We start from the raw sequence: 144,179 nt of genomic DNA on the forward strand, positions 1-144,179 counted from the left end.
ACAAGCGGGAAGACGGAGACGCCACATGCACAAACTGCGGCGGACCACACCCCGCCAACTACCAGGGCTGCCCAAAGCGCCCAGCACCTATCACCCGCTACGCTCGCCGACCTGAGGTAAACCCACAAGTCACCTTTACATCCAAGCCCACCAACCCCTCCATCTCCTACGCCCAGTCCATGAACCCGCCCCCCACCCGCAACCCCTCAGGTTCTTCAAACACCCCCCCCCCCCAATAAACTCAGCACCCTTTTCATTTACAGATTTCCTCAAAAAATTAAACTTACAAAAAATCGGCGAACTCCTCGCCGACCTCTTACCAAAATTTCTCTCAGCTCAAAATCCATCAGATTATATCAGTATACTGCTCTCTGCAGCCCCCCAGATTATTGCCCTTTTTTCAAATTAAATTATGGCTAACACCACCACCCAGCCCCACGCGCTCCGTTTGGCATTCTGGAATGCCAATGGTTTCGACAGAAACCTGCTCGAAGCTCGCCTATTCACCAATACACACAAATTAGACATACTACTCATAAACGAAACACACTTCACAGCCGCACAAGCACCAAAAATCGCCAACTTCACACTGTACAAGAACGACCGGCTACACTCACGAGGCGGTGGCACAGCCATCTACGTGAACAATAAAATCACACACCAACACAATACTACACCTACCCTCTCTACACTAGAGAGCACCTCCATTACCATCTTCACAAAATCTTCCGGTCCATTAAGAATAAACTCAATATACAACCCCCCCCAAAAACAAATTGATCCTAAAGACCTCGAGTTGCTTCTTGATGGCCCCACCCCTACTATTCTAGCCGGAGACTTCAACTCGAAGCACTCCGACTGGAATAGTAGGCGCACTAACAAAAACGGAAGAATCCTTCATAAATTCGCCGCTTCCCATCCCGATCTAGTAGTCGCCGGCCCCGTGAGTCCCACACATTTCCCGTCACGCGGCCCCACCCCAGACGTACTAGATATTGCCCTCATACACAAATCATCCTGGGCGTATACCATACAAACCGCAAACGAACTCTCCTCCGACCACAACCCCGTGCTGTTAACCCTTCATAAATTCACCAACCCCCCCCCCTCAAAAGCCAAACAAAAAACTGATTGGACGGCCTTTATGCAGGAAGTGGACGAAAACATCACCATAAAATCAAACATTAATAGCACCGACGAACTTGACTCTGCGGTTGACAATCTCGCCCTCACAATACGCACTGCCATAAATGTCGCATCCAAACCTTTACCCGTACGCCTCCCCTACAACCCGACCGACGACTTACCAAAAGACATAGCCGACCTCATCTCCAACAAAAACTTTCTCAAACGACGCTTCTCTAGAACTCCAGACCCTAGAATAAAGACTGCCATTAATAGACTACAAAAACAAATCAGACAAAGACTCTCCGAAAACACAAACTTATCCTGGAACAAAAAAATACAAGAAATTAACCCAAAGGACGGCTCCCTCTGGCGCTTATCAAGACAACTCAAATCTACACCGACCTCAAACCACCCAATACACGGGGAAAACGGACTAGTTTTTGACTCACTCGACAAAGCCGAATCTTTCGCAGACAGCTTAGAAAAACAGTTTAGCCCCAGTTACAAACACGCAGATCCCGACCACATCGCCGATGTCAACCGCAACGTAAACCACATTTTTGACACCCTCCCCCCTGACAACATCCACTTCACTACCCCGGCCGAGGTACGCAGCGCCATAAAAGGCCGCAAAAACAAAAAAGCCCCCGGCCCGGATGAAATCACAAACTTCGCTCTCAAAGCCCTCCCCCAAAAAGGCATCCTAGCCATAGTCAACCTCATTAATACAGCTTTCAGACTGCGCTATTTCCCCAAAAGTTGGAAACACGCGCACGTCATAGTACTCCCCAAACCGGGCAAAGATCCACTTTTCTGCGAAAACCACCGTCCAATCAGCCTCCTCTCCAACATTGGGAAAATTTATGAAAAAATCCTCCTCACTAGGCTCATCAAGCACATTAACGAAAAATCCACACTACCCGACGAACAGCACGGGTTCAGAGCCCAGCACTCAACCCTCCACCAACTACTACGGGTCACCGAGCAAGTCATCGGTGGCTTCAACTCCAATAGATCTACAGGCGCCATTTTCCTGGATATAGCCAAAGCCTTCGATAAAGTATGGATAAACGGCCTACTTCTCAAACTCCACCAAACAGACATAGATCCCCAACTGCTTGGTGTATTAAAATCATTTCTTCGGCACCGCACTTTTCAAGTGCGATACCGTGATGCAATCTCATCCCCACGTTTCATGACAGCAGGAGTACCCCAAGGCTCCCTGCTGTCCCCCACCCTCTTCAACATTTACACTCATGATATCCCCCTCCCAGACAACCCAAACTCTAAAGTAATGCTCTACGCCGACGATTCAACCCTCATGGTTACCCACAGTTCGCCCAGGATGGTTACACATCGCCTTCAGCAAGACGTAAACAGACTCCAAGAGTGGTATGACCGCTGGCGCATAGACGTCAATCCCTCAAAGAGCGTAGCCGTCTACTTCTCCAGAAGAAGACGAACTACCGCTCAGCGAGGGACCATCACGATGTACGGCCAAGTCATACCATGGCAAAAGACCGCCAAATATCTTGGAGTCACACTAGACAGGAGATTAACTTGGTCACCCCACATCAAAAACACTCTAACAAAAGCCCGGCAAACCGCCGGCGCTCTATCACCACTACTACACAAAAACTCAAAAACTTCACTATCCAATAAACTCCTCATATACAAATCCCAAATCCGCCCCATCATTACCTACGCTAGCCCTATATGGGCCAGCGGAAACACAAAGCGACTCGAGCAATTCCAGAATTGCCTCACTCAGACGGTACACCAAAAGCCCTTGGTTCGTACGAAACAGCATAATTAATAAAGGCTCGAACATCCCCCCACTCCGCAAACACATGGTGGATTTAGCCATACCATTTTATAAAAAATTAACTTCCCACCCGAACCCTAGCATTTCGTGCCTAGGTAAACCTAGCCCCTACGTGAACCCTTCCTACCCCCACCCAGTATCCATCATCTACCCACCCTAATTCTGGCTCTAAAAAAAGAATTTTCAAGTACAACCAATACAAAAAAAAGATAGTATTCGATTAGTCAAAATCCTAAACTAATACAGACAAAAAACTCAGTCTAAAATACAAAAAAATATAGTATAAAATACAAAAAAACATAGTATTTTTAAGCCCCCAAGTTGTCAAGGCAGCCCAAGCATTAGGGCAGAAAAAAACCATCCCCCAGGTGACTTACCATCAGGTAGCGAGACATAGTCCTTAACTGGACTGCACCTCGCAAAAAATGTAACAATATGATAAAAAAAAAAAAAAATCAGTTCATCTTTACCACCAACACCAAGCGTTTTATTATCTACAAGTGACTCCTGCTCAACATCTGCCTCACCTCGCCGAGTCTTCTGCTCCAAGATCTTCTGGTGTTACCTCTTCAAGACCAGCCGGCCCTCCTCTGGAAAACCGCCAACACCAGAAGCGAGCAGAGACAACAGCACACCCAGTGCCCAACATTCACCAAGCCTGGGTGCGGGAGGCAGATTCATCATCAATATCAACTACAATCATCATCATCGGCCGTAAAGGAGCATCTCATCGGTTGAAGACACGGTTTGGACCCGGCGCCTAAATCTACAGTCTTGTGCGGACTCCCGTCCAGTACAAGTGGTCCTCCGAGCCGGATTCTCACACGCCTTCAACCAGGATGTCTCCAACCTTACGGTCGAGCCGGATCCAAGACGATGGATCCTCAACACCATCTGCAGATGCCCTGGACGCTGGGTCTCAGGCCACGGCTGTGGTTCACGTCACGCCTGACGTAACCCCCACGCCCACGCCCAGCACTACTCCTGACATGGCACCACCTGCAGATCATGACTCACCGCCCTCCATATCTCAAGAGGATGCGATGGAGTCATTGCGACAACAGCTTCGCAGTCAAACCGAGCACATTGAGAGATTCAAAGCAGCTCTTCAATCAGCTCCAACAGCAGCAGCCCCTGCCCCTCCTGGACCTTCGAAGCTCCTGGAGAGGTCACCACCATCATGGACGCCGCCCGGCCAATCGAGCCCGGTGCCTCTGGTGGACAAGAGGTATGAGGAACCAGCCGCAGCAGTGCCTGCCCGATCTGGACCCGTACTCCTGGAAGGGTATCCTGCACCAGGAGGACCCTGGCGCTTCCAAGGGTACAGCCCTGGATGGGTGCAGACCGGCCAACCGAGCTCGGTGCCTCTGGTGGACCAGAGGTACACAGCAGCGGCGCAGCCAAGGCCAGCCGGTCCCCCGCCCTCGTCACCCTGGCCCAATTCAGGGTGACCAAACATGATGCAGCCTGGACCGTCTGGCCCCGTACCGCCCGCCCCTCTGATAGAACAGAGGCAAGCCGTACGTGAAGTGCCAGCTGGACCTGTACCTCTGGTGGACCAGAGGTACGCATCACATGCGCAGCCAGAGCCAGCAGGCCCTGCGCGACCAGCACCCTGGACCATTCAGAGATGCCCAGTACTGATGCAGCCTGGACCTCATGGCCCTGTGCTGCCCGTACCTCTGCCCCACCCGGGGTACCCAGCGCCGACGCCAGGATCACCTGCCGGACTGCTGGAGCAGTGGGACGTGCCATGGACACAGCCTGGACCATCTGGACCATCTGGACATGCGCCGCCCGTACCACTGCGCGAACAGGAGTATGGCGTGCAGGCACGGCCAGATGGCCAGCCCACAGCCAGAACCAGCTCCATGCCGAGATTCCCGCCCCAACCTACGGCGGATGAGACGGCCCAACATACCAGAGCCTGGGTTCAGCATGATGGCAACCCCATGGCTCAGCTGGCCTCCGCTCTAACAGAAGCCATCAGAGCTTCGAGGGCTCAGGACAGCCCACGTCCCACAATCGAGGACGATCCACGAATGGCGGCCCTTATTGCCAGACAATCGATGGCCAAGGACCTGCCTCCATTCTCTGGAGATCCACTGGAGTGGCCCACCTGGAGGGCACAGTTTAACCAGTTCACCTCCACATGTCGGATGACTTCCAGCGAAAACTTGATCCGCCTACAGCGGGCCCTCAAGGGGAAGGCCCGAGAAGCTGTCGGCCCCCTTCTGATGGACCCTGCTCAGGTTCCGGAGATCCTGGCAGTCCTGGAGCAGAGATTTGGAGGAACTACTTCACTCGCTGCTCTGATGCTGGACAAAGTGAAGAAGCTGCCCCACCTCACAATTGAGGCCTCTCTGGAGGATATCGCAGACTTCTCTGGCACAGTTCAGAACCTGGTGGCATCACTTCGCTCCCTCAACAATGATGGCTACCTGACGAATCCAGCGCTGCTCAGTGACATCGCGGGGAAGATGCCGCCCACCTTGCGGTTGGCGTGGCTGATGGAAGTGCGGCATTACGAGGCCTCCGCTACCATCTGCCAGTTTGCCGCCTTCCTGAAAACCGTCGCGAACGCTATCCCAAAGTCCGGTTTGGTTGACCCCGCGAGGTCCCGCCCACGCCGTGAACACACGCTCGCGACAATCGAACAGTTTTCGCGCAAAAACGGTGCTAAAAAACGTGATACCTGTGAAAGTTTCATAAATACGTCTGCCGCGTCAGAAAAGTTTTCGCGAAAAAAACAATTCGAACAAAAGTGACACTTGTGACAACAGTTTAAACACGTCTGCCGCGTGAGAACGGTTTTTATCGCGGGAAAACAATGTTTGTACCGGACGTACCTCCACCGACTTAGATTAATTTGCATAAATCTGAATTTACGCAGAGGCAGTTCCTTTACAAACTCACCTCTGCGCATATTCGAATTTATGCAACAAAATTCTCTCTATAAAATCTGTAATCTTATCTGCATCTGTATAAAAAATCTGTAATCTTATCTGTTGATTAATAAATAAAACCACGGGGTCAAGCAGTCATCATTATAGACAAAAAACAAAGGCTTGACCCCCCAACACCCTCTTATAAATTAAATACCTATCATCTGTACAAAACATGGAAGATTTGCATGAAATTTGAAATTGTGCAGACGCGGTTACCTTTACAAAACTTGCCGTTTGCACAAAATTGAATATTGTGCAAATCTTCTCTTTTAAATACCAACTCCCTTTAATTAAATTTGCATGAAAATTTGAAATTGTGCAAACGCAGTTTCCTTTACAAAACTTGCCGTTTGCACAAAATTGAATATTGTGCAAAGCTTCCCCTTTAAATATATGTTTTCTCTCTTTAATATGTAAATATGCACAAATTAAATATTGTGCAAAGCTGCCTTGTAAAATATATTTTCTCTCTGTAATATGTGCAAACTCACAAAATGTATCTGAATAAAAATGACCCGGGCAAAGTGGATTGGAGAAACAGTCAGGGACCTAGTCAAAATCATCCCCTTCCAAGTTACGCAACAACGGCGCTCTCTCCTGTGACAAATTCCGGGAACCCAAAAATAATTCTCGGAATTTGTCGCTAACAAAGGGAGAGCTAGGCCCGTTGGTCCTTTAAAAGGCGGACAACTTGTGCAATTCGGCAAGAGCCAGCAACCATCGAACGATCAACATCTCTCCTGGACTGCCCTGACTGCCTTCTTCAAGCCTCTTCTGCCCTGGACCTTCACTGCAACCTGGCCTTCTTCTTTCTCCCGGCTCCCTGGTGTTCATCAAGAAGAAACTGTCACAATAGTCGAAGCGTCCCTAGTCAGGGCGCAGGTTCCCCCTTACCTTCCTCCCCCCTGCCTTATACCTTTCTCCCACATTTTCCCCATTTCTCCCTTCCCTATATTTTTTCCCATTTTTCCCCCACAGTTTCCCCATTTTTCCCTTTCATAATTTTTCCCCATTTTTCCCCACTTTTCATTTTCCCCATATTTTTCCCCATTTTTTCCATTTTTTCAACATTCTCCCTACTTTTTCCCGACCTTCCCTTCCAAGGCGTCGAAGCGGCCAGCCGGCCACTCCCGCTATATCGTCTGTGCGGCCGGCGACTACAGTGCCGTCTCGTACATGGTCCTTCGAGCCGCGATCGCCTCTTCACGCCTTCACTCCTTCACGCCTTCCAGTGACGTCCCAAGATGCCGTCCCTGCGGAGTGGCCGCGAGGCTTCAGCCTCCACCCCAGATTCACAACCCGACGTGGAGCTGGTGACAGGCCCTCACCCCGCCGGCCCTGCCGGCCCTCACCCTGCCGGCCCTCACCCTGCCGGCCCTCACCCTGCCGGCCCTGCCGGCCCTGACCCATCCGGACCTGCCGCCCCACGCGCTGCCAGCCCTGCTGACACTCACTTTGCCGGCCCTGACAGCGCACCGTCCTCCGATGCAGAGGAGGATTCAATCACAACAGAGGACACGGTCAGGCAGTTCCGGAAGGCGAACCGGACAATGAGCAGGCAGCTCGCTGTGCTGCTCGCAGCCCTCCCCACCGCGACGCAGTACCTGCCAGGGGCGGACCCCCCTGGCACCCACCTGGGCGCCTACCCTGGTGCGGCCCCTGGTGCGCATCCTGCCGCCTACCCTGGTGCGGCCCCTGGTGCGCATCCTGCCGCCTACCCTGGTGCGCACCCTGCCGCCTACCCTGGTGCGCACCCTGCCGCCTACCCTGGTGCGGCTCCTGGTGCGCATCCTGCCGCCTATCCTGGTGCGGCCCCTAGTGCGCACCCTGCCGCCTACCCTGGTGCGGCCCCTGGTGCGGCCCCTGGTGCGCATCCTGCCGCCTACCCTGGTGCGGCCCCTGGTGCGCACCCTGCCGCCTACCCTGGTGCGGCCCCTGGTGCGCATCCTGCCGCCTACCCTGGTGCGGCCCCTGGTGCGCACCCTGCCGCCTACCCTGGTGCGGCCCCTGGTGCGCACCCTGCCGCCTACCCTGGTGCGCCCCCTGGTGCGCACCCTGCCGCCTACCCTGGCGGGCCCCCTGCTGCGCCCGCTGCTGCATATCCTGGCGCCTGCCCTGGCGAGCACCCTGGCGCAGCCCCTGGTGCGCATCCTGCCGCCTACCCTGGTGCGGCCCCTGGTGCGCACCCTGCCGCCTACCCTGGCGGGCCCCCTGCTGCGCCCGCTGCTGCGCATCCTGGCGCCTGCCCTGGCGAGCACCCCGGCGCGCCCCCTGGTGCGCATCCCGCTGCCTACCCTGCTGAGCGCCCTGGCGGACCCCCTGCTGCGCCCGCTGCTGCACATCCTGGTGCCTGCCCTGGCGAGCACCCTGGTGCGCCCGCTGCTGCGCATCCTGGCGCCTACCCTGGGGGCGGGCCCCCTGCTGCGCCCGCTGCAGCGCATCCTGGTGCCTACCCTGGCGCACCACCTGCCGGTTACCCTGGCGCCTCATCTCAGAGCTTCTCGCCGCTGTTTCCCCCGCAGCCGACCGCCGATGAGACTGCCCATCACACCAGCGAGTGGGTCCGACAAGGCGCCGACCCGTTCCTGACACAGCTGAGCACCCTGCTGGCTGACGCCATCCGCTCCACGCGTGCCCAGGACAGCCCTCGTCCCTCAGTAGAGGAGGACCTTCGGATGACCGCCCTCATTGCCCGGCAGTCCACCGCCAAGGACCTCCCCATATTCTCAGGCGACCCCCTCGAATGGCCGGCCTGGATTGCGCAGTACGAGCAATCCACCTCTACCTGCAAGCTCACGCTGAGCGAGAATCTTATACGATTGCAGCGTGCGCTTAAGGGGAAGGCGAGGGAAAACGTAAACTCGCTCCTACTGAACCCGGACCGCGTGCCCGAAATCATTTCGACCCTGGAGGAGCGGTACGGCAGATCGGGTTCGATAGCGAACCTGATGCTGGACAAGGTGAGGAAGCTGCCCTTCCTGTCTGCCGAAGCCACCTTGGAGGAGATTGCTGACTTCTCCGGGACAATCCAGAACCTGGTGGCTTTCCTGCGGGACTTGAGGACGGGAGGCTACCTCACCAACCCCGCCCTGCTGGCCGACATCACTGCCAAGATGCCATGCACATTAAGGATGGCCTGGCTGCTGGAGCTGCGGATGCTGGGGAAAACAACCCAGTCCACCATCCTCCAGTTGGCAGCATTTCTGAGGGGCGTCGCCGGCGTGATCCCGGTCAGCGGGATGGTGGATCCCTTGAGATCCGGCAAAGGGCGCCGGAAACATGTGCTGGCCAACGCTGTGGCCACACCGCCAGAGGGGAAGGCCAACCGCCCACCACCACCCGTAGTGAGAACAATAAACAAAAACAAAGTGAAAAGTGCGTGCGCTCAGTGCGGTGAGCCACACAGAACCCGGGAGTGTCGCGAATTCATTGCGAAATCGCTCTCCCTCCGGTGGGAGACAGTGCGTACTAACAATCTGTGCCGCAAGTGCCTGGAGGCGCACCACTCCAGGGACTGCAAGGAGACAGTGTGGTGTGGTGTGGGTGAGTGCCGCTACCCGCATCATCGGCTGCTCCACCGGGAGACGGTCGCGGAGGTAAACCTTTGACGCCAGACAGTGGACAGCCGCGTGCTGTTAAAAATAGTGCCGGTTGTGTTGCGGGGCCCCACGGACGGGGAAGTGTCAACGTTCGCTCTTCTGGATGAGGGATCCACCATCACCCTCATCGACGCTGACACCGCAACGCAGATCGGCGCACGCGGCCCAGTCCACAGTCTGCGGCTGCACGGGGCGAAGGGGATGTGTACCTCCGACGCCCGCTCCCAACGCGTGAAGCTGACGATCCGGGGCGCTGGATTGGAGCCCACCTTCACCATCACCGCCCACACAGTAGCTGACCTGAGCCTGCCGGAGCAGCGCGTTCCTGGAAGACGCGTCACCCCAAAACTCTTGATCGGGCAGGATAATGCCCACCTTATCGTGTCAAGAGAGGTCCGTGAGAATAGCACTACTAGAATAGTGTCACGGACCGCTTTGGGGTGGATCGCCCACGGAGGCTCGAGCCTCAGCAATGACGGGCCAGCTACCACACTGGCCCTCCAGTCGGAGACCGCTGCAGATGCCCGCCTGAGGGAGTTGGTAACATCCAACTTTGCCGTCGACTCCCTCGGCGTCACGTCTGCGGCGAGAGTCAATGCCATGGACACAAAGGCCATGGCATTAATGGCAGAAACCACCCGCCCCCTACCTTCTGGGCGGTGGGAAACTGGCCTCCTGTGGAGACACCCTGACGCCACACTACCCGACAACCGGCAGTGTGCGCTGAAGCGGCTCCAGTCCCTCGAGAAAAAGCTCGCAGCGGACGCAACCCTGGCAGCGGCGTACAATGACAAAATGACGCAGCTTGTCGCCAAAGGCTACGCCAGACGCCTCTCACCCAACGAGGCGTCGCTCCCTGCCCCACGGAAGTGGTATCTTCCCCACTTCGCCGTCACCAACCCGAACAAGCCAGGGAAGATAAGGGTTGTGTTCGACGCCGCCAGCCGATGCCGAGGGACGTCACTTAACGACCAACTGCTCACTGGCCCTGACCTGCTGTCCTCTCTCCTGGGGAACATCCTCCGATTCCGGGAAGGCGGTATAGCCATCGCCGCCGACATCCAGGAGATGTTCCTGAGGATCCAAATCAGGAAAGAGGACCAGTCTTCGCAACTTTACCTGTGGAGGTCGCCGGACCGGCAACAGCCGGACACCTACCAGCTGGCGTCCATGATGTTTGGGGCTACCTGCTCGCCCAGCAGTGCCCAGTACGTGCGGGACAGGGTGGCCGGTCAGTACGAGCACCAGTACCCGGCCGCCGCAGCAGCCATTCGTTCACGGTTTTACATGGACGATTACCTGGACGCAGTGGACAACCCTGACGAGGCTGCTGCCCTAGTCCGAGACGTAAGGGCCCTCCTTGCAAAGGGAGGGTTCCACCTTACAAACTGGGCCTCAAACAGCCTGGACGCCATCGCCGATGTACCCCCTGAAGACCGCGCCACCTCCACGGTAGCTATCAGCAGCGGGAGCAGCGAGACCGAGAGGGTCCTGGGACTGGTGTGGGACCCATCTACCGACCGCTTCATTTACACTTTCCTGGAAGCGGCCAGTCTAGAGGAAGCCACACGGCCTACAAAGCGGCAGCTCCTCTCCATCGTAATGAAGATCTTCGACCCGGTGGGCTTCGTCTCCTGCCTCACCATACGGTCGAAGATCCTACTGCAAGCCGTGTGGCGTTCGAGCATTGGATGGGATGACCACATCACCTCGGAGCACGCTGAACGCTGGAGGGACTGGATGAGCCTGCTCCAGGAAAGCAGCGTCTCCATCCCACGACGGTCGCTCCGACAGAGGTCAAGCAGCGTGACCCTGCACCTCTTCTGCGACGCCTCGGAGCAAGCTTGCTGTGCCGTCGCCTACTTCGTGGAGGAAGTGCAGGGCACCCTAAAAGCCACCTTCATTGCCAGCAAATGTAAGGTGGCACCTCTCAAGCCGCTATCCATACCCCGCCTTGAGCTGCAGTCCGCACTCATGGCGGCCAGATTGGCCAGAACCATCCGGTTGGAGAGCCAAGCGAGGATAGTGTACCGGACAGCAGGCGGATGGACATAATCATTAAAATAATTAAGGAAATGAATATTTACTGTTATCATGCAACTAACGATGCCGAATCCCTTTTGAAGCTTATCACCGGACACGTATCATGTGTCAAATGGGATTTAACCGTAGTAATTAAAATTAAGCTATTTTTTTTATTGGTTCCTTAATGCTCTCATGCATCCTGTTTAGAGATAAGAATATTTGATGTACATTAACACGTGTTCAATTCGAACTCAATAAATATGCAAACAACTGCCACAATTAGTCAGTTGTCCGACGACATTCGCAAGTTGTGTTTCTTTGAAAATCCTTACCTAAGGTACCCCCGAGAGGAAAACCGGCATTTACAGTCGATGTCACTGGCGTAGGTGTCCAGTACATTTATGGTCCTTCGAGCCGGATTTTCCTCAGAAATCAGGAAACATGACACCGTCACTGCGCTCCTGGAAAGGCGCCGAAACACCTGCTTCCAGGAGAGGATTAGTGCCGGCACCCAAAGACAGCGGCAACTCACGCTCTACTTGGGAAACAGTTAGAGCACTACAGGAGGAGAATTGGCGCTTACAACGCCAAATAGAAGAGGGTTGGCGCTTACAACGTCAACTAGAAGAAGATGGGCGCCCACAGCGTCTACAAGAAGAGGAGACTGCACGGTATTTGGATGCACTGTTTGCAGATTTCCAGGGTGGCTGGAAGTCCATCCTCACAATATTGGCTGAGGATAACCTGCAGACTTCGTTCTCACCTCAGCAGATTACGCCAGAGGATTCCAGGGCTGTGATAGAAAAGCCACAGCTACCGTTAACCCCTGTGCGGCTGCTTCATAAAAATGAAGAATATTACGAAACATTTTCGCATAGTAATGTTGGCGAAAAGAAACGACTCGCAAGGAAAGGGGTCGACAACCAGGCACAAAATATGGCGCTGTTGGAAAGTGAAATTAATGATGCCGCATTATTATCCGAAGGCGTATGGAGCCCCGGAAACACCATTTACGAGGACGATTCAAGATTTGTAAAAATAGTGAAATCTGTGAAAATTGTGACATCTTTGAAAATTGTGAAATTTATAAACCTGCCGAGTGATACTTATCAGCAAATTAATCCATGTGAAATCGGAACACTAGCGGCACAAGAAGTGTATCCACTAAAAATATTAATCGAACGAGATAATGGTGACAGCTTTGTTACACGAGAAAACAATGAAGATAATGTTTATGTTGCGCCCATCACGGCGCTCAAATGGAAAGAATCAACTCGGTTCCCAGATACGGGACAAAGAATCACCGTTCCTGTGAACATGAAAGAAATATTTCTCCAGGTGGAAATGAAAACAGAATACCAGAATAGGTTATTTCTGCCAGGGGAGAATCACCTGGAAGAACCGTGCACATATAATGTGACGAAATCGAAGTTCATTGGCATGCCAGATGGAAAAAGTGAATTTTCCGACGCTACTGCAAATACTTGTAGTCCTTATGTTTTCCTGTACTTCCACTCCAAATCTACCGCTGAAGTAATCCAAATGGCACGAGAGTGGAAATCGTTTAAGAAAAAGGTTGTTGCTGTACAAGCTGCTAACTTCATCCTCTGAGGCGAGGAATAAACTACACAGAGCGTAATTGAAATAAAGATTGGAATAAATAATAAGGAACCAGATAAGGTTCAGATAAACCCAATAAGAAGAGTCATATGAGTTTTAATAACAATAACACTGACTCAGTAATAACAATAACACTGACGAACTTGAACTTCAAACGAAAGAATTGTTTATTATAAACAAATACCTCACATGTAAACACTTGACATGTGGGTCACATAACCGAAGGCCGCCCTTTACTTAACAGGCGATTCGTTCATTCATTCTGCTGAAATATGAAAGCTGATTACTTTAACGATCACTTCATGCCGTCAAAAGATACGGATTTTTAATTGAAATTGAAGACAACATAGCAGTACCTCTCAACGACAGAAACTTCAACGAATATCTACACTTGGAAAATACCAACACACCTGCTGTGAAAACCATTGTTCTTCACACCTTAAGAAGATACCTTGCTGTCCGAGGAAACTATTTGGTGAAAAATACTTTTTCACGTTGGGGGTGTACCGGACAGCAGGCGGATGGACATAATCATTAAAATAATTAAGGAAATGAATATTTACTGTTATCATGCAACTAACGATGCCGAATCCCTTTTGAAGCTTATCACCGGACACGTATCATGTGTCAAATGGGATTTAACCGTAGTAATTAAAATTTAGTTATTTTTTTTATTGGTTCCTTAATGCTCTCATGCATCCTGTTTAGAGATAAGAATATTTGATGTACATTAACACGTGTTCAATTCGAACTCAATAAATATGCAAACAACTGCCACAATTAGTCAGTTGTCCGACGACATTCGCAAGTTGTGTTTCTTTGAAAATCCTTACCTAAGGTACCCCCGAGAGGAAAACCGGCATTTACAGTCGATGTCACTGGCGTAGGTGTCCAGTACAGATAGCTTCAACCATCTTCTGGACGGACTCGACCACAGTGCTGTGCTGGTTACGCACCGATCCGCGCACGTACTCTGCGTTCGTGTCCAACAGGTTGGGCGAAATAGATGAACTCACCTCCATAGCCAATTGGAGGTGGGTTCCCACCAAGCAGAACCCGGCCGACATCGGCACACGGGACTTGGAGCTGCCCGACCTGTCACTCCAAGGAAGATGGTTCAACGGCCCCGCCTTCCTCACCACACCGGAGAGCGACTGGCCAAAGGAGCGCACCCTCACAAAGCCAGACGACCAGACCCTCGAGACCCGGCCCCGACACTACGTCGGGCACATCACCACAGCCGGAGAGGCCCTACCTCTGGTCGAGAGGTTCTCGTCATGGCACCGGCTGATCCGGGCTACAGCGTGGGTGCTACGCTTCATCAGGCGCTGTCGGACGGGCCCAAGCCGACCCCCTGAAGGCTCTTTACGAGCAGACGAGCTGACGGAGGCTGAGCGCAGATGGGTGAGAAGGTCCCAAGAAGACGCCTTCTCCACTGACCTGCACACCATTCGTCGCAGCCAGGCGCTACCTGCCGCCAGTCGTCTCGTCAGTTTGGCCCCCTTCCTCGGACCTGATGACGTTTTGCGGATGGGCTCACGGCTGAGGGAGCTCACTGGAAGCACGAGCGTGGCGAAGACCCCCGTGATCTTGGATGGCTCCGATCCGTACGCCCGACTGCTGATCCGCCACTACCATGAAAAGGCGGACCATCCAAGCACGGAGAAAACTGTGGCCGAGATCCGGTGCAGCTTCTTCATCCTACGCCTCCGTACCATCAGCAGGAAAATCAGCCATGAATGCCCCACCTGCCGCTTACGACGGAGCAAGCCCTCTCCTCTACTGATGGGGGTTCTCCCGCCGACCCGCCTGGCTCACCACGTCCGCCCCTTTACACACTGCGGACTGGACTACTTCGGGCCAATGGAGGTCACCGTCGGCAGACATCGGGAGAAGCGCTATGGAGCCCTATTTACCTGCCTCTCCACCCGCGCCATCCATCTGGAGCTAGCGGTCTCGCTGTCTGCCGACTCGGCCATTATGGCCCTACAACGGATGACCGCCCGAAGAGGTCAGCCCAAGGTGTTGTACTCAGACAACGGGACAAACTTCCGTGGTGCGGACGCGGAAATTCGAGATGCCACGGCAGCCCTGCAGCAGGATAACAGGATGACGGACGCCATGGCTACCAAGGGCATCGAGTGGCGCTTCATCACCCCCCTAAGTCCCCACATGGGGGGAGCCTGGGAAAGGTTGGTGCGCTCGGTAAAACGAGCCCTGAGCGCCACCTTAAAGGAGAGGGCGCCAAGGGAGGAAACCCTGCGCACAACATTGGCAGAGGCTGAGTTTGTGGTCAACAATCGGCCACTAACTCATGTCTCTGTCGACCCGCGGGACGAAGAGCCCCTCACCCCGAATCATTTCCTCATGGGGTCTGCCGGGAACCGCCCACATCTGTCACTCTACGACAGCAAGGAGGAGGAGGTATGTCTCCGTCGCCAGTGGCGTATCAGCCAACAGCTCGCCGATATGTTCTGGAGGCGGTGGCTCCGTGAGTACCTCCCCACCCTGGGCGCCCGACAGAAGTGGCACCACCCGACTGACCCCCTCAAAGCTGGTGACTTGGTGGTCATCTTAGACCCCGCGCTGCCACGCAACAGCTGGCCGCGCGGACGTATCGTTGAGGCCATCCCAGCTGCCGACGGCCAAGTGAGGACAGCCCGGGTCCAAACAGCCACAGGGACGTACACCCGCCCTGCTGTAAAACTCGCCCTCATCCTCCCCGCACCGACACCAGCGCCCGCACCAGCACCAGCACCAGCGCCGCCCTCTACAGCACCCGGACCACGGATGCCGCATGGGAGCCCCAACCCCCAGCGGCCAAGGGGAACCGGACGTCGAGGACGCCGCCGACCTGCACGTCCGGACCGCTAGGCGCAGCCGTGACTGCACCAGGGGGAGAATTGTACCGGACGTACCTCCACCGACTTAATTTGCATAAATCTGAATTTACGCAGAGGCAGTTCCTTTACAAACTCACCTCTGCGCATATTCGAATTTATGCAACAAAATTCTCTCTATAAAATCTGTAATCTTATCTGCATCTGTATAAAAAATCTGTAATCTTATCTGTTGATTAATAAATAAAACCACGGGGTCAAGCAGTCATCATTATAGACAAAAAACAAAGGCTTGACCCCCCAACACCCTCTTATAAATTAAATACCTATCATCTGTACAAAACATGGAAGATTTGCATGAAATTTGAAATTGTGCAGACGCGGTTACCTTTACAAAACTTGCCGTTTGCACAAAATTGAATATTGTGCAAATCTTCTCTTTTAAATACCAACTCCCTTTAATTAAATTTGCATGAAAATTTGAAATTGTGCAAACGCAGTTTCCTTTACAAAACTTGCCGTTTGCACAAAATTGAATATTGTGCAAAGCTTCCCCTTTAAATATATGTTTTCTCTCTTTAATATGTAAATTTGCACAAATTAAATATTGTGCAAAGCTGCCTTGTAAAATATATTTTCTCTCTGTAATATGTGCAAACTCACAAAATGTATCTGAATAAAAATGACCCGGGCAAAGTGGATTGGAGAAACAGTCAGGGACCTAGTCAAAATCATCCCCTTCCAAGTTACGCAACAACGGCGCTCTCTCCTGTGACAAATTCCGGGAACCCAAAAATAATTCTCGGAATTTGTCGCTAACAAAGGGAGAGCTAGGCCCGTTGGTCCTTTGAAAGGCGGACAACTTGTGCAATTCGGCAGAGAGCCAGCAACCATCGAACGATCAACATCTCTCCTGGACTGCCCTGACTGCCTTCTTCAAGCCTCTTCTGCCCTGGACCTTCACTGCAACCTGGCCTTCTTCTTTCTCCCGGCTCCCTGGTGTTCATCAAGAAGAAACTGTCACAATAGTCGAAGCGTCCCTAGTCAGGGCACAGGTTCCCCCCTACCTTCCTCCCCCCTGCCTTATACCTTTCTCCCACATTTTCCCCATTTCTCCCTTCCCTATATTTTTTCCCATTTTCCCCCCACAGTTTCCCCATTTTTCCCTTTCATAATTTTTCCCCATTTTTCCCCACTTTTCATTTTCCCCATATTTTTCCCCATTTTTTCCATTTTTTCAACATTCTCCCTACTTTTTCCCGACCTTCCCTTCCAAGGCGTCGAAGCGGCCAGCCGGCCACTCCCGCTATATCGTCTGTGCGGCCGGCGACTACAGTGCCGTCCCGTACAATGTTTATAACAACAGTTCTAGTGAAAAACAACAGTTCGCGAAAATTAATCGAAAGCCCCAATTTTTGTCTGGTAATAATCGAATGCCCCAAATTTTGTCTGGTAATAATCGAGAAAATAATCGAAGCGGGGAAAAAGTGCAAAACAGTTACAGTGATGTTCGCGAGTTCGATAACCGCACCGGGTGTGTCGAGTGTGGTGAAAATGGCCACCAACTTAGCGAATGTCGCACTTTCGCCGCGAAAGACTTAAAATATCGTTTTGAAACAGTGAACGACGCCGGTTTGTGCCGATTGTGCCTCAATGGCAAACATTTTACCAAAAACTGCAAAGTTAGTGACTGGTGCGGAGTGGGGGAGTGCAGATACCCCCACCACCGACTTCTTCACAACCCGAACTATCGTGAAAATAACAATACAGTGGCAGACGTTCACAATATGTGACGCCACACCGAAAGTGCCGTGCTAAAAGTGGTGGGGGTCATATTGTCGGGCCCCAAGCAGCAGATCAAAACCTTTGCGCTTCTGGACGAAGGCTCCACTGTCACCCTTATTGACGCCACCACAGCACAGAAAATCGGCACAACCGGACCTATCCGTGAGCTGCGACTACACGGAGCAAAAGACATGTGCTCAACAGACTTAACGTCCCGCCGCGTGCCAATCACCCTACGCGGCGCCGGAATCTCTGATGAGTACGTCATCAAAGCCAACACCGTCCAGCAGCTCAGCCTCCCTGTACAGAGGGTCCACGGCCGCTACATCACCCCCACACTTCTCATCGGGCAAGACAATATACACCTTATTGTCTCGAGGGAAGTGCGCGACGTTCGTGACTCTACGCGAATATTGTCACGGACGGCGTTGGGGTGGATCACCCATGGCGGAGGGGCCCCTGAACACGAAGCTGAGGCTACAACACTGGCCCTGCGCGAGGAGAGCCACAAAGACGACCTCATGAGTGATCTCATCAAACACAATTTTGCGATTGACTCATTGGGGATCCCGTCCGCCTCTCGTGTAACTGCGCACATAGTACGTGCAAATCAGCTGATGGAAGATACAACCCATCAACTGACATCTGGCCGATGGGAAACCGGCCTATTATGGAAGGAGAATAATATCACACTGCCTGACAATCGGCAATGTGCATTAAAACGACTGTGGTCTCTGGAGAAAAAATTATTGAAGGAAAAAGACTTGGCAACCGCCTATGCAGCTAAAATCAACGGACTTATAACACAAGGCCACGCACGTGAACTTACGGATCGAGAGGTAGAAAAACCCTCTGCCCGCAAATGGTACCTACCGCATTTTGCCGTAGTAAACCAAAACAAACCAAACAAAATCCGTGTGGTGTTTGATGCTGCCAGCCGCTGCCGAGGGACCTCCCTCAATGATCAATTGCTGACTGGGCCTGACCTGCTGACTTCATTGTTAGGAAACATACTCCGGTTTCGAGAGGGAAAAATAGCTCTCGCCGCCGACATCAAGGAGATGTTTTTACAAGTGAAAATCAAAAGTGAAGATCAACAATCACAGTTGTTTCTATGGAGACCAACACCTCAACAAGAACCACGTACTTACATGATGTCATCAATGATGTTTGGCGCTACCTGTTCACCAAGCAGCGCCCAGTACGTGCGAAACAAAGTGGCCCAGGAGAATTCTGCATTATTCCCTGCTGCCGCAGCCGCCATCCAAACAAAGTTTTATATGGATGACTATTTGGATGCGGTCGATACCAAAACTGAAGCGACAGCACTCATCACTACTGTTGCCAAAGTACTGTCAACCGGAGGATTCCACCTAACAAACTGGGCCTCTAACGACACTTCAGTGATGGCTACTATCCCGCTTATAGACCGAGCCAGGTCAGCCATCACCATAAACAGCGGAGAAGCAGATACCGAGAGAATCCTCGGACTTCTGTGGGATCCTGTCACCGATCGCTTTTTATATGCATTTTGCGATGCTGCCGATCCTGAACTGATCAGCAGGCCTACCAAACGCCAGCTGCTCAGCATTGTGATGAAAATTTTCGACCCTGTGGGCTTCGTCGCTTGCCTCACAGTCCGATCGAAGATTCTACTACAAGCTGTCTGGCGATCCAACATCGGATGGGACGACATCATCACACCTGAACACAACGAAAGGTGGATGGACTGGCTGGGACTTCTGCAAGACTGCAAAGTTGCCATACCTCGGCGCTGCTTACAAAACAAAGAGAGCTTCGTCACCCTCCACCTCTTCTGTGATGCCTCAGAGCAGGCATGCTGTGCGGTCGCCTACCATACCGAGGAGATTGATGGGAACACCACAGCCACCTTTTTGGCCAGCAAATGCAAAGTGGCTCCTCTGAAACCTTTATCAATACCCCGCCTTGAGCTACAATCAGCGCTCATGGCGGCCAGACTGGCAGCAACACTGAAGAAAGAATGTCGCAGCAACATTGCGCGAACAGTGTTCTGGACAGACTCAACAACAGTTCTGTGCTGGCTACGCACAGATCTACGCACATACTCCGCCTTTGTGGCCAACAGACTCGGCGAAATTGACGAGCTCACCCACATTGCAGATTGGAGATGGGTCCCAACCAAACTGAACCCGGCAGACATCGGCACCCGAGACGTCAACACTCCTGACCTCTCGCACTCTGGACGATGGTTCAGTGGACCAGCCTTCCTGACCTCAGACGAGGCAGAATGGCCGCGCGAACGGTGCAAACTGCCTCAGCCTGATGATGGAACCCTAGAAGTGAGGCCTCAATACGTTGGCATCACAACAACTGTGGCAGAGACACTGCCCGAAATCAACAGATTCTCTTCATGGCGTCGACTTATTCGAACTACCTGCTGGATACACCGTTTTATTAAAAGGTGTCGTGAAAAACATCACGAACAACCTGACAAACACTTAAGAAGCGATGAAATCAAAGAAGCAGAGACCCGATGGGCAAGAATATGTCAAGAGGAGACCTTTTATCAGGACATAACCCTTTAAATGTCAGGAGACCAAATTTGAAGGGATAAATGCGCTCCAGAAAGGAGATCCACTACCAAGTGACAGTCGGCTCAAAGCCTTGAGCCCCTTCCTTGGACCTGACGGCCTACTGAGGATGAATTCCAGATTAAAAGCCCTCAGTAAAGTGCCCCAAGCAGTGCGGACACCGATCATATTAGATGGTGATCACGCCTATACACGACTTCTGGTGAGACATCATCACCAGGAAGCCGATCACCCAAGTACGGAGAGAACGATGGCTGAGGTGCGAGGCAGCTACCTTGTGCTGCGACTACGAACAAATATTCGGATGATCGCCCACAACTGCCCCACCTGCAAGATGCGCAGGAGCAAGCCAGCCCCCCCACTGATGGGGCCCTTGCCGCCATCAAGGCTAGCCCACCATGTTCCTCCATTCACAAACTGTGGACTAGACTACTTTGGGCCGATGGAAGTCACCGTATGCAGACATCGGGAGAAAAGATATGGTGCAATCTTCACATGCCTATCTACTCGTGCCATTCATCTTGAGCTGACAACTTCACTGACCACGGACTCCGCCATCATGGCTTTACAACGCATGACGGCGCGCCGAGGCCAACCAAAAGCTCTGTACTCAGACAATGGTACGAACTTCCATGGTGCTGACAACGAGCTGAAGGATGCCATCGAATCACTCAAAAATGATACCCGGATGAGGGATCATTTGTCAACAAAGGGGATCGAATGGAACTTCATCCCTCCAATGTCTCCTCATATGGGGGGAGCTTGGGAGCGCCTGGTGCGTTCTGTAAAAACCGCCCTGAAGGCCATCTTGCTGGAACGAGCTCCACGCGAAGAGACCTTGAGAACAGCGTTTGCTGAGGCCGAGTGGACTGTAAACAACCGCCCCCTCACACACGTCTCAGTGGATCCCAGGGACGAGGAGCCCCTCACCCCCAACCACTTTTTACTGGGAAGAGCCGGAAACCGACCTCATCTGTCACTATACGACAGGCAGGATGAGGAGGTATGCCTCCGTCGCCAGTGGCGTATCAGCCAACAACTCGCTGATATGTTCTGGAGACGGTGGCTCCGCGAATATCTCCCCACCCTGGCTGATCGCCAAAAATGGCAACAGCCAGTCATCCCCATCAAGAAGGATGACCTCGTGATCATCATGGACCCCGCTATGCCCCGCAACAGCTGGCCACGCGGTCGAGTCCTTGATGCCACCCCTGCTGCAGACGGCTAAGTGAGGACCGCCAGGATCCAGACGAGCACCGGAATTTACGTCCGCCCCGCTGTGAAGCTCGCTGTAATCTTGCCGGCCCCACCTACCGATGCAAACCCAACAGTACCACCAGCCCAGCACCATCCCAGAGGGACTGGCCGCCGCGGACTGCGCCGTACCAACAAACGTCCTATTTTTTAGTTCAGCATAGCTAAACGGGGGGAGTGTAACGGACGTAGTTGACCATATTATTTAATTTCATAAAAATTGTTTTACTTTTATAAAATGTCCCTACCCCACGCCACTGGCCAAATCACCACTCCCCGCCACTGGTCATTTTGTTCAATTTTCGGCCCAAGCGGCTTGAAAACTTTGACCCCGAATGGCATCGATACCGTACCGCCCGCATACCTGCCGCGTGGATCAATGTCCAGCATTTTTTCTATGTAAAATTTACTAGGAAAAATCAATTTTTAAATATTGCAAATATGTATATTTTACTTGTTCATCCCCTCGGCGGTAGTCAAATAAACACTATTTTCGATATACTACCGCTGAGGAGATATTAAAAAAGCTGTTTTTCACCCATATGTAAACCCATTTTTGAACAATATTTTTTACCTTTTTTGCGTGTACAAAAATCCAGGAACCTCGTAGCATAGTGAATCTTATCTCTTTCTGAGCGCTATGTTACGGGGGACCTCGGAAAAATACTAACTTAACATGTTTTACAAATTTGATCGCTTGAGATCATTTTTACACATTTAATTTACAAACATTTCTTATTTTTTGTCGTATCTTGACAAACAAAAAATCTAGTTGTCAAGATACACATTCTCATAACTACTATGCATTTAAACTATGTAATTGTCATTCATGTAAGCGTTCATAATCTTTTCTAACTCGCAAATTTAAGCGACTACTATCACCATTGCTACCGGCGAAATGAATATGCAACATTTTTCCGGGGCCTATATACTCATTGTTGGCGCGGGTACAACCCCCCACCACTTTAGGGCTCCAAACCCAATGTCGGGTGCGAGTCAGGCTAATTAAATATAAGCAGCCACATAATTAAAAATAAATCAGTTCATCTTTACCACCAAAACCAAGCGTTTTATTATCAACAAGTGACTCCTGCTCAACATCTGCCTCACCTCGCCAAGTCTGCTGCTCCGAGATCTTCTGGTGTTACCTCTTCAAGACCAGCCGGCCCTCTTCTGGAAAACCGCCAACACCAGAAGCGAGCAGAGACGACAGCACACCCAGTGCCCAACATTCACCAAGCCTGGGTGCGGGAGGCAGATTTATCATCACAATATCAACTACAATCATCATCATCGGCCGTAAAGGAGCATCTCATCGGTTGAAGACACGGTTTGGACCCGGCGCCTAAATCTACAGTCTTGTGCGGACTCCCGTCCAGTACAGTAACGATAGGAAAGAGATTTAGCTTTCCGAATTCTTACTACTTTGGAACATTCCTCATCCCACCAGGGAGTTGGAGGGAGTTTTTTGAGAGATTTAGTTTTAGGGGGAGGATTTGATTTATTTATTGCAGTTATGAGCATTGATTTGAAGTTATTTTAATCATCTTTGACGGAAAATATATCGGTGGTGGGTGAATTTAGTAGGAACTTGTCCATATGAGAGTTAAATTCATCCCATTTGGTGTGTTTCGTTTTAATCTTTGTCGAAATATGAGACTTGTCCGATTGGAAAGAAGTTTGATAAGTAATGATGATCGGGAAATGATCACTGGAGCAAGGGTCGGGGGACACCACCCACGAGGAGAGAGAAGCCAGACTAGTAGAACATATCGAGAGATCCACTGCACTGGGGTTTGTGCTGGGGCGTGAGATCCTAGTAGGAGATCCGTCATTCAAAAGGAAAAGGTTGGATTGATCTAGGAAATCCATCACACTTCGACCATCTCGGTCGGAGAAAGCAGAACCCCAGACGGGGGAATGGGCATTAAAATCGCCTAATATAAAGAAAGGAGGGCTTAGTTGACTTACAATTTGCAACCAAGTTTGTTTATTGAAGTGGGCTGTTGGGGGAAGATAGACTGAAATAAAGGATGTGTCCTTTATTTTAGCTGCAACCATTTGGAAGTCAGCATTGGGGGGTTTGATATTATTTATTGGGGAAAATGATATGAATTTTTTAATAAAAAGGGCAGCACCGCCGCCCGAACCTTCCGGGCGATCGTCGCGGAGACAGGAATACCCTCCCACATTAAAGTGGGTGGATGGAGTAAACCAAGTCTCCGAGATAGCAGCCAAAGAAATAAAGTTGGAATTTAATAGGTTAAGGAGATCAGATTTGTTAGAAATAGCACTTCGGCTATTCCACTGAAGTATTCTGACATCCTGAAGAGTCATTTTGAATAAATGATTTTAATGTGGAAATAATAGTAGCAGCGTTGGACGGTAGATTAGTTTGAGAAGAAATAAGGTCAATTAGAAGCATAATAAGAGTTTGGATAAATGAAGAATTGTCTTAGGAGAGTTTTTCAGAAAGTTTAAGAGAGTTCATTGAGGACGGATTATAATTATTTGCACACCCATTTGTGGCATTTGAAAGAGGTGAACCATTGGGATTTAAGAGCAGTGAGTTGTGTTGTTGCTGATCGTATCCAAGAGCCGGTTTAGAGATAGCGTTTTTGTATGTGAATTTAGTTGAACGAGAAGAAGTTGTTGTAGTGGAGGGAAGAGGGTTGGATGAGGAGTTGCTGGATAAAGCCTCAGCAAATGATTTTTTAACAGGCGGGAATAGTTTAGAAGCCTGTAGAAAAGACAAGTTCTGAGAGGCCATAGAAATTTTAATATTTTTTTGGCGAGATTGTTCTGGGCAAGATGTGTTGACAGCTGTATATGAGCCTGAGCAGTTAAAACATTTAGGTGAGGAGGAAGAAGGACATTGGTCAGCTGCGTGGTTTTCTCCACATTTAAAACATCTGGGTTGAGATCTGCATGCAGCTTTGGTATGACCAAAACGGCAGCAATTGAAACATTGAGTGGTGGGATAAGTATACATTTCAACTGGTAATGAGTTGAAGAATAAATATATATGGGAGGGAAGAGATTGACCTTCAAAGGTGATAACAACAGATTGGGAGGGCTTCCGGGTAATTATACCCTCAGAGGAGTCCTTGTAATTTAGCCTCCTGGCTTTTATGGGATTGCCAATGTGTTGGGGGGTTGAAAGTGAAGACAGAATTTCTTCGATGGACAGATCGGTCGAGATACCTCTGACCAGGCCCATGCGAGTGACATTGAAAGTAGGGATATATGCCTTGAACTTTGAATTAGATGAAATGAAGATATTTTTGATGAAACTGTTGGCAGCTGGCCCTGAGAGGAATTCGACGGAGATTCGGAAGCGACCCTCGGCTTTTACACCTCCAGGTTTGATTGAAAGATTCTTGCTATTTGATAGGAATTTGCCAAATTCAAGAGGGTGGATGGTTTTTCCTTGCTCAGTTTTTTGGGCGTATGCTATGAATGGGCCACGGGAATGAGGAGAATAAAAGTTTGTTGGAGGAAGTTGAGAAAGTGCTGGTGGGGACTGTGAAGTCGAAGGAGAGTCAAGTTTTATTGGGGAAGAAGGAGTAAATTTCCTTTTTTTGGTAGAAGTCAAAATGACAGAATCACTGTCAGAAATTTCTACATTTTCCCCGTCTGGGGGGTCTGGAGAGGGATCTGGGGGCTTTGTAGGGGGTCCAGGAGGGAAATCTTCCTCCATTATTCACAACAGTAAACAACTACAATAATAGTATGAAAAATGACAGAAGTAAAAAAGTTTATAAATATCTGGAAATCAGCAGCGAAAAGTGACTCCTGGAAGATCAGGAGGGAGAAGAAACCTCAAGGCACAACACACTACACTTTTTTTTGCCAGAAAACAAAAAAGAATGGTAAAATATTAATTTTAGATAGAGCAAAACAAAACAACTGATGACAGCCAAATGTTATTATGTAAGTGCATTATATAAGCAAAATAAATACAAAACAATACAAGAACAACACGTCAACTCACCAGAGATCAAATGGGAAAATAATTCACCGACTCCAGATATTTTCATATCAGAGGGTTTGGCTCGGTAGAACTTCTAACAGGGCCTATAAATCCTACTGATCCCTCAACATAAATATTTAAAAAGTCTTTTGTTATCCTACATGTATTCAAAATGACCGACTTTTTCATCTTTATATATAATTTTTTTGAAAGATCTAATGCGCCTAAATTTTTAATTAGAGAGCTAGGTATAATGCCAGTAGCCGAAATAACGAATGGTAATATTTTTATAGTCTGAGAATGCCAAATTCTTTTTATTTCATTTCCTAAATCTGTGTATTTTCTTATTTTTTCGCTAACAGATTTTTGAATATTACAAGAATTTGGTATAGCGACATCAATGATATAAGTTATTTTTTTAATTTTGTCATGTAAAACTATATCGGGTCTATTATGACTAATCGCTCGGTCTGTTAGTATAGTTTTATCATAATATATTTTATAAAATTCGTTTTCTAAAAATGAATTTGGTTCGTATTCATAATATGGTACTACATTACGGCAGTCAATCAAGTTATGTTTAATTACCAAATTTTGGTGAATTATTTTTAAAACTTAATTGTGCCTAAATGTATACTCGGACGGTGCTAATATAGAACATCCCGATATAATATGTTCTATAGTTTCCGGAAAAGCCAAACATTTTCTACACAAATCATCAATTTGATTTGGATCTTTGATTATATGCTTTCTATAATTTTTAGTATTAATGACTCTATCCTGAATGGCAAGCATAAATCCTTCTATTTCTGCGCTCAACTCTCCAATACTCAACCATTTGTTTGACGAAATTTTGTCAACATACGTTTGGTTGAGATAATTGAAGTGTTTTGCGTGTAAAATTTTATTTGACCAGGAATCTAATAATTCCTGGTTGGGATTTATAAAAATGTTGGCATTCTCATCGTATAAATTTAAAGGTGTAATATTTATATCTGCCTTGCAAATTATTTTGTGCATTTCTGAGCTATGAGCTTTCCTATGGAAAAAAGTTCTTAGCATTTCTACCTGATTATGTTTCAAAGAAGTTATTTTGACTATACCTCTACCTCCTAAATTTCTAGGTAAATTAACTCGTTCTATAGCTGAATTTGGATGATGGCAATTAAACTTTGTTAGCGTAGTTCTAATTAATCTTTCTAAGTTATCTAAATCTGTATTAGACCATTTAATCATGCCAAATGAGTACGTTAATAGAGGTATTGCCCAAGTATTTATGGCTTTTACTAAATTTTTAGCAGATAGATTGCATTTTAAAATTTTCCTGATCCTAGTTTGAAATTTAATACTAATATCATTTTTAATACTAGTATGGTCTAATCTATTTGATTGTGGGTATCCTAAATACTTATAAACCTCATCCCTTTTCATACTAGTAATATGGAAATTTCTAAATATACTCTCGTCCCCATCTACAATTTTGCCTTTCTCTATATGGATCGTTCTACATTTATCTAAACCAAAAGTCATTTTGATATCATCTGAAAAGTTTTTAACTACCTCGATCATTTTCTCTAAATTTTGTTCAGAATTCGAAAATAATTTTATGTCATCCATATATAATAAATGCGAAATTGTACTACTCTCCCTTCTATTACCTTTAACTTTTATTCCAAACTTGCTTTTAATTAACATTTTAGATAGAGGATTCAATGCTAAACAAAACCAAAGAGGACTCAATGAGTCTCCTTGAAAAATTCCTCTTTTAATTGAAATGCCCGGTATTACTATTTTCTTACCTTTTAAATTGATAAGTAAATTGGTATTCCAAAAGGACATAATATTTTCCAAAAAGCTAATAATAATGACTTCCTTGCCTGCGGAGAAACCAGAGAGTGGGCCTGATCTCTCGGCAGACGACAGTCACAGTTTTCCGGAGTGAAATTGTTTGGGAATGGTTTCCCTTTAATCGGAGTGGCGAAGTCTAATTTTATACGCGGAGATTGCATAATAAAATCGTATAAATGGTGTAAAATACGAAGTTCCATACTGGAATTAGTTCGGTGGCTCGTTCGAATATTGTAACCACGCGGCATCATGAATCGCAAACGGAGTCAGAAGTGTTATCGGGTATGATCTGCTTGAATCCGACCCATCCTTTATGGGATGAAGAAGCCAGTGGCTTAAAATATTGTGCCCGGTTACCGGAAACCTAAGGATAGTATTTGTACCAGACAGCAGATGGATATACCTAAATAATTATTAAATAATCAAGAAAATGAATATTTGTCTGATGTAACGCATTGTACGATGAAGAATCCTTTGTTGTTTAGTCGCACTACAAACCGTGGGACCTTAGCATATTTAAGAATAATAATAGATTTAAGAATAATTGCTCCACATTTACACGTGTAGAAATTATTGTATTCGAACCACGTGTCATATCGCCAGTTCAAGGGTGAATTAGTCGCACGACAAACCGTGGGACCTTAGAATATGTTTAGAGTTAAGAATAATTGCTCCACATTAACACGTGTAGAAATTATTCAATTTGAACCCAATAAATACGCCAACAACTGGCTCAACCAGTCAGTTGTCCGACGACTTTCGCAAGTGGTGTTTCTATTCAAATCCTCTTACCGAAACTTGTTAATCTGAGAAGAAGAAACCCAAAATGACAAGAAATTTGCAAAAACACTGAAGAAAATTTCCAAAACATGATTGTCCGACAGTACGACGAAAAATTCCGACATTTTTCAGCCTCGTGAACTCATGGTTACATATGTTTAAAAATCTTTAATTTCACCAAAACAATAAGATAATACAGGATAACACTAATCAATAACATGAATAAGTTTATCGATATAATAAATAACATTTATACGTTGTGGAGGAAGACATAATGTCAAGTATGAAGCATTGTTCAAAAAACCGAACGAATAACCTAAAACTGTTAATTCACTTTAAACTTGAACTTACGTAGGTAGGTTGAATATAATATATTTGTAACTCGCTAACACTATACTGGCTTAGGTATATTGTATTTTTATCACGAACAACTTTAACACGCAATATTTTCGACGGAAATGATAGTATTTCGGCAGAAAATGACAACCCGCGTGTATAAATAAACCACTGTCATTTTGTTTGAATGATTTGAAACTGTCAAACGGCAAAATTCCGTCATCTCTTTCTGTTACACGAGTCATTATGGTAGAGAGCGAGAGATCAAACCAATCCTTCTGTTCTCACCAATGAGATCTGAGTTTTTAGCCATATTATTCGTTTTCTATAAGAATTTTGAGGTGGGCGTGGCGGTTTCAAATGAGTTTCGAGGCCAAAGCTTAGTTAAATGCCCCTGCAAATAACTAAACAGATGCACATGCACTGTACTCATAAATAAACTGACTGTACTATATGCCCTATATGGTACTCTATACCACAGGGCAATTACACAAACCTGTGCAAGTGGCGGGACTGTTCAACTGGGAAGAACTTCTCTCTTTGTTTTTTGGGACAAACACAACAACCATAAATATACCACTCTCTAGATCGATATCTTCGGGCTTTTTGTATGTAACCGAATTATACAGTACTTAGCCACAGATATACAAGCAGTACCTACCGTGCGGAGCAGAGCAGTAGACAAGGTAGAGGAAACTCAAGGCCATTTAAAAAAAGATGCGACCATAGACAACATAATTGCTCTCAGCCTACTCTATTCATTCACTATGATATGTCCCTAGGTATCCATGTGACTTGAATTCACAGAAAGGCCAAAGCAACCACGTGCGCCTGCATCTGTCTCTGTGATTTTACACGCAGATGGAGGCGGCAGTCGGATATTATTAGACCTAAATATTTAGGCAATAGCGTGGCCGGAAATCGCAATAAAAAAATTAGAAAGCTAACTTGGAAATACACCCATTAGTCGGCAGATTTATCTCTAGACCCTCATTAAGTAGTAATTCTTATTAATTTAAAATAATGATAATATTATTAAGCAAATCGATAATGATAGTGTTTTCAACAAGTAAAAAATTTTTTATACATTTTTTAAATTAACATAGGCTTAGTAATTATCAAAATCAAATCGAAAATATGACATTTTTCAGACCGTAATAAGTGCGTTTTAAAAAATACTATTAAAGGCTGAATATCGTCAAAAAATACCTGAAGGGGTTTTCTTTAAACGTACGAAAAAAAAAACTAAAAAATAAATAAAACAGGTTCGTAGTTTAATTTTTTCATAAACACTAATTGTACTTGTTTTTAAAATGCAGATTATAAAACTTTGGATACGTTTATTTAACAAAACTAAACGATAAATTATTGGTATTATATTTTTCCATTTTTTAAAGTTAATTTAATATTTTTTATACTACAATTTAAGAAAGAACACTTAGATTTTAAAATTACTTTTAAAGTAAGCCGTCCGGTGGCGCCTATTTGAAATTTTTAATACGGTAGAACATCGAACTAAAAGCTTATTTTAAATATCCCAACAGATGGAGCTATCATTGTGGGAGTCTTGGTTATTTTTTTATTTTTCAAACCGATTATATTATAAAGTTATTATTTATTAATATATTACATGATAATTATAATTATATTATATGATAAATTATTATTATTATTAAAATATATGAAAATATTATTATTATTAAATTACATGATATTATACCATATTTAAAAAAATTAAATATTAATAATATTTTGTAATCCCACATGTATTTAAAATGACTGACTTTTGCATTTTTATATATAAATTTTTTGATAGATCTAATACGCCTAAATTTTTTATAAGAGAGCTAGGTATAATGCCAGTAGCCGAAATTACAAATGGTAATATTTTTATAGTCTGAGAATGTCAAATTCTTTTGAACTCATTTCCTAAATCTATGTATTTTATTATTTTTTCAAAAACAGATTTTTCGATATTATAGGAATTTTTTTTATATCAAAGTACTAAATAAGTACAAAAAGAAAAAGAGAAAAAAAATCTAACCTATTAGGTGTGTGAGTTTGTGTTTGCATGAGTTATGCTATTCTGTACACGAAAGTCTAAGCGAGCAAGCGTAATTACTAGTGTAATTACCGCGTGTTGGGGGAATTTTGAAGGAAAGGAAGGAGAGTGAGTTCTGGGAAGTAAATAGGTTTGATGGGTGGGTAGTAATCTGGGGTTCAGTGTGTTCGAGTGATATACATAAGAATCTAACTCTCCTACTGCGTTGCAAGGCCATTCGTTGGAAGAGGACTAATCGATCCGGCCCACCACGCAGTTAATAATAATAATAATACCTGGATGACTTTTATAGCGCCGTTTTTGTGCAAAAACACCTCAAGGGCGCTGTACAAACTTATAATACATTTCTACAGTGTTATTACTTAACTATTTATGGAGAAAATATACAGTACAATACTTACCTGGTAGGTCACTTGAGATTAACACTTAATTAATATTATCTAATTGTTTATTGGCGAAATTTAGATACAGGGTTTAGGACTTAATTGAAAAATTGAATATAACTGGACTTTCTCTTAGGATTGGTATATTTAATTTAAGGGTACGACAACTTAAAAAGGTAAGTTTTTAGTTTAGACCTGAATTCTGTAGGACTTGTTATGGACTTGTTGGACTTGTTATGGAGTTATTAGGCAGGCGCATCCGCCGCCAAGCTCCCAACACACCTCACCCCATAAACTCGGGCACTCCTGCTAAGTCACCAAACATATCCAACAACTTGGGGTGACCTATGGCAGAAGTGTGGGTTATCCAATAAATGGTTCCCGGGGCGGCGGTACACATACCCTCCTCCCAAATTGTAATAAACGTCTACTTTCAAATGCAAAACATAATTTAAAACTACCTAAATCTTGACCTCCGTTATCGAGGGATAAGGCTCTCGACTAGCAATCCGAAGGTCGCGGGCTCAAATAAATTTTACTAAAACTAATTTGTACTATTTTACAATTAGTGTTTGGTAACCAGATCTGAATAGCCAGGTACTTTCCCACCTTCCTCTACGTCATCTCCTTCGAGGTCCACAATACCTTCAGTCTCACAACAACCCCAATTGGGGATGCCATAGTCTCACTGGCTCCAGACGGGAGCAGTTGGGACTCTGGTGTGGTATTCAAAAAAAAATTTTAAAATGAAAACAATATTGTAAATATTATAATCAGATGCCAATTATATTTCCTACAAATATACATCTAATTTCGAGAAGTTGAATAAAGTGTTTTTAGCACGGCAAAATGGCAAAATTGCAATATTATTGTAACAATAGCAATATTATTATAGTAGACTAATAAAGCGGCCGCTACACTACTCGCTTCGACGCTTCGACGAAGTCCTCGACGAAGTTAGCCGAAGTTCGAAGTGCGTGCCCACACACTCGTGCAACTTCGCGAGTAACTCAGTCCAACCAGTCAGTGATTGGTTTATTTATGCCGTGACGCTTCGAGTCCTTTGACTCGGGCGCATTTACCGACAACAATCGGAAGTCGGGCGAAGCAAAGCGAAGTTGCCCGAAGCGAAGCGAAGTTCGTGCCCACACTATCGTATTCGGTCAACTTCGATCAACTTCGCGAGTAGTGTAGCTGTAGTAGTGTAATTTATAAACACATTGAAACGAAAGGAACGAAGCAACCGCAAGCAGCGTTATGCGTTGTTTGCGGTTGCTTCATTCCTTTCTCAAAGACAAATACATAGCACTATCTTTTTTATGTCAATACAAATATGGGATGCTAGGAAGAGGAATATGGGAAAATACCTGGCTATACAGATTCGGTCACCTCATACGGCTAAAGCCGTTTCAGGCCACATTCCGATTCTTTTTTTAAAATATATTACTTTGAAAAAGTTTATTTGTATTTATTTTTGTTCCATTTCCATAGTCCTCAATAAGTTTTATACCTGTTCTGAGGTCTACATACTACAAACTGAAACATTCGGTCGGAGCCGCAATGTTTTTTTTATTTCTGTGGGCCTTAGAAAACAATAATGTTATTTATAACGGTTTTGTTGACCGAGGGAGAACGAACACAGGTTCTCTGTTTTTTGACCAGATGTAGGTATATTTTTACAATGCCTATGCAATGGTAAGGCTTTGGACTCCCATTCCGAAGGTCGCGGGTTCGAACCCTGTGTACGCAAATAAATTTTATTTGATTGATTTGTTTTATTTCACAATTGATTAATTAAAATAATAAATACTATATATGCGGCACGTTCCAGAGTGGAAGATACTCCCAGTATCGCCTTGGTGTAAGACCACCATTCAGAATTGAAACGTTTCTCAAAATGGCTTTAGCCGTGTTTAAGACTAGATCTAAATGGCCAGGTACTTCCCCACCTTCCTCTTCCCCATCTCCTTCCCTTACCCACTTACTTTCAGCCAAACAACATACCCCAATTGGGGATGCCATAGTCTCACTGGCTCCAGACCGGAGCAGTTGGGACTCTTGTGAGGTATTCACTATAAAAATACTATGTCAAACCAAATACCAAAATGTTTTTAATAGAGATATTCATAATTAAGAAATTGGCACATACATCATCATACATGTCATAATATGGAAAATCAGGACTAAAGATATATGAAGAAATAATAATAATATAAAATGAAATGTCAGGCTTTCTGTAAAAATATTAAAATACATACACTTGAATTAAATGTTACCTTGTATATATTCGTTTATATTCTAACGTAGTATAAACTAATTAAATAAATAATACAAAAAAATAGTGCCATCTGGTAACTGAAATTCATAACTTTTATAACGAAGATTTACATTACCGCCATCTTACTGTTTTCAGGCAAACGTTTTTAAAATAAATTCTAGTTAGAAAAAATATTGTTTTGGAAATGAACAACAGAGTTCGTGTGTGTCGAAAATAGTTGATTTTGTCATTTCTACACTTGGCCTTAAGGCAGCGACCCGGCAATAAAACAAACCTTCGCCCAAGGCTAGGCTCACTAAGGAATACACTCGTCGAAAAGGACAAACAAATAAAGTGTCTGGAAGTCAGATTGGCGGAAGTTGATCAAAGATCACTAGAAGATTCACTGGAGTTTGCCGGCCTCATTCCAAAAAATGACGAGCAGCCCTCTGATGCTATAAAACGGGTGGCTTCAATTGCAGGAGTGGATATAAAAGGAGATGATATAGTGGAAGTGAGGAGGATACCTGATAAACGACCGGGAGTCCCCCCAAAAATACATATTAAACTAAACAATAGACAAAAGAGATACCAACTTCTTACAAACAGGAAACTTTTAAGCTCAGCCACCGCGCAGGATCCAGAAAGTCAACGAATCTACATCAGCGAAATTCTCAGTCCTCATTACAAAGACCTTCTATGGAGAACAAAATCAAAGGCGAAAGAAAGGGGATATAATTATGTGTGGTACAAAGATTCAAAAATTATGATAAGAAAAAAAGAAGGAGAAAAAATCATCTACATCAAACACGCTGATGATCTGTTAAAAATGGTTTAGATGCTTCTGGAGAGCTCCAACGTCGGTTAGTTATTGGCCCGATCACCCTTCATAATCAAACGGTAAGGAGAAACTTTACATTTATTGTTTCGAACTACAACAATAATTATCCACTTCGGTAATTCTCTATCTGCAACTAGGGTGAAACTCCCGGTAACTGCCACGGACAGTGGAGCTCCCATAAACATATAAACTTTTTTTTTTTAATTTTCGTATAATTATTATATCAACATGCCTTTCTCAATTGAATTTTTTGATGAGGAATTACACAACCAAAACCTTTCTTACGCAACTTCAGATACTGTTCAATTTTGCAGGCTACCGACACCTGTAGTCTAGAAATTTGAAGTTACTACGTTTAACCAAAATGGTGTGAGTCCTTGCTTAGAAAATAGTGTCAATTTGGTCGGTATAGCAGGTTTCATTTTTACTGCTAGACATCACGATGACAAATGTTTTATTTACATGTGGTGGTTTTTTGAAGTCTTTAAAAAGGCTCGCATTATGTGTTTTTTCGTTACTTTCTCAACAATAACTCGATAATAAACAAGCTCATAAGTCAGAGCGATCGTAGCAGTGTTATTCGCACAGTCCTTTATAAAATATTATACCTGTTTCAATAGTTTGAAATAAATGTAAAGTTGTGTTAAGAAAACCAGTTTTTATTCAAAAAGGATCACCCCCAATTTTTAACATTTGGTCCTTCGAGCCGGATTACGATCAGGAGATTGTATAAAAAAAAAACAAAGAACCAGCAGCCAAAAGGATACAAAATTGATTGAAACTGGAAATCATTAAGGAAAGTGGACCACATCGCAAATCTGAGATAAGTATTCAGTGCTTTCCTTCCTATCATCCATTTTATGTTTATTCAGGTCTCATGTAATTTAAACGAGATTAATCTTAAATAGAGTCAATATTATAAATAAAATCACTACCCACTTGAAAATAAGAATATAATATTATTGAATAGTGTTCTCAAATAGTATTGTCAAGATTGTCGTGGTATTCTTTCAAACGGGTGTTTGCTAAAATAAAATAATTGTCAACCGATATTAACAAAATATAATTAAAAATGGAAAATATGAAGTCATTAATAAACAAACGCGGCGTAATCAAAGGAAAACTAACCCGATTCGCGGATTCCTTAAATGCATTGTCGGTAAATGAAATTAAATTAAGATATGAGCGGGTGAAATCATTGTTAGATGAATTCGAAGCAGTTCAACAGAAAATTGAAATGTTACCAGATTCAGACGAAGTTGAAAATTATAGTCAACGAGAAGCTTTCGAAAACCAATATTTCTCAGTTTTGGCAACGGCCAAAGGCGCGATCGAATCCGTCGATCAAAGTAAGGTGGAAATTAAACTACCCAACCTCCAATTACGGGAATTTCATGGCGATCAGAAAAATTGGGTTAATTTCGTCGAAACCTTCAAGACTTTAGTCCATAACAATAGAAATTTAAGCAACGTACAAAAATTCTTTTATTTGCAATCAACTTTAAAGGGAAACGCATTACAGATAATTGCTAATCTAGAAATTTCTGAATTAAATTACATTTCCGCTTGGGAATTATTAAATGAACGTTATGCAAATTTAAGAACTACCGTTCATAAACACATCCAAGCTCTATTTTCATTAAAAGACATGAAACAAGAAGAGCCTGTAGCATTGAGGTATCTAATTGATGAAACAAACGTTAGTTTAAAGGCATTACAAAATATCGGGGTCAAGGTAGATCAATGGGATCCATTGGTTATTTATATAATATCAAATAAATTAGACACAGCTACCCGAAAAAATTGGGAACAATATATATTACAAGACGAATTACCGACGTTAAAGGAATTCTTAAAATGTTTATCTGCTAGAGCCCAAGTATTGGAACTGATGAACGCTTCTGAGAAAAAATTTTCTAGCTTACATAAAACACAACTAGGCAACAATAATTGCAAAAAAGATTCATCAGTATTTTTAGCGGTAAAGGCTAACAACTGCATTTATTGTAACGAGAAAGGTCACCATATTTATTATTGTAAAAAATTTCTGAAATTAAAATTACATGAGAGGATTGATGCTACGAAATCAATCCAAGCTTGTTTTAAATGTTTAAAGGTGGGTCACCAGGCACAGAGGTGCAAGGCAACCTTTTCTTGCAGGCGTTGTGGCAAAGATAATCACAACACCTTACTACACAATGAGGTACCTCTGCGGGAGGCCTCCAATATGGATGCTGATAACGAGGTTTCAGTATCGAATTTTTCTGCATCGGATAAAGCAGAAAAAATAATATTATTGTCAACTGCCAACATAGGAGTTGTGGGTAGTAACAATAAAATTTTTAAAGCCCGCATTCTGATTGATTCAGGGGCCCAGTCAAATTTTATGAGAGCAGAATTTGCTAATAAATTAAATTTACCATGTGAATTGATAAACAAACCCGTTTCTGGGATCCATAATAACATCACTCACATAAAAAAGAGAATTTCAGTGGAGATGAATTCGCTTCATACTGATTATAAAAGTGAAATATCATGTCTGATTTTACAGGAGATTACAACAAATTTACCACAAGTGACAATGGCGAAAAAAGACTTCAAGTTACCACGAGGATTGGAGCTAGCTGACCCGAACTTCAATATAGCTGCACCCATCGACATCCTGTTGGGCGCGGAGAGCTTTTGGGAAATCCTAACCAACGATAGATTGAAACTCGAATCGGGACCAACACTTCAACGTACGCAACTGGGATGGATCATATCAGGACCAATCCACATGTACCCAAAGCAAAGGCCTGTATCAGATTGTTGTAATTTATCTATAAATAAAATAAGTCATCAAATAGAAAAATTTTGGAAATTGGAGGAGATTAATCCCACTAAGATTCTAAATCATGAAGAAAAGGCTTGTGAAGCCAGTTTTGCTAGTACTCATACTAGACAAGACGACGGTAGATACGTAGTAAGTTTACCGCGTCGAGCATGCATTGATCAGCTGGGAAGTTCATTGCTCACTGCTGAAAAAAGATTTAAAAATTTAGAAAGAAAATTTGTGTCAAATCCCGAATTGAATATATATACAATTCATGCGTGAATATGAGGAATTAGGTCATATGGAGGTGTGTGACCAGTCAAAGGGGGATCGTGAATCCTATTTTTTACCTCATCACGCTGTAATAAAAGAATCAAGCACTACTACTAAAGTGAGGGTCGTTTTTGACGGCTCCGCCAAAACTTCAAATGGAATTTCTCTCAATGACGCCTTGATGACAGGACCTTTGAAGGTTACACCCGCCCTGTCCCACCCCGGTATAGGTGACTTATGGTCACCCCTTCGGAGTTCTCGCATGAATCTAATTTTTGAATAAACGGCTCTACAAAGTATATAAATGAAGCTAGACCTTCAATGTCCCCGCATACGGTGTTAGGAAGCGGTATGCGAGCGCTTACAGGTATTAATCCAAGGACAACACAGAACAATGAGCATCAAACAATCAAGTAACAAGTGTCAGGCAAATAGTTGGTGGAGGGAACCCACACTCCAGTACCTGTAAGCACAAAAAAGAACAAAGTGAAATAATAGAGTGACGGGGGAGTTTCGCCGAGCCACGTCTGGCAGTCCTGTTGAGAGATTGGTGGTGGTTGGGGTGACTGGTGCAGGTCAGGACTTCCACACCCCTTAGCCGACCACCCAGTGGTGCCCTGAAGATAAGTATGGGAAAAAGAGGGATAAACCCTAAAGAACCTAGGGGAAAGAAGCGTCAGGAGGTCGGAGGCAGGGTGGAGGTTACCCCAATCCGCACAGTCACCCCTCTGACCACCAACGCTCCTCAGGGGTGGCGCAGGTGATTGGCGGAGTCCCCCGGTAAAAAAAAAGGAAATAAAAGAAGCTCCAGCAAGGTATGCGGGGACGAGGCCCGTTGTCCAACCCCTATTGGGGAGAAGTAAACAATACAAGACAAACAATGGAGTTCAGTTCTAGCCTGTAAACTCGTTGCCGTTACTGAAAAAAGAAAAAAAAATACATATAAAAGAAGAGAAAAGAAAAGAGAAAAGGAAAACAATAAACAATCCAAAAGTGCCAAAAAAAACATAGTTGAAAGTGTAAAAATAAAATATGCATAGTCTGTAAAGAGGACAGCATGTGAAGTATAAGATAACAAAAAAGTAAAACATAAGAAAAGAAAACTGAAAATAAGAAGAAAAATAAGAGACAAGTTATTTAAAAGAAATGTAAGCGAAAGAAAAATCATCTGCAGCAGCTGGTACAGTAAGGAAAGAAAAATAATAAAAATAAGAAGAACAGAATAGCATAAACAATAATCGGAGATTTGTAAAAGAATTAGTCATGGAGCAGGAGCAATACACCAGGGGTTCTCAGTTATCACGCTAGTCAGCGACTCTAAGCTCAGACCATCTCTCAACCCAGATCCTAGTAAACTTCCTCAGACATTCGAAATTAACTCTGTTAGAAACAAGATCGGTGTTCCACACCGGTCTAATGGGGACATTCAGACCGTCTATCATTTCGTCTCTGGCATCCTTTAAGATCTCACAGTGCCACAGAATGTGCTCGGCCGACTGGTAAGTATTGCCACAAGCGCAATTGGGATGGGTAGACAGGGCAAGGCTGTGAAGCCTCCCCCTGAATTCCCCATGTCCTGAGAGGAGCTGCGTCATGTGATGGTCCAGTTTGAGGAAGGCCCCTTCCATTCTGAGTTTAACTGATGGGAAGAAGGAAAAGGTCCATCTTCCCATGCTCGACCTATCCCAACGGACCTGCCACTCTTTAAGCGAAAGGTCCCTCATCGTCCGAAGCAGTCCAGGGAGAGTTCCCGGTCCACCTGGTGTCAGAACGACACCAAGATGGGTTGCCGGGGATCCTCTGGAAAGTCTCTGCTTGGTTAAGACTTCCCTAATCTCCAGATCGATTGGCAAAATGCCGGCCAAAACTGGCAAAGCGTCCGAAGCAACAGTACGGTATGCGCCAGATAGTGCCAGCAAAGAAGTTCGCTGGCCCCTAGTAAGAGCGAGGAGTATAAGGCAGTTATCCAGGCGGTGCTCCCAAACAGAGGCAGCATACGAAACTTGCGCAACGTATACGCCCCTGTACAGAGCACGTAGTGCCGGACTGCGTAGTCCCCATTCAGCGGTGGAGAGTCTCCTCAGCTTTAGGAACAGCGCCTGAGCCTTGCTTGAAACATCTTTAACATGAGCCAGAAATGAGGACGATCGATCGAGTGTTACACCTAGGTACTTGACCGTGTCTGCAAATTTGATGTTGGTGTCTCCCATCCGGATGGTAGGGTTTCTTGTTCTACTGAGAGAGCCCTTCATCAGGAGACCTTTTGTCTTGTGGGGAGCGAAGGTCATCTTATTCCTCTCCCCCCATTTAAGGAGGGTGTTCAAACCATCACCAGCCTTTTCTTCAATTTCCTTTCTGCTGTTCCCCGAGACAAGATACATTTTATCATCCGCGTAGTCGATCATGATACATCCTTCAGGCAAGGGTAACCTAGAGGAGTCGTCAAAGTCAATATTCCAAAATTCAGGTCCCAGAACGGAGCCCTGGGGACAGCCCATATTTACTTCGCGTTCTATAGTAAAATCACCATGGGATATCGAGACAGTTCGTCCCGATAGGTAGTTGTCAACCGATTTAAACAGGCGTTTTGGACAATTCCTACTTTTAACCTTTGTGCGTATCATGTCCCACCACGCGAAGTCGAAGGCACCAGTTATATCTAAGAAGATTGCTACAACATACCTCTTTGTGCAGACCTTCACCCAGTTAAGCGCAAACGAAATGGCGTGCACAGTGGATTTACCCGGGACGAAACCAAATTGAAGTTCACTGGGCGGTGATAGTGTACTGCGAAGACGCTGCCGAATAAGTAATTCCAGGATCTTACCGAGGACTGGGAGCAAGGTTATCGGGCGATAAGCCTTTACATCGGTGAGTGGTTTGCCGTTCCCTTTAGGTATAATCCTGAGCACGCCCCTCTTCCATTCAGAAGGGAAAATTCCTCTTCTCAGGCACGATTCCATCACTTGAAAGAGCTCCTCTTTAGCGTGGACCCAGACATGCTTCACTATTTCGCCGTTGAGTCTGTCATGCCCTGGTGCCTTCTTTGGACCCAAACCCTTAATTATAGCACCTATTTCAGCTCTAGTGACGGGAGTGATTCTATCCTCTTGGGCGAGGTCTCTAGGTGGAAGCCGTGCTAGATTTCTAATCTGTTTTTGGTGGTCACTTTCCCCAATTACTGACTCTACAGGGACTAACTTGCCCAAAAGTGTGTTGAGAGTAGAGGCCACGTCCACAGTCTCAGCGTCCCTCCCATCAATATTCCCAATTAAACTTGACAAAAACCGATCCGATCCCTTGCCGGATTTTTCAATTGCGCTGTGGATTTCCCACGGGTTGGCGTTGCCCACATCTTTTACCCAATTATGCCAGGCAGCTCGTTTCGCAAGGAGAACCGCATGTTTGAAAGTTGCCCTGGATCTCCTGAGAGCGGCCTGAAGGGCAGCTGTCTCCTCCTCCGTACAGCTTCCCCTCCTGGACAGTCCCAAGGCCCTATAGGCTCCTTTGTAGGCCCCTTTTAGCGAAGTCAGCTCAGGTGACCACCACGGCGTTCTAATTTTCGTCTTTGGGTTTGATCTGCCCAGAGAGGAATCAGCCGCAGATACAACGGCAGAATTGAAAAAGTTCCCCAAATTGTCCGGATCATTAGCTGCTACGTGATGAAAATCCCTTAATGTATCTCGTAGCGCCTCCCCAAAGTTATCCCAATTCGCCCTGGAGGTGTTGAAATTCCAGGAGGATCTCGGAGTTTCAGTTTTCTTAACACCTATTGTAAATGTGATTAATCTATGATCCGAAACTATTGCGCTTTCATGGACTCTCCATTTAGATATCCTGGCCGCAACTGATCCAGAGCAAAGAGTTAGATCAATGTTGCTCTCTCCTAGTGTGTTTGAAAAGGTAAAGAACGAACTCTGTTCGTTAACGATACAAAGGCCTTGCGCAGCAATCAGGTCTTCGACGGCGTCAGTTCGTGATCGTACTGAATGGGTTTTATTATTGTCAAACCAAAGAGGAGAGCGAGCGTTAAAGTCCCCTCCGATAACTACGTTACGACCTTTAAGCGCGTTTAGGGCGCGCGTCAGACTCAGGATATGTGGTCCTACCGGGTTCCCCCATTTAAAATAGACTGAGATCAGATAGATCTCAGTATCAGCAAACTTAATACATACACAGGTTTGGTACTCATTAGACAGCCCAGCCATAAGGAGGGGGCTGATCAATGATGTATTGACCAGAACACCCGCCCCTGGGGATGAGCCGACTTCGAGTACCGCTCCCGGAAATTCAATTGGTGTCTTACCTTCCCGGGTGTACTGCTCCTGAATAAGCAAAATGTCAATGTTGAGGTCAGACATGACCCGCTGAGCGTCCAGGGTGGCCAATCGGGATCGCTGCAAGTTAATCTGACCTAGGGAGAGTAAATTATGCGGAGCCATAATCGGTCATACGGACTTGGGCGTTTATGGCGGCCAGGTGGGCAGGACAGTCCCTGTCTCCCGTTGGATGGTCGGCACTCTTCTTAAATCGGGTGCAGGTAGCGCAGACAGCGGGGAGTGCCTTCCTGGGGCAATCCTCATGATTGTGTCCCACAGCGGCGCAGTGGCGACAGGTTTCTTTCTCCTGGGAGCAGGACTTACTAATATGACCATACTGTTGACACTTGAAGCATCTGGTCGCACCTGTATAATCGCGAGTGCGGCAGGCGTTCCACCCAAGGAAGCACATTCCGCTGTCTAGTAACACCTTACGGGCAGCTGGATGGCATGTCACCACCATGTTCATGGTAGGAGTGTCGCGCTTGCCAAACAGCGAGACTCGCCGCATAGTCCGAAGGTGATCTTCCAAAGACAATGTGGTCTGTCCAGATAAATTATTGGAGAAAATCTCAGTGAATAATTCCTGATCTGCGGATTGATCGCCCTTTGGCACGTTGTAAATCACTATTTTTGGAAGACGGCCCAAGGGATTGATCATCTTCAGGCCATTTGCAGTAAGTCTCGCTTCGGCTTTCTTTATATTCTCCAGATCCTTGGAGTCCTTGGCTTGAAAGGCCATTCCCGCTCCTTTGATTTTCCTAGATCGGACTATTTGGAAATCATCCTTCTTGGGGTTAAGGATTTTCTCCAACGCTTTCTGAGTTTGCTCCGAGGTTTTTCCCTCAGGAGCCTCAGGGTAAACCAAAATTGTAAGTGGCTTTTTAGGAATCGGACGCTCGAACCCATTAATAACTATTTTTTTAGATGCAGGCAGGGACGAAGCAGCCCTGGCGTAGGATAAGGTTTCCTTCGGAAAGGGAGCAGTGGTTGTCGACGGGCGAGTCAGGAGTGCTTGATCCAGTTTTGATGCCATAGCAGATTGGGCATTAAGCATCTCATCTATGGTGGAGCTTCGCGTAGTAAGAGTGTTTAACTCAAGCATTAGTCGGGTGATATCCGACATGAGGTCATCGAGAGTTGTGTTCAGGATACTTTTGTCGGCCTTGTTGAGTTTATTTGTTCCGTCCATCAGGATGCAGCGAATTTTTTGGCATTTAGCCAGAGCAGGGATGGCTTTGTGCTCCTGGTTGTCGGGAGAGTCACTATATCTAACCCTTTTTTTGTTTTCAGCGTTGGGTGACGCGGCAACGGTGATGGAGACCATTTCGTGTGATTCTGGTATAGGTGCAGAACGGTTAGTATCTTCATGGTCTGAAGAGTCAGCAAAATCCGACTCACCAGGCGTGGAGGCATCTTGGTCTTTGGACGTTGTTTTCCTTTTTGGTCTCCTTTTGCCTTTGGAGGGACCTGCAGGAGCTCTGGCGCCCAAAATATCCGCCTGAAGGCTAATCATACGGGCTAAAAGAGCACTTTCCCGCGTACTGGATGGTCCGGCACGTCTGCCAGTGGCACCACCGGTTTCGCCAGGCGAAACTACGTCGGAATCCATTTTTCCCAAAAAAATGGGGAAAATGAAAAATTTACCCCACTTTTTGAAATTTTCCCCAAAAATGGGGAAAAAAAATGCGGAAAATTTTTAACCTAAACTGTTGTCAAATTTCAAAAAAAGTTAAAATTGACAAAGTTACGCGTTTACCCAATGAATTTTAACAATTACCCAATTTTTAGTAATTAATTTTATATCTTTTCAGTAGCCCTCCCCAATGTATTTAATAAAACTGCAAAAATTTAATGTTTTCAAAATCCACTTATTAGTCCTCCACTGTGAATGGATTATCTAAATAAAAAAAAAAATGTTCAAACGGATATGGCACTTCCCTGAGATTTAAAAATTTTGGACTTAACCATATTAATTTTCAAAAAAAGTTGCAAAATTAACCGTTGTTGCCAAATGAAGGGTCAGTCCTCCAAGCAGTTCGCACAAGTTCTTTCGTCACTTCACAGAAATTATCGTAGAATATTCTAGAGAATTGACCACGTGTTGGACTTTAAAACGGTTATAAAACCAAAAGTATGGCACTTACAAAAAAACCGCAACGATCACTCGACGCAGAAAGAAATTCTGCGTCTGATACAGTATGTGTCGTCGAGATTCACTGCGAAATACGGCCGTAAGTAGTATTTCAATGAGGAACACCGCGGTATAAATTTGAAATCACTATAAAAAACTCAAAGTAGTGTCAATTTCACCGGAACTTTTTGTTAAACGATGCGGAAGTAAACTTTCTACCCTGTATCGATAATGGATACCGGGGAAGTGGTGAGAACCACCAATATGGCGGATTGTTAAATTTAAACACTTATATGCTATCAAACACTAGGAAAAAAGAACAACACAGGAAAAAAAAATATTACAGGCGGAAAGCCCGTAAAAAAATACACCTGGTGGCGCTAAAAGGTTTGTAAGAATTTTGACCGGAACTGATATAGAGAATATTAATTGCGGAGCAAAATTGTAACACGTTCTAACCGCGGAGGCTAGAACTGAACTGACATGATGACAGGACCTGTTATACAAAAGGACTTATACACCCAACTACTGCATTTCAGGAAACATCAAGTAGTACTGACGGCTGACATCGAGAAGATGTACCGCCAGATTAACGTGTTTGAAGCGGACCGTGACCTGCAGAAGATAGTGTGGCGCGAGTCGCCGCAGGAGGTGCTCAAGCATTACCGTCTGAAGACAGTCACATATGGTCTGGGGCCTTCCTCTTTCTTAGCCACTAGAAGTCTACGGCAAATTGGTATGGATAACAATATAAATTTTCCTAGAGCTAGTCAGGTCATAGAAAATGACTTCTATATGGATGACTTGTTAACCGGAGGAGATGACATGGAATCCTGTAGAGAGTTAAAAGAGCAATTAATCAACATCTTTTTGTCTGCGGGGATGACCTTGAGGAAATGGAGGTCCAATGTCTTGGAGTTGTCAGCCGAGTCGGGCCAAGCTAAGATTGCCGAATCAGGCAATTCTGAAAAAATTATTACTGACAATCCAAAGACTGAGAAAATATTAGGATTAATATGGAATAATGAATCTGATTATTTTTCTTATGTAATAATGAAACCATCAAGTCGAACCGAGAGTAAAAGACAGATATTATCTTGCATCGCATCAACCTTCGATCCATTAGGTCTTCTAGGACCGATTATAATTGTAGCCAAATTGATAATGCAGAAGTTATGGCAGTCTAAAGCAGCGTGGGATGATCCATTGCCTAATGAAATATTAGCACCCTGGAGGTCCTACCTTCAAGAATTAATTCAACTAAATGTGTTGAAAATACCAAGAAAAATTATTTGCAGGCAATCTACATATCTACAACTACACGGTTTTTGCGACTCATCTGAGAAAGCTTACGGAGCCTGCGTTTACATGGTGTCAGTGGACCATGTCGGTAAGCGGCATTCACATTTAATAACGTCCAAATCAAGAGTGGCGCCATTGAAGTGTATTTCCCTGCCCAAGTTGGAGCTTTGTAGTGCTGTGCTACTGGCTAAATTAATTAAAAACGTAAAACAAGCGTTAAATATAGTGGAGATCGACACACATTATTGGTGTGACTCCATGATAACGTTGTGCTGGCTGAAAGGTCAACCTACGAGATGGGCTACTTTCGTTGCAAACCGAGTAGCTGAAATACAAGAACTTAGTGATCCAGATCTATGGAGACATGTATCATCAGCCGACAATGCAGCAGATATACTTTCAAGAGGAACCACTACAGATAAATTGATAAATTCTGCAATATGGTGGAATGGACCAAGTTGGTTGACCGAGGGAGTCAACGCTTGGCCTATATCAAATATTTCGTGTTCAAACCCTCCGGAACTCAAAGGCAAAAATATTCTATTATCCACAGATATTCAAGAATGGGAGATATTTGAAAAATTCTCATCATTTATTAAATTGAAAAGAGTTACTGCGTATGTATTGCGATTTGTCAATAACTGCAGAAGTGTTAAGGGTAAAATTTCAGACAATTTAAGTGTGGCTGAATTGGAATCAGGCTTGAAATGTCTATTGAGATCAGCTCAAATACACGCCTTTCAAAAGGAATTGAAAGAATTAAAAAACCATGGCGTCGTCAACAAGAAAAGTAATTTAAAATCTCTTAATCCCTTCTTACATGATGGTCTAATATATGTAGGCGGTAGGTTGAATTTGGCTACACATTTATCCTACCAACAAAAACACCCAATTATCTTGCCGGCTAAACATAAGCTAACTGAACTGATAATACGTCACTACCATTATGTAAACCTACACGCAGGACCTCAAGCCTTGTTAGCTGAAATACGATTAAAATTTTGGCCCATCTTTGGTAAAAATACTATTAAAAAGATATTACATAAATGTGTTGTATGTTTTAGATGTCGTCCCCGAACCGGTCATCAAATCATGGGAAATTTGCCACCCGAAAGAATTACGCCGAGTCGTCCTTTCGCTATAACCGGAATAGATTACGCCGGACCAATTCCGATTAAAAGTGGGACGCTGAGGAAGGCTTCCCTCGCAAAATCGTATTTATGTATCTTTATTTGCTTCTCAACCAAGGCTGTTCACTTGGAATTAGTTTCGGATTTATCTAGCAATGCTTTTTTGAACAGTTTAAAAAGGTTTATATCCCGTAGGGGACAACCTGAAAAGATCTTTTCCGACAATGCTAGTAATTTTAAAGGAGCTAGCAGCAGGCTCAAAGAGCTGTACACCAGCTTGAGGGAAAACAACGACAATATTCAAAATTATTTAGTGAACAGAGGTATTGAGTGGAAGTTCATAACCCCTCGAGCCCCTAATCAGGGAGGTTTGTGGGAAGCAGCAGTAAAATCAGCAAAATTCCATTTATATAGAATCACTAACAATTCTTCATTAACATTTGAACTCTTATATACCTTAATTTGTCAGATTGAGGCCTGTTTGAACTCCCGTCCATTAACTTCCTTATCCGACGACATCCATGATTACCAACCTCTTACCCCAAACCATTTCCTTATAGGCACTGAATCCTGTATCATTCCTGAGAGAGACGTCCGGGCGATACCGGACAACAGACTAACTCAATATCAGAGGATCAGTTCGCTAATTCAATCTTTTTGGTCTAGATGGAAGCAAGATTACCTGATGGAACTACAAAAGAGAACTAAATGGCAGACCAGCACTCAACGGGCACTGCAAAAAGACGATCTGGTGATTTTAAAGGAAGATCATTTACCTCCACCTTTATGGAAAATGGCCCGAATTCTGCATACACACCCTGGAGCGGATGGAGTAGTACGAGTTGTTACCCTAAAAACACCTCAAGGAGTCTTTGTGAGGCCCATCACAAAGATATGTCTGATGCCCCTGGATTCAGACACTAAACCTGTAATTGACGTCCCGGACCTTACCAAGGATTGATTATGTACATTACACTATGATGCTTATCTTCTCGACTCCACCTTGGATGGATCAAGCAGAAGACCTGAGAAGAAAGAAGAAAAAAAAAGAACAATAATTGTGTTGTGTTCAGTGTGAACTATATTATTTGTGTTATCGAACTATTATGTAAAAATTAGTATGCAGACGTGTGTAATTTAGTCATTTTTGAATTTTTTTTTTTTTGGTTATTTAATAGGATTAATAATTTTCTAGTTATCTTTAGTTTATTAATAGAGTAATTCAACAGCATTTATACAGTTAAATTTATAAGTTTACCAGCAGGGCATAAAAAAAAGGGGGTTTTTATTTTGTTAATTTCTGCTATTTTGAATTATTTTGTTAGTATTTTTGTGGTATATTTAGATTAAGAATTTTTAGTTTATTCTGTTTGGTTTATAGTTTATTTTTAAATAGATTATCATTCAAAATTTTAGTGCAATTTTTGAATCCCGCCCCCTGGCAATATGTTCAATTTTGCAGGCTACCGACACCTGTAGTCTAGAAATTTGAAGTTACTACGTTTAACCAAAATGGTGTGAGTCCTTGCTTAGAAAATAGTGTCAATTTGGTCGGTATAGCAGGTTTCATTTTTACTGCTAGACATCACGATGACAAATGTTTTATTTACATGTGGTGGTTTTTTGAAGTCTTTAAAAAGGCTCGCATTATGTGTTTTTTCGTTACTTTCTCAACAATAACTCGATAATAAACAAGCTCATAAGTCAGAGCGATCGTAGCAGTGTTATTCGCACAGTCCTTTATAAAATATTATACCTGTTTCAATAGTTTGAAATAAATGTAAAGTTGTGTTAAGAAAACCAGTTTTTATTCAAAAAGGATCACCCCCAATTTTTAACAGATACTAATATGTGTAAACGTCTGATTGGAAACTCTGTCAATACAAAAATTATGCACCAAAACATAAGATCTATAAATAAAAACTTTGACGAACTCTTAATTCAACTTCACCACATAGATATTAGTTTCGACATAATCATTCTGACCGAGTGCTGGTTGTCAAACACATATACACCTAAAATCATAAAAAATTACACATCACACAATTCAACTACGTTTGATAATCAGAACGATGGGATTGTTGTTTACACAAAAAATAATCAAAACTTCACAGTAACCGAACTAAAAATTCAGGATGCAAGTTGCACACAAATAGAATACAACAATGATACAGTTATCCTCGCTATATACCGCTCGCCATCGACTCGTAACATCACGCCATTTCTAAACAGTCTTAGTTGCACACTTTCAAATCTTTCCAATACCAAAAATATCATAATAATGGGCGATCTAAATATTAACATACTACCGAGCAACCAACACCACCAAAGCCAAGACTATATCAACATGCTAGAATTTCATGGATTAGTGAGTACCGTTAACTCACCAACAAGAACGACAAATGGATCTATATCATGCATTGACCACATTATGGTAAAGTCAAAAAAACCATCTAAAAGTATCGTTTACAAATCAACTATCACGGACCATTATTCAACTATCTTTGCACTACAAACAGCTATCCAAATAAATAAATGTAGCCTGCCTTTAGCATACAATAAAATCAACTTTCAAAATATAATAACCAATTTAAAGAACAAATCATGGCAAGAACTCTTCCAAATTAAACAATCGGAGGACGCATGGATATACTTTATTAACTATTTGAAAAACGAATTACACCACCATACCCTGACGATGACCAAAAATATAAGTAACAAATTGAAACCCTTGAAACCATGGATTAAAACCACTCCATTATAAATTGCATTCACAAAAGAAACACGCTACACAAAAAAACCAAAGAAAATCCGTATGACCAACTAACATTCAACTATTATAAAAAATATAGAAACATGTGCTGTAACGTCATCGGAAAAGCAAAAGAAATTTACTACTCAGAAAGAATTAAAGAAAGTAACAACAATCCCAAAAAAATATGGGAAATACTTAGAGAAGCCACAAACTCGCAAACTACAAAAGAGAAACAGAGCATAAATAAACTTTCTATTGATGGACATATTGTTGAAACCACAAAAAATCCTAAGCTCGTTGCTGATCATGTAAACAATTTTTTTATTAATATCGGACCAAATCTTGCTTCTCAAATTGCCCAGAACGGAATCACCCAATCTACCGATACAGTGGTTCAAACAAATAACATAAATACAAAATTTCTATTCCAAACTGTGTCACAGGAAGAAATTCTCAAAACAATTAATTCTCTAAAAAACACTTCTTCTGCTGGACCAGACGAAATTTCAACCAAAATCCTTAAAACGCTGTCTTCGGAGATAACATTGCCACTAGAATACCTTATAAACCTAAGTATTACACAGGGCTACTTCCCCTCTAACCTAAAACAAAGTATCGTAATTCCCATCTACAAATCTGGAAACAAGTCAGATATCAATAACTATAGACCAATTACTAAATAGCTTGTCTAAAGTTTTTGAAAACCTTATTAATACACAACTTTTAAAATTCATCGAGAGCCATAAAATACTTTCAAAAAATCAATATGGTTTTCAAAAAAACAAAAGTACCTCAGATGCCATTGCCAGGGTGACAGACTTCATTGTAAAAAGTCTTGATAAAGGAAATAAATGTATTTCAATCTTTTTAGACCTCTCTAAGGCTTTTGATACAATATCACACTTTAAACTAATTAAAAAACTTGAAAAAATCGGCATCACGGACAAAGAGCTAAACTTCTTTAAAAGCTACCTAAATGGACGCAAACAACAGGTTAAAATACATAATATCCTCAGTAACCAGCGCTCAACTGACTATGGAATTCCACAAGGAAGCGTATTGGGACCAACTCTGTTCTTACTGTATATAAACAACTTTTGTAACCTTGAAATTGAGGGAAGCATTGTTAGCTTTGCCGACGATACTGTCTTACTGTTTGAAGGCAACAATTGGTCAGCTGTATTTAAAAAAGCTGAAAAAAATATTAACTTAGTTAAAAAATGGTTAGATATAAACACGCTTACCCTTAACACGAAAAAAACAAAATATATCACTTCAAGCATCAATACTGCAGGCCAACCTAATGATGATTACTCCATAAAAATACATAACTGTACGAATTCCAATGTATGCAATGAGTGCCCCTGTATAGAGCGAACTCCACAGATGAAGTACCTCGGCCTCACCATTGACCCATACCTCAAATGGAATATACATACTCAGATCATTGCGAATAAAATTAGGAAAACAATACATTTCTTCAGATCCGTAAGGAACTTCCTTAACTTACAAATTCTAAAAACGATTTATTTTGCACTAACCCAATCTATCATTGAGTATGGTATCATTGCATGGGGAGGGGGTACTTCATCAGCTTTAGATCCCGTTGAAAAGGCGCAGAAAACAATTATGAAAACTATTCTCAAACTTCCTCAAACTGCAAACAGTAACTTAATTTTCAACATAATGAGAGTATTTGATGTTCGACAGATCTATGTAAAAACTATCCTCATGCATCTCTTTAAAAACAAACACGTGCTTTACGAAAAAAAAAACTAACTTTAGATTTACGCGTAATTCGAACAAAGACATGTTGCAAGTTCGCACTTTCTTCCACCTTTGGTCAACGTAGCTTTGGCTACTTTGCCACAAAGATTTTCAACATGCTCCCGGAAAATATTAAAGAGAGTCAAACACGGAAAGAGTTTAAAAAAAATGTTAAAATTTGGATTTATTCAAATGATCGAGCCTACACTGGTGCCCTCACCCAAACGCCTTGTCATTGACAGTTATTGCAGTATGTACGGTGCTAAAACTTACTATATTGTGTAAATGCAAACAATAATGAAAAGTAACCAAATGCCTTGTCACAGTGAGTTATTATAGTATGTATTGTGTTTAAACTTATTCTATCTGTATCTTCAATATGTAAACAATAATGTAACCTAAAATAATGGATTGCTGTATGGGAACCCATATTAAACATTTACATATTAGCAAACCATAGACAAAATGGAGAAATAATTAACTAAAAATTCTGCCTCAATACAGGTTCGCCTAGTGAGGCAGGTTATGTACAACCTAAAATATAGTATATTATGCCATTTCTATATAACACTCTTACATTCATATATATTTTTTCTTATATTAGAAACTGCCGTATTATTGTAACATTATTCTTTCAACAATTTCATTGTTTCTAACTGACATTTAATTATACAACTTACTAATGATATATTATATATATTCTGTAATTTTTTGATGAAATAAATAAATTTAAAAAAAAAAAAAAAAAAATTGTTTGAAGGTCATATTTAAAAACGTAATTTTAAAATATTGAACATTAAGTATAAATCTAGATGTAAGAGTAATTGTCAACTTAGATTAGAAATTTAATTGCAACCAGATATTAATTAAGTGTATATGCATGCATAATGTTAAGATACTTAAATATATATTAAGATTTTTGAACCGTAAGTTAGTACGAATCAGCCAGACAGCGCAATCTAGCGGTGAGAATGGCGATGCCAGCGCCACGGACTCACCCAACGCACCGAAGTGGTGTAAAGCGGAACCACTATAGTTCAGCACCCCACCACAGGCGCGCTACGGTCACCGGATTGCGCGGGTGAATACCACTGATTCAGCTCTCGACACTCGACAGTCACGCTCTCGCCTTTCAGGAGTCACCATCTCGCGTCCGCCGAGAAACCTCTTGCCCTCCCCCTTGGAGCGGTCACCGAGGCTCCTCCCGTAACCCCGCGAACTTCCGCCCAGGAAGCCAGAGTGGTCGCCAGACTTCCGCCCAGGAAGCTGCCCTCTCAGAAATCGCTGCCTGCCGACTCCGCCCTCCGGAGCCTTGGCCCAGGCTGAACTGATTCCGCCCTTCGGAACCAACCCAAGTTGCCGCTTTTGTGTATCAGTGATAAGTGCGAACGTGGAGTGCGTGGTTCCAGAATCATCGTAAAGGGAAGTGCCTAAACAATTTTTGCATATTTATCTTGTAACGTGACCCAACTTTTAAGACATTGAATGAACAATAATTTAGGATTAAGAAAAAGGACAATTAATTTTAAGAATTACAATTTAAAACTATCATTAAGCTACATTAAGGACGGGTTGTTTCGGAGAATTTGAACAATTCATCAAATTTCAACGATCATTTTCGGGTTCTGTGAAAGACTTATTCAAGTTCTGTTTTTATATCATTGTAGGCTAGTTGCTTGACAAAACTGAAATAAAAACAGAACTTGAAAAAATCTTTCACAGAGTCCGAAAATGAACGTTGAAATTTGATGAATTGTTCAGATTTTCCGAAACAACCCGTCCTAAGACTAACCCTTCTTTATACATTTTTTTAAATAAATTTTAGTCGTGTTCGAACTGAAGTAACTTCTTTTTTTTGTACTCGTTCCTCCTTATCTTTTACCTGAATAATATTAATTATTAACTTCCCTTGAGTAGTATAGAACGTGGGGCTTACCGGCTTTAGGCTGGTAGAAGTATAAGTGCATACTTCCGATTCCCGACCCTGAGATTAGAGCAATTAATTCAAAAGGAGGAACAATTTTTATAATTTGTAAAATCATTTATTCGCCCACAGCCTTGTTTGTTCTAAACGAATGGCTGAAATTAGGATAGATTTTCAGGTTATTTAGAATTTTGTTTGATTTTAAGTGGCAAATTTTGATTAATGTTTTTACAGTATTTTTTCGTCTCTATAATATGTATTGTTGCGTGTCGTATCTTGTGATTGTCCTGCTTTATATTTAAATTCAGTCAATTCAGTCAAGCCTAAACTCTTTCACTTTTTCATATTATAATCTCGATGTGTAGAGCCTTTTACATTATCCTTTTCTGCCTGTGCCACCTTTTATGTTAAATCTTTTTGTCTATGGCACGTCATAGTGTAATATTGTCATTAATTTCGCATCTATAATATCTTGTGTTTGTAGTCACGTCAAATATTCGTGTATTGTTTATAAATAGCTTGGTGCAGTCTGGTGCACTGCCAGTGCTTGGTGTGATCATTCTACAGCGATTCTAGCAATAGTCTTTATCAACCAACTCTCGCTTCTCTCTCTCGTTTAAATGTCTACCCTCTTCTTTGTGACATATTAAACGTATCAACAAAAAAACACAAGTGTTTTACTGAGAAGCTAACCTCAATCTATCTCAACGGCACGCTAATCCTTGCGTGAAACGAAAGAAGCCTACACAACCGATCAGCCTTACAACCTGACTGGAGGCTTCTGGACTCCACACGTTATAATATATATTAATAAAATGGGTAACTGTTATCTAATGTCATTTTGCAGGATTTAGAACCGTCTCTACTGTTTGCAATTGACGATGGATACCCCCAAATTCGGTTAAAAATACACCTAGACGATTTCATCGATGGTTTTTGAGAGCGTTTCATGGACAGGTATGTAAAAGGCACACGTATGATAATTGGGAATTTTTCAGAATGTTTTAGCGGCAGTGTTACAAATGATTATTAGTATTATGACATAAGACGACTGCATATTACGTGTAGTTTGTTCTGGCTGCTATTTGACATACATTTTAAAACTTTGACAATTGCCATTATCGCAGAGTCTGTAAATCTTTTTGCTGTACCGAGTTGAAAATGAATATAACGTTATAATATATATTAATAAAATGGGTAACTGTTATCTAATGTCATTTTGCAGGATTTAGAACCGTCTCTACTGTTTGCAATTGACGATGGATACCTCCAAATTCGATTAAAAATACACCTAGGCGATTTCATCGATGGTTTTTGGGAGCATTTCATGGACAGGTATGTAAAAGGCACACGTATGATAATTGGGAATTTTTCAGAATGTTTTAGCGGCAGTGTTATAAATGATTATTAGTATTATGACATAAGACGACTGCATATTACGTGTAGTTTGTTCTGGCTGCTATTTAAAAATACATTTTTTCAGCAACTAGATCTATCCCAAGAATTAGGTACATATGAAACCTATATTATGGTATAACTTTGTACCATTTCACATATAAAGGTGTATATATCACGAATACCTATTATCTCACTTGTGTCATGCACAAATGTCTACTTCAAATACCTATTACCACATTCGTGTCAAAACCAAATACCTACTTCTAAATATCCTTTCAAAATTAGGTAAACCTTATTTACCAATAAGTACTATGACAATCCAAAAACGATAATGTACGATTGGTCTTCTAAACTATCAGCTGATGTAGATATTACGTAACTGATATCAGATACAAATATAACCCACAAAGAATTCATAAGACCTTAAAATAGGTCAAAGTCCTCTTAATTGCACGAACTACATTCCAGCCGAACTCTAAAATAAATAAAACATCGTGTCTGATAAGGGCAGGTTTCTCAAAGCTAGTTCTTCATACCAAATCACAGCAAGCATATTCATGTGTGTTTTATACACTGGCTAGAAGTCAAAATAATATCAATAAGAAAACATCCTAAATACCTAACTACGTACGTCAGAGATGAATAGCTCACTCAAGATACCTATTCGGTTAATTATGGTTCAATTAAGTCGCACATACTAATTATGTGATCATATCCTAAGTGGCCAAATCTAAGTGTCATAATAATTTTGTATGTATGAGTACAACCTATTTCCACCCAATGTCAAATAAGTCAAATTCAACCAGAAGAGGAGGGAGTGGTCACTCCTTATAAAATCCATCAACGAAAACAAAAACAAAAAAATGTGGTTGTCAGACCGCGATACCAAAACTGTCAAACAAACAAACAAATATATTACTTAGTATATCGTATTTATTCGTATTTCCTATTAGTATTTATGTATCGAGATATCGGACTCAGGACTCACAACCCTGGGATTTGAGATTCTTGGTTCCCAATGTTTCATGTGATAAAATGTTACATTGTGAATTATAAAAAAAAAACGTATGTATACATATATGTATTTGAATGTATAATCCACTGGGTGATGTGAACCCGCCTACAGCTGGCGTTTTAGGCCTAAGAATGGTCATGTCACATCGCTTCTTGGAGTGGTGGCAAGCCTAGGAAACTTGTCATTACAACAACCGTGAGTATATGATTGTTCAGAAGACGAAACCGGTTCGCTTCAGTAGTCGTAAATCCGGAGGTGATGGAATTTGGAGTGTACTGGACCCAGGGGAGGTTCGATCGTAGCGCTAGAGGGTTGTGGATCTGGAGGTGTGGGAAAGCCTCGCAAGTACCTACCACTAGAGGCACCTGACGACGGTGTGAAAGTCTTATTCGACCTTGGTTCACCCGGTTACATTGCAGGAGGAGGCGCCAAATTATTAACAGCAATATTGCTTTCCGAGTTCGTCTTCGTACAAAATCGTAAACACTAACCATACTTACAAAAATTAAATCAACATGTATGTACCCCACAGGTCGTCGCAGAATTGGAGAGAATTTTGGAGAACACATGTTTCATAACTAATATTGTACTAACCTATATTCGATTGTTTTAACTATATATGTATGCTATGACACTAAATTAAATGTAATGTATTTTCCACAGGTTTTACGGTTTCTAAAGGAATAAGAACTAGGAGATAGGGATTATCAGGAAAGATTTAGTTAGGTTAAATGATACCAGCGTTCGCAATATCTCGACGTAATCCAATCTCCTTACCCAATCACTAACCTGAAAAGAACCAAAGTTACCACAAAATGAAAGTAATTAAAATCCTATATCATAAATCAAAAAATTTACACAACGTTTGATGGAATTTAATTACAATATAAATACGAAAATGTTTGCGTTCAAGGCCGTAGATAACGTATTAAATTAGTTAAGTACATATGTCTATAAAGATATATAGTACAAGAGAGCTTTAAGTAGCTTTCTGTAGTTATCAAAGAAATTAAGGGTCCAATTTTCATGGAGGCTTATGTGTTGTAGGGGAAGAATTTTCCAACCCTACGAACACATATGTAAAGCCTTAGAAAAAAAATAACGATCATAGCCAAGAGAGAAGAAAATTCTATATTGTTTTAAACAAAAAAAAGAATTATATAAATATAAACACCCCAAAAAGTGAAACATTACACTCTTCAACCGCGCGGATAGCTTCTTGCTCATTTAAAGCAGAGCTAGCGATGTCGTCTACATAAACATCTCTATTAATAATATCCTTTGCAAGAGGGAAGCGAGCGCCTTCATCTAACATTAATTGTTTGATTGCTCGAAGGGCTAAGAACGGACTACATTTAAGACCGAATGTTACGCGATTGTATTGGTAAGCCTGAAGCGGCTTTTGCGGATCGAATCTATATAAAATTCGTTGATAACGACGATCTTCTTTGCGAACATTTATACATAAATACATTTGACGAACGTCTGCGGATATTGCGATAGGAAAAAGGCGTAAATTCAGAAGAATGCAAAATAAATCATTCTGTAGGCTTGGTCCCGTGTGTAAAATATCGTTCAAAGATAAACCAGTTTTTGTCTTTGCGCGTGCGTCCAGAACCACTCTCACCTTTGTTGTCAATTTATCTTCACGCCTAACTGCGTGATGCGGGATGTAGTATGCGTTTTCTGACGGTAAGGCTTCCACCTGGGACAGATAACCTTTATGAATATGTTCTCTTATTACTTCATCATAAAGCGGTTTTAGTTCTGGCAGATGGTTAAATTTTCTTTCTAGTGCGTAAAACCGATTTTGCGCAGCTTGCAATGAATCACCTAAGTCACAAGGGTTGCTTTTGAATGGCAAAGCCACTTCATAAGAACCGTCCTCGAGGCGAGTTGTGGTGCCTTTAAAAATGTCTTCAGCTTCTTTTTCTTCGAGGCTGTGAACTGGTTCCGAACCAATATCTTCGATTTCCCAGAATTTTTGCATTAAGTTCTCAATTTCGTGCGTAGCGCAGAAAGTGAATGCGGTGTTTGGTTGAGAATTTACTGGGGCGTCACCCATAAAAACATAACCTAATGTGGTTTGAATCGCGACTGGAAAACCGGGGGTGATTATCTTATTTGGTAGCAACAGTTGAGAGAACAGACTGACGCCAATTAGCAAATCGATTGGGCCTGGCATTGCCCAGGTGTCGTCTGCCAGCGGAACATTTATAAATTTATATGACGTCAAGTCCACCTTGCAAGTAGGTAAATGAGCGGTAATTTTTTCTAAAACTAGAGCGGTTATGGAGTATTTGAAGTAGGGATCAATCCTAGATTGAATTGTCAATGTGACACTTCCTCTTATTGATTGCGTTTTGCCACCTAAACCCTGGACTGCGAAGCGCGTTCCTAAACTGACTGTCAGGCCTAATTTTTCACAACATTGTGAAGTTATATAATGCTTTTGTGAGCCTGGGTCTAGAAGACAGCGGACGGTATTCTCTTCACCGTTTCGATCAACAGTGTTAACTTTGGCGGTAGCAAGAACTTCAGTGGTTGCCCCTTGTCGCGTGGTTGCTGACATAGTACATATCGGCGGTTCTGCATCGTTAGGTTGAGTTTCTCCATTGGATGTGGAGGCGTTTGCTTGACTGGGTTTATCAAAATGAAGAAAAGTATGGTGCTTGCCATGACACTTATGACAAGTGCCTTTTGATTTACATTTTGTAGATGTATGTTGCGGGCTCAAGCAATTAAAACACAAAGATTTTTCCTTTGCGAAGGAAAACCTTTCCTTTGGTGATAATTTTAAAAATTGTGTACAAGTGTACAGTTGCGTGTGGTTCTCATTTTGACAATAAAGGCATTTTGATTGCGTACTCGTGTAAGTATGATGTGTGCGGGTTTGAGCTGTGCGACCAGTTCCACCGGAACTGGTTGAATGTGTGTTGGCGGTGTTAGGTCCACGAGTTGTTGAAGTTCGTTGCAGAATTTTGACCTGATCTTGCACAAACGACACCAATTGCTTGCAGGTGGGAATCTCAATTTCTCGAACTGAGAGCTCAAAAGCTTGTGCAGTTTGCGACTCTAATTTCTGCAAAGCGCATTGTAGTAATATAAAATCCGAAAGGTCTTCTATTCCCAATTGTTTTAGTGCGGCGATAGATGCTGAATATTTTTCTATAAAAACTGTCAAACTGTTTGCGTTGTGAGCTACGGTTTTTGAATGAAATATGTTATTCAGGTAATAAGTGGCAAGAGATCGCTTATCTTGATATTTATTGACTAGCGTATCCCAGATTATTTTATATGTGTCTCCAGTTGGCACTAAACCTGACGTAACATTTTTCGCGGTTCCAGTTAATTTTCCAATTAAATATTGTACGCGTTGCGAATCAGATAGTTGTGAATTTAAATGAACATTTGTTTTGAATGTTTCATAAAATAGGTGCCAATTTTCCATCCGTCCATCAAACGTAGGTAATTCTATAGCGGGTAACTTAATAAAATTATTATTATTAGTCGTAGCAGCACACGCAGATGTAGATGTTTGCGGTTTTGTAGCTAAATTTGGTTTAAAATTATTTCGTGCGCGAATAATACGTGTGTATAATTCTTCAAACTGTTCCCAGCTTGAATAATCTGGTTCAGAATTCGGGTCTGACGTAAGAGTATTCTCGTTAATTTGATCAATAATTAATTCAAATTTATTTTTAATTTCTAAAATACTTTCAGATTCGGACATAAATGCTTCACCTGAGCGTGACGCGTCGAAATTGATTGGCAAATTATTTGCAAGCAAAACTAAATTTTGAACCCTTTTTAGAATAATATCTCTTTTCCCTTTTAGTAAAACTAATTGTCTTTTTAGTTTGTCTTCCATTTTTAGAATTATTTGCAAACTAAAAGTTTAATTATTTATAAAATAATGCGCAAGAAACACAAGTGTACTGGGCGACAATTTGTACTGACGAATTATAGTGGAGAAGTTATTTTCCAAATAATTAAATATATTGTGCCATAAACTCAAGCGATGTTTACGTACGTACTTAGGTTGGCATTAATACATAGACGAATATATTACGCTGGAATATCTTTGCGATTTGCACCGAATAAATTTGCTACAACAACATCGATAAATAATTTAATTACCCAAAATATCAAAGAGTACCTATACCTAGGCATGTAATTTCAAATAGCGGGCGAGTATTGCTAACTGAATTCTCACACAAAATGAATGCGATTTGCGATTGAATAGGAATAAATGGTTCTAGAATTACCAAAATGTAATTCTCAATTTAAATAATGCGGCTCGAATAGGACCAAATGTTGCGGCGTGAATGGACTGTAATTTGCGGTTTTTTGTGATATTGTTTGATTGACTTACCAATATCTCCAACTGTCGGCACCTTCCACTTTGCTCTGCTTTAATCACAGGTGGGGGTAATTGTTAGTATTGGAGGTAAGCGTAGGGAGTGTGGCGAACCCATCGCTCAGGGAGTGGAAACACGACCTGCAATAGCCATCCCAAGCTAAGGTGTGGGATACCGTGCTCAGGGCTGAATGACACTGGGGAACAGTGTCACGAACGGTTCCTCCGAGACACAAGGTCGCATCTCGGAGTATACAGACCTTACCCCGGCATTCGGGGCTCTGCTGGGGTGGACCTTTTATTTCCCTAGATACTCGTGGGACCAAATATGGACTGCAAAAACAAAGACAACACTGACGAGGGACCTTTAAGGAACCTAGGGGGAGTGGAAGGAGGAGTTGAGGCCGCCTCGGTGGACTCATCCCTCTTGGGGCCTTTGAGGAACCAAGAGGAAGTGGAGAGGAGAGATGGGACCACCCTGGTGGACTCTTCCCTTGAGGGGCCCTCTGGGAACCGTAAAGAAGGACCTCCGACGGACGCAACGCGGCGGGATCCCCCAGGGGATCCAGACGTGGAAATGCAGGGACCATCAGGGGACCTGGAAAATAGCGCATGTCGGGATAAGGAAGGCCACTTTCACGGTGCGCCCTCCTAACACCGAGGAGCGTAAATAGGAGGAATGACCCAAGGATTAGGCAGTAATGGCTAAAAACTTACAGTTCATTCAAATAAACTTGCACCGCAGTCCGGCAGCGACTGCAGTGCTTAGCAGTAGAGTCACTCGGGACAGTGTGGACGTCGCGCTGATCCAAGAACCCTGGACTTATAGGGGGAAGGTCAGAGGACTAAACATGAACCAAGGTCTACTCTATTATAACGAGTCGGGGGACAGACCCAGGGCCTGTATTCTCATCAGAGGGATACCTGGCACACTGCTACCCGAACACTGCAGTAGGGACTTAGTGGCTGTGAAGCTACAGGTCACGCTGGACCAAAGAAGCAGGGAAGTAGTTGTGGCATCAGCATACATGCCCTATGACTCTGTGGAACCACCACCCTCAAGGGAAATAACGAGACTCGTCCAGGACTGCAGGGAGAAGGGTAGGGAACTGATACTCGGAGCAGATGCTAACTCGCACCACACTGTGTGGGGGAGTACGGACATCAACAAACGAGGACAGGACCTCCTGGAATACCTGATGACAGTGAACCTTGAGATTCTTAATAGAGGTAGGGAACCCACCTTCGTTATAAGTAACAGACAGGAGGTGATAGACCTGACCCTAGGAACATTGAGAGTCTCAGGATGGAGAGTATCGGACGAACCATCCCTGTCGGACCACCGACACATAGAATTTAAACTAGAGGGAGAAACAAGCAAAACGGGGACCGATACATATAGGAACCCAAAAGCAACTGACTGGACTAGATACTCGGAGGAACTAAATATAGGAATGACAAGATTCCCAGCTAAATACGGCTGCCCCGAAGAAATTGAGGACGCAGTAGAAGTACTGAGGGACTCAATGATAAGGGCATACGAAAATAGCTGCCCTCTGAAGACAAGTACCAGGGACAAAACACCGTGGTGGAGCAGAAGACTGCAGGAGCTACGGAAAATAGTAAGGCAAGCTTTCAACAAGGCCAAAAAGTCAGGAAACTGGGATGCCCACAAGCAATACCAGAAAGAGTACAAGGTGGCAATCCAGAAAGCCAAAACATGCTCCTGGGAGAAATACTGTGGGGAGGTGGAAACCATCCCACAGACTGCAAGAATCCAAAAAATTCTTGCAAAAGACCCAGGGGCAGCAAAAGGCCCATTCAAAAAATCAGATGGAGGATTTACCAACAGTTGGGAGGAGGAGTTGGAGGTACTGCTGGGGAAACATTTTCCCGGCTACAAAAAGTTAGAAGCAGATGACACCGGTCCACCACCAGCCCGAGTTACACGGGAAGGTAAGGACTGGGACACTGCGGCTAAAATAGTTACTCCCTCCAGAGTTAAATGGGCAATCAGAGGGTTTGACCCTTTTAAAAGCGCAGGAGAGGATGGAATCTTTCCGGCACTTCTACAGAGGGGCCTAGATACAATCCTACTTCCGGTGACGAAGATCCTGAGGGCATGCTGTGCCCTCGGATACATCCCCATACCATGGCGGAAGACAAGGGTAGTGTTCATACCCAAACCGGGGAGAGCTGACTACGACCAACCAGGTGCATTCCGCCCAATTAGCCTCACCTCATTTCTTTTGAAGACAATGGAGAGGCTAATGGACAGGCACATAAGGGACGGGGCACTGAAAGAGAAGCCCCTCCACGAGTTACAATTTGCTTACCAAGCAGGTAAGTCAGTCGACGCGGCACTGCACAGGTTGGTGTACAAACTGGAGCAGGCACAAGCGACTGGGGAACTAGCGGTAGGGCTATTCCTGGATATAGAGGGAGCATTTAACTGCACCACTATTAAATCCATTGATGAAGCGGCAGAAAGACATGGACTCGACAAAACCACCAGAAGGTGGCTGAGGAACATGCTCTCAGGCCGGATACTTACGGTGACAAGGGGTGAGGTAAGCATCAAAGTGCTGGTGACACGAGGGTGTCCACAGGGAGGGGTCTTATCACCCTTGCTGTGGAGCCTGGTGGTGGACAACCTCATCCGGAAACTCAACAACAGGGGCCTATATACTCAAGGGTATGCGGATGACATTGCAACCATAATAAGGTGTTGGGATGCAGACACAACCCGAGGCCTTATACAGTCAACACTGGCAACAGTGGAAGAATGGTGTGAAGAAACAGGACTGTCAGTCAACCCAGACAAGACAGAACTAGTAATCTTTACGCGTAAAAGGAAACTAGAAGGATGGAGCAATCCAACCTTCTATGGAAAAGAATTAGAACCCTCTGACACGGTTAAGTACCTCGGAGTCATCATAGATGCCAAACTGAGCTGGAAAAACCAGGTGGAAACTGTAGGCAGAAAGGCCTGTGCTCTGATGTGGGCAACTAGGCGAATCTGCGGCAGAACGTGGGGTCTCAAACCTAAAATGATGCAATGGCTTTACACAGCCGTTGTAAAACCAAGGATCATGCACGCAGCCCTGGTCTGGTGGAGGAGAACAACACTGAAAACAGTGATGGTCACACTCAATCACATACAGGGACTTGCATGCAGAAGCATCACAGGAGCCATGAGAACCACTCCAATACTAGCCATGGGAGTGCTGCTGAACCTACCCCCACTAAACATAGAAATAGAGGGGGCGGCGATGGCGGCAGCCTACAGGTTACATTGCAATGGCCAATGGAGAGGAGAGTTGCCCAGAAACAGTCACACGGAGATAGGAATAAGACTGAGGGCAATTAGTCCGACGGCTGGGATGAAGCAGGACGGCAAGCAAGCCGAATACTTCTTCGGACAGCTGTTTAAAGTAACGTACCCCACAAGGGAGGAATGGGACTCGGTCCCAGGTCCAAACTCCAAACAGGAACTAATCTGGTTCACAGATGGGTCCAAGATGGAGGAAGGAACAGGGGCCGGGGTCTGTCTACAGGGATCTAAGAGGGAACTCAGTATACCTCTAGGAATGCACTGCACTGTGTTTCAAGCTGAGATGAAAGCCATCTTAGCCTGCGCACAGGAGAATATGAGTATCGGGTACAGAAATAAGAACATAAATATATGTTCAGATAGCCAGGCGGCCTTAATGGCACTGGAAAGTAACCGATGCGACTCCAGACTGGTGATGGAATGCAGGACTATCCTTATAGAACTGGCGACCATCAATAAAGTAACCCTGCTCTGGGTACCAGGACATAAAGGTATTGAGGGCAACGAGCGGGCTGACGAACTAGCAAGGAAAGGGGCGAAAGCACCACTTGCGGGATCCGAGCCGGCCGTAGGAGTAGCAGCTTGCCACACCAAACTACATATCAAGAGGTGGGTCAAATCCCAACACTGGAAGGAATGGAAGAAGGCACCCGGAATGAGGCAATCTAAAGTACTCATAAACGGACCGGACCCTAACCGAACCAGGCTACTACTCGATATGGACAGAAACTCACTGAGGGAACTGGTAGGACTATTAACGGGACACTGCCATCTCAGGAGACACATGCAACTGTTGGGAGTGGAAAACACCAACATCTGTAGGAAATGTGAAGAGGAGGAAGAGACTCCAATTCACCTATGGTGCCAATGTCCCGCTCTGCTGGGAATAAGGCTCAGGTACCTGGGAAGACACAGTGTGGAACCAGAAGACATCGCCACATATCCAATGACAGCCCTGGTGAACTTCATTAAAGGGACCGGGTTACTGGCAAGGGAATGAGGTAAAATGGGAGATAGTACAATGGGCCTATGGCCTAAGTGCTCGCGGGGAACTTAAGTAAACCGCCTCCGACTTAAAAAAAAAAAAAAAAAAAAAAATAGTATTGGAGGAGGTCAAGGAAAAGGAATAGTGATATTAGAATTGCGAAATGGTTCAATGCGTTATATATTGCTATTTTTATGCACTCTTCACGGCGTTCTTTGCGGTTTAACATTTGCCGTATACAGCGCGGCGCGGTGGGTTTAATAACTCAATATAGGTTATGCGGAAGCGGAACCTTGCGGGCGGCGCGATACTTTAACAACTGACTTGATGTAGGTAAATGCGCGGAACGCGGGCGGGAAACAACTCAAACCAAATACTATGCAACAATAACTGGCCCGAGCAGCGTGTTTTTGAGGTAAGGTTAGGTTAGAACATGGGAAAAGGTATTAGATTTAAATCACAAACCAGTTTATACAAACCTAGCGTAGCCCACAAACTACTTGAAAACTGGGATATAACTCTAAAGGGGACGCGAGCAGGCGTTATTAAAGGGGAAAATTTTTGCTACAGAAAATAACATGGAAAATAGGTATTAGAATTAAAACACAAACCAGTCTATACAAACCTAGCGTAGCCCACAAACTACTTGAAAACTGGGATATAACTCTAAAGGGGACGCGAGCAGGCGTTATTTAAGGGGCAATTTATGTTAAAGAAAATAACATGGAAAATAGGTTTTAGAATTAAATCACAAACCAGTCTATACAAACCTAGCGTAGCCCACATACAATTTGAAAACTGGGATGTAACTCTTAAGGAGACGCGAGCAGGCGTTATTAAAGGGGCTATTTTTTGTTACAGAAAATATGTATTAGAATCAAATCACAAACCAGTCTATACAAACCTAGCGTAGCCCACATACTATTTGAAAACTGGGATGTAACTCTTAAGGGGACGCGAGCAGGCGTTATTAAAGGGGAAATTTACATTACTTAAAAATCTGCAGTCCCACACCCTCGCCTCATCTACATTCAAATACTACACCACGCGATTAATTTTTACCCATCAGTTGCCTGCAACGGGCAAAAAGCTAGTATATATATATATATATATATATATATCACACCGCCTATTTGGCGACCAGCATGGGAAAATATGCATTTAAAGTGGCGACCACCGACATTTGGCGACCGATATACGGTTGCCACTTTGTTTTCTCAAAATTTTTACACAGTTCAATAATAGATGTCGTTACAAGCATCTCAGCGAAATTAGTCCTGGTCGCCAAATTGGGCTGGGGGTGCACGTTTTCGAATATTTAAGTTCCAGAGTCTGTCGCCAGGCAGCTTGGCGCTAGGTTATATACACAGCCACGTATTCCGCATTTCATTCCTGGCCTTTAGTGGCGACTGGGTATGACGAATTCTTAATTTCACAACAAGCCTTTAGTGGCGACTGGGTACGACGTATTCTGCATTTCATATCTAGCCTAAAGTGGCGACCTTTCATAACTAGACTAAAATGGCGACCGTGTTCGACGTATTCTGCGTTTTATTCCTAGCCGTTAGTGGCGACTGGAAACGACGTATTCTGCATTTCATATCTAGCCTGTTGTGGTGACCGTGAAGGGTACGTTTTTTTGCATTTCATAGCTAGTGGCGACAGGAAACAATGTTGCCGGTTCGTTTCAACTCGCGGTGGCTGGTTATTTGCGACGTTGCAGCACATGTTTTGCCAGTGGTCCCGAATGTCTTACTATTTCAAATGTATCTATTTTCAATTTAATACCGAGTATTGACGTCTGTACGTTTTAGAGTTTATTTGGCGACCAACCATTTTAATGTCTTGTTTACATACAGTATTGATTACTGTCGATACAATGAAAGCAACTCGTTCTAAATAGAAGTTAAAAAGCACAAATAGAAATTTAGAAGGTGGGTATGGGTAGCACTTCCCTGGAAACCATTTAATGACACAACACCCCTGACATAGGCCACACCAAGTGGTTGGCTACGTTTCGTGATTTAGCAGGTGTGTCTGTTTTCATGGGGTAATGTTTGCCCGGGTCTGGGTGGTGGGTGCGATGACTGTTTACAACCGGTTACCGCGGTCAGGGCCGCTTGGTAATGCCGGGGCCTGAGCCTCAGACTGACGACTGAGGGTGTGCTGCCTCATCAACTAGTTGGGCAACTGTTGTGCCGGTTCGTGACCGAAACGGACCCAGCAACAGCGTTCGGGGACATTTGGGGTGACCTCTCCAGCCGGATTCTCTCGGCTCATCGCCTTGCGCCGCAATGGGTGGGTTGGGTTCATACCAATCATCACTACTGTCCACTATAATCCCTAGTTTACTACACACCCCTCATACCCTTTTCTTCCCAGACCTTCCTTTCCCTTCATAACATTGCAGAAAAATGTACAAATAAGAAAACAATTAACTGGTAAACATTAAACAAACAACCATAAGGAACTCCAGTCCATTATTTTTATATTTTATTATTAAATTACAGCATTTTAATTCTATGGTATCATCTTCTTTGTATTCAATTTATTAAAATAAAAAAATTAAAAAAGAACTAATTTCAATTTCTCTACAAAGTCTCACATGGCGTCTCCAATAATACTAAACAATAGGTACGCATGTACCTAACAACTGTCTTTACAATACAATCACCTTTCTGAATGCTTCTGGTAATACTGGCAAGTATTTAAGTTAAGATAATCATTTTTTTAAGATAATCTCTGGAACTATACATAATCCAACTATTTTGAAAGAGATTAACTTATATGTCCCAGACAAGTATACTCGTGGAAGGTCCCATACCCTTTTTTATGCTCCAAAAGCGAGGACTTCTGCCTATCAGAACGCCCCAGTCAACAGAGCGACTGAACTGCTCAACGAGTCTGCATTGACCATCGACATTTTTAACGTAACCTACAGGCAGTTAACAATTATCTTTTGACGTATGTCACAAAGTAGTGAAACTGACCTTTTTATGTGTTTTGCTATACTTTTTGTCTAATTTGTAATCTTCTCCATAATGTATTGGTGAATAACCGTTTTACGGAGAACATGAAAAATAAATAAATAAATAAGTATCTCAGATTTAAAGTAAAATACAAAATGATCATACAAACAAAAATAAATAAAACCGTTACATTGACAAGTTGTCGGATAACAAAATTCTTATTATTAATTCATAAATATAAATAGCATACTAGGGTTGTACTGCAATTATTTGTCATAAATTCACAAGTAATAAACTAGTTTTTTCGATCTTTTTATAGTTTTTTTTAAATCAAAATCGCATTCCAGGTTGTACTCCTAAGGGTAAGGCTCATTAACAATTTATTAGTATGTAATTTTGAATAAATGTTAAAAATATAAAAATTAATTATTTTTTCGGTATGGAACGCATTGTTGTATTTTACATTGTTTTATATGGGAAAAATTATTTCGCAACGAGTGTTTCACATAACGAGTAAGATTCTGGAACGAATTAGTCTCGTTATGAGAGGTTCCACTGTACTTATATAACCACCCTTTACAAAATAGTTTTATTTTTATTTATTTACTTATTAATTGACGCCTTGAAGGCTTTTACATGAATACACGTTTACAAGGATACTTTATCAGGATCACAATATTAAGTGTATATAATTTAGTACATAACACTTGTTTAATTTACATATAAATGACATGGAACGTAATATTAGTCATTCTTGTTTCTTATTTTACGCGGATGACATGAAATTATATAAATGCATTGACTCCGTAGATGACTGCAACCAGTTACAAGAAGACATTAACAAAATTGAACAATATTGCGAAAACAATCAACTATTTCTAAACCTAAGCAAATGTAATGTACAATTAATTATACTTACAAATTAAACCTTGTACCCAGTGGCGGCTCGTGACTTTTGGGTGTACTAGAGTGCTAATATTATAAAAAATGGCATTTCTGATGTTGTTATAGCTAAAAATGATTTTTTATTTTTTTTTCGAAAATCGATTTTTTGTATGAAGATTTTCAGGAAATTTCAGTATAGCCGTGCGCCGCACGGAATTCCTGAAAATCTTCATACAAAAAATCAATTTTCGAAAAAAAAAAAAAAAATCGTTTTCAGCTACAACAACATCAATTAAGCCATTTTTTGTAATATTAGCACTCTAGTAACCCAAAAGTCACGAGCCGCCACTGCTTGTACCATTACAATGGGTAGAAACAATCAGATCTCTTGGACTAATACTACATTCTAAAATTTTATTTAAGGATCATATTGAAAATATTTTAGAAAAAGCTTATAAACCAATGGTCTTTATTATAAGCATAGCAAAGCCTTTCCCGTAGCACACACCCTAATTATGTTATATGTCATATGTAAGGTCACAACTTGAGTTCGCCGCAGTCATTTGGAATCCTCAATATCAAACATATGTATATTGATCGTATCGAAAATATCCAAAACAAATTTATAAAACACCTATCGTATCGCTTTAGTGATCATCGGTTTGACCCTATCGCTTTATATAAACGCATAAAAATCTATGATGCTTTATTCTTATACAAAATCGTGAACTGTCTTGTTCGTTCATCATATCTGTTAGAAAAGATTGCATTTCGTTGCCCCAAACAAAACACCAGATCGAACGATTTATTTAGAATATCTCACTGTAAATCCAAATACGCGCAAAACTCTATAATAGGACGTATGTGTGAAACTTCTAATACCTTACGAGATTTTCAACTTGAAATCAAATAAATTGCAACTCACTAAATTAATAATTAATAACTAAAAATACTTTTACTTTTGGGAAAATTATACTATTATGTGGAGGGAACTTTACTTCGTGTGGAGTCGAAGATACTTACGAATCTTTCAGGAAGGATCATGTGTTCAGTGATGAAATCAAAAGTTCCTCGCACATTTAATAATTAACAAATTAACTGATTCGTTTGTCTTCCGTAGTTTGTTTTATTATTTTCAATTAGTACCTATAACCATGCGAAAACTGTATCTTTAATAATATTATGTACTTCTTTAACATTTCATGGAATTTAATTGGTCTATAACATATTCATGTTTATTGTTATATTTCACTGTACGACTATAAGTTTCCTAAATAAATATAAAAAACAATTTTAAAAAAATAAGTTGAAAATAAAAAGTAGGTACAATATAAGTGGGTACAGAGTAAAACAGAAATAATAATATAAAAGATATTGAACATGACGTTAGCAATGTAAATATTTTTTTCGGAAGATGCAAATTTAATTTTATTATGGTTCGGACGGTAATATAGCGGGTGGGACTTCAACACTTCTAATTTTAAGCTGCCATATAATGTTGGAGATTTATTGCTTTCAGTAAGTAGTTTACCTAACACTTAAAAATAAGTCCTAAAAATGATATTTACAATGCAACATTTTAGAATTTCATAATATAGTTGTAAGACACCGTGTTTATAAATATACCATGCCAAAAATATTACTGTACTTTACAATATAAGGCTATGACATTATTTGTGAACATGTGAGGAAATAATATATGTTTTTATGCTACTTTTAAAAAAGAAATGACGAATAAATATAATTCTTATGACAAAAACTTTTTGGAATAGGATTTGTCGCATTCCGGAAAAAACAGATACCTAACTGAGTTTTGCAAATATTTTTGTATTTATTATTGTGACGGCTGTTTCGGGGTTCAAGTACTTATAAAATTTCAGCTACGCCACACGAAGGCAACTTATTTATATGATTTTATTTACCCCTTCAGTATTCTTATTTGTATGATGTTTTGGTGTTTTATTAACACACTTTGATCGGGTTATTTTTTCACCGGCAGACCGCTGAAAATGGGCGAAAATAAAGGTCCCGTGCGAATTTCTTTAATTTGTTTTAAATCGCTATATCTTCGAAAATAATGGAAATATTTTAATAAAATTTTCTACATACTAACTCAGCATACCCAAGCTATAAAATTTCTAGCCGAAAACCAAGTATTATTTCTAATGCAACTTAATAAATCGAAAACAAAATCATTGTTGGGTCATTAGGGTTCAATTTTTAAAGTATAAACTAGGTTTCAATTTTATAAAATTACAAATTATTATATTTTCACCAAGCCCAAATCATTATAAAAACAAAAACAATTGCCACATCACTAGTATCGTCAGAGTAACACATTATTACCCATTCAAATACCACGTGTGCAATTGCCACCCAAAAAACCATCGGAACATGCTAATAATATTGGTTATTTTTTAAAATGAAATTTAAAATAATCTCCTCGGAACACAACCGTAGGACAATTTGCTTTTTAAAACCTGCCATGCACTTGTAAATATTTATTATGGTCCGCCTTACTGTGTTCGCCGATACCTGCTTTTGTTAGATGCGCCAGACACTCGGTAGTTGAGTGGGTGCGGAACCGAGATAGAGAGATTTGTTTCGAGTTCCAGGGACATAAAAACTCTCGTTCCAGGAATTGAACTATTATAATAACAGAATATGTTATCTAAATTACTTATTTCATTGTACTTCAAACGCAATACCTATCAAGTGTCAGGTGTTAATAATATAGGTCATTTTAGTTGAAATATCGATGTACACAAAAGATTCCAAGATAAATACTAAAAAAAGACTTGCATTACAATTTGATAATTACGTACGTATAGTTGGAACCTTTACAGAGAGATTGGTTTATAATATTCATATAAAAACATCGGATAATTTCTTCTTTTCTGCCATTGAAATGCGTCGGGCGCAGAAGGTAGAAATACACTTCCGACGTTAAGCATCAATCGACCGAACGCGAACGGGAAGAACTACCCTTCCCGATTAAAGTGTGTTAAGCTAGCTTGGAATGGCTTTAGCTGTGTTTGGTGACCAGAACTGAATATCCTGGTACTTCCCCACCTTCCTCTTCCTCGTCTCATTCCCCTCACCTACCTTCAGTCACACAACATTCCCCAATTGGGGATAGGCCATAGTCTCACTGACTCCAGACGGGAGCGATTGAGACTCTTGTGTGGTATTCAATTAAAAAATGTACTAATAGACGTAAAAAGTAGAAGAACAAAATAATATAACTGGAAGTGGGTTTACAAGCGTCCTGAGGGGTTTTACATGTTGGTAGTACAATATTAACATCACAGAAAGTTTTAAAACAAAGTAAAGTTAGTAATAATAAAAATAAAACTATATTAGATAAACAAATACAACAAACAAAAATTAAAATAACACAGCAAACAGAGAGGTTATTAATTTTCTTTTGAATTAACTTAATGTTTATAAGGTAAGGTTTATGCATAGCACAAAGGATTGCAAATTATTATAAGCAATAATTATTGTAAGGCTGCGGTTACACTTGGAAGTTTTTTTTACCGTAAGTGAGTTAAGGCAAAATTATCTATCGAAACGTCACCTATAAAGTGACATGCTGCTAATGGGACTCGAACCCACGGCCTTCTGATTACCGGTCAGCAGCTCTACTTCTGAGCTATGGCGGCTTATTTAATACCCGCCAAATTAGTCAATGTGTACTTAGTGTTCTGCAAGCAAAATTATTGCTTATTAATTTTTTTCTTACCTGAAAAAACCAACTTCATTTTTGTAGGTAAAGGAATTATAAGTGCTTAATTCTCCCACTTAAGGGCGTCGAGATATATGTCTTGATTAATTGACTAATTTGGTGGGTATTAAATAAGCCGCCATAGTTCAGTGGTAGAGCTGCCGACCGGTAATCAGAAGGCCGTGGGTTCGAGTCCCATTGGTGACATGTATTTTTTCTCGGGAGCTTTTTCAATTTGTAAGTTTTTTCTCTTACAATAATATTGCTTACAATAATTTGTAACCGAGAGGTTTACAAAAATCTTCTTTAATCATGGTTATTATCGGTTAAACTTGATTAATCTTAGTTTATCTTGGTTTATCTAAGTTAATCTTGGTTAATGTTTTGGTAGTCTTAGTTAATAATATGGGTATTCTTTGTTAGTAGCCTCCATACTCAAAAACTAAATACAAAAAACAAATATTAATATAAGTACACTGATGCTCGAACTCTGAATTTTGTAAAATAAATGGTTAAGCAACCTAACTTTTACTATTGTCTAATTACCTTGTCATAGTTACCTAAGATTATTTTTGAGAAATAGTTCTTTGCTAATTAGCGCCATGCACTAGTCACCAAACCTGCTGGAGTGTTATTTATTTATGCGACAATTTGTGTTTCCATTTTTAATTTTGTACCTATTCATGTATGGGATTTCAGCACTGTGCAATGCCGCGTACAGTTCAGACTTAATGAATCCACCCATAAGCGACACTTTGAACTTAAACTCTTGTCTCTAACTGCTCAAGGAAAACCTCCCCTCTGCGGGTGTAAAACACTCAGCCAACCTCCAATCATACAGATGAGGTTAAAGAAATATCCGAAGAAAGAGTTGAGACTTTAATTAGGTAGGTAGGCAGCTGGGCGGGTAGGTACATTGAAACAAATTGAAAAAATCGTCATACATATCTTGCAATACTTAGTTTTAATAAAGTAGTGTGTATCTCTATTTGATAGCCTATTACTCTTGGAATGCTTCGACATTTACGTGCCTGAAAACTTGAGCAGTAGGTAGTCGTCATCATGACACGAATTGTTCAAGATACCAAACTGCAGAATAGATTTTCAAGCATAGCATAGCATGACAATATGAATTTTTCTATTGAATAATATTGTAAAAACAGTATATACATTTAATTACTCTAAATAACCTCAAAACTTGGTTCGTATACCTACCTGTATTCCCTAATGTGTTTATTGTTCTACATGAGAAATATTTTACGTATGCAAATTGCATTGTGTATATATCTACTGATTAATCTATTGATCAATACATTAATTTAGTAATTGTGGAATGATTTGCCGGCCTCTGTTTTTCCTCCCTCATGCATCATGGGTCTCTTTAATACCCATGTACAGTCTTTCCTCTCCTCAAAAAGACATGTTCAGGCCCAGAAGTAAATTATATTCCTCAGGGCCTCAATGTAAAAAATGGGTTTAAGTAAAGTAAACATTTTTTTCCTGCAATAAGTTATATCTTAGGCCCTTGAAGTGGTTTTTCACAAACACTCTACAAATAATCAAAATATTTTTTTTACTAGGTAGGTAGTTCCTACGTGCTTAAGTGTGAACAGTGTACACTAAGGACGGGTTGTTTCGGAGAATTTGAACAATTCATCAAATTTCAACGTTCATTTTCGGGTTCTGTGAAAGTCCTATTCAAGTTCTGTTACTATATGATTGTAGGCTAGTTGCTTGACAAAACTGAAATAAAAACAGAACTTGAAAAAATCTTTCACAGAACTTGAAAATGAGCGTTGAAATTTGATGAATTATTCAAATTCTCCGAAACAACCGGTCCTAAGAGTGCATAATAATAATTGGATAATATTTAGAGCATCGTATTTTGAAAAATCACCTCATGGGCGCTGAAACTATGGTATGGTGATACTATGGCATATCCTTACAACGACACCCTTCGAGGATTTTCAGGATTAGCATAACTGATGAATTAGCAAGTAACCTTCCCCAGGACTTGTTGAAATTACAACTAGCTTATGGCAGGATTATTCGTTTATCATATCTTAAAATATCACGTGACATTAATATTTTTTCAAAGACAGATCATTTATTTCATCTTATGTTGTTTTTTTTAAATGCCACACAATAAAGTCTTTTACAAATTTAGGTACGTTTTTATAGGTAAGTTGTGCAAAGTAGTATGACAAGTTTAAAGTACATAATATAATAATAACTGTGTAAAAAAAGGACATAAAAAATAAAATATGATACGTAAAAGATAGATATAATAGTACAATATTCTTTAATTGGCAAGTTGAAATCTGGGTAGCCGGTAGAGTCTACGAAGATTCATGTTATTTATGATGATAGAGAAATTATTATAAGCATTCCAGCTATTCTTTGAACACGTATCCTCAGTGATTTTCATATATTATTATGAAAAAGTGTTATTACACATAAAATAAATAAAACAATTTGTTGAGCACGAGACCACAAAAAAATTAAAGAAAAGCTAATAATCATGCGACAGATATAAATATATTAGGAAGATGGCCAACTATATAACAGATGGATAACTTTTTTTCAAAATAAATGCAAAAGATATTATTATTTGTCAGCATAATTCACATCGAATGACGTTATATGATAATAACAGGATATTATTGTAGTACTTATATTATGTAATCATTACATTTATCTTAATAATCTATGGCTTGTCATTGAAGTAAAATCATGTATTATTTCATAGTGCTTTCACACAAACAAAAGTATTGAAATCCGTAAGTCTAAACTTAAACTTTAGGTTGCACAGTTTACACCCGCGCTGTGCAAGCGGGTTCCTTTCAGAGCATCGGACCATCATAATATGATTATTTGCCGGAAATTAAAACAAAAATTATGTCCTAAATGAAAAGAAAAATGATTATTGACAGTAGGACGATGGTCCCTTTACTTAATCAATTGTTTATGAAATTACTAACTCAACTCTTTTTCTTGTTAGAATGGTAGAATAGAGTCATAAAATAGGTACATAATATTCGTGATAATTACTAATATCAATGAACGAAATCGTTTTATCTAAAATCAGAAAAAATTGCAATCGCCCAACAAACATTTGGTAGGGCGCTAATGTCAGATGTTGTTAGCTTTGACGAAACCGATTCCAATAAATATAAGGGGGATCAATCAAATTAATAATAATATGACCATTACGTGATAATTTTATCCAACTCAGTTCTATCTAAACAATAACTTGTTTATTTACGGTGATAAGTTTATTGTTCGCCAAACAAGTTGAGAAAATGATTAGTTTACTAATGCGGATTTTGTGTTGTTTAGATATATAGAGAGATTATCTTGCCTTTATCGCGAGATTAATTTTAAAAGGGTTCCCAGATTTTAAAATAAAATTTTGAAACATTTTTATATTAGATTAGCCGGGCTTTACACACAATTTTTTGAATTCGGATGTAGGTAGTAATTTTTATTTTATTCTTATCGTCAAGTATGCAAAATTTCATCAACATCGGAATAAAACTGTAGATTTGTATAAAAAGCCAAACCAAACATCTTTATATATTATGCATGTAGATGGATATATAGGCCCTGTCCCAATCTTTTTGTTTTTGTCGGATGTTTTGAAAACATTTTGTCGCTGGAGACCTGACTTGAGATAACTATGAAATTTGGCAAAATTTCGTTGTTGTTTCTAAGCATAGAAAAATAATTACTTTTCTACCAACCTTACGGTTTCACTGTCAGTGAATTCAATTCATTTGGCTAATACCATTTGTTCCCACCCAGTCAAGGCCTGGCTGGTTTCATTGGCTGGCTAAGTCCTCCATCACTGAATAAGCAACCAACATCTGCCGCTTATAATGACGGTAGTAGGAGATTTTTAAATAGTGATAGGTTTTACGAAATCCGAGAATGATTATCTTTCTTTTAAGAAATAAACCTTTTCGCAATTGTCGTCCATCGTAGAAAGGCAGCTACTAAGTCAGAATACTTATTGGTGACAAACATAACGCTAGAGCCAAAGCGGTTCGTTAAAATACAAGCCAAAATCGATAGTCAATTTTGACAGACGTGAAGGGAGATAATTACGTTATTTTCTGTTATTTCTAATATAAAATGTATCATAAAATCGTCCATCATTTTGAATTTTCGGAATGCTATTCTTTTAAAATTAAATTTGCATCATTCTAGACAAGCAAATTAAATTAATGTATTATGTCGTCAAATTAACCTTTGTTTGTATGGACTCGTCTTTTCAATGACAGCGTATCGTTATATACATAGGATATACACCGGTGCCAAATCAAGACCAAATTAAAAGGATTCTGAAAGCATCGGAATATAAACGTATGGCATACGGGAATATACGGAAGTCGTTAAATGTTCGTAATGAACGGACGCCTTATTAAAAACGTAATGTACTTTGATATTCGTAAGATATATGCGGTTACCAAAAGGGCAGCAATATGAGAGGGTGTCCAAAAGACTCTAAAATGTATGTACCTTGCAAAAATATGAATACCCTTAAAACACGATTTATGGCAAATTCTGTTACGATCACTTTATTCTATAACTATATATAAGTGAACATTCACAGCGTTTTTGTTTCTAAACCTACCATAAGCGGTGGTAGTCAAAAGGATGCGAAGTGAAAGGTCGCCACATCGGTAGCGGGATTTATATATATATATATACATATAGTAATACACAGTTTCTTTGTTTTATTTGGTCGCTTAAAATTAGGCGAAAATCGACCACTCGAACCTTCAAGTCGCTCACACTCTAGGTTCGTATTCGCGTGCTTGAAAAAATTTGCCTTTCATTTGTTTCGTGTTCAAGCAAAAGGCGACCGAGACGCCTCTCTGCGGGAAAAGAATTCAAGTTCAATTCAGCGTGCCAAAATGTGAACAGGATTCAACCAGCTTTTTTAGAAACTCGGCCGGATTCGTACGGCGGGAAAATTAGCGGAACTCTGTCGGCGGAAACTGGAAGCGTTCGAGGAGCGCCATACTCGAGAACCGCGGTTCACTCTCCCGCCGCCAGGACTGCCCCACTATATAAAAATTTGATTTGCGTCAGAGCTTCCAAATCTGGGAATCGTACCACGTGGTCAAGCAAAAACCGCGCGGTATGCTTTTTTATAAAATCTACACGCTCAACTTGATGATTGCAATCCGTAGCAAATACGCCGTCTGCCTTTAATATTATCGAAAAAATTCATCCTCCGAAGGTTAACCCTTAGAAGACTAGCAGATTTTGCATGAATTGCCCGCCTGAAACGGCTAGATTTTCGTAAATTACATTTTATACTCACTCCAGGTTTGAAATATTATTTAGCTGTACCTAAAGATTTTACAATGTTTTTATTAATTTTACGGTATTCTTTAATATTGTAAAATTAGTTTGGTTCACTTAATATTATATTTTTACTGGGTTATTTTGTGTTAGATGGAATGTAAATAAAAAATATTACCTTCAAATGACAAAATCCCGGAATGGAACACTCACAGATTGTTTATTTATTGTCAAGTCGTAAAAATTCCTTTTTTCACACAAAAAATGAACCTTTGGCAATCAAGTTATTAAATTTTACGATGAGTTTTATATACACAGTAATTATAATAAATGTTTTCGTATAATGCAGAAAAATATTTGGCCAACACACATACACTTGCGCAAGGCCACTTGTCGGCATTAGAAAGGGTGACCACAAGATTGTACAGCGCGACGGGCTCTTTTAATTATTAAAACTTTTCTACAGTGTGATATATACGAAAACATGTAGTGGGGCACAAGGCAACTTGACAACAGTAACACCAATAACGTGTCTGAACTCGACGTTTAGGATTTAGCGACGAATTTTTGCATACGTGACACTCCCGATAAACTGATTTTCTCTTAGAATTTGAAGATGGTGGAGCGTCCGAAGGAAAATGTCTGGCAGTTAGCCTCAGCGGATAATCGCCTACTCGATTTACCTTTTTTACTGACCCAGGAGCATGGTGTTTAGTAATAAGTTGCCTAATTACTTCCAAATGAAAATCAGTTAAGCTTACTTCTTTTTTTGTCTGTAACTTGTACATTGCGTGAGCATTTATTAAAATTACGTCAACTGCCCGAAAAGCAATTTTTTTGTACCACTTGATAGTTTTTCGAACACTTTGCACAAAAGTAATTAACATGTCCGACCTGTCAACACCTCCCATATTCTTATTATAATTTATGATACAATTGGGTTTCATTATCGGAACTTTGGTTTTCCAGCTGTTTTTGCCTGTTTCTTTCATTGACGCATTGTGCGATGTAGTCAGCATATGCACTTCCCTCTTGTCGTGCCATTTGATTGCAAGTAAGCACCCAGTTGTTTTGCATTCTACGTCTCCTTTTTTTACATTTCCAAATGTTTTAACAGTACCACAGGCATTAGTTTTTTTGCTGTGCAAATAGCTGAATAGATAGGGGCTTGAATACCAGTTGTCTGTGTAAACTGTATGACCTTTCTGTAAGTAATCCGCTAGTAAAGAAACAACCACTTTCCCAGAAGTCAGTAGTTGCCGGGATATTTGTTCGTCTATATTCGGTATTTCAATGTAAGTTTTAGCACCACAATAAATAACAAATTGTAAAACAAACCCAGTTTTACAATCACAAATAACAAAAAGTTTTATGCCGAATTTGTGCCTTTTCGCCGGAAGATACTGCTTAATGCACAATCTGCCTTTGAATAATACCAAGGACTCATCAATGCACAAATTCTCATACGGATAAAAATATATTTTGAATTGAATGCAAATCAAATCCACAAAATCTCTAACTTTATGGGTAGTATCACCTTTCTGTTGCTTTTTATTGTCTGAAAAATGGAGCATGCTTAGGATAGATAAATATCCATCTCTTGGCATTGTTTCTCCAAATATCGGTGATGAAATTAACCTGTCTACCGACCAATATTGATGGATTTTGCCTTTTTTACTTCTCGCCATAAGCATGGTCAAGGCAATGAAAACGTACATTTCATCAACATCAACATTTTTCCATCTGTGTAACTTAGAATTTGGAGCAAATGTTTTTTGAGATTTCACAGTATCAAAATATCGGTTTGTTTCGATTACAACACTGCTCACGACATCTGAATTAAAAAATAGCTCAAAATAATCAGCCTCACAACTCTCTTGGTTAAGTTTACAATCTCTTAATCCTGATTGTTGATTAAAACTATGCACATCTGGCTGAAAGTTAATGCCACATCCCCACGTTGGAGAGAAATTTGTAAAATTTATATTATTGGAGGGATCTTCATCTAAGCGTTCAAAATCTCCAACTTCACTATCTCCATTTTGTTCTGAAGCTTCCTCTAAGCTCTCCAAATGTTCAGGAATATAATCTTCATCATCACTCATCGAAAAATCAGAATCGCAATCTATCACAAAATTTTCAATGACGTCTTCATTCATTTTAAGGATTAGAAATCAAATTTAAATAGTTACAACAAACACTCAAATAAACAAAACAATAAAATGATCTTAAATTCACAAATAATACGCACAATATAATAATAAATACGAACGAAACACTTCATAAAAGTAAATATTAACACAGAAACACTCCAAGAGTAATAAAAAAACGGTCACCCTAATATAACAATAAACAGTGTCCAGCAGAACGGCCAGAAACGCGACACTAACTCGGCGAAAGGACAACTAAGACTGTATGCGTGCGCTGAAGATAAGAATCAAGTGAAGAGGGATACAACGTACTTAAAAGTTCTGTTAAAAAAAAACTATACGTAAAAAGGAGAATCTGTTAAAAGGATGTAGTAGAAAATAAACAACTCAATGCAAAACATTTTTTACCTCAAAGTTTTAATGTTAAATTTACTAAATATTTAGCGATGAACATGACAAATGCTCAAAACTACACTTGTAGTGAGCCGTTCTCTAGGAGAACTTTTCTTCCACTACGATTGTAGTTGGCCGTCTCCTTGGGGTTAAGGAACGTTATTCGGCCGTCCCACAGATGGCGCTCGGTTCAAAATGTCTTACAGTAACCGGATAAAGTTTTGACATTTGCCATTTGAACCGAAAAATGCCATAGCGAAGTGATGTGCTTTTATTTTAGGGATGTGATCTCAAAGAAACGATAAAATTTGTAGAGGTACTTACTTTGGCAGTATATTTTTAAAAATCGATAATGCTTATGAACGAAATAAAATAAAGTTTGGTAAAATAATTTGGCACGGATACCGTCGCCCAGAAGTGAAAAACTACATCAATAGCCTCTCGCTAATTTATTATTTCTACCAGGAGCGCAGAACTTGGATGAGGTTAGCCTGGGAACCATTCATATTAAAGGTTATCGTCTGTTTATTTTTTAACGAGTAGGTGCCTAACTGCGTTATGTAAATATTTTTTCGGTAAATTTTTAAAAGTAGGTACCTACACAGTGGTACTGGGTAGATGTCCTTGGTAGCCAGGTACTGAGAGCATGGTTTAGCCCAATTCTAGGTTAGGTCCGTTGTGTTGTAATATAACGTATGGATTTAAAATTAAAAAAAAAAAACGATAAAATCTGTGCAGGTACTTACTTTGGAGTTTATTTTTTAAAATCGATAATGCTTTTGAACGAAATAAAATAAATGGTTAGTTTTTAAATTCTCACGGCCATAAGCATTTTTGTTATTTGTTTTTGGGGTGTTATGCCGTGTTGCGCTAACTCCTTCTTTAGCCGACGTTTTGGACAGCGTTGCAGTGTCCATCATCAGAGCAGATCAAGTAGATCCGAAACGTCGGCTAAAGAAGGAGTTAGCGCAACACGGCATAACACCCCAAAAAAAAACAACAGAAAAAAGAAATAAAATAAAGTTTGGTAAAAATAATTTGACACAGATACCGTCGCCCCGTAGTGAAAAACTACATCAATAGCGTCACGCAAATTGATCAATTGTACCAAGTAGTAGTAGCAGCAGTAGGAGTAGTAGTAGTAGTTGTAGGAGTAAGAGTAGGAGTAGTAGTAGGAGTAGGAGAAGGAGTAGGAGTCGTAGTAGGAGTATGAGTAGTAGTAGTAGTAGGAGTAGTAGAAGAAGTAGGAGTAGGAGTAGGAGTCGGAGTAGGAGTAGGAGTTGTAGTTGTAGTTGTAGTTGTAGTAGTAGTAGTGGTACCGTCGCCCCGTAGTGAAAAACTACATCAATAGCGTCACGCAAATTTATAAATTGTACCCAGAGCGCAGTTATATAGGGTGAAGCGGTGTTATTGTTTTGTAAAATAAACATTTTTTAATCAAAAATTTTTCCAGTTTGAGTGTTTGTTATAAATTTGAGAGGCGGGCATGGGTACCGTCGCCCCGGGAGCCATTTATATTTTAAGTTTTTGTCTCTTTATTTTTAACGAGTAGGTACCTAATTGCGTTATGAATATATTTTTTTGGTAATTTTTTTTTTTAAATTTATTAAGTTTGAAGATTTTTTTTATATAATTTTTACCAATAAAAATTTTACATTTTACATGTTTGTAGAGCGATGTTTTTTTCCAAAATAAAACTCGCTGGGACTTTTGAAGAATGTCGGTGGGAAAAACCGTACATACGATATGGGTATCAAATTACGCGTCTCGACTTACAGAATCCGAATGGCTCGGTGAAAAAATGATCGGTAAGCTCCTTGGCTCTTTTTTTTCTCAAAATATTCATTTCATTCTAAACAAAAATATATTTTAATACATTTGTGGTCACACATTTATTGCTTCATTCACATGCAAGCATACATATTTTTCGTGTTAAATGAGCAATTCTTTTTCCAAAATAACAACTTTTGAAGAATGTCGGTGACAAAATCCGTACATACGATATGGGTATCAAATTACGCGTCTCGACCTACACAACACGAATGGCTCGGTGAAAAAATGATCAGTAAGCTCCTTGGCTCTTTTTTTTCTCAAAATATTTATTTCTTTTTATAAAAATTTGCAGTCCCACACCCTCGCCTCATCTACATTCAAATACTACACCGCGCGATTAATTTTTACCCATCAGTTGCCTGCAACGGGCAAAAAGCTAGTACATATAGTAATACACAGTTTCTTTGTTTTATTTGGTCGCTTAAAATTAGGCGAAAATCGACCACTCGAACCTTCAAGTCGCTCACACTCTAGGTTCGTTTTCGTGTGTTTGAAAAAAGTTGCCTTTCATTTGTTTCAGGCTTCAAGCGAAAGTAGACCGAGACGTCTCTCTGTTTGCATAGAATTCGAGTTCAATTTTGCGTGTAAAAACGTGAAACAGCAGTCATTTTTTTTATTTGGAAACTCTACGGCTGGAAAATTAGAGGAACTCTGTCGACAGAAACTGGAAACGTTTCGAGGCGCGCCATGCTCAAGTACCGAGTTTCACTCTCCCGCCGCCAGGACTGCCCCACTATGGCAAAAAAACGATTTGCGTCAGAGCTTCCAAATCTGGGAATCGTACCACGTGGTCTGCCGAATTTTGCAGAAAGTGAGTGTTGCCACGCGCGCGGTTTCGAAACGGCCAAATTTTGGTGCATTTTCGCAACGTTTCGTTTTCATCGATCGGGATGATCTGCAAAACATTTTCTCCTTCACCGTTTATGTTTTTATTCAACATCGAACGCACCCCGAACGCGAAATCATAAAAAAAAAATTTCTTGCGCCTTTTTGCTCGAAAATTTTGCGTTTTTCGCATTACTCGAACGTAAATTAAAAACACGATTGATTTTTATCGAGCGTCGGGTCTGAATTGATCGGGTATCGTTGATTTTTTTTTTTAAATTTTACCAAAGATGTTTTTAAATTTCCCCATTTTTAGGGTAATAGGTTTAATTAATGTCTAAATGTTTTTCTTTTCATAATGGTATCATCGGTAGTCACGTGGCCATTTTTTTTTCTCAAAATGGCGTCCTCTTTTAACTAAATAACCGCATTTTTTACGCGTCTGTTTGTTTTCTGTGTGTTTCAAAATATTGGAAAGTCCGTCGAAATGGATATCGATAATGGATAATAGATGAGTTGAGATTATTCTCAAGTTCCGTGTGTCTTTGACAAGTTGCCCAATTGGAAATCGAATTTGCACTCATGAACGCGACGAAGAAAACAATGGTGCCTATCTGCAAGCTTTGATCGAAAATGAACTTAAAGTGAGTTTTACCCATAATATAACGTAATAATTTATATTAATAAATGATTATACAAATGCCTAACTGTCATTTGTAGGGTTCTGAAACGTCTAGGCTGTCGAAATATCGTCTCTAACAACGCTTTGACTAGACGTTCTGGACAAAGGACAGCGCAGAATTCTAGCATCTTCTCAAGGTGAATATTATCATGTTATAATTAATTAATTAATAGGATCCGGAATCGCGGTGGCTTTTTGAAGAATTCCAGGGCCGCTCATTATTAAAGGCAAAACAATTAAATTATCGTTATTCAACGGGTTAAATTCGTTTTAAACATACTGTCCTTTTGCAGCTGCATGTAGTATACATACTAGAGGCCTGGTCTGAACAAATTCTCAATTTTACATTATTTTTTAAAGAAATTAATTTTCATACGGGGAATATTATTATTTATTGGATAATTTGTATAGCGCCGCTTTCGTGAGAGGGGCGCTTTACAGTTGATGCAGGTATTACAGAAAATATAAATATTACAAAAATAGAGTGAAGTTAAGTTAAGTAAAATGAAGTATAGGAACAGGTGACACAAAAATAGACGATGCAGACTCTGCAGCAAGAATCCTAGGTGGTGAAGAAACTAAAACATTCCACTTGAAGTGAAATAACACAGAAGTGCGCTATATAAATGTCATGTTATTATTCTTATTCCCTTTCGCTTCCCTTCTCGCCCTGCTTGTTTCGACACTAATTGCGCGCAACACTAAAATTTAACAAAGTTTCATCACAATAGGATGAATGATATAGAAAAAAGAGAATTTTGATCAAAATTTCATAACGCAGAGCTCACCATTATTTACAGAAACCTTTCCTAGCATCCACACAACTGGCCAAAGTTTCATTGATATAGGAAGAATGGCATAGGAAAAAAAATTTATACACACTTAATAACGCCAGAGCTCACTTTTATGTATAGAAACCTTCCCAGGCGTGTGCACAACAACTTGCACAACAACTCGCCAAAGTTTTATCGCAATCAGATGAATAATATACGAAATAAGGGAATTTTATACAAATTTCAAAACACCAGAGCTCACCATTATATATAGAAACCTTCTCTTGCATCCACACAATAACTCACCAAAGTTTCTTTGCAATCGGATAGGAAACAATGGATTTTATGCACAAATTTTATGTTGCCAGAACTCACTTTTAGGTACATAGAAACCTTTCCAGGTGTGTGAACAACAAATTGCCAAAGATCAGACATTTTTTTTTTTTTTTTTTTTTTATTATTTATTAACCAATAAATTAACATACATTTTTTTTTGGTATAATCCACCTCACTAGGCTGAGCCTGTTCTGAGGTGGCGGGAGTTTGATTTAATTTTAGATAATGCGAATTTACATAGAATCAAAGATGTAGATAAAAAGATATACATAAAATATAAATAAAAAAAGATATATAATAATTAGAAAGATAAGAATTTTAAAAAGAAAAAGAAAAACATAAGAAATAATGAAAATACATATAAATGAGTGAGAACAGAAGAGAAAAATTCAGGCGTGGAGTGCCACAATTTATGGTATTGTAGATGTTATCTGTCCGCAGTATACAATGCCTTTGTTGACTATCCATGTGTGGATTTTGTGTCTTATATTTACACTTGTTGCCAGGTCTTTAATATCTTTTTCCATTAAATTGACCAAACATACATTGATTTTTATACAGGGTGTATCGGCACGTACCCGACAAACTTTAACCAGCTATTCCTTAGCATATTTGGAGTAAAAAATCTTATGTGCACTTTGCTGTCCGGTAACGTTTTTTTTTAATAAAAAAAATATTATTCATATTTTCACCACATGTCACCACTGTTTTACCCTTTGACAAAGTTTGAAAACCCATCTGGCAAATATTTTATTCGAATTCCGTTGAATAATGCACGTGTGTACCTATATTGGCGCACGTTTACAGTCACAACGAAATAGCACGGCACCATTCGTTTCATTTTTAACTATTATTATTTAGTGTGTGCGAAAGAGCGAATACGCTTTTTGACATACTTGCTTATAACAGCTGTTGAACACGAAACGCAATGCCAATAACAGTGATGAAGTGTGGAAATTTTAATTTTTTTTGTTTTTAATTGAAAAAAAAATGCTACCGGACAGCAAAGTGCCCATAACATTTTTTACTCCAAATGTGCTAAGGAATAGCTGGTTAAAGTTTGTCGGGTTAGTGCCGATACACCCTGTATATATTGAAAATATGAAATCAAGGTTAAAATTAAATTTAAACAATATTAATAAAAGACAATACAGTTTCCTTGTTGGTATCACTATGTAAGCCAGTACTGTGATTCAACTACGGTATACAAAATTTGAGTTTATGTGGAAAGGTTTATATCAATCACACTAAAATAATATTATGTGACGTACTGCTCTTTGTCCTTTTTGTGGTAAAAATGACTTTACTTGACTTGTTAACTGAAGCTCGGCCCAGGAAATATGAAATCCGATACTTTTGTTTATCGTACCACGTTGGCAATCGATAATAATAATTTCGTCTTTTTCTATTCAATGAACAAAATATGAGAAAGAAAAGAGACAATAGGTAATGGTAAATCGGTATGTCTTACTTTAAAACAAATATTTTTAAACGACAAGCCGATAGGAAATATTTCATTTTTTAGAAGTTAGTTACGAATTAGTATTCATCAATCAGCACCATGGCCGCGTTTATAGTACCTTCAATTCAGTGGCGGATCCAGGGGGGGGGTCACGGTGGTCATGACCCCCCCCCTGGGCCCCAGCCCAGGGGGGGTCATGACTACCTAGGTCCTGGGCCCATCCAGGACCTAGGTGGACCACTAATTAAAATTGTTAAACATAATGTTTTTATATATTTTTTGTAACAATATAAATTTTATTTAAGTACTTTCAATATTTAATTAATTTAATATAATACTTTGTTTGGCGGCAAACGCATTATTCGGGAACGAACGCATCGAAAATTCGAATGTTACCGCGTCACCGCGCACCGCCACCGGCGCGCGCTTCGGCCGCCACCTTTCATATTATTATGACACATTTCGTGTAACCACGTGTGACGCTTGCGCGCTCTTTGTTTCGACTAACGTCTAGCGTCTAGCAAAACCTAACCTCAATCGGAACGACTAAACTTTATTAATAAAGTGTTTACTTTTATTTGTTTACTAAGTTAAAAAAAATAAGTTCCAATATGAGTAATAGTGTTCTTAAAAATTGTTGCTGCAAATTCAATTCATTACAAGAAATGGTAAGTAATCTAATCAGTTTCTTCATTATGCCAGTGTATGTGTGTTTAAACTCAAATGTTATTTGTTAATGTTCTAAGGCTGGGGTTAGACTCGTAAGTTTTTTTCCTGTAAATCGCTCTTGAAGGCGAGTTTGGCCAAATTCCCAATGTAAACGACACCAAAAGTCACTTAACGTAATTTTAGTAAGTTACAGAACTTATTCTTTCGGAAGTTTTTTGACAGGTCTGGACAGGTCTAACGCGCCCGCGCGAATTACCAGCCTTCCTATACTTCCTAAAGCAATTCTTAAGGCGAGACACAACCTCGTTCATCGAGGTTTTGCCCAAGGCTAACATTTTAATTTATTTCGGCGAAATTATAATTGAATTTAAAAAAAATAAAATTATGCCGCACGAGGGATGCAAGTTATTTATATTTTAGATTAATAAAACAATACCTTACAATTAATATATTTTACGTTCAACGATTTTAAAACTCGTCAATCAAGTAATCAAGTTTCTTTTTATTAATATTTATATGTACCTATTAATAATTCACTTTCAGAATATTTTTGTTTGGATTGTAAATAAATAAAATCAATTCAAATTTTATAAATATTTACTTTTATTAGCGTTCCCCATAGTTTGAGGATTGTCGATAATATTGACTACGCTGCCGGCTCGGCCGCTGCTGGCAAAATAGAATGGATGGTATTCATCCACCAGGTAACAAGGTATTAACAAGCGTATGGAAGCATCGGCGAACGGAGATCTCGCTGGGCGCTTCTTACGTATTGCAAGCACCGCGTCATGGCAACAATATTTATTTCAAATTACTTGCCTCGTGCAAATCAGGCCAAAATATGACGGTGCAAGGCGCTCGGTTTTAAAATTTATAAAGCACAAGAATCGAAATATTTCCAGCGTTTATATTCCTCTTAAATATGGAAGTACAGTACTTACATTTATTAATAACATTTGCTGCACACGATTGGTCCTAAAGGAGTTCAAATTTTTAATTCATTCGGCCTCACTATTGAGAAGAGCACGCTGGAAGGCATTATTCTACTCTTCGATAGACTGGATAGACACTTCATACCTACAGTGAATATTACAGTGGAACGATTCAAATTCTTTACCAGGAAGCAAAGAAATAACGGTCAACAAGCTGTTATTATTTGTCTATTTTGTCGTGACAAGCAAAGTGTTACAATAATAATGTCGAGTCAAATTCTGCAAATGCAGAATGCTACGGATATGGTTGGCGAGTGGAAACGTTTTAAGCAATCATTTCTTTTATATATGATGGCGAATAACTACAACGAGGAAAAGGAAATTCAAAAAGTTGCAAGATTCCTACACACAATACTATGTTGAAGACACACCTGACACCATGTTATATTGTGGTGAAATAAGAACACGATTAATAATTGTAATCTGTACTGTATTGGTTGACAATTGACATTACACGAGCCTACGCCGCCCGGGCTTGCGGAGCAAAAGACAATCTTAATGATATACCTAGTGTTACCATATCCAACAATACCTACTTTTTACTTGTATATATTATTATCAAAATTAAATTATAACTTCTTGTAACTGTAACTGACCGGACCTAAGTCCTCCATCACAACACAAGCAAGCATTTTCGGCTTTCTGTGGTGGTGGTAGGAGTTATTGTTGGGTTATTCGTAACCCGGGAATGTTTGTCTTTCTTTAAAAAAAAAAAAAACTTGACCACGACTACGTGACCCCCCCCTGGCGCCAAAGCTGGATCCGCCCTTGCTTCAATTAATCTAATAAATAAGTGGATAAAACCCCATCCTGAGCTAAAATTTGATCGTGGGGTGATTTATTGTGACGAGTGTGATATTTCTTTAAAACAATTAAAAAAATATTCAGTAACTAAGCACGTTTCAAGCAGAAATCATTTGATAATGAAGACAAATGATAAGTGTAAAACAGATTTCTATTTTAATTTAGCTATGTTTTTAATATGTTCTAATATTCCATGGACAAAACTAGACAATTTTAATTTCCGTCTTTTTTTTTCGAAATATTTGTGTTGTAAATGTTCGACTATGGATCTTCCGAGTGAATCTACTCTCCGAAAAGTGTATTTAAATAAAGTGTTTTGTAGTGAAATTAACGATATCAGAAAAAAATTAGGACATTCATATATATGGGCGACAGTTGATGAAACGACCGATAAGTTTGGACGCAATATAGCTAATCTGGTCGTAAAACCACTAGGAGACATTGTAACTTGGTCATATTTGATTGCTAGCAAGGTTTTACCAAAAACCAATGCCGAAACCATAAAGGATTTTGTAAAAAACAGTTTAATTTTTTTGTGGCACGAATCTGCAGTTAATAATTTCGAAAAACTTTTAATTTTAACAACAGACTCTGCTCCTTATATGCTAAAAGCCGGATGCGAACTTAAAGATGTGTTTCCCAATATGATACACTTTACCTGTTTGGCTCATTCACTAAATCTAGTCGCTTCAACTGTGCGGGATAAATATAAGAAAGTGGATGATCTTATTTCCTGTGTTAAAAAAATATTTTTGAAAGCACCGACAAGAGTAGACATATTTAAAACCATGATTCCAGATATTGCACTACCACCAGAGCCGATATTAACGCGTTGGGGAACTTGGCTCAAAGCTGCTGTTTACTATGGTCAACATTTCGAAAAAATAAAAAGTGTCGTTTCAATTTTAAATGAAAAGGACGCTGTGGCAATAGCGAAAGCTAAATTATTGTTTGAAGATGCGAGTATTAAGGGTGACCTAATTTTTATAATGGAATATTTCGGAACAATTCCAAATGCTATTGAGGATCCTAAGCTTACTATCATCGAATCGTTCGAAATTATAGATGAGATAAGGACTCTTTTATCGTGGAGCAATGAAGAGTGGGCAGAAAAAAGATTCGATGCCATATTAAATAGAAACCCTGGCTACGATAAATTACGGAGCATTAGTGAAAATTTAAATGTTACCATCGATTCAAGACAACTCTATAAATTTGCTCCGCTGACATCTGTCGATGTTGAACGATCATTTTCCATATATAAGTGGATTTTTGAAAATAGGTTTAATTTATCACCAGAAAATATGGAACGGATTCTTATACTGTATTATAAAAATAATGTTGACATCAAAATGAATTGATCCTGCATCATGTACAATGTACATTCTGTTTGAATTCACAACAGGTAAGCATTAAGAGCGTTGTTTTCGCGGACGAAATTTCGACTCCCGCAAAAATAATTATTGTCCTGTGTCCCTCTCTAACGGAGCGTGCAGCGGGGAGCGGAGAGGGAGTACCTGGCTTTTAGTACGGCTGACGTTGCAAGCGATGAAAAAAAGTTAGATAATATGAGATTAAATAAAAAAGAAATTAAGTTCAATGCTTGAATATTTGCACGAAGTCGGTGAAATGTCCCTTTCGTTTAGTTCATTCCATTAGCAGCACAGACATACAAGGACTTCCGACCTATTCTTTAATAGTATTGGTATATGCGCATGTACACGTTAGGCACTGACAATATCACGCATAAAAGGCCAGTAAAAGAGAAATGCTTTTTTTCTTTTGTGCGTGAATATATTTGCATCTAAACGGGGAATCACCCTTTTGTTTAGTTCATTTAAATTAGCAGATACGTGTATTATTGTAGGAGATACGGAAATTGTACACGTGCATCGTACATGTGGCCACAGACGAAATTATAATAATAGTAATAATAGGTGTATAAGTTTATAAATTAGATAAGTACATAGAATTAACAGCAGTAAATAATATATGAACAGTAAGTAATATAATTGTAGAGAATAGAAATATACACTTACTTAAAATTTGTGTAAGTGCACTGGTAAAGGCCTTACCTTTGACATAATCTTTTATTTTTTAATTTTTACATTACCTTTGAAATTTTTGTGAATCACATTTTTTTTATTTTATCTGGAAGAAAGTTATAAAGTCGTGTCGCTGTGTATATAATTCCGAACACGCACTGACTTTATCACTGGGATTTTGGTCGAGATTATTTTTAAGTGTTGTGTAAGAAGAATATTATGTGAACAACAAAATTAAGTAATACAACTATAAATAAAAATAACCATAAAAATAGCAGCACAATAACAGCAAGAATAATAGCAACAAGCATATTTTATTAAAAAATGTTCAATGAATCGGTATAATTATTTCCGTCCATTCTAGGCAGTGAGGAATACATTTATGGTAGTTAGTCTCAGATTTTTTATACTGAAAAAAATCCTATTTTATAATCTACACCAGAGGTTCCCAAACTTTTTTGTGTCGTAGACCCCTTGCCATGTTTTTCTGTTTTTGGTAGACCCCCTACTTACCTGATATTGATTTTTTGTAAATGTCTAACTGTAGTGAAGTTTAGTGTTAAAAACTTAAAGTAAAAAGACATGTTCAGTTTTATACATTTATTAATTGAATTTAAATTAAAACTACTAAAAATAAAATTTTGTATCAGTTATATAAAATAAACGTAACATAAAATAAACTTATCAACATTTGGCGTCAATTTTGTAAGGTTTAATCTTAAGTCTCCTCGGCTAATGATGTACAGTCTGTTTCTTTTTTTCGTTAGGAGATTGGTAACAGCGCTGAACCCCCTTTCCACTAGGTATGTCGATGGAAAGAAAATTAAAAATTTCCTCACTATATTCCATAATACGGGATAAGTAACGGGTATGTTTTATTGCAGCCAGAAGTGCTGATATCCGTGCTTAAACTGAACCTTAAGTTCTTCGTTTGTACTTATTTCAGTCAGTTCCTCTTGTTTTATGACATTCGTTTCTTCTATGTCACCATATGGGTTAATTATCCACGGTGGTATTACCATAGTCAAAACATCCTCAAACCTAGTTTCAAAATCTGAATAGAGGGTATTTAAATGTTGAACGTAGGTTAAAACGTCGTCTTCCTGGCAGTTTGTCTGTGACAAATTGGGGAACTTCGAAAATTCGCCCCGTCCAATATTTTGCTTCATTAGTTTAACTCTGGCAAGACCGGCTGATAAGATGGACTTTGTTTTAATCAAATTTAGACTGTCGCCTTGTAACTGCAAATTAACCATATTAAATTTTGTAAGCAAATCTGTTAAAAAGGCGATGTCTGTTTTCCACTTCATTAAATTGTCTTTTAAAATTTTATCTTTAGTATCCAGAAATTCTAAAATAGTCTCAAAAAGTGCAAAAAATCTTGTCAAACATAAGCCTTTCGACAGCCAGCGTACTTCAGTGTGAAGGAGTAATTGATGAAAGTGTTCGTCATTTTCTTCACACAACTGCGCAAATAACCGCGTATTCAACGCGTTGCTTCGGATTCGGTTTACTGCATCAATGACTAATTGAAGAGATTCATGTAATCTAACACTCAAATTTTTAGCAACTAAATGTTGTCGATGGATGACACAATGTATTGCTAACACCCCTGGCACATTTTGTTTTAAATAGCTTATAAATCCACGATAACGTCCAACCATGGCAGGTGCTCCATCTGTAGCTACTGACATTATATTTGATAAAGGGATTGCTTTTTCAATGAAGTAATCCTTCAAAACATGAAATATTGATTCACCTTTAGTGTCAGTTAGGTGTAAGTAAATAGGTACTATCAGTGTATGTTGAGATCCACTATTGTGGACCCCCATTTTCATTTCATGGACCCCCAATTTTTTTTTCGCTGACGTAGACCCCTTGCAGGTTATCATAGACCCCTGGGGGTCGATATAGACCACTTTGGGAATCACTGATCTACACAATACATGTGCACAAGGTGAAAAATAAAAAAAAGTCGGACAGGTAGTAGTTGTATAGTAAGAACAGACTCCAATATAAATAAGCAAATAAATAATTACATAAATAAAATTTAATTAAAAATTTAATTTCATAAAATTTGTCAGTCAACCACAAAATTTTCCAATTTCAATTTTCTAACTAAAGGCAATACTTATATGTTATATAATGTCGGGTGATACGTCTGACATTTTCTGCGACGATATTTCGGGTTCAATCACATCGGTACTAAAAGAAAAAAAATCAGGCATCAAACCGTGAAAACAAAAGACCGCATATTATACTGTCAAGGTATGATCAATATGTGTAGTGATTATACTTACAAATTCGACAAAATAGTACAAGCAATTATAGGCAAAAATGGAGGACGCTTTTTATTCTTAAATTTAATCACTTTTAATTAAAGATCGTCGGTGTAATATTGAATTGTACCAATGTGTAAAAACACTGTCATCAAAACTAAAAGCTGAACGGCAATAAAATGAAACTCTCACTACTAACCAAAAGATGGTATCTTGATGTTATTGTGTACATTCTCGAGAGTTTGTTCTTGTGAAAATAAAATTATTTGCTTACCGTTTGCTCAAAATCCCACAATTCACATCGATGTTAGCATCGAAAAAATCCTTGTTGGCAAATTTAGCCTGACAATCTTTAACATCATTTACGGAACTGAAAACAACAAAAAAATATTACATTTTTACCGTAAAAAATAAATACTTATAATAAATATTGATTTAAATATTGCATTTAATTTTCACCTGTTCCGAGTTCTTTCTGTCTTTTTGACATTGCACTTCCTCTTTTTCCGGTGCATACTGGGTGGCTTACCACGTATCCACTTTCGACCTAAAACACAAATAACATTTTATAAAAATCAATAACGTAAGTACCCTAATTCATAACCTAATTATCATTGTTAAAAATGCTCAAATAATGATTACTTACCCATGTTGAATGAAATAAATTATTTGGGGATGCTTCGGTTAAAAACTGTGGAGTTTAAAAATAATATTATTCGTAAACAAAGTAACAAATTCGTCAATTATATGTCCGCGCGGGCTGACTGCGAATGTCACATATACATACACTAGCAATAATAATAAAAAATGAAGGACGACTGACGTAGGTATGTATGCATGTATTTGTTAGGCAGGCGATCTCTCCGGGGCCCCTGCCCCCCGGCCCGTGTTTCACCTACCCTAGCCAGCCCGACTCAAGAAAGTGCGAATGAGACAATAACAAAAAAGCTAGTTAAATATACGTTGAATTTGTGGCCACCAAATTCGGCTTTTGAAGCAAATAAAACTTTTTTCAGTGAAGATTCAAATTTTATTGTATAGTTCATTATATGCCTGAGACGGGATATGTGAGATTTTTTCAAAAAATATCTTCCATTTGGTCACAAAAAATTGCCAAAGATGCCTCGTAAAATCATGTAAAATCGTCATCTTCTGGGGCCTATATTCTATAATTTAAGGCAAAAATCGAAAATCTGATCCATATGCGTACTTTATATTTACCATGTCTTTTAACTAAAAAAAAAAAAAACAGTTTACTCTAGTATTTTAGCCGTAAATCCAAATTAAAATTTTGTATGAAACAGGCACCGCAGCCGTTCCTCTTAAATAAAGATATTATTAATAAGAGGTGTGAAAGTTATTTCTAATAGGCTTCTCCGAGAAAAATTTTCAATGTTGACAACATACTTGACTCATGGCATACTAAAACTGGAAAGCGGTCTATAAATAAGTGTTTCATAAGTAGGTAATTATTTTTCCCTTGAGTACAGCACTGGTAAAGCCACCGCGATTCCGGATCCTATTAATTAATGTCATTATTATAACGTAAATAAAAGCCTAACTTTCATCTATTGAAACATCTCTACTGTCAATGTAAAACATCTCTATTGCAATTGACAATGGAGGACATATCCACCAATGATAAAAGAGAAAGCGTTCACTTTTTGCCTAGAATCATGCCGGATATATTCGCAGACACAACGGTTCCTTTAATCTTTACGTGCGCCAGTTTTCAGTATGACGTAACTATAACATCTTGCTTTATTCACATTCAAACATTTCATAACACACCACATTTTTACCCATTAGTTTCGGGGAAAAAGCAACGTTTTGACACGCAGTCCGCTTCATTTACACGCAAGCATATGTATTTAATTATAAAATTAGGCAGATGCCTCTCGCATTACTTTCGGGCAAAAAGCAAAAGTGTTGAAACACATTCTTTTTAATCTATTGATTTCTTCACGTGGTAAAATACATACAGTGTGACTTGAACTAATCATTAAATTTGTCAAAACCCATCACTATTTGGGGAAACGAAATGAAATATAGTAGATTCATTAAAAAGAAAACTAACGTCCCTTTCTTAATGATATTCTAAATTATATTTTAATGTTATTACATTCGTTATTTGCAGGATTCTACTGTATGGATACTTTAATGGATACTTTCACGGGACGTTGTGTTCAAGTGGATTTTAAAATCTAAAAAAATGGCGTCTACGCTTTTCCAAATTCGGTTAAAAATACACCTAGGCGATTTCATCGATGGTTTTTGGGAGCGTTTCTTGGACAGGTATGTACACGTATGATAATTGGGAACTTTTCAGAATGTTTTAGCGGCAGTGTTATAAATGATTATTAGTATTATGACATAAGACGACTGCATATTACGTGTAGTTTTTTCTGGCTGCTATTTGACATACATTTTAAAACTTTGACATAGTTGTCCACTCATTCGTTGCGGACGTGTTTTAACCGCTCCGGTTTGTTTGATCCTTTCAGAAGGTTTCCCTTGCTAAGAGATCGCTGAAAATTGTTCAGCATCCGTGTTTTATATAGTGCTTACCTTCTTATTTCACGAAATGTGCGTAACTTCTACCGTTTAGCCGGAATTTGCAATTATTATAGCATTTTAAACCGATTAATTTTTAAAAGTGAAGCTAGAACGAAGATTTCTCAATGCAGTCGAAGATTTTATACCTGACTCAAGTGTCAAGTGGTGTTGGGATTTACGGGACCTTTTCAACCGAGGATGTCTGCATGGAGGACAGATAAGCCATATTTTGTTTAAAGTTTTTGTCTTTGTTTTTATTTTCTGTTTTTGTTTATGTATTTTGTTACAGATGACACTCATAAACTTCACTTTGACTTTGGTTCAAGATTTTGCTTATGATAGCCTGCGATAAGCGAGCCCTAAGAGTCTGAGACAGAGGTGTGAAATCGTCGGATCACGACAATAGAAAGAACGTATTGGAGCCAGGAAGGAGTCTGAAAGGGTCGAGAGGATGCACTAGGTGGCATGAAAGGCTGGGAGGTGACTGGAGAGACTAAGGTAAACTAGGATGAGGTGATTTTGCACAGCGGTGCTGCCAAGGTCTGTTATCTATGTGAGGATATTGTGTCGGCGCTCTTTATTGGCAGCAGACACATGTCAGCGCTATATTAGCGGCGGACACATGCCTGAACGGATAACGAGCCTCGTGCTGGCACAGTTGGTGGACGGGGTAGTCTCTCTCCCTGCAGCAGCTGGTACAGTTCCTTCGCTACCTAGGACTCTTGCAGCAGAGTCTCCATCTTCTGTCTTCGTCGAGCGTCACAGCGGTGCTGCCAAGGTTTGTTGTCTATGTGAGGATGTTGTGTCAGCGCTCTTTATTGGCAGCAGATACATGTCAGCGCTATATTGGCGGCAGACACATGCCTGAACGGATGACGAACCTCGTGCTGGCACAGTTGGTCTAAATAACAAATGTAGATCCTAGGAAATAAATTGTACAGCGCCCTTGAGGTGATTTTTCACAAAAACGGCGCTATACAAATTATCCAATTATTATTATTATTAATTGCCATTATCGCCGAGTCTGTAAATTTTGCAATATATATTAATAAAATGATACAAAATGCCTAACTGTTATTAAAATGTCATTTGCAGGGTTTTGAAAACGTCTTTGCAGTCTGCGTTTTTCAGTATTCGAGAAAGCCGAGTAATGACAGCCGGCGTTACGTTACTTACATACGTTACTGGCGTTGCTTCAGAAATATCGTCAAGTCGTGATGACTGTGCAACGCTTTGACTCGACGTTCTGAACAAAGGACAGCGCAGAATCCTGAATGCACTTTCTCAAGGTAAATATTATCATGTTCATACTATTATTATAACGTAAATAAAAGCCTATCTTTCATCTATTGAAACATCTCTACTGTCTGTTTATTGCAATTGACAATGGAGGAAATCTCCACCGGGCGTCGTGGAACTTCAGAAATATCTAAAAATATAAGTTTGAAATTAAAGTTGTCAGCCGGCTTTAAGCGTTTCTTGAACAGGTATACAATGGCACAAGTATGATGGTTGGGAATTATCAGATAATGTTTTACAAGAAAGTCACGTGAAATGATAAAAGAGAAAGCGTTCATTTTTTGCCTACAATCATGCCGGATATATTCGCAGACACAACGGTTCCTTTAATCTTTACGTGCGCCAGTTTTTAGTTTCAGTATGACATAACTTTTTCTATTATGACGTTTCTTTATCTTTTTGCTGTACCGAGTTGAAAATGAATATAACGTTACATATATATTAATATAATGGCTAACTGTTATCTAATGTAATTTGCAGGATTTAGAAACGTATTCTGCTGTCTGCGTTTTCCAATTGACGTTGACATAACTTTTTCTATTATGACGTTTCTTTATCTTTTTGCTGTACCGAGTTGAAAATGAATATAACGTTACATATATATTAATATAATGGCTAACTGTTATCTAATGTAATTTGCAGGATTTAGAAACGTATTCTGCTGTCTGCGTTTTCCAATTGACGTTCAGCGCTTTGACTCGACATTCTGAACAAAGGACAGTGCAGAATTCTGGCACTTTCAGGTGAATAGTATCATGTTCATAATATTGCATTCGAACAACATCAAATAGTAAATATGAAATTTGGCACAAACATCTTGCTTCATTCACATTCAAACATTTCATAACACACCACATTTTAACCCGTTAGTTTTGGGCAAAAGGAAAAAGTGTTGACACGCAGTCCGCTACATCTACACGCAAGCATATGTATTTAATTATCAGAGTTGTGCCGTTTAGAAAGCCTCATGCTATTTATAGGAAAGGAACGAAACAACCGCAAATGGCTCGAAACGCCGTTTGCAGTTGTTGCGTTCCTTTTCTGGTTCGGTTCGGAGCTTATAATCACAGGGGCCCAACTACAAAAACTGGTGTTTTGAGTTAAGCTGGGTTTTGGTAATGCCATTATAATATTTATTAGTGACACGAAGCGGACCTTAAAGTTACAAAGTTTGTTTGCATAATTCTATTAGATAGTAAGTTACATCAGGCGTTTCAATTATTGACTATCATTGTAACATTTGAAAGTCAACACAATGCAATAAGATTAAAATACAAGACGCGTTGGACGCCATTGTAATATTTAAAATTCATAGCTATAAAATTCATGTTGAGCGTCAAATTATCATACAAAAGTTAAAACGCTACACTTGAGACAAGAAAACATGAGGCGACTCTTTAATTATAATATTCAAATAACATATCTCAAGATCGTGCACTGTGTTCGTAGATGGCTAATAAACCCCTATGTTTAAATATATATGTTTAAACATAGGGTACAAGTAATATCTATTACAAAATGTATGTAATTAGTTCTGGCCCGCTATTTGATATTACATTTGAAACTTTGACAATCGCCATTAACGCCGATTCTGTAAATTTTGCACAATTCTTCTGATCATTTGTCTCTTATTGCAGATTTTTTTGTTGTACCAAGTTAAAAACATTAAAATACTATATATTAATAAATGAATTAACAATATGCATAATTTTTTTCGTTTGCAGGATGTCAAAACCTTTCTCTACCGTCTGCGTTTTCAAGTCCTCGAGAATGAATGAACTTCAGCCGGCGTTACTTTGAACTGGAACTAATTTCACAATCCTCTCTATGTCTTTCCAAAGGCGTGATGAAAATGATGACACTTCAACGCTTTGATATTTTAAAGTTACTAATCATCCATGAATGGTATAATTATGGAACTAATTACATAACTAGCTTGCCAGTTAATATATCTACTTAAATCGGAAACGATCAAGGTTTTTAATTGGACGGCCAATTTGTTCATTTAAAATTTGTTCACAGACGAATGGAATGGAACATTACCAACTCCTCAAAGTTGCGTACCATCATGAAATAGTTTTACCGTCAAGTACGATTTGCCAAGATGTTATTAGCGCACTTTACGGAGATTCTCATTCTGTAGCGATTCAAATTTATTCAGTGACAGAGCGATACTGTGTCCCAAAAATGTAGATGCACGTAAAATTAACGAAAAAGTCTTGCTTATGAAATGACAATTTAAATCGCAGGGTCAAACTTTTAATCAGATTGGTGTTTATTTACCAGAACCCGTCTTTACGCATGGGCAATTGTATGTAGCTTGCTCCAGAGTCATAACAATAAATTCATTAAAAATTCAAATAGTCGACGGAAGTCCTCAAGGTGTAAATCAGGCTGGAGTTTCAACCCAAAACATTGTTTACAGGTAAATTTTAGATTAGGTATTGTCGTTTCATATCTATTTAAACCAGTAAATTTAATCTATTTAAGACTAATCTTCCCATTTTAAATTTATTCGCAGGGTTAAATACATACAATGTGACTTGAACTTATCATTTGATGATAACGCAAACCTAAATTTGTCACTATTTGAGGGAACTGTTGATTTTTATCATTAGGAAAATTTAGTTTCAGATTAAATAGATTCCCAAAAGCATTTTAACTATTTTTATATTCTGTTTAAACTTTAAAAAGTAAAACAAGTTCAAACTCAAAATACTTATATCGAATCAGATTTAAAAAAAATAAATACACTTTAATGAAATTAAAACGTTGTTTGATTTTTACTTATTTCCAAAATCTGTTATTTTATTTTATTTATTTCATTCAAAAAACAGTGTTTTACATAAAAAGCATACTCTGCACATCTCACTAGGGCATTTCAATCGGTAGCTTGACATAGGTAAATAGGTTTGCTCAGCTAGATCAGTGAGCTAAATTAAAATGTATTTATGTAAGGTAAGTTTTTAGATTCTCACGGCCAAAAGCATTTTTGTTGTTTGTTTTTGGGGTGTTATGCCGTGTTGCGCTAACTCCTTCTTTAGCCGACGTTTCGGACAGCGTCGGCTAAAGAAGGAGTTAGCGCAACACGACATAACACCCCAAAAACAAACAACAAAAAAGTATTTATGTAAGTTCAAGTAGTTGTAGGTAGTAAACAATTATATTTTTAACGTCTTACTTTTAAGTAAAGAGAGTGAAATGTGTATATTTCTTTTCTACGGTTTATACTGTGGATTCCAAATTGTCGAGGCATATTCCAGTGTACTTCTGACTCATACAAAAGTTAAAACGCTTTTAACACGCGAGGCAACAAAACACAAGTGTCTTAGCGCGTTGTTCAGTTCAAAGTTTTTACAGCTTTAAAACCACTATTCCATATTATATGTATTGTGAGAAGTGTGCATTAACCCAAAGACGTCACAATTCAAGTGTTGTGTAAATCAGACGTTAAATTTGTCAAATCTAACATGTTTTGCATATTCTTTGTAAACAACAAACAAACTATATCTGTACATTTATATTGAATGTTTTGTTACCCAATAAAAAAATATTTTAAGCATTTATGTTATAACGTGTTTCTTTCCACCACCATTTTCAATATGCATTTCATTATAGGTAAAGACTTCCATTATAGGGGTCGATGTATAAAATGTTTAAGACTTATAAAAGAAAATATACGCTATATATGTTGAATGTGAGGTGTAATCGATAAACTGTTTTTAATTGAACTGTTAGCAAATAAATTAAGCTGCAAAAAAAACATTCATCAGCTCAAATGTAAACAGAGACGGCAGCGACGGCAGTGGCTCAAATGTCATACTAAAACCACAGATAAATTATAGATAGATAGATGGATGCTTTGGAACAACCAGTTTTTATTACAAATATTTAAGGCTAATCAAACTTAAAAACGTATTCCAATAAATTGGGTCCACATACAATGATAAAGATTTTTCATTTAATAATCAAAAATAACATAGGTAATGCTTCATTCACATTCTGATTTTTTTGCGTTATAAATATTAAGTAGGTTGAAGTAACGATTTTTTTTTTTATTAAAGGTTTTTGCATTTCGCGATTAATAATAATCATTTAATTTAGGGTGGCGGTCATGAGAACCGTCGCCCCGGGAGCCATTCATACATAGCATGATCCCTTTATTTTTTTAACCAGTAGGTAACATATTTCGTTTTGCATATATATATTTTTTTTAATTAAATTAATGATAATTCTTATAAAGCCATTTCTGCGAAAAATTAGCTCGGTGACGCTGTAATCTACCAGGAGCATAGACGTTTGGGAAAGTAATTTACTATTAAAAACGGTTTATTCAATTGTTTTTGTTTTTTTAAATAAACTTATTTCAGTTAAAAGTTTTTAAATATGGGTACTGTCGCCCCGTAGTGAAAAAATGATCAGTATATTTCTTTCTTTAATTTTGTAGTCCCACACTCTTCGTCTCATCTACACCCAAACATCAAATGGCTTAGTACATTTACCCATTAGTTGCCTGCAACGGGCGAAAAGCTAATTTTAGGCACATACATTCAAACATACATATATTTGAATAAATTTGTGGGCACACACTCAATGCTTCATGCACATGCAAACATACATATTACATTTATAAACATTTTTGCTCACACTCAGCTTCACTCTTAATACGCAATATTTCACTTTCAAATAAATGGATTTAGCTTTATTAATTCAAAACATGATTTATTATTCGGGGGAGACGGAAAAATACGCACTTTTAATTTTAATTTCGTTCATAGTCAATTACGCGATACAAAATATTTCATAGACACTGCTGCCAACCAAAAAAAATTAAGTATTGCCATATAAAATAAATAATATCATCGTGTATAATTAATCCATATTAATACGTAAGTCAATGTAACAATTATAACAAATAATCAACATATAATTAAATAAAATAACCCGAATAACAACCAAATAGAATAAAATGTGATGTAGTTTAGGTGAGGTTAGCTTAGAACATGAAAAATAGGTATTTGAATCAAATCACAAACCAGTCTATACAAACCTAGCGTAGCCCACAAACTACTTGAAAACTGGGATATAACTCTTAAGGGGACGCGAGCAGGCGTTATTAAAGGGGCAATTTTTTGTTACAGAAAATAGGTATTAGAATTAAATCACAAACCAGTCTATACAAACCTAGCGTAGCCCACATACTATTTGAAAACTGGGATGTAACTCTTAAGGGGACGCGAGCAGGCGTTATTTAAGGGGCAATATATGTCACTTAAAAATTTGTAGTCCCACACCCTCGCCTCATCTACATTCAAATACTACACCGCGCGATTAATTTTTACCCATCAGTTGCCTGCAACGGGCAAAAAGCTAGTACATATAGTAATACGCAGTTTCTTTGTTTTATTTGGTCGCTTAAAATTAGGCGAAAATCGACCACTCGAACCTTCAAGTCGCTCACACTCTAGGTTCGTATTCGCGTGCTTGAAAAAATTTGCCTTTCATTTGTTTCGTGTTCAAGCAAAAGGCGACCGAGACGCCTCTCTGCGGGAAAAGAATTCAAGTTCAATTCAGCGTGCCAAAATGTGAACAGGATTCAACCAGCTTTTTTAGAAACTCGGCCGGATTCGTACGGCGGGAAAATTAGCGGAACTCTGTCGGCGGAAACTGGAAGCGTTCGAGGAGCGCCATACTCGAGAACCGCGGTTCACTCTCCCGCCGCCAGGACTGCCCCACTATATAAAAATTTGATTTGCGTCAGAGCTTCCAAATCTGGGAATCGTACCACGTGGTCTGCCGAATTTTGCAGAAATCACGAGTGTTGCCACGCGCGCGGTTTCGAAACGGCCAAATTTTGGTGCATTTTCGCAACGTTTCGTTTTCATCGATCGGGATGATCTGCAAAACATTTTCTCCTTCACCGTTTATGTTTTTATTCAACATCGAACGCACCCCGAACGCGAAATCATAAAAAAAAAATTTCTTGCGCCTTTTTGCTCGAAAATTTTGCGTTTTTCGCATTACTCTAACGTAAATTAAAAACACGATTGATTCTTATCGAGCGTCGGGTATGAATTGATCGGGTATCGTTGATTTTGTTTTTTAAATTTCACGAAAGATGTTTTTAAATTTCCCGATTTTTAGGGTAATAGGTTTAATTTATGTCTAAATGTTTTTCTTTTCATAATGGTATCATCGGTAGTCACGTGGCCATTTTTTTTTCTCAAAATGGCGTCCTCTTTTAACTAAATAACCGCATTTTTTACGCGTCTGTTTGTTTTCTGTGTGTTTCAAAATATTGGAAAGTCCGTCGAAATGGATATCGATAATGGATAATAGATGAGTTGAGATTATTCTCAAGTTCCGTGTGTCTTTGACAAGTTGCCCAATGCCCAATTGGAAATCGAATTTGCACTCATGAACGCGACGAAGAAAACAATGGTGCCTATCTGCAAGCTTTGATCGAAAATGAACTTAAAGTGAGTTTTACCCATAATATAACGTAATAATTTATATTAATAAATGATTATACAAATGCCTAACTGTCATTTGTAGGGTTCTGAAACGTCTAGGCTGTCGAAATATCGTCTCTAACAACGCTTCGACTAGACGTTCTGGACAAAGGACAGCGCAGAATTCTAGCATCTTCTCAAGGTGAATATTATCATGTTATAATTAATTAATTAATGTCATTATTATAACGTAAATAAAAGCCTAACTTTCATCTATTGAAACATCTCTACTGTCAATGTAAAACATCTCTATTGCAATTGACAATGGAGGACATATCCACCAATGATAAAAGAGAAAGCGTTCACTTTTTGCCTAGAATCATGCCGGATATATTCGCAGACACAACGGTTCCTTTAATCTTTACGTGCGCCAGTTTTCAGTATGACATAACTATAACATCTTGCTTTATTCACATTCAAACATTTCATAACACACTACATTTTTACCCATTAGTTTCTGGGAAAAAGCAACGTTTTGACACGCAGTCCGCTTCATTTACACGCAAGCATATGTATTTAATTATAAAATTAGGCAGATGCCTCTCGCATTACTTTCGGGCAAAAAGCAAAAGTGTTGAAACACATTCTTTTTAATCTATTGATTTCTTCACGTGGTAAAATACATACAGTGAGTGTGACTTGAACTAATCATTAAATTTGTCAAAACCCATCACTATTTGGGGAAACGAAATGAAATATAGTAGATTCATTAAAAAGAAAACTAACGTCCCTTTCTTAATGATATTCTAAATTATATTTTAATGTTATTACATTCGTTATTTGCAGGATTCTACTGTATGGATACTTTAATGGATACTTTCACGGGACGTTGTGTTCAAGTGGATTTTAAAATCTAAAAAAATGGCGTCTACGCTTTTCCAAATTCGGTTAAAAATACACCTAGGCGATTTCATCGATGGTTTTTGGGAGCGTTTCTTGGACAGGTATGTACACGTATGATAATTGGGAACTTTTCAGAATGTTTTAGCGGCAGTGTTATAAATGATTATTAGTATTATGACATAAGACGACTGCATATTACGTGTAGTTTGTTCTGGCTGCTATTTGACATACATTTTAAAACTTTGACAATTGCCATTATCGCCGAGTCTGTAAATTTTGCAATATATATTAATAAAATGATACAAAATGCCTAACTGTTATTAAAATGTCATTTGCAGGGTTTTGAAAACGTCTTTGCAGTCTGCGCTTTTCAGTATTCGAGAAAGCCGAGTAATGACAGCCGGCGTTACGTTACTTACATACGTTACTGGCGTTGCTTCAGAAATATCGTCAAGTCGTGATGACCGTGCATCGCTTTGACTCGACGTTCTGTACAAAGGACAGCGCAGAATCCTCAATGCACTTTCTCAAGGTGAATATTATCATGTTCATACTATTATTATAACGTAAATAAAAGCCTATCTTTCATCTATTGAAACATCTCTACTGTCTGCTTATTGCAATTGACAATGGAGGAAATCTCCACCGGGCGTCGTGGAACTTCAGAAATATCTAAAAATATAAGTTTGAAATTAAAGTTGTCAGCCGGCTTTAAGCGTTTCTTGAACAGGTATACAAGTATGATGGTTGGGAATTATCAGATAATGTTTTACAAGAAAGTCACGTGAAATGATAAAAGAGAAAGCGTTCATTTTTTGCCTACAATCATGCCGGATATATTCGCAGACACAACGGTTCCTTTAATCTTTACGTGCGCCAGTTTTCAGTATGACATAACTATAACATCTTGCTTTATTCACACCACATTTTTACCCATTAGTTTCGGGGAAAAAGCAACGTTTTGACACGCAGTCCGCTTCATTTACACGCAAGCATATGTATTTAATTATCAGAGTTGTGCCGTTTAGAAAGCCTCATGCTATTTATAGGAAAGGAACGAAACAACCGCAAATGGCTCGAAACGCCGTTTGCAGTTGTTGCGTTCCTTTTCTGGTTCGGTTCGGAGCTTATAATCACAGGGGCCCAACTACAAAAACTGGTGTTTTGAGTTAAGCTGGGTTTTGGTAATGCCATTATAATATTTATTAGTGACACGAAGCGGACCTTAAAGTTACAAAGTTTGTTTGCATAATTCTATTAGATAGTAAGTTACATCAGGCGTTTCAATTATTGACTATCATTGTAACATTTGAAAGTCAACACAATGCAATAAGATTAAAATACAAGACGCGTTGGACGCCATTGTAATATTTAAAATTCATAGCTATAAAATTCATGTTGAGCGTCAAATTATCATACAAAAGTTAAAACGCTAAACACTTGAGACAAGAAAACATGAGGCGACTCTTTAATTATAATATTCAAATAACATATCTCAAGATCGTGCACTGTGTTCGTAGATGGCTAATAAACCCCTATGTTTAAATATATATGTTTAAACATAGGGTACAAGTAATATCTATTACAAAATGTATGTAATTAGTTCTGGCCCGCTATTTGATATTACATTTGAAACTTTGACAATCGCCATTAACGCCGATTCTGTAAATTTTGCACAATTCTTCTGATCATTTGTCTCTTATTGCAGATTTTTTTGTTGTACCAAGTTAAAAACATTAAAATACTATATATTAATAAATGAATTAACAATATGCATAATTTTTTTCGTTTGCAGGATGTCTAAAGCTTTCTCTACTGTCTGCGTTTTCAAGTCCTCGAGAATGAATGAACTTCAGCCGGCGTTACTTTGAACTGGAACTAATTTCACAATCCTCTCTATGTCTTTCCAAAGGCGTGATGAAAATGATGACACTTCAACGCTTTGATATTTTAAAGTTACTAATCATCCATGAATGGTATAATTATGGAACTAATTACATAACTAGCTTGCCAGTTAATATATCTACTTAAATCGGAAACGATCAAGGTTTTTAATTGGACGGCCAATTTGTTCATTTAAAATTTGTTCACAGACCACCATAGGGGGGTCGGTCAGGTACCTACAGCTATTTGATTTAAATGAAAGCATTTACTTTATTTACATTCGAACATCAAATCGTAAATATGAAATTTGGCACAAACATCTTGCTTCATTCACATTCAAACATTACACCACGCACCACATTTTTACCCATTACTTTCGGGCAAAAAGCAAAAGTGTTGAAACACATTCTTTGCTTCTCCATTTTTATCAGAGTTGTGCCGTTTAGAAAGCCTCATGCTATGTACACGAGCTGAACTTTGATTTATAGGAAAGGAAAGAAACAACCGCAAATGGCTCGAAACGCCGTTTCTTTCCTGGCTCGGTTCGCAAATCGGGAGCTTACGTATTTAAACAACCTACAAATAATACAGAATAGACGTTTTAATCATGGAATGGAACATTACCAACTCCTCAAAGTTGCGTACCATCATGAAATAGTTTAACCGTCAAGTACGATTTGCCGAGATGTTATTAGCGCACTTTACGGAGATTCTCATTCTGTAGCGATTCAAATTTATTCAGTGACAGAGCGATACTGTGTCCCAAAAATGTAGATGCACGTAAAATTAACGAAAAAGTCTTGCTTATGAAATGACAATTAATAAATCGCAGGGTCAAACTTTTAATCAGATTGGTGTTTATTTACCAGAACCCGTCTTTACGCATGGACAATTGTATGTAGCTTGCTCCAGAGTCAAAACAATAAATTCATTAAAAATTCAAATAGTCGACGGAAGTCGTCAAGGTGTAAATCAGGCCAGAGTTACAACCCAAAACATTGTTTACAGGTAAATTTTAGATTAGGTATTGTCGTTTTATATCTATTTAAACCAGTAAATTTAATCTATTTAAGACTAATCTTCCCATTTTAAATTTATTCGCAGGGTTAAATACATACAGTGTGACTTGAACTTATCATTTGATGATAACGCAAACCTAAATTTGTCACTATTTGAGGGAACTGTTGATTTTTATCATTAGGAAAATTTAGTTTCAGATTAAATAGATTCCCATAAGCATTATTTTTATATTCTGTTTAAACTTTAAAAAGTAAAACAAGTTCAAACTCAAAAGTTGTTCTAAAAATTACTTAAAAAAATAGCTTGACTAACATATTAACTATAAAAAAATATTGAATATCTCTGACCACTATTTAAAATGAAATATAGATTCAGTTATAGAAAAGTAAACATCTACGATAAACGAATAATTAATTATCTCACACATACTTTGAAAAAGTATATCTTATATAGAAACGTTGCCTAAAGAAGGAGGTAGCGCAACACAGCATAATATCCCAAAACAAATCACAGAGATTATTATAAAATATACTTAATAACAGCATATCGTTTCCATACTGACCTATCAGACTAAGTAGAAGAAAGATAAAAAGATCTCCCGAGAGTGTGTTTTATTTTAGCACAATTAATGAAATGTTTTTTCATCATTTTCTAGATAATTATTAAAGCGATATTTGAAAAGTAACGCAACTTCCTTTGACACGGGGAGCAGTGTTACTCGAATAGAATTTTGAAGGTACAGGCCTTTGTGGCGAATTTGAAAAACGATATTGGCGATAGCTTCATAATTCATTTGGCCTTCTCTCTTCTAGGAAGAAAGCTTTCGTAGCATAATGTTTTATATTCAGAGATTGAATCAAATTTAAATTGCAAACTTCAAAATGCTTATCTCTATCAAAGGTTAAATTCTTTATTAAATGAAAAAATACGCAGTCAGATCAGATAAATTATTATTTAACAGATGGCCTTGAATTAACATAGGTAATTTCCAATAATTTACCTGCACAGTAAATTCCTTACAAAGATAATTTTGAAGGTAGATCAATAAATACTACTTTATTTATAAACCAATTCCTAGAATTAAACGATTTACAAATAAAATTGTATGTGGACAGTTTGTGTTAACGATTTAACATATTTTTAATATGTTTAAATAAAAGTTTCTCTGTTAATTTTAACATTCTATACCTTGAGAGTACTTCATATTCTTATTTTTTTAGTTATAACACAAAAATAATTGTACAATATAGTAATATACGTAAATACAATTTTTTTATCAATGTATGTATTACGCTATCTTATGTTGGATTTTAAAATATATAAACACAGTTTATTATTCAAGTAGGTACTAACTGCATCAAGTGCATAGTTTCTTTCAATATAATTGTTCTTCTAATATCAACTGTATCTCTTTGTCGACATTATGTCCCGTAAATCATTTTATAGACAAATATATTTTTTATATATTTACACTGCATCGCAAACTGATATAATTTGTAATATAATCAATGTAATGAAATATGGTGAATATATAATTTGTAAAATGTAATTAAATGAACTCTTTTTTTTACAATGATCAATAAATATAAAAATAAGTTGATATAAGATTACATATTATATTATATATTATTTTTCTGGCTGATATTTGACATGAAATATGAATATATGAAACGCAATTAATATGGGTTTCTTTCTGGTTCTTCCCATATTACTTATATCGAATCAGATTTAAAAAAAATAAATACACTTTAATGAAATTAAAACTTTGTTTGATTTTTACTTATTTCCTAAATCTGTTATTTTATTTTCCCCCTTTTTACACTAAATGCATAGGAGGCCTGAATGAAAATAATTTCCCTCGGGGCTTATGGCATCTTTGGGGATGCAGTGAGGAGGGTCTTTTGAGGAAAGAAAAGAGTGAATACAGGCCTTGAAGAGACTCATGTTGTAGGAGGGAGGAAAAGCGACCCATTATTTTAATTACAATTTGAAGAATTTCAAAGATAATATTCAAATTCTGTTATTATTTAAGTATTGCGTTCTCCCAGTGAAATAATAATAAAAAATTACATTTGATGAATTGTTCAAGTCCTGTGAAACAATCCATACTTTTACAAGTAGCGTGTAAATCTTAACACAGCATAGATTTGTTGGTCAAATACATTGTACCTACATATAGTTTTGTATTAATGATCGACAAGTCGGTGAATGCAATCTGTAAGACAGATGGTAGAAATATATTACAAGTTTGTTCATCGCTAATTTGCGAAACAAGGATTATTATTATTCGTAAATATTGTCCACCTTAAAATGGCTCAGATTTTGGAATACACACTACGTTAAAACGTAATTATGACACGAAACGACAAATTAATTTTGAATACATTGTAAAAGATGCATTTCAATTCTATTTTTATTAAATTAAAGTTTAAAAAGACTTCCTTATGTGCACGAATTTGACGTTTTGTATCAAAGAGTTTACTGAAACACAGTGCATTTCCCGTAAGCTTTTGCTGCAAATTATGGTATAATAAACATTAAACTGCACAGCCTCATAGAAACTATAAAATAAATCGAAGTGTTATGAAATAATTATTATTAACCTGCAAAAAAATGCGCATCCTACACTTCAAACATAAATATTGAGTTCAAATGACATATGGAAACCACAGATCGATGATAAAATAGATCGATGATCGATAAACAACCAGTGTTTTGAGAAAAATATTTATGGCTAATCAAACTTAAAAACGTTTTCCAATAAATTGGGTCCACATACAATGATAAAGATTTTTCATTTAATAATCAAAAATAACATAGGTAATGCTTCATTCACATTCTGATTTTTTTTAAAACGAATAATTTTTTTGCGTTATAAATATTAAGTAGGTTGAAGTAACGATTTTTTTTATTAAAGGTTTTTGCATTTCGCGATTAATAATAATCATTTAATTTAGGGTGGCGGTCATGAGAACCGTCGCCCCGGGAGCCATTCATACATAGCATGATCTCTTTATTTTTTTAACCAGTAGGTAACATATTTCGTTTTGCATATATTTTTATTAAATTAATGATAATTCTTATAAAGCCATTTCTGCGAAAAATTAGCTCGGTGACGCTGTAATCTACCAAGAGCACAGACGTTTGGGAAAGTAATTTACTATTAAAAACGGTTTATTCAATTGTTTTTTTTTTTTTAAATAACCTTTTTTCAGTTAAAAGTTTTTACATATGGGTACTGTCACCCCGTACTGAAAAAATGATCAGTATATTTCTTTCTTTAATTTTGTAGTCCCACACTCTTCGTCTCATCTACACCCAAACATCAAATGGCTTAGTACATTTACCCATTAGTTGCTTGCAACGGGCAAAAAGCTAATTTTAGTCACATACATTCAAACATACATACATTTGAATAAATTTGTGGTCACACATTCATTGCTTCATTCACATGCAAACATACATATTACATTTTTAAAAGTTTTTAAATTTTGCGTGTTTTTGAGGTAAGATTAGGTTAGAACATGAGAAAAGGTATTAGATTTAAATCACAAACCAGTTTATACAAACCTATCGTAGCCCACAAACTACTTGAAAACTGGGATATAACTCTAAAGGGGACGCGAGCAGGCGTTATTAAAGGGGAAATTTATGTTACAGAAAATAACATGGAAAATAGGTTTTAGAATTAAATCACAAACCAGTCTATACAAACCTAGCGTAGCCCACATACTATTTGAAAACTGGGATGTAACTCTAAAGGGGACGCGAGCAGGCGTTATTAAAGGGGCAATTTTTTGTTACAGAAAATATGTATTAGAATTAAATCACAAACCAGTCTATACAAACCTAGCGTAGCCCACAAACTACTTGAAAACTGGGATATAACTCTAAAGGGGACGCGAGCAGGCGTTAATAAAGGGGCAATTTTTCGTTTCAGAAAATAACATGGAAAACAGGTATTTGAATCAAATCACAAACCAGTCTATACAAACCTAGCGTAGCCCACATACTTTTTGAAAACTGGGATGTAACTCTTAAGGGGACGCGAGCAGGCGTTATTTAAGGGGCAATTTATGTTACTTAAAAATCTGCAGTCCCACACTCTTCGTCTCATCTACATTCAAACATCAGATCGCTTATCACATTTACCCATCAGTTGCCTGCAACGGGCAAAAAGCTAGTTATAAGACTTTTGGTGGCTTAAAACACAGTTTATTGTTTAGGTTACACAGATTACAATAGCAAAATAGTCACAGTTTACAATTTACACGAATACACTTTGAAAATAACATTTATCGACTAGGCAAGGATTTATATAGGATCCTTGCGGGATAGTAATTGGGAACAACAAAATAGAATCGAGTCGCGGCACAACTGTTCGGGACTAGCCTAGGTTTGCTTGGGGCGGATTACTGTCTCTCAAGGGCTGTGCGCAGCACAGGTAGCCAAGAAGAGGAGCGCGCCTTTAGCGAGTCTAGTAGTCTTCAAGTCGGTTGCTTAGCAATGGTAGTAGATAGCTGTCCTCAGAGGGCCGTGCGGGGCACGGGTAGCCAGCTGAGGGAGGGTACTAGCCAAGGCAAGCAGACAGGAGAACTGTACTGTGCTTAGCAATGGTAGTAGATAGCTGTCCTCAGAGGGCCGTGCGGGGCACGGGTAGCCAGCTGAGGGAGGGTACTAGCCAAAGCGAGCAGACAGAAGAACTGTACCAGGGGCGTATAACTCTCGCATAACCTTGTAACCCTGATGGGAGGAGTTATCCTCAACCCAAATTCTTATAGACAAAGCTGTTGTGGCTGAAAGCTCAGATCTCATTGGCTCAGAGCAAAAATTGTATCTTGATCTCTCGCTCTCTACCGTAGCGACTCGTGTAACAGAAAGAGAAGCTAAACATGTGTTATGCTGCGATAAAAATTAACGGTAATTTCCAAGACGCCATTTCGGAAGTTGAAGTCAGTTGAAGTTTTTTGCGTAAATATTTTGAATTTTGAAAATCGTCTAACCCATCTAAAAATAATGTTGCGTGCTAGAATTCTTCAAGGTGATAAATTAATGCCGTGTTGTGTTAAAGGTTGCTCAGACGGATTCGATAATCCGGTGCTAGCAAGAAGCAGCAAGAAATACGTTTGTTTGTGTGTGTCATATCGCAATTGAAAGCAAAAATACGGTACTTTTGGGATTGAAAAAGAATGCTTGGCAACGCTTAATTTTCCAGTCATCATACAATATCCTGTCTATCTCCACCAACTGAAAGAAGGACCCGAACACGTTGTTAAATACAGGTACTAACCTCTCGTTCTTTGATACAATGTTCATGATTCCTGAATGTACTTCATTGGCTAATAATTTGATTAATTTTCCTTTTCAGACCTATCCGTATTCCGACGCGATCTTATACCACGTATTAGGAGACTAAAATTGCTAAACAAAGCCACGATTACATCAAACAAGTTCATTCCTCTCCAGAATTACATCATGTAAGTACCAGTATTTTCAATGATGTTTGCTGACGACAAAGCTGTGAAAATTATATGAAACCCTTGCAGGAGAACTTGAATAACTTCTAGTGCTATTTTGTGTATATATTCTTGTATTTTTGTGCAAGGTCAAATTAAATCCTATTAAGTTGTTGCAGTAAGACAGAAATCCTGGGTTCGCTTCCTAGTTGAGAATGTTACTTTTTATTTTTTTGTGTCTTGTTCTGTTTCATGTTTTGTTTAGATATATTAGTATTATCTTCTACTTCAATGATAAATCAATGCTCAATACATCGGTTGTACTGACCCTGTTTTGTATTACTGTCCATTGTCTTTTTGAAAATAAAAAATATTTTGATGTATGCATAGCTGTGGGTTTTTTTTATTTTCCTTTTCCTGCATTCCAATATTTTTATTTTTAAAATATAATTTTTGTGGGCTATTGGATGAACGATGTTCGCTGGGTGTAGTTATATTGTTTATGGTTACACTTTTTTTAAATGGCCTTGAGATTTATTTATGGTCCACGATATATTTACCTGTCTGGACCAAACGACCGTTTTATCTGTGGTCGTCTGTGGTTAAGGGGGTGACAAAATGGCGCCATACAAAAAGCCCGAAGATATCGATCTAGAGAGTGGTTTATTTATGGGCGGATCCAGCAATCAGACGTACCTACGGAGAAGAAAGGACTCTTCGCGGATGGCGTTCAACACGGAATCGGGAAGTTTTTAGTTTATCATTATGCATTTCAATATTCATTTCAAATATTCAATATTTAGTTTCTCTCTGTTTGCAATATTGATTTACTATAATTAATAAATTTTGTTGTATCGTTATGTGGAACTGGCGCCCTTAATATTTATAGTAATGATATTTAAAATTATAATTCATTTATACTACCTACAATTTAGCATAACTTTCAATCGACATGTTAATTATTTTTACGTAATAATAGCGACCTACTAACGTTTCTTCGAGGTTAGTCGCACCCTGAGATTATTTATATTTAAATTATTCATTGAGTCTCTTGCTATGTTTTGTTTTACAATAAATTATATTCCCTTTCATTAAGATATTCATCCACATATTCTTACATATATTCACACTAAAAATATTCATGTTTCATTGGCGACCCAACGTGGTTAAACCGTGTTTTTTTTTGTTTTTCATGGTGATTTGATGTGCAGTTGTGGGTAGTTTGAATAGTTTCATGTTAATTTCATGTAATTTTTTTTTAAAATTTTGAATAATGGAATGCATATATGAAGCTTCACGAGTTCGTGTTGATTCGCGAGAGTTTTTTGTTCTTCCATCATTATCATTGCAATCGGGGTTTGATTTTAATTTGAACATTTTTTTCAATCCGCCACCAAATACTCAGAACGCCAAGCGTTCATTTTTTTTTCTTTGTGACGTAAAATATTATTTCGTCATATATTTTTTTTATTGTTACCGTTTCGAATCCGTGACGTATTTAGTAAGGCGTCATCGCATTATTTAAAACATTCTGAATCAGAATACTCGATTCACTGACAAATATTATTATTTAAATATGTATAATGATTGTGTGTGGGTAAACTAATTATTATTTTATTTCCTCAGTGCACCGGTAGTTTATTTTTTCACAATATTCGTGAACAACATGCGTCGCAATTTTGGTGACTATTTATTACAACAAAATTAATTGTTCAAACGGAGTAAGTTAAATTCTTATTGTTATAATGGATTTTTTTTCTTCTCACATATGTATAATAATAATGTTTATTATTATTATTATTTCATGTATATAGCGCCGTTTTGTGCAAAATCTCCTCAAGATATATTAATATTCGTTTTTCAGGTTATGTTGAATTACATTTGCATACCAATGCAATCCTGTATAATTTAATAACATTATAATATGATACATGTAATCGACCAGCTAGGTCTTTTACACAGACTGTAAAATAGGGGGCCGGTCAGTCCGTAGTTAGCCGCTAGGTCCGGGTAGAAATCTGCTTTACCCTTGCTCGGGTCGGTAAAGGAATCTACTTTTATCCTTGCTCCGGTCGGTACAGGAATCTGCCCTTATCCTTGCTCCGCTTGCTGGAAGTTTTGGAGGAGACGTCTTTCATCACTGCGGCACACGACTCCTGTATATTGCGGTTGGCCTGTATAAGCATTGCATAAAGAGGTTATATTGTTTGTTTATTTTGTTGATTTTCTTTGGGGCTATGCGAGGTGATTTAATGATATCTTCTAGGAAGGATTTAAAGTCATTTTATCGGTTCAATTGGTTTCGTTGGAGTTGACTCAAGTAAAAACAAAAACAATTTTTTTTTTTCAATAATTATTTTTTTTAACTATGAAACCTTTAATGTTTATTGTGGGTACATTAAATTTATGATTTGTATTGCATCATCTGGGATTAATTGGAGTCTAAATTTTATCACAATCATATTTGATAGTCAAAGTTACATGCTTTATTTAAATCATGACATGGAAGTCCATTAGTAATTTCGCTATAATTAACTTATTGCTATATTGTGGGTGTAACACATAGTTTGCCTAGTTTGATATTTTGAATTTTCTGAAGAATTTTTTTTGAAGTCAGACATTTAAATTTATTTTGCGTTAATTTATTTCGAAAGGAGATTATTAAATGATTAACATAGAATCACTTTTAATTAGAATGGTTCTTTTAAGATTTTACATACTGAACATTGTTACACATTTATTCGGGGAAATATTTATAATATCAATATTATCTATAAAAAAAAAATAAAAAAATAACATCACACACACACACACACAATTATTATTTATATGCATTTTTTTTTCTTTCACAACACATATTTGATGTTGATGATTTTTCAAGTGAAATTTACTAAAATACACTTGAATATTGTACTACAACATGGTAAAATAATGTTGTCTATCTCACTATAAATATTTATATTATTCGTTCTGTACAAGTTCTCGTAATCGTTTGAACGCCACAAACGAGAAATGACAATTTGATCGCTTACATTTGATGCGTAAACGTAACGCGTATGTTTACACATTAAATGTATGTTTTGTTTTGTACTGTTTGGTAGTCTTGTCGTATTGTTTAAATTTTATTTGGGTAGGTAGGTATAATGGAAATGATTAAATTTTTGTATTGTTATATGTTGATGACCTATTAATTATTGGAACAAATAACTGTGAAGTTAAACAGCTTAAAAAGGCTTTGAATAGTGAATTTAAAATGAAGGATTTGGGATGTATATCTGATTTTCTAGGTATTAATGTGAGTCAGAACTTAAAATCTGGCATAACTGAACTAAATCAGAAAAGTTACTTAGAAAATATTCTTGTAAAATTTCAAATGGAAAATTGTAAACCGGTGGCTACACCGATGGATAAAAATTTTAATTTTAAAATCTTTCGAAATCAAAAGGTAGATAAAAATATTGAAAAATTATGTAGGCAGATAATAGGAAGTTTAATGTATGCTGTACAAGGTATAAGACCAGACTTATGTTTTGCTGTTTCAATGCTAAGTAGGTATCAATATTGTGCAAATAATATATTGTTAGCTGCTCTAAAAACGGTATTGCGCTATGTTAAGTATACATTAAATTATAAGTTGTTACATTGAAAGTCCACTTCTGGTTATATGTTTTTTTTCTCAAAATGTTTAATATTATGGAGTTCTAAGAAACAAGCATCTGTGAGCCTGTCGTCAACTGAGTCTGAGTATGTGGCTATGAGTATGGCTGCTGGTGAGGCTTGCTGGTTGATAAACTTATTGAATGATTTTGGTTTTCAAAATGTTTGTCCGGTAAACATTTTTTGTGATAATCAGTCAGCAATCTTGACTGCAGCTACCGAATCTATTAAACGTTTGAAGCACGTAGATATTCGTTTTCACTTTGTCAAAGATCTAGTGAAAAATAATAAAATAAATATAAAATACATAAAAACTAGCGAACAACCAGCGGATATTCTCACTAAATCTTTGAGTAAAGAGTTATTTGTACGATTTATTGGAATGTTATTACATTGAGGGAGGATGTTGTAATATGGCAATGAAATAAGATTCAGTTGGTAACACTACATCCACAGGAAGTAAGTGTCAAAAGTATAAGTCTCTGTAATGGCTGTAATGTGTGTGCTCTGCTACAATAAACGTTATTTTGGTTATTAAAGATCACCATCTAATATTTATCAAGACTGCATACTTAGGGGGTATTTCACTATCTCTGATTATGTTCTGACTAAGCACTTATCCGCGGATTAGTCATTTTTTCGTTTTCACTATATCTGAATAACGCTAACGCTCGGGTTAAAGTTCGATTTGACTAATCAGTGCTCGAACCTCACGTTGGCGCTATTCCTCGAATCAAAGATGGCGTCAAAACATTCCGAGTTTGACAGCGGAGAAGTGAGTCGAATTTTGTTGAATGAATTTGAATGCTTGTATGATCCATCCTGAATTATTTGATTGTGTTCAAAATAAGAAACAATGTATTAATTCGACACGAATCTATCTAAAATGACCTGATAATCAACATAACATAACCAAAAAAATGCACACTTTGCGGTGTGCGGACTGTGACGCATGACAGCCGTGGCAGTAGATGGAGTAACTGCAAACATTTTGCGATGTTGCCAGACTATTTCGAGTGTTATCTATCCGGAAGCTCGGAAACAATGGTGAAACGGTCGCCGTTGAATAACGAAGTTCTTCTGATCTTTAAAGCCAGCCAACGGATAGCTAGTCAGATATTTAGCCCGACATAGTGAAATACCCCCTTAATTACTAAATTCTTATAATATATACAAATTTGTAACCTATACAAAATAAACAACTTACAATAATGACAGCATCAGCATCTTGATGTCGTCTGGTGTTTCTTTGATGATGATTGCTTTGAAGGATCCAGTGATGTCTGTTAGGATAACAGAAGGATGAATGATGACTTCTGCGGTTTTCGTCTACGGGAATGGTTGTCCCAAAGGTAGCAGCAACTTACAGAATTTCTTCCCACGATCTTTTCTTCACAGCAACGTCAACAGGTTATCAATGACGGGCTGTATGGCAGTCTTTATACTATAGGGGACTTGTGGTGATGAATTATCATCTATCCGTCGATAAAGAATTTCCAACTTCCGAGAGTTTGCAACTAATCGGTTGGTGAATTGACAATTTTCACTGTGTCGGGGACTTGTAGTGATTGGTAATCAGCTGTTCGTCGATGATGAAACGTCAACTTCCGAAGATTCGCAAAGTGTATTGAATAATAATATTATTGAATATGTAAAAGAAAAACTTAGTCATATTTTTATATTTATTTATTTATTTATTTATTTGGAAAAGTTGACAGCAAATCTGTAATTATATAATGATACAATAATAATATTATTAATTATGCCAATTATGAACTTTCCACTGATGAATAGTTAATGGTGTTACAATGGTGTACAATGGCATAGAGATGTTCTCTTAAATTAATTTCTTGTTTAGTTAGGAAATATTAAAAATATTAAAATAAAGGAGGGTGGGGGGAGGAGGGGGAAATATAGGATAAGGATTAAGAGGCAAAGGACGGGAATATATAGGAATTGAACTAGTTTGAGTTTTGTTGATTATTGAGTTTTTGTTTTATGTCGCGTAAAGTCGAGTTAAATATGTCAATATGGTTATAATTTAAGTTAAAAAAGTGTGTGGATCTGTAGATAAATGAGTTTTGTTTGGAATTTGTCTTACAATGAGCGATATTAAAAGTAAGCGACTGTCTGCTGTTGCGATTGGGAACATGGAATAATAGGCGTTGAAGAAGATCAGGACTATCGATTAAATTGTGTGTAATTTTGAATAACATTACCGAATCTGCTATATTTCTTCGGAAAGTTAACGTCTGTATATTGAAGAACTTTGCAGAGTCTTCATTACTGATGTGAGATCGAAAAGAGCGGAAATTAAGGTACCTTAAAAATCTATTTTGAACACTTTCAATTCTATTTTTATGTATTGCATAGCCTGGGTTCCACACTTGTGATGCGTATTCAAGGATACTACGAACGTATGAGCGTATAGCGCCCTTGTGGTGATATCAGTGGCGGATTAACCCTAAGGCAAAGTAGGCACGTGCCTAGGGGCGCCAGTTACAAAGGGGCGCCGGCAGGCGCCCCTAGAATTAAAAAAATATATATATATAAACTTAATTTTGTAAGTTAGTATGCACCTGCTTACACAATATAAAAGATTATTTACTTCTGTAGAGATGCAGAGCTTCCAAAGCATACTCGCCTTCTTGATTATTCCTCCATGCCTCCATCGCATGATTTTTTAATAGAAGACCGCTCGCTCGTGGATTCGTTCGCGGGCGTTGCTAGATTGCAGGGCAAAGGGCGCAGCGGGGGCAGGGGCTAAGCGGCCGGCACCGGACTTCCGAACGGATGACGGGGTGACAGTCACACTCATCACTTTCAGCTTGGATGTCGCCGGTTACGCGCGCTTCTATTGATTACGTACTCGCAGCGGTATTTGTGTGAATTAATTAGTACATTGCGTTTTAGTTCATTACCCAAATAATGAGTGAATTGAAGAAGAAACCTAGTGGTGCAGCTTATAAAAGGAAGGCTAAGGAAAAAGAAGAAAAAAATCAAAATATTATAAAGCATACGAAACATACTGAGACATTTTTTTCTAAATTAAAAAATGATGATTCGGAATTTTCTAACGCAATTCACAGTGCGTCTTCTACCGAGTCTATTCAATGTGAAATTCCTACTAGTTCTAAACAACACGATTTGTCCATGCTGCCTACTCCGTCAGCCGTAGAAGTTGTGAGGCAGTCGCAAAATAGACTGTTTATCGTGGGATGTGACCCAGTCAAGTGGGATATCAATAACGAAACACAAGAATACATTGCAATTAATGGATTTAATCAAAATCAAAATGCAGATTTTTCATTGAGTAAGAGAATATATGAAGATAAAATCTCACGTTTTTTAACAAAAACAATGTTTGAAAGAAAGTTGTTAAATAGAGAAAAACTTCCAAGGAAATGGCTTATTTACTCTCCAAGCACAGGTAAAGTTTATTGTGGACCTTGTTTATTATTCGGTGGTGGAACTAGTTTTGGAAAACAAGATGTTGGTTTTAATGATTGGAAGAACGCATCGAATAGATTAGAAAGCCACGAAAACTCATGTGAACATAAAACATGTATTTTGAGTTTGCAACGTAGATCTAACATTGACGGTCGTGTCGATCATGAGCTCGCCACTCAATTTCTAGAAGAGATGACTTATTGGCGTGAAGTTTTAAAACGAGTGGTTGCCACTGTAAAATCTTTAGCATCGCGTGGTTTACCTTTTAGAGGACATGACGAAAAACTTGGCTCTCTTCATAACGGAAATTACTTAATGACGCTGGAACTCATAGCGGAGTTTGATCCGTTTTTAAGTAAACATATTGCTCAATATGGCGGCAAGGGAAAGAGATATACCAATTACTTAAGTTCTACAACGTGTGACGAATTTATTGAATTGATGGCAAACAAAATATTAACACAAATAAAACATGAAATCAAGATATCAAAATATTATTCAATAATATTGGATTCAACACCAGATATTTCCCACATTGACCAATTAACTTTCGTGATCCGATACATTCAAACCGACGGTACGCCCGTTGAACGTTTTCTTAAGTTTATCGCAAATGTCGGTCACAAATCACAAGACATAGCAAATGCTATTAATAAAACATTGGACATGATTGAAATTAATATATTAGACTGTAGAGGCCAGTCGTATGATAATGCCGCAAATATGTCAGGCATTTACAATGGATTACAGGCCAAAATAAAAGAACTATGTCCCCTAGCAGAATATATACCCTGCTCTGCACATTCGCTTAACCTAGTGGGTGAATGTGCCGCTGAATGCGCTCAAGAAGCTTGTTGGTTCTTTGGTCTCCTTCAAGAAATCTACACATTTTTTACAGCTTCAACTCAAAGATGGCAAACTCTACAAGCACAAATAATCCTAGGTAATGATAAAAAAAATAAAACTACTGTCAAAAATCCATCTGACACACGCTGGTCAGCTCGAGCAGATGCTTGCAAAAGTTTGAAAGAGTCATTTCCAGAAATTTGCAATGCTTTAATTGCTATCGAGAGCAATACAGAGCAAAAACGTTCTGTTGTATGTGAAGCTAAAGGCATAAGATTGAAATTAGAACGACTAGAAACTGCTTTCATGATCGTGTTTTGGGGTTTTATTTTAGTTCACATGAATAAAACCAATAAAAAATTACAGTCCGTTGATATTGATATTTGTACAGTTATTCAAATGTATGACAGTCTGATTCTAATAATTTCTTCAGAAAGGGAAAATTTTAATAAATATGATGAGCAAGCCTTAGAATTCGTATTAGTCAGAGAATATGAAAAGGACATCAAGAGGATACGGAAGAGAAAACTCACAGCAGATGAATCTGCCGAAGATATTACTTTTTCATTATCTGGTCGGGAAACATTTAGAGTGACAGTATATTTAGTAATTATAGACAGACTTGTCGTTGAACTTCAAAAGAGACGAGAAGTGTACAGCAATTTTTATACCAAATTTTCGTTTTTAAGCAATTTGGTCAATTTGAACACCGAAGAAGTTCAAAATAGTGGTAGTATGTCACTAACAGTGTTGCCAACGAGGGCGATATATCGCCATTTAGGCTACTCAGAACGAGACAACAGAAACAATTCTCTAGCCACCCCCCCCCCCCATGAATTTTTTTTTCGGGACAAATTTTATTTTCTTGAAATTCTCTAGCCACCCCCCTATAATATGTGGTCGCTAGAGGGGCGCTGATGAGGTGCTTGCCTAGGGCGCTCTCAACAGTTAATCCGCCTCTGGGTGATATTGTCATAAAAACTGCGTTGTACAAATGATTCAATTATTATTATTTGAGTGATGGATATATGTCTCTCATTGGCGGGACTATGCAATGTTATATGTATCTTATGATGTTATGATATTGGCCACTGGCCACGAAGGCATCTTTTTTCATTTCCATAATTTACGACTTCATATTCTGGGCTGCATCTTCTGCTACATTAATGCTCGGAAATACAAATGGCTCTGGAGAAATCTGACGTCGCGTCGGAGACAACATTGACCGTTAATTGCTCATTTAATAATAATAATAATATTTGGACAATTTGTATAGCGCCGGTTGGTATTTTCCATTCGGACACGTCCCTTTCGGCCAGGGGCAGATTATACCCCCGCCCCTAGAGGTAAATGCACCTCAGTTTGTGTTCAAGTGTGCAGGTGGAAGCACGTGGTCGAGCGCGAAGCAATTAAGCGTTTTAGCAACCTTAACACGATTGCCAACTTTTTACGAGTTGATCGGGGAAATAAAAAAGTTTGATTGCCAGCATTTTACGAGTTTATCGGAAATTAAAATATAGATTACTTACGTTTTTTTAAAATTATTGTGAACAGTTTATAAATCCAATGAACATCATTGTGAAACTAATTCGTACCGATTTTTCGATTAATTAAAAAATGGGTTGGAATGATCCCAGTGATAACATCGAAGCCAAAATGTTCGACATTCCGATGCCTGGCTGAGGTAAATTATTTAACTTTTTACTATTTTTTACTTGACTCATTTCAATGGGTGTCGGAAAGAGACGGAAATATGCAGGTATTCTTCGTCACTTATCTCTCGTCTCTCCAGTTTCTCCCGTTTTATGACTCTTAGGCTGCCTTTAGGGCTAGCATTACACTTGTAAGTTTTTTCGTAAATTTACGACTTCTAGCCAATGGGCGCATTGGATTTTCAAAATGCAAGATGCCCATTGGCTAGAAGTCGTAAATTTACGAAAAAACTTACAAGTGTAAGGCTGCCTTTATGATAATATCCCAGTTGACGTTATTATTACGTTTGCAAATTATTCTCATAATGTGACTTCATCACAAATTATATTTATCTGCTTATTTCCGAAATAGGTAAGAACTAAATTTACCTACAACTATTTATAGATTGAGGTTTTTTTTAATACATTCGGTAAAATTTAACACTTTACTTGCATTTTAAAAATATTTTAATAGACCAGCGCCTTTATAAGTATATATGTACGTATTATAATAATATCAATACTAATGTGTCAGCTTGCGCACAGTATCAAACTCATATTGTTACACTGTTCTTGTATTATTAAAAAAACAGCACGTATTTGCCACATTAATGATTTTATAGTTAGGTTAGGTTTACCTAGTTTACCCTTACCTAGTAGTAATTACGTGAGTTTGAGAGAATGAGAGCGCGAATGCTTGTGCGCATGGTTATTCTGTGGTTACGGGTGACAGTCGGGTGTATGTAAAGGGCTAATTACAGATATATATCGTACGTTATGAATCGGAGCTGGAATTCTTAATTACTTACCCTAATATATAGAGGATACCACAATTAATCACCATAGTTTAATTGGTTAATCTGATGTTCCTCTAAGATCAATGTTGTTTATATTTTACTGGCTAAATTCCCCGGCAGAAATCTTCTTCTTGTTTTGAAGGTCAAGTGTGCAAAATTTCATCAACCTCAGAATTACATTTTTAAACAAATCATATCCACGAAATTTCAATAATATATAGTTTGTATATTATGCTGTCCGTACATACTTATCATGAATTTATGGACATCATTGTTGCCTTCCAAGCAGTTGACCGAGTTCAATTATTTTCCATGGCATTTAAAAAAATATGCATTTTACCTATCTTTTACTTTAAAAATTGTGTTTAAACTTTATATGGCGTGATTTTTCACGGATCTAGGAATTCAATCGAAAAACAACAAAATACTAACAACTTGTTTGTGGAGAATTTGATTACAAAAATGTTAATTATATGTATGATTGATGATGTTATTTTTTTTCGTAACAAAATTGTAAATTATTTTTGCAGGGTAACATAAGTATTGTACCTAATTAGCTGTGTTCTATGTCGCAAATATTGTATTATTTTCCTTGAATACATAGGTTTTTATAAATAATACGGGACCTGTTGACTTCAGCTGTGGCACCCTATTACCTAAGTCAATTGTTATTTCTTGCGAGCGAATTATAAAGTATAATAAAAACACATAAATTTGTTTTTGACCACGACAGTTTTATTTTCACTCTACCGGTTTCGGAAGATCCCTTCCTTCGTCAGGAGAATATTTAAAACATTTAAATATTCTCCTGACGAAGGAAGGGATCTTCCGAAACCGGTAGAGTGAAAATAAAACTGTCGTGGTCAAAAACAAATTTATGTGTTTTTATTATAAATTATGATGAGCCACAAAGTGAATGCTTTTTACAATTACGAATTATAAAGTTATTATATAATTATCTACAGATGATAAACTCATAACTGGTTTGTTTGAAGTTTGTACTCTTGATTACAGAGTCTCAACGATGCTGTTTATAAACGTAAATTATTCAAAGAAATACATTCATTTCAAATTTTGCTTTAGGAGTGGGTTAATGGATTGGGTAATATAAATTACATTTACTTGATCACGGTAGGCAATTAAATTAATGACTAGCGCATACCCCTGAAACCAAAGGATATTATAATTGTAGGATTTGTGAAACAAAACAAAAAAGTATCATTGCATTTCAAAAAAGGAAATATACCTTTCGTATGTTAGAAAATTTGACAAATTACGACATCTATTCACATCTGTCGAACATTTTAACAAAACAAATACACATTTCGAATAAAGAATTATAATTTAATTCAATACTTTTGGTATCGCTTGTCGGATATGATTTATCTGAATCTCTTCAAATTATTCGTAATCTGGTTGAAAACGGAATTGCAGGCCTTTAAAGAATGAATTGATAGTTTCCTAATATACTTTCAGTAAAAAACGAATGTGTTATCGCGATGTCGGAACACGTGTTCATGAAAAATCTAATATTTTCGCATTTCGTTATTGTATATTATCAGGACAAATGCAGGTGCATGAACCCGTGTTGAGATATATTAGAAATTTACTAGAAATTAAGTTAAATAGGAAATGGCCTGCAATCCCGATTATAACCGGATTTTAATAAATCAGCACTTGGTCTGGCTCTAAATAATTAGTTTATTTATCCGTCGACTGTTGAATAGTATTATTATTATTATGAAATTGTCAACACAGCGGTCGTACGTGATATTGTCAAATATGTTTACCTGCGTTTCTGCGCTTGCAATTTAAAAGTCCTTCACCCTTTATCCCTGGGAGGTTTATAACCTGCAACGGGACCTCGCTACAAGACAAAGCGGCACCTTTCCTAAATTACTCCGGGAATTTGAATTTGTGGGGATACCTGGCTGTATTATCCTGTCCATGTGTATCAGAAGGCTCGTTGGCTTTGTTGACTTATCTTATCCTCTTACCATTAATGTTGAAACGGTGAAATAATATCGTTATCTACCCCTTTTATTGGAGTTTAGTATTGTTTCAGAAAGGTTCATTATGTTGTTCTGAAAATCGGTATGTAAAGTTATTATAATTTTATAACCATCATGCACACACAATTTTCAAAAAGTTTTATAAACTTATTCATCTCCGTTGGGTGCAACGGTCAAAAATTTAAATGTTTTGAGCCACACATCCTTAATTCATCCGTATAAAATAATAAATATCACACACTCTTTGCTTCATCCACATTCCAACATCAAATCGTAAATAAAAAAAGTAGGCACACACTTCTTCCTTCATCCACATTTAAACGTCAAAGCAAAAATATAAAAGTAGGCACACACTTCTTCCTTCATCCACATTTAAACGTTAAATCATAAATATAAAAGTAGGCACACACTTCTTCCTTCATCCACATTTAAACGTTAAATCATAAATATAAAAGTAGGCACACACTTCTTCCTTCATCCACATTTAAACGTTAAATCATAAATATAAAAGTAGGCACACACTTCTTCCTTCATCCACATTTAAACGTTAAATCATAAATATAAAAGTAGGCACACACTTCTTCCTTCATCCACATTTAAACGTTAAATCATAAATATAAAAGTAGGCACACACTTCTTCCTTCATCCACATTTAAACGTTAAATCATAAATATAAAAGTAGGCACACACTTCTTCCTTCATCCACATTTAAACGTTAAATCATAAATATAAAAGTAGGCACACACTTCTTCCTTCATCCACATTTAAACGTTAAATCATAAATATAAAAGTAGGCACACACTTCTTCCTTCATCCACATTTAAACGTCAAATCATAAATATAAAAGTAGGCACACACTTCTTGCAAATTCAAAGGTCAAATCATAAATATAAAAATAAATGCACACTCCCGTTGCTTCATCCACATTCAAACATTATATCAGACATCATTTTTTACCAATTAGTAGCCTCAATGGGCTAAAAGCTAGTTATAAAATAATTCTTTTCATTGTAAATATGTATTTGTATTCGAAAAATAATGAATAAACTATGTACAAAAGGAACTAGGCATCCGTTACTTAACGGTTACACCAAAACTAAACGCCAAAAACCACATTCATTTCACTAATAATTATAATAAGTATTATGTACTGAAATACCGGCCCTACGAGGATTAACTCTTGCAACACGGTATCACTTCTACATACACATACACACATTTCTCCACCATTCTCATCTGCCCTGATAAAGTACACTGTAACGCTAACAGAAACGTTGCCTAAATAATAACGAAGCTCTCAATGTGACATAATCACCCAAAAATTAACCACGATAAATGCAAAAGGGCCTCGCTAATAAACGTGTTTTATATTTTATACATCTGATAGATAAATAAATTAATTGTTGTTTTAAATTTAAAACACATTTATTAGTAAGGGGTAAGAATTTATAACGGGAAATGATTTATTGTTCTTGTACCTCCAAGTAGGTAATTACAAATTAGTCTGTGTTTGTTTGTTTGTTTGCTTACATTCTACTTAAATTGTTTTATTGTATTTTGAAATATTACGCATTAGAAATCAGGGGACAGTAAAATGACGCTCTGTTATCTACCTGATAAATATAATTTATTAGAAACTTATAAATAAACATGCACATTACATTTAGTCGCAGTTTGACAAACATAATTCTATAGGCGGCCAAATGAGAAACTAACGAACGATCGAACTGTTTTTAATTTTTTATGTCCATAAAATCTACATCTGTGATGCCATCAAATTTAAGCATTTCTTATAACATTTGATTTAAAAAAATATTTATAAAAGTTAATTTTCTTCTTAACATCACTATCCAATATCAATGTTATTAAAAGTGACATCTATGACAGATAGACGAAGAAAATATTCAGTTGTTTTTTGTTGTTGTTGTTGTTGTTCTTAAATAATATTTAGACAGCTCTCTAATCGGAGGTTGGGGAAAATAGGTATATTCCTTATACACCGTGTCCGGAAACTCGTATTACAAGCGGGAAACTGATGAATCTACATCACATTTAGAGTCGATTTTCTAGGATATTTTTTGTTTTGATTTAAGCTTTTGTTTTCCAGTAAATCGAATCCGAAGATGGGATCAAATTTTTAAAAATATCAACTGTTTAATGTTTTTTAAATTGCATCCGGCTCCAAATTTTTTTTTACACTTTAGTGGTCAAAAATTGAAATGATGAGATCTTTAAAAAATATTTTTTGGGTCCTGGATGTGACTGAGGTAGATCACCATTTTCTCGCTTGTACTGCGAGTTTCTGGACACCGTGTATAAAGCCTCTTAATCGTAGGATTAATTCTTTATTTCCTTAATTCCTCTGTCTGCCTTATAAAGAAAAATAATACACATATGATTTGGGATTTTAACGAATTTTTTTAATGAAATTTGTACAGTTTTTGCGTTTTTTCTTCTCGCATGTCATTTTAACTATGATCTGTGAAACTTTGCAATATACATTTATTTGCATATTTAAAAAAGGCTTAATACAATAAAATCATTTGCCGCTTAGCTCACTACGGAATTCCTGTCCCGAGATGTGCAGCTTTTCAATTAAAGAAATAAAAAATAATACATACAAACTTAATATAATATTATAAATATAAACCTACAAAATGATTAAAAAATGAACACTAAATACAGTTACTCAAATTAAAATTTCATTTGGGAAGTACGTTTATAGTTGGCAACAATAATATTGTACTGTAAATTAAGTATAACAAAGTACCTGGGTGGCTTGTCAGCCACAATCATAGGGTGACCATACTGACAATGGCAAGAGGTTTATTATGATTAATTATTAACAAATAATAACAATAAGTAAATGAAAATCAATAAGAACTAATAGATCAGACAATAATAATTCAACGGTCAAAAGAGTGGAAGATACCCTCAGTATCGTCCTGATGACCAATAAGAGTATCGAAACATTGCTTGAAACGGCGTTAGCGTTCTTTCTTCCTTCTTCGTTCCTTCTTCTATTCCATATGCCTAGTGCCTACCCCGAGAATTTTTTGAGTTATTATAATAAAAGTCATCAACTTCAAAATCACAGCTTTGATAAATCTCAATTTGAAAGTTTAAAGGCGAAAGAAACATTAAATTTAAATGATGTAAAGTTCTTCTCAATTGTAGATAAAATTTTTATTAATAATAATAATAATTGGATAGTTAGAGCGTAGAGTAGAGCGCCGTTTTTGTGAAAAATCACCTCAAGGGCGCCGTACAATTTATTTCCATGTACATAAGTTGAGCTTTTTGAACGTGCAGAACTTATTATTCTTCTCTTCCCAACTTTTAAATTGCCACAACTCAAATGGACTCCGGGTTGGTGACTAAGGAGTGATATCGTCTTGCAAGTGTAAAGTGCACCAACTTCGGTAGGTGATTCTACATGATAGTACATGTAAAAAATATAGCTTTTCGAATGGAGTCGTATCGCTATCTACCTGTTTCAAATTTAATGTAGGTAATGCCGCTGAATATTCCACTGTTTTCATTTTCCCACTTCTTATGTTAGTGGCACACGACCCTAAGCGTTAATGGGCGTGAATTAGGGAGATACCGTAGTCACACTGTCCTTTTCCACTCTTCACCCCCTAGCACATAGTAGGGGGAAGACGAAGATTTTAGCTTCCGTGTGACACTAAAACATACAATCTGTATAGGCCACATCCAAACATATTGATGATTCACGCATTTAACAGCAAGTGAGGTTAAAAATCCACACAAGCCAGAATGCCTTTCTGTTCTGCATAAATACGCCAATCATATGCGTAATCGTTCACATAAGGGCATCAATGCCAATTCACCTGTGTGGAGACACCAGGATTGCAGAAGTAGCGAGTAGCGGGGGTGTCGATCCGGCTGCGGCATCTCCACCAGTTCTCCCCCGGTCCCCTGCTCGCTCCATTAGTCATGGCCCATCTGGTTCGACAGCGGGCAGCGCGACCACACTCCCACATCACATACCTCCTCGATCAATTGCGCTTTTGGTACTTTTGTTGTCAAGATATGATACAAAATTGTTATATCGCTATAATATGTATGTTTTCGTCAAGGCATTACGAGAAATATTATGTTACATTAGAAGTTTTTTTAATTAATTAACAAAAAAAATAGATAAATATATCTATTTTAAATAAAAATAAAAATAAATATCACGGCCGAGAATTGTACTCCAATCAAATTCTTGGAAGGCAACTACGCTGATCATTACACCACCAACTATTGTGATAACTTAAATATGACCGTATTTCCTTCGATCATATTTGACTGTTTCGAATAAGAACTACGAACATTAACTTCAAGTGAGAAAATGAAGATAATGTTAATAAGACAAGAGATCCTGGGTTCGATTCCTAGTTGTGTTCGTTATCTTTTTATTTTCTGTACCTTGTTCTGTTTCATGTTCCGTTTAGATTTTGTTAGTATTATATTCTTCTTCAATTGTCGTATTCCTATAAATAAAGTTTTTTTGTGAAAGAGCTAAACATGTACTTTATTTGCCAAAAGCAATATAACGCCGTTTTTTCTCTCGGTTTATTGCAGACTTGAACCATCATTTTCTCGCAGCCGGATGCAGAACGCCACTAAACTGTACTGGCCTACATTCCTTGCTTCAATATATCAATTTTCCTAACCGAAGCAGAAGACAAATGCGTTCGTATTAATTGTCCATTAATTACTAACTACATATAAAATATATAACTACCATATGACAAAGGATAACGAGTGTGGAAATGGAAAGGGAATTTGCTGCACATGAAAAGAATAACAGATTGACGTTGATTTATAAATAATAAACAACTATGAATAGTTGCTACATTTTACGCAAATTGTAAACGATAATTTCCTTTAGGATATAGTGGAGAGATCCTTCAATAGAGCCGCTTTGTACGCCGGGCTGTCCTTATCTCCAGTGGGGTGGGCCCGGAAAGCTGCAGGCTTTCCGAAACGTGCGCATGTAGCGCAACTGGGTGCTGCAGCAGCAGCGGGGCAGGCCTCGCGCGAGTTTACTTTCTTGGTTTTCCTTTATTTTATTTTAACTAAATAAGATGATGAGAATCATGGTCTGAAACGAAATCAGTCACAAAATCTGCATTAAGTTGAATCTTTGTAAAAATCATAATTCCTACCGGCACTGATTTTAGACTTGGGTTCGAATTTTAAAAGCCATTTTTCAGGCTCTATGATACCAAACGGACTGATATTTTTGAATAGGCATAAGAAACATGTTTCAAAACGAAGTTAGACACAAAATGAGCATAATGTTGTAATATCGAAGAATCATCATTCTTATAGGCACTAATTTAAGACTTGGGTTCGAACATTACAATCCATTTTTTCAGGCTACATGATACAGAAGGGGCTGAAATTTAGGAATCGTGGTGAGAATCATGGTCTTAAACGAAATATTTCAAAAACCAAAACACAACACTGCATTGAAGATTATGATGAAATGGGGGTGGAATCCGATGAAAGGATTGGGAAGAAATGAACAAGGGATGACTGTTCCAATAAAAGCAGAAAGGAATGTGAGAAGACGAAAGGATGGAGCGGAAGAAACGAGAACGGAAGCGGAAATAGATGTGGAAGTATGTGTCAATTCTTTACAACAAATAACGGATGAATGGAATCAATTGGAAATGAACGAAGAGAAAACAAGAAGGGAAATTAGTGGGTTCAACAACATTTTCGAAGACAGAGATTATGAGGAAGTAGAAAAGGGTAGCACTTTACCGTTATTACCGGAAGCCAAAGCACAGATAGATAACACGGAAGTTCGTTGTTTAATAGATACCGGAAGTCAAATCACGTGCGTTTCTCAAGAGTTTTATGAAAATTATTTAAATGATCAAACAATTTATCCTATTATGCCTGTAACGACTATACAAATTAAAGTAGCGATAGGACATAAAAGTCAGAGAATATCTAGGTTGGTTTTAGTACCATTGCGATTTTCAGATGTTATAATAAATACGCCGTGTTTAATAATACCGAAGTTAATTAGGCCAATTATATTGGGTATCAACTGGTTACACGAATATACAGCTGAATTTAAATGTGGAGAAAAAAGAAAGTTAAAAATAAAAACAGGAAATGGGAAGAAGGAAATAGAGTTAGTAAATTCAACCGTAATTCATAGGAAACCTAAACAGGAGGTTAGAAATCAAAATTGCACAAGTGGAAAAATAATTAATATTGAAGTAAACCCTGAAATAAATAAAACGGAGTACCTCGAGCGTAGAATAACGACCTTTGTGTCCGAGTTAAATTTAGATTCAAAAGGAAAAGAAGGGTTAGAAAAGATTTTAATTAAACATAAGAATGTATTTATAGACAAACCGGGTCTAACTACTTTGTACACTCACGAAATAAGAATGACGGACGAGACGCCTTTTGTTAAGCGATCCTACCCAGTACCTTTTGCTTACAGGGATAAGATTGATGAAAAAATTAGAGAATTGGAGTCATTAGGAATCATCAGTAGAGAGGCCACGCAGTTTTCTAGTCCTCTAACATTTACCTTGAAAAAAGATGGGACGGTTAGGATACTCTTAGATGCTAGATTCTTAAACACCAGAATGCAGGCGGAAGTAGAAAAACCACCATTAACTTCAGAAATTATACAGCGTTTTCATGGTGTAAAATTCATAACCACAAAAGATCTAAATTCAGCTTACTTTCAAATACCTATCAGTCCAGAAAGTCGCAAGTATACTGGGTTTGTATACAACGGAAAATCTTACGTATACAAAGTATTACCGCAGGGGTTAAAAACATCAGTAGGGAGTTTTTCAAGGGGAATGGACAAAATTCTAGGACCAAGGGTGAGGGAATTCTGCGCTAATTACTTAGATGATTTAATAATATATACGTGCGGTAGTCAAGAAGATCATTTTGAACATGTAAACGCAGTGCTTGAGAGGTTAATGGAAGCAAACATGACTTGTAAACTCGAAAAATGTCAATTTTTATTCACAGAAGTACGTATGTTAGGACATATTATAACGCCTTTGGGAGTTCAAATGGATCCGGAAAAGATTGACGCCATAAAAAATTTTCCGGTACCCAAGAAAATAAAACAAGTTAGAGCTTTTCTTGGACTTTGTAATTATTACCGTAGATTCGCGAATAAATATGGGGAAACAACACGGGTTTTGTGCGATTTACTTCAGAAAAATAGAACCTGGCGATGGGGTGACTCAGAACAGCGCGCATTCGAGAGGGTAAAAACATTATTTTTAGAGACAGTTATTTTACATCATCATGACCCAAATAGTACTTATTATTTACAGACAGATAGTTCGCGGTTCGCGATAGGAAGAGAATTATACCAGTTGGATGAGGAAGGAAATCACCACGTTATTGGATTTATTAGCAAAGCTTTAAGAGGACCGGAGTTGAAATGGACCACGTCAGAGCAAGAGTTATGGGCGATAATATATGCTTTACATAAATTTGAGACATATTTAAGAGGAGTACATTTAATAATTAGAACGGATCATCAAGCATTGACATTTTTAAAGAGCTGGAAGATGTACAGTGGCCGGCAAACACGGTGGATTTTGTATTTAAATCAATTTAATTTCACTGTAGAGTACGTCAAAGGGAAGGAAAATATAGGGCCTGATATTTTATCTCGTTATTCTTGTGATGCAAAAAATGTACAGAAGGAGAAAAACACGTGCCCAGAGATAGCAACTTTTGCAGTTAAGGGTAGACAACAGATTCGAAAACACTTAGAAAATATAACTGAACTACAAAAACAAGACACATTTTTGGGAGAAATTTTCGGATATTTGCGCAAGGGAAAATTTGGGCCGCCGACAAAAGATGTTAATAGGTATTTGAAAAATTACAAAAAAATAGGCAAGACTTTATATTACACAACAGGACTAAACAAAACGGTGTTAGCAGTACCACAAGAGTTGACTGAAGAACTAATAAAAATGATACATTTAGAAATTGGACACGGAGGAGTTTTTAAAACAGGGACAGCTTTGGGAGATAGGTATTATTGGCCAGGCATGCACCGAGATATAAAACGCATAGTGAGAGGGTGTCACCTATGTCAGCTGGCGAAGCGCGAAATTCGACCAACTGTAGGGCCGAGTAAATCCATAATTACCAAAGAAGTAGGACAATTAGCTATGGCAGATTTATACGGACCTTTACCGAGAGGAATAGGGGGGGTTAAATTCATTTTCGTGATCCAAGATTCATTCAGTAGATTTGTAAAATTATATAAATTGAGGATAGCAAGTACTAAGACCGTGTTAAATTGTGTAGAGGATTTTAATAAAACAATACAAATAGATGCTTTGTTAACTGACAACGGATCTCAATTTACATCGAAGAAATGGGAAAACAACTTAAATAGGATGGGCATACGAATCGTACATACTTCAATACGAAATCCCGGACCGAACATAACAGAGGGCGTGAATAAAGAATTAGGTAGAATTTTCCGTATTTATTGTCACGAAAAACATACCAAGTGGGCGGCTTTCCTTAAAGAAATAGAACAAACCTACAATAATTCTATACACTGTTCAACAGGATTTTCACCTAATGAAATAGCTTTTGGGAAATCACCAACTTATAGTTTAGACAAGTATACTCATGGCTGCGGAAAATCTACGAAAACAATAGATGAAATAAGATTAGCAGCACGGAAAAATTTAGAGAAAAGCGCTGCAAATCGACAAAAATACTATAATCTGAACAGAAGATTAATAACTTATGAGGTTGGGACCCTGGTCAAGTTGAAAAAATTTACACAATCAAACCTACTCAAAAAAGAAATAAAAAAATTCAATCTGCTTAACGATGGACCTTATGTAATTGGGTCAGAAGTTTATAGTAACACGTATACGCTAATTGATCCGGTAACTCGGGAAATAAAAGGAGATTATAGCGCAATTCATTTAGCGAAATATTATACATGTAATAAGGAACAAAAACCAAATTTAGAGATAGTGGAAATCAACGAAATAAAATGAGAAATTTACAAATATTTGAAACTTTAAATAAACAAACGATTGAGAAATACCAATAAAAATATGTTAGAATACGATATAATTTAAGGAGGGAGGGAGAAAGAAAATTACTAAAATATTAGACTATCACGATATTTATTAATTTAAGAACCGACCGGTTTCGCTTTACTTAAGCATCATCAGGGTACAAATTAATACTAAACAAGAAGTACATAATGTGTGTATATATATAACAAAATATAGAGGGAGACAACATGATACAAATATAAGCAACACAAAGACGGTCATAAAATACATTAACATTAGTGCACAAGTAATGGAAAAACCGCTAGATAATTATGTAGACTAATGGGTTACATCAATAAATCGGGAGAAACAAAGCATCAACTGGCATGGTGGTAAGGAGGTAAGGAGAACTGGGAATTTTTTTATGGGTTTATTGGAAACAGACCTAATATTGGACTACTTGATATGTCTAATTGATTATTAAGTATCTGACTATTGGTTTTTACAGCTTTTTTAATTTCTAGTGCCTCTAAGTTGTTTAGTCTGTTACCATGCCCGTTTTTATGTAAGATCTTAGCACCGGTGCTATGACAGAATGTATGATCTTTATCGATCAAATGATTTGCGAATTCGGAAAAGCCGTTATTATTGAGACAACGAAGATGCTCCTTTATCCTAATATTAACATTACGTGATGTCTTACCGATATAGAAAGCCGAACAATTATTGCAATTTAATTTATAAATCCCCGAATGACTTAATTTATCGTCCTTATCTTTAGAATTAATTAGAAATTTACCTATATTGTTATTAGTATAAAAGGCCGGTTTGACTTCAGAAGGAAGGTTTTTTACACTTAAGGTAGAAAAGTGATTAATAAATAAAATTCGCCGCCATTGATAATTAATATTATTATCATTGGTTTGAGGACAAGGACTAGCGAAGAGGAAGCGATTAATGGCTATTTGTTTTAGCTTTTTATTTAAGATAAAATCAATAAAATTTGATTCATAGCCATTATTTACTGCTATGTTTTTAATTAGTTTTAGTTCACTATCAAAATTACTATCGGACATTGGAATTGTGACTAAACGATGGACCATTGAATGGAATGCGGAGTGCTTATGTGAAATAGGGTGATTGGAGGTGCTGTGTATGACAACGTCAGTATAGGAGGGTTTACGAAAAATGTTAAAATTAATTCTGTTATTAACAATCGATAAGGTAAGGTCCAAAAAATTTAAGGTTGAATTTATGCCTATTTCTAATGTGAATTTAATCTTATTATGAAAAGAGTTTATAAGATTGAGGAAGGAATTCAGTTGACGCTTAGTCCCTGTCCATATACACAAAACATCATCAACGTATCTTTTCCAGTACAAGACATTTTTAATAAGATGTGAGGTACTAGATAAAATTTTTTCCTCTAAGTTATCCATGAATATATCAGCAATCAGAGGACTGGTAGGGCTCCCCATAGCTAGGCCGTCACGTTGCTGATATATAACATTATTAAATTTAAAATAATTTTGATTCAGGCATATATTAAACAAGGAAGTTAAATCTTTTATAAAATCTATAGAGAGATCGGAACTATTTAATAAATCAGAAATTAAACATTTACTCTCTTCTATGGGAACATTGGGGAACAAATTTACAACATCAAAAGAAATTAGTGTAGAATTACTAGGGAGAATCATATCTTTCAATTCTTCTACTAATGAAAAAGAGTTTTTAAGGGTATGTTTAGGTGAAAAAACATTGGTATTTTGAAACACATTAGTAATAACGGATGATATTTTAAAATTTGGGGCATTACAAGATGAAACTACTGGCCTGACGGGGCAATTATTCTTGTGTATTTTAAGGAACCCATATAATTTAGGAGTTTTGGGATTTTTAGTTAAAAATTTAACTTTGTGATATGATTCATCTTTGAATATTTTAGTTTTACATGCTTGAAGTGTTTGTTTCACATTTTCTTGGAACTTATTGGTTGGGTCTTTCGCAAGTATTGCGAAATTGTCACTGTCAATGAAGTCCGCCACTTTAGAATTATATTCATTTCGAGGGAGTATGATCACTGTATTCCCCTTGTCCGCTTTCGTGAGGATCAAATCTTCATCTGTTAGTTTGGCACGAATATTCTTCACTATAGTGAACTCAGTTCACTCAATTTGTTCCCCAATGTTCCCATAGAAGAGAGTAAATGTTTAATTTCTGATTTATTAAATAGTTCCGATCTCTCTATAGATTTTATAAAAGATTTAACTTCCTTGTTTAATATATGCCTGAATCAAAATTATTTTAAATTTAATAATGTTATATATCAGCAACGTGACGGCCTAGCTATGGGGAGCCCTACCAGTCCTCTGATTGCTGATATATTCATGGATAACTTAGAGGAAAAAATTTTATCTAGTACCTCACATCTTATTAAAAATGTCTTGTACTGGAAAAGATACGTTGATGATGTTTTGTGTATATGGACAGGGACTAAGCGTCAACTGAATTCCTTCCTCAATCTTATAAACTCTTTTCATAATAAGATTAAATTCACATTAGAAATAGGCATAAATTCAACCTTAAATTTTTTGGACCTTACCTTATCGATTGTTAATAACAGAATTAATTTTAACATTTTTCGTAAACCCTCCTATACTGACGTTGTCATACACAGCACCTCCAATCACCCTATTTCACATAAGCACTCCGCATTCCATTCAATGGTCCATCGTTTAGTCACAATTCCAATGTCCGATAGTAATTTTGATAGTGAACTAAAACTAATTAAAAACATAGCAGTAAATAATGGCTATGAATCAAATTTTATTGATTTTATCTTAAATAAAAAGCTAAAACAAATAGCCATTAATCGCTTCCTCTTCGCTAGTCCTTGTCCTCAAACCAATGATAATAATATTAATTATCAATGGCGGCGAATTTTATTTATTAATCACTTTTCTACCTTAAGTGTAAAAAACCTTCCTTCTGAAGTCAAACCGGCCTTTTATACTAATAACAATATAGGTAAATTTCTAATTAATTCTAAAGATAAGGACGATAAATTAAGTCATTCGGGGATTTATAAATTAAATTGCAATAATTGTTCGGCTTTCTATATCGGTAAGACATCACGTAATGTTAATATTAGGATAAAGGAGCATCTTCGTTGTCTCAATAATAACGGCTTTTCCGAATTCGCAAATCATTTGATCGATAAAGATCATACATTCTGTCATAGCACCGGTGCTAAGATCTTACATAAAAACGGGCATGGTAACAGACTAAACAACTTAGAGGCACTAGAAATTAAAAAAGCTGTAAAAACTGTAATGGACCTGTTTGGGGTAAAATAACGTAAAGAATTTTTTTTTTCATAAATTAAAATACGTTCAGAGAATAGGGAGGAACGAACAGACTATGGACATCTTTGGGACATACTAGAAGCTTTATTATAGAAACCTACGTCGGTAATAGGTGTTAACCACGTAATAATTGAAAAGAGGCGTGATGGAGCTCAACGAATCAGATCATTCCCAAAATCAATTAAATAATTTTTCGCCAATCACGGAGACTAAGGGCGGTCTAAAGACACGAAACACTCTAGGTTGATTTACTGTTGAGCTAACCTTGGGATCCGGTCTCACGATGCGTGTAAGGGCACTTGGAGAACGACGATAAATTTGCATTCTAAGGTAGAAACGAAGCGATACCCAACCATCGATAACGAAACAGGGGGGTGACGGTTTGGCGAAAGAAGATGGTTTTTTAGAATGTTTTGGTCCAGAAGACATATTACGAGGTGATCCTCATAGCGAGAATTGTTTACGATCGCTGAAGTTCTGAGTGCTATTTCAAGTGTTGACAATGGACACGAATTTTAACTTAAGATGGGATGTTTGGCCGAAATTGCCTAATTATATTAACACGGGGGAGATGCAAGTGGGGTAATTAAGAAAAGACATAAAAGTTAATGGGTCACGAAGTCTTTGATTAACGATCAAAATTTTACGACCTTTTTTGCGCGTAAACAAAGTTACGAGGATAATATATTGAAATTCCTAGATGAAGCGAGAGAAGAGTATATGGGTTGGGCTAAAACTAGACGCAAAAAACTGTAAAAACAGGGATGTACTGGGCGTAGATCGCCGAAAAGAAAGGACCGGAAATCGAAAAGAAACCCGAAAAGTAGTTTAGCTCATGATGGAAGGGGTTTCAACGACTCGGGTAGTGGACAGCGTTGGGTTACGAAAGATTACCAGAAGATATGCGGCGGATATCACGAAAAGAGTCAAAACAGGTAGGCGAAATTACAAAAACGTGTCGGATCAAATTTTGGAACGAATGCCTACGTATGTCATCACCGAGGGGAAGGTATATGTGTCCTGGGATCACCCACGGATCGTGTAGACACCAATCAAATGCTAGAAGGCAGCACACAAGGAAGGATACTGGATTGCGCAAGCGCTGGACATAATAGGTGAAAAGCTTCCGTTAGTTGGGATAATTTATCGATTATATTATCGATATCAATAGCGAATTTCTCGGAAAGATTTCGAAAACAACGATATAGAAATGAGCTACACCTAGTCTATAGGCCGGAAATCAACCAATATTACGGACACAACACGCGTACGAGGAAAAATAATCAAATAATTTTGCGCAATAATCTACATCGCCGAAAATCATTTACGGAAGGGCGCCCGGAAGTCAGGTCACCGAGTACACGCCTGTACCCGCCTCGGCAGGGGGGTAGGTGTCTACCTCAACTCGGCAGGCGGGGGCCAAAAATCCTGAAACGGGGTTATGCAATTCTAAACTTAACGGGAAGTGAAACCTTGAATTCATAAAGGCGAAAGTCGCACAAATTTTAAGTCGATTTATTCGAAAAAACATTATTAAATAGCGTTGTTTGGAGGGAATCAGGGCTTTTTTCGTTTTAACTTGGTTGGAGTCGGTCTTCGAGAACTTAACGTCGCGACAGTTTGGTGTGCTATCTTTAAACTAAACTGATAGAGTTTTAAATATAGTGAAGTTGTGGTTTTAATATTAATTGAAATAATTGAAGTGTTTTAAAATTTAATTAGATTCAACCAAAAAAGAAGGGTAAACTCATAATTAGACGATACTAAATTCACGGGTTGGAGTCTCTTGGTTCAGACTAATATAAAACGATGAAACTCGACTGCGGTAATGTTTAATAATAACGCGTGTGCCATTAGAGGAGGAAAAAATAGAGAACCATAATAATTATCAAATGACCAGACGAAAACGGCTAAGTCAGAGTTCCAAATTTATTGTGAAATTGAAGAGACAGTGTTTTCCTTGCGAGCACGGGAAGGGATTTTAACGGTTTACACGATATAATAATTTAGTGAAAAAATCGAAGTGAACGTGGCAAATAATATATGAAAGGTTCTAGGGAGGGGGAGGGGGTCGGTGACTCTCCATAGGAGAACGGCGCTATATAGATTACCGATAGTTCGCAATAAAACACGGCTGAAGCTACTCCCGTGTTTTACACGCTCATACTCAAAGGGGTAATGAAAGGCTAGCTAATAACCTTCGAGAGTTGCTTACGGGAAATAAAGACAGGATAGATCTCGGCAAATACTTACTTAGATACTCTGAAATACAGATAGGGAGAGATATCTAGACTAGGTACAGTGGAGGCCAACAAATACCTATGCATGTCAACTATCAACTTACGGTTAGGGAGGAAGAGATCTTCTATTGAAAGAAATGATCCGCTTAAACATTCCGAATTCTAGTATCCGGTAATTTATGTGCTATCTACGGGGCGGCGTACGAAAGTAGAAATTTTAGCTAGAAAAATTAGATCCAATATGGTTATAGTTTCTACTGGCGAGTAGACGGGTGACATAGATAATCGATTTCGAATTTAATACGAACCCTTAACGGCTTAGGGGCTTCTACATCCTACCTACAGCCCCTGGACGTGGATTAATGTACATGTCGTCGATATCCCGACTGGACTGGTAATATAACGATTTTGGGTGAGTGATCTTGCATGAATATATATTTCCAGAACGTTAAAATTGCGACGAAGATGGGGCTGCAACTGATAAAATAGTATCACATTTAGAACTGTTTGCTTGCTTCTAACAGCTGTGTTTAGCACGAGGCCAATGACCTACTTATTTGTAAGCAGTTAGTGGCGACACACGACCCAAAAAGGAAGAAAAGGGACCCCATAAATCACTCGACGTCCGTGCCTGACGACAAAAGTCGTACATTCTACCGAGTTGGCAGCCGCGCAGAGGCACCTCAAATCAACATGGAAGCGACTAGCTGCAACCAACTCATGCTCAAAACAAATAAAAAAATCAAATTAATAATATTTGTATAACCTTATATGTTCACTAACAAATTCCCGAATACCTTTGGCCTCGGCTTAGAACTCGCCGTTGGAGTATGTTGTCCGTAAGCTGTCTTGGGAAGCACACAACTTCCTCAGCTCAGAAGATTTTCTACTTTCCTCATCACGCGATTTCGGGGCGTCAACGTTGTATGGAGAATCACGAAGAGTTCGGAAGGTCATCCCTTTTCGCGGAGCCGGGTCGTGTGAGAGGACACGAGAGGCAGTATGAAAATTAATGTCAAGTTGGAATGTTTGGGCCTTGGTTCGCTGCGAAGGCGTTTAATTGAACGGGCTCCAAGTCTTTCAAAATCGCGTGGAGGGGACGTCGGCGTGATGAACGAGGGTTCAAAATCGGAGGACGAACACATACTTAAGCGGGGTTTACCCGGAGGTTGATGCAACTCGACTGGAAAACCCTCGAGATCCTTTGCAGCAACCTTCGTGAGGTGGATAGTAGGCCTGGCGGCTAGTGGACGTTGAAAGCCTCACCAGAACAAACCTATTTGAAACATGCACGCGTTTAGCATCATGATAAGGGGACGCAAATGAAAATTCCCCTTTTACAGTCAGTAAAGTAGTCCGTCGGAGGAAGCGGGGCGGGGTGATTTGGGATATTCCAACAGGTGCATTACCTCTCCCTCTGACGTGAGCGGTCCGGAGGTGTCAAGGCGACTATAAGAAGAAGTTAGACCAGACCTCGGGGAAAGCCAGACACGTATTGGTTCTTGGGGTTGTGCATTTGGAAGAATAGCGACCATTTCATTTGGGGCAGTGAGGTGCCGACCCAGTTTGCAAAAAAAAACCTTTTCTCGTCATTCAATCCGTACCCATCTCCTTTTCTCTCTCGTTTCCACTTTCCATCCGCAACACCCAAAGTTTACTAACCACAGCTAAATCCATTTATCTAGTTTCAGTACATCGTTACAGAGGTCGACGAGAGAGTCCCAGTACTTATGCGGAAACAACACACTATTCAACGAAGGGTTTAATAGCCCGTACACAAGAGGGGGGGGGGTACGGTTCTATGTCACAATCTAGAATTTATAAACACGGGGACATTAGAAATGGCGGGGATACAAGGCAATTGTAAAGATATGATAGAAACTGTTAGGTCGATTAGTAATAGGGTCCAGTATTCGAAAGTTAGGTGAGACACGTACTCGTTCCTTGTAGAACTCGCTGAGGGTCGATGGACGTTTTCCCCACGCTTTGGCTAAAAAGAACCGGGAGTTACCACAGAAAGGAGACATTAAATACCTACCTCCCCATAGCGGGGGGGCTTCGAATTAACAAATCACACAACGTGAAGTTAAGGGATTTATTGTAAATCAACCCCAAAGCGAAGGCCTTATTTTACTGTGTGCGATATCACAGGGGCGGGGGAATATTCAGAGTTAGCTAGGCCCAGCACGATATCGTTTTGCAAAAGCGAAACTGAACGCTGGAGAGAAGGAGGTATAAAAACCTCATTCAAGCGAGTTAGTACAATTAGGAGGTAGAGTCAACACAAAACCAATAGTCAGATACTTAATAATCAATTAGACATATCAAGTAGTCCAATATTAGGTCTGTTTCCAATAAACCCATAAAAAAATTCCCAGTTCTCCTTACCTCCTTACCACCATGCCAGTTGATGCTTTGTTTCTCCCGATTTATTGATGTAACCCATTAGTCTACATAATTATCTAGCGGTTTTTCCATTACTTGTGCACTAATGTTAATGTATTTTATGACCGTCTTTGTGTTGCTTATATTTGTATCATGTTGTCTCCCTCTATATTTTGTTATATATATACACACATTATGTACTTCTTGTTTAGTATTAATTTGTACCCTGATGATGCTTAAGTAAAGCGAAACCGGTCGGTTCTTAAATTAATAAATATCGTGATAGTCTAATATTTTAGTAATTTTCTTTCTCCCTCCCTCCTTAAATTATATCGTATTCTAACATATTTTTATTGGTATTTCTCAATCGTTTGTTTATTTAAAGTTTTCAAATATTTGTAAATTTCTCATTTTATTCGTTGATTTCCACTATCTCTAAATTTGGTTTTTGTTCCTTATTACATGTATAATATTTCGCTAAATGAATTGCGCTATAATCTCCTTTTATTTCCCGAGTTACCGGATCAATTAGCGTATACGTGTTACTATAAACTTCTGACCCAATTACATAAGGTCCATCGTTAAGCAGATTGAATTTTTTTATTTCTTTTTTGAGTAGGTTTGATTGTGTAAATTTTTTCAACTTGACCAGGGTCCCAACCTCATAAGTTATTAATCTTCTGTTCAGATTATAGTATTTTTGTCGATTTGCAGCGCTTTTCTCTAAATTTTTCCGTGCTGCTAATCTTATTTCATCTATTGTTTTCGTAGATTTTCCGCAGCCATGAGTATACTTGTCTAAACTATAAGTTGGTGATTTCCCAAAAGCTATTTCATTAGGTGAAAATCCTGTTGAACAGTGTATAGAATTATTGTAGGTTTGTTCTATTTCTTTAAGGAAAGCCGCCCACTTGGTATGTTTTTCGTGACAATAAATACGGAAAATTCTACCTAATTCTTTATTCACGCCCTCTGTTATGTTCGGTCCGGGATTTCGTATTGAAGTATGTACGATTCGTATGCCCATCCTATTTAAGTTGTTTTCCCATTTCTTCGATGTAAATTGAGATCCGTTGTCAGTTAACAAAGCATCTATTTGTATTGTTTTATTAAAATCCTCTACACAATTTAACACGGTCTTAGTACTTGCTATCCTCAATTTATATAATTTTACAAATCTACTGAATGAATCTTGGATCACGAAAATGAATTTAACCCCCCCTATTCCTCTCGGTAAAGGTCCGTATAAATCTGCCATAGCTAATTGTCCTACTTCTTTGGTAATTATGGATTTACTCGGCCCTACAGTTGGTCGAATTTCGCGCTTCGCCAGCTGACATAGGTGACACCCTCTCACTATGCGTTTTATATCTCGGTGCATGCCTGGCCAATAATACCTATCTCCCAAAGCTGTCCCTGTTTTAAAAACTCCTCCGTGTCCAATTTCTAAATGTATCATTTTTATTAGTTCTTCAGTCAACTCTTGTGGTACTGCTAACACCGTTTTGTTTAGTCCTGTTGTGTAATATAAAGTCTTGCCTATTTTTTTGTAATTTTTCAAATACCTATTAACATCTTTTGTCGGCGGCCCAAATTTTCCCTTGCGCAAATATCCGAAAATTTCTCCCAAAAATGTGTCTTGTTTTTGTAGTTCAGTTATATTTTCTAAGTGTTTTCGAATCTGTTGTCTACCCTTAACTGCAAAAGTTGCTATCTCTGGGCACGTGTTTTTCTCCTTCTGTACATTTTTTGCATCACAAGAATAACGAGATAAAATATCAGGCCCTATATTTTCCTTCCCTTTGACGTACTCTACAGTGAAATTAAATTGATTTAAATACAAAATCCACCGTGTTTGCCGGCCACTGTACATCTTCCAGCTCTTTAAAAATGTCAATGCTTGATGATCCGTTCTAATTATTAAATGTACTCCTCTTAAATATGTCTCAAATTTATGTAAAGCATATATTATCGCCCATAACTCTTGCTCTGACGTGGTCCATTTCAACTCCGGTCCTCTTAAAGCTTTGCTAATAAATCCAATAACGTGGTGATTTCCTTCCTCATCCAACTGGTATAATTCTCTTCCTATCGCGAACCGCGAACTATCTGTCTGTAAATAATAAGTACTATTTGGGTCATGATGATGTAAAATAACTGTCTCTAAAAATAATGTTTTTACCCTCTCGAATGCGCGCTGTTCTGAGTCACCCCATCGCCAGGTTCTATTTTTCTGAAGTAAATCGCACAAAACCCGTGTTGTTTCCCCATATTTATTCGCGAATCTACGGTAATAATTACAAAGTCCAAGAAAAGCTCTAACTTGTTTTATTTTCTTGGGTACCGGAAAATTTTTTATGGCGTCAATCTTTTCCGGATCCATTTGAACTCCCAAAGGCGTTATAATATGTCCTAACATACGTACTTCTGTGAATAAAAATTGACATTTTTCGAGTTTACAAGTCATGTTTGCTTCCATTAACCTCTCAAGCACTGCGTTTACATGTTCAAAATGATCTTCTTGACTACCGCACGTATATATTATTAAATCATCTAAGTAATTAGCGCAGAATTCCCTCACCCTTGGTCCTAGAATTTTGTCCATTCCCCTTGAAAAACTCCCTACTGATGTTTTTAACCCCTGCGGTAATACTTTGTATACGTAAGATTTTCCGTTGTATACAAACCCAGTATACTTGCGACTTTCTGGACTGATAGGTATTTGAAAGTAAGCTGAATTTAGATCTTTTGTGGTTATGAATTTTACACCATGAAAACGCTGTATAATTTCTGAAGTTAATGGTGGTTTTTCTACTTCCGCCTGCATTCTGGTGTTTAAGAATCTAGCATCTAAGAGTATCCTAACCGTCCCATCTTTTTTCAAGGTAAATGTTAGAGGACTAGAAAACTGCGTGGCCTCTCTACTGATGATTCCTAATGACTCCAATTCTCTAATTTTTTCATCAATCTTATCCCTGTAAGCAAAAGGTACTGGGTAGGATCGCTTAACAAAAGGCGTCTCGTCCGTCATTCTTATTTCGTGAGTGTACAAAGTAGTTAGACCCGGTTTGTCTATAAATACATTCTTATGTTTAATTAAAATCTTTTCTAACCCTTCTTTTCCTTTTGAATCTAAATTTAACTCGGACACAAAGGTCGTTATTCTACGCTCGAGGTACTCCGTTTTATTTATTTCAGGGTTTACTTCAATATTAATTATTTTTCCACTTGTGCAATTTTGATTTCTAACCTCCTGTTTAGGTTTCCTATGAATTACGGTTGAATTTACTAACTCTATTTCCTTCTTCCCATTTCCTGTTTTTATTTTTAACTTTCTTTTTTCTCCACATTTAAATTCAGCTGTATATTCGTGTAACCAGTTGATACC

General features: G+C 38.8%; 2 long non-coding RNA genes across 7 annotated transcripts; one reads left to right on the top strand and one right to left on the bottom strand.

Annotated features, from left to right (window-relative positions):
* Positions 1 to 53,014: 53,014 nt before the first annotated feature.
* LOC149408969 (uncharacterized) lies at positions 53,015 to 107,494 on the top strand. Of its 6 annotated transcripts, XR_016305337.1 has the most exons (11): positions 82,050 to 82,324; positions 82,401 to 82,499; positions 93,860 to 94,017; positions 94,568 to 94,776; positions 95,374 to 95,567; positions 96,220 to 96,320; positions 97,302 to 102,056; positions 102,133 to 102,231; positions 102,876 to 103,033; positions 103,271 to 103,464; positions 104,728 to 107,494. It is a non-coding gene; the product is annotated as an uncharacterized LOC149408969 (long non-coding RNA). The 6 variants fall into 6 exon arrangements; XR_016305338.1 differs by lacking the exons at positions 82,050 to 82,324; positions 82,401 to 82,499 and adding exons at positions 53,015 to 53,450; positions 53,719 to 53,828 and having other exon boundaries at positions 94,568 to 95,567; XR_016305336.1 differs by having other exon boundaries at positions 94,568 to 95,567; positions 97,302 to 102,231.
* Positions 91,587 to 93,134, bottom strand: LOC149408970 (uncharacterized). Its single transcript, XR_016305331.1, has 3 exons — positions 92,369 to 93,134; positions 92,182 to 92,269; positions 91,587 to 92,092 (listed from the first exon to the last, which is right to left on the bottom strand). It is a non-coding gene; the product is annotated as an uncharacterized LOC149408970 (long non-coding RNA).
* Positions 107,495 to 144,179: the final 36,685 nt, after the last annotated feature.

Source organism: Hesperophylax consimilis, unplaced genomic scaffold, assembly GCF_061612785.1.
Source record: "Hesperophylax consimilis isolate HC1 unplaced genomic scaffold, BYU_Hcon_1.0 scaffold_40, whole genome shotgun sequence".
Taxonomy (NCBI): Eukaryota; Metazoa; Arthropoda; class Insecta; order Trichoptera; family Limnephilidae; genus Hesperophylax; species Hesperophylax consimilis.